General features: G+C 36.5%; 1 protein-coding gene across 4 annotated transcripts; it reads left to right on the plus strand.

Moving 5' to 3' along the window:
• The first annotated feature begins 16,325 nt into the window (after positions 1-16,325).
• Positions 16,326-98,306, plus strand: RTKN2 (rhotekin 2). Of its 4 annotated transcripts, XR_011074462.1 has the most exons (14): positions 16,326-16,585; positions 23,674-23,870; positions 40,187-40,245; positions 50,187-50,240; positions 51,496-51,613; positions 53,972-54,166; positions 65,328-65,422; positions 75,502-75,608; positions 76,558-76,689; positions 89,203-89,368; positions 93,488-93,595; positions 94,823-95,245; positions 96,812-96,967; positions 98,285-98,306. XR_011074462.1 is itself a non-coding variant. In XM_068547474.1 (13 exons), the coding sequence occupies exons 1-13, from the start codon at positions 16,526-16,528 to the stop codon at positions 96,883-96,885; spliced, it is 1,788 nt and encodes a 595-aa protein (XP_068403575.1). In that variant the 5' UTR covers positions 16,326-16,525; the 3' UTR covers positions 96,886-97,837. The 4 variants fall into 4 exon arrangements, 3 of the variants coding, with proteins under 3 accessions (XP_068403575.1, XP_068403573.1, XP_068403576.1); XM_068547474.1 differs by lacking the exon at positions 98,285-98,306 and having other exon boundaries at positions 96,812-97,837; XM_068547472.1 differs by lacking the exon at positions 98,285-98,306 and having other exon boundaries at positions 94,823-97,837.
• Positions 98,307-144,179: the final 45,873 nt, after the last annotated feature.

The following is a 144,179-nucleotide window of genomic DNA, read 5'->3' on the forward strand; positions in this document are numbered from 1 at the left end:
CATTAAAATTGATGTAATTAATGTCAACAATTACTGCCTAAAATGTGAAGATGATAAAAATATTTAGACAAACTGGAAAAAGTTGGGGAAAAAAATCAAGCTTGAACTTGACTGGGCCTCTAGAGTTTCTCAACCTTGGCACTGTTGGCACTTGGAGCTAGATAATTCTTGTTGGGTCAGGGGGCCTTTCCCATGTATCGTAGGATAGTTAGTAGTATCCCAGGTCTCTTCCCACTAGGTGCCAATAGCACTCACTTCCAGTGTGACAACCAAAAATGTCTCCAGGCACTGACAAATGTCCCCTGGGGGCAAAATTGCCCCCCCTACCCCCCACTGAGAACCACTACTCTGGATCCAACTACCAATTTACAAGAAATTCAGAGGACAGAGGAACGGGAGATGCAATCAACAAAATATACTCTGTGGGAAACTCTACAGATCAAATGACCTTGTTTTTTCTACAAATAAATTGCAAGAAAGAAAGAAAAAGAGATTAAAAGAGACTTAAGAGGCATCAGCCAATTGCAATGTATGGAACGTATTTTCACCCTGATTCCTACAAAGTATAAAAATATTGTGCAACAATAAGAGAACTATGAACACACTGAATGGATATTTGATAATAGTATGGAATTATTGGAATTGTGTGATTGTGGCTATGTCCCTAAAAAAAGATTTTATCTTTTAGAGAGCCTACTGAAATACTTTCAGAAGACATGATATGGAATTCGGGATTTGCTTCAAGGTTGATCCAGGAGGGCTGGGGCTGGGAGGAGGGGGCAACTTAAATAAAACAAGACTGATTATGAGTTGATAGTGTTGAAGTCAGGTGATGGGTTCATGAGAATTCACTTAATTAGTTTCTTTTACTTCGGATTATGTTTAATATTTACCATAATAAATAAGTTAAAAATATTTAGACATGTCTTTTCGAATAGTTTTAGCCTCATACACTATCCCTATAGTAACAGCTTAATTTTTGTACTGAGTTATCAATTAATAAGTTAATTGCCCAGAGAAGAACACAATGCATTTGCTTTAATCTATATTGGTTGGCTCTATTGATCAACTTAAAATTATTGCTAAATCACTGTCTTATATTAGGTAGACAGAACAAAATCTGACACAATGCTCAGTATAGTTTTCAGGTAGTGTCCCCCTCAACCCTGGGGTCCCACAGAAGTACTTTCAGAAATATTTGATTCAAATTTCACTTTTTAAACACTTTTCCCAATTATTTTTTTAAAACTGTCATTTAAAAAAATCCAACTTGGAGATTTACCTACCTGTTAGCATATAAGTAAAGTTAACTTGATTTTCCTGACACTGAAGAGTGAAGTTACTTCTGCCATCACTGTTTAATTGAGTAAAGAACATACTGCAATTGCAAGGTGAGTGGTTGAAAAGTAGTACAATTTCCATTACTAGTTTGTGTGAATTCAAAATTTCTCAGCGTTTTGTAACCCTCCTCAAATGCAAATATTTAAAGTACCTTATGACTGCAACTTGCAATACTAATATCCAAATATTAATTTTTTGTTATCCTTGATCATTGTATAATACTATAGAAATGTTTTCAATTATACTAAAATAATTGTGTGCCAATCAAATGCCGTATCATTTACTTTACACATTTGAAAAAGTAGTGCTAGAGCAAGAAGTTTGAATATCAATGTCCATGTAGAAAGAAAATCAGGAGACCTAGTGAGGCCTGGACATCAGGTTTGAGGAAACATACCAGATGCATCTGAGGCAGAACCACATTTCAAGAAATGAGGCCTTACATGTTAGAAATTTCATTCCAGTTAGAAGCTCCATAAGGTCAGGAATCACATCTGGGTTATTCACAACTGTATGCCCAAACCATTACCAACGAATGGCTTGTGAGAGCTTTATTTCCCACCTGAATCTCCATTAGTTCCCACCAAGACACTCTAAATTCCAAATTAATTATTATTTGCAAAGTCTCTAATTCATAGTTTATATAAGTTTCTCGAAATGATAGTTATTATCTAAGCAGATTCCAATTCCATTTTTAAATGTGGTAAATATTTAGAAAATGTAGAAAACACTTAGAAAAATGGCATGCTTTCCTAAGCATACCATTTATTCAGCATACTAGGGTCCATAGATACAATTTAAGAGTAGAAAAATAAGCCATGAAATCAAAGCCATTAGGAAAATATGTGCTACTTTTAAGTAATGTAGGTGAGAAAGGAATTGGCCCCAATTAAGTTAAATGATAAACTTAACATTAAGAATAACTGGTTGGGGGACTTTCCTGGTGGCACAGTGGTTAAGAATCTGCCTGCCAATGCAGGGAACACGGTTCGAGCCCTGGTCCGGGAAGATCCCACATACCTCGGAGCAACTAAGCCCGAGCGCCACAACTACTGAGCCCGTGCGCCTGGAGCCCTGCTCCGCAACAAGAGAAGCCACCGCAGTGAGAAGCCCGTGCACCACAACCAAGAGTAGCCCCCGCTTGCCGCAGCTAGAGAAAGCCCATGCCAGCAATGAAGACCCAATTTAGCCAAAAATAAATTAATTAATTAAAAAAAAAAAGAATAATTGGTTGGTAGAATTTTCAAAAAAGAATTGTGCTTTCAGGATAATGATTCTGCTTATCTTTATCCTGCAATTATTTTCACAATTTTTTCCATTTTATTATTCACCGGTAACTTAGCAATTGCTAAATGAAGTGGTAAATTCTATAAATACATAAAGGGAATGACCTTTCTCAAATACAGAAACTATGGAAGAGTTTAAGCCTCTGTCAAAAACCCAGCATCTCTTCAACATGCCTAAGATTCAAAGGTTTAATTCTTGTTCAACATTTCAGATCTGTATTATTTACTATAGCTTGTTAGATAATATGACTCTTGCTAGTATTATCTCCTCTGCTAAAAGAAAATTCAAAGAGTCTGATCCTTAATCTCTTGGACTCTAGCCTAAATTAATGACAGATTTGTGTACCAAACATGAAGTCATAAAGATCCAAACCAGAGTACAAAATAATTTAAAAATTAAGGATGTTAATGTCCCCTTTTATACTTTTAGCTAAACATCTTGAAAATAAGTTTCCCCTAATCAATAGTGTAATAATGAGAATGATGTTTGTACCATGAAGTCAAATATGATTAACTTTAGAGTAAATCAATTTTACAAAATTTATTAGAAGTAGAACTAATAAAATTACTGTGGTATTATCATATTAGTATATGATAATTAAAGAGAAAATGAGCATATCAAATTTAAAGGATCAAAACATGATTTATAATATCCATAAGGATTAATAACTTACAAGAGCATCACTCATTTCTTTAAACAGCTTTGGTTTATTAAAAACTAAAAGTGTGAAATGACTAGCACTCATTTCATATTGACCTATTTTAGAAAAAAAGCAAGTTGATTATTAGGAAAGCAAATGAGAGCCAAGAGAAACAATCTATCCTAATTGATTATTAGTTAATTTTGACTGGTTATTCTTGCTAGACATTTGTATGAAATTATTAACATTGAAAGTACTTCAATAATTTAGCCAAGTATTTGACACAAGTTATTTTAATGATACATGAAAGACATCTTGTTAACATTCTGGAGTGAATAATGTTATTCATACAATCATAAATATGATGATCATAATAATAGATTCAGATTTGTAGTCTCATTTTTTAAATTGATTACGATGGCATCAGACCAACATTTTATCTAGTTTTGTATAACCTTTTGATATTAACCTTGTTAATTTGGGGTTTGTAGCCACAGAAATGAATAATAATGATCCCGAGGAATTATTTAATTCAACATACAGAATTTTATAAAGTATATGGGAGAATTGAGGCTGAGGGTGAAGGTGGCAAGGCTTTTTCTTATACTTTTCATCTGAAAAATCAAATACATAAAATTAAGCAGGTAAAATCCTATGTTGGTTATACTTCTAACGGAAACCTTTCTCTAATAAAACCTGAAAATGAATTCAACAACACTGAGGCTGACTCTTGACTTTAGGGAGAGAGAGATGTGACTACTGATCAAGAGCTCTATCTTAAAAGCTAGATTATGCTTTATTTTTGAAAAGAAAAATTGCTGCTACTGCTAGGAAGAAAAAAATTACTTTCTCAGTGGACAAATGAATATATTTGTTTTTTGGTTAGTGCAGCTGTACCATAGTGCAGTCAAGGAAGCATTTTATTTAAAAGACATTACAGCTGTCACGACCCCTGAGCTCCTGGTGATTAATGAATCTTATATAAACTATGACAATTGGATATGGAAGACTGGAAAACAAGTGGCACAGCAGGATCTTCAATACTAGGCATCTTCTCCTTCTCACTCTTTTCTTTCCATTTAACTGTCTACATGTCCAATAGGACATAACTTTTAGGCTCACAGCCTGAAAGAGAAACCATAGCAGGAGCCTTTCATATATTTCTGTTGATGTTGATGAACATGAGGAGATGGCCATTGGGGAAATCATAAATTGCTACTGGGGTGAAACCTTTACCAATACTGTAAGCCGTCATTTTAAAGTGATGGAAAAATATTATGGTAGCCAACCATTAACAACCAATTCATGTCCTTCAGTAAATGTTATCATCAAAAAGGCCACATCAGAAAACCACTTTATGAAATGTTCTTTTGTCGGATATAGGAATTGCACCTTAAGATGCCTTATAGTATATATCAATGTTTATACAAATACATAATAAATGAAAGCTAGCAATTTATCATATTACTAAAGATCTTTAGGAAGAGATTGCCAGTATGCCTCAGTAGCATATTAAAGGTATTTAATAAGAAGTAAATTCTTTGTTATTTTTATAACATTTTATAATCATTACATTGTTTCTATCCTCTTCCATAAAATTGTGGAATAGAACTAGATAGATAATCTCTAAGGCTTGTTCTAATTTCTAAAATTCTGTGATTGAATCTTTTTTGCTCTGAAAGTCCTATAGTACATTTTAGTAATAGTCACAAAAATTCTGACCTGATAAGCCATAAAGAATTGACATCAACCCAGATCTTTTTTTGCTAACATTGTTACACAATACATTTTATTCTATACCTTAGAAAAACATAGTATAGCATCTATCTTGTTCATCTGGGGATAATTACTAAACCATTCTCATATTCAAAATATGTATTGTAAGATCTTCTATTTATTTAATAAATCTAATCTGTTATTCTATTAAGATGAATTTTCTGGGAAAACCTACATTTTTTCAGGGGGAAATATTTTGTTTGAATAATAAAAGGTGATTGACATTATCAGTTTGAATAAAAAAGGTGATTAACATGCTTAGTCAACAATTAGTTTGTTTCCCCTATTAATGAATTAAGGCATAGAAAAAAAATAAGATACACTAAGGGCTTTTAAGAATTTTGAAAATTCTACAGACATCTTCAACTTATAAAACTTATATTTGTTAAAACTGCAGTATGTTAAAAATTAACTTATAGTAATCCTGATTTTGTTAACCATTATTTTAATTTTTTTAATTTTATGAATTTGAAACACAGTTAATAGAGGCAAATTTAGTTTCAGTAAATAAATATAATGTGCAAAAGGGGAAACTAATTTCACATTAGGTAATAAAATACATATCATTTTGTATGTAATTTCTATAATTAGCTTGAACATAAGAAACTGTTAAGCAAAGATGTGAAGTAGAACTCAATTAAATAAAAACTATGCAGAAAAATAAGATATTAGGCATTGGGAAGAAAATTCTTTCAACAGGGAAACTACCTCATCTTTTCTATTTAGTATAAATATCCTTTCTCAGTACAGCAACATTTAAAAGAATATTTTGGTTAGATATTTTTCAAGTATAAACCAAGTGTATGATTAGTACATAGAATTCTTCAAAGTATTTAGAGCTACACATTAAGGAAGCTACACATTAAACCTGCATGTAAAATCTCGGGTTTTATTTGTACTATGCTAGGGAGAAAGAGTGACATTGTTATATTAACATCTACAAAGCAACAAAATGAAACTCCAAAAGATGAAGATATTGTTAGGACCTAAAAAATACAGATGTACATCTAACGACTATATGCTTTGGCATGCACAAATGTCCTTTCAAGAACTTAGAGCCACATTATTTGAGTTACAAGTGGCAAGTTTCTTGTTAATGCTATATTATATACTATTCTATACTTTACTTATTTCAACTAAAGAGTTTAGTGCATGTTTTACAAAATGAATATTTTTCTGTAAGTAGCAGAGAAATGATTTGAAGAAGTAACTCAGCGTTTCATGTATAATTATTCATCACACATCATCATCATTACTGTGATAGCACCAGTCAACCTAGCACTTTATAGAATTAGCATGGAGCCCCACCCTACCTTCCTGGCCATTCATAACACAGCAAATGGCAAGCCAAAAATAACATTCCCATAAGACCCAGAATTCTCTCTCACGGGCAGCTCTAGTGACCAGTTTACGGCCGTTGTTAACCAGTGAAGAACATCTCAACTGGCTCACACACTTTGCAAAGTGGTCAAAGGATTCTCCTGCCTTTAGGTTTTCAGAAAATAATAGAAACGGCATTTTTACAGGACTCTATGATTCATTCTTTCTAATGTGAGGATCTCAATGGAAGACAAGGGTCAAGCCCTTCGAACTCAGAATGCGGGGGTGAAGGAAAGGCAGATGGAGTTTGAAAACAAAGCAGTTTAATAAGCTTGACTCTGAAATTTGTGGTAAACAAGCCAACTCAGTGCTCACCTTGACATCACACAAAACAAAAATGTAATATATTCTAAGGCCAAAATAAACTTTTTTCTTCTAAAATTACCTTTGGTTTTACTTTTGTTAGTCACAACTTTTTAACTTACAATAAAATTTCAAAAGCGTTAAAGACTCTTTAAAGAAGTTTATGGTTGTAAAAGAAGGTGTGCATAGTTATTTAGCTACTTTAGATGGAAATATTACTACTTCATGCTGAAATTATCAAGTCATTCATTCCACCGTTATCTGATTTAAATCTAGAGTTTTCATAAATTCCCTAATGTTTTCTTCTTGGGATTAGGATTATACAGGGGAGAATAAACCAATTCAGTGTTGTTAATGATACTACTGGCATATATTTGCACATGCTTTACATTTTTCAAACACTTTCACAAATACTGGATACCAAAAAAAAAAAAAAAAAAAAATCCAGTGACAAGGGAAGAATGATTAATCCTATATCACAAGTGATGAGACTTACATTTACAGATGTCAAGTGGTTTGGTGCATAGATATTCGGTGGCAGGGCTAAGACTATAGTTTAAATACCATCTCTTAGTTTGGTACTTGTATCAATCAGGATGGGCTAGGTAATGCTGTAGTGACAAACAATCCCCAGATCCAGAGGCTCAAAACAACAAGATGTATTTCTTGCTCCTAATATATGTCCATCAATAGATGTCTGTGGGTTCTCCAGTTCTCTCACTCCGAAACCCAGGATTTTGTACCATCCACTATCTGTTAGGTTGCCTGTCACTGGGACAGAGGGAAAGAAAATTATAGCAAATCACATACTTTCTCTTAAAGCTGCTGCACAGACACTTCTGCTCATGGTTCATCAGCCGAAGCATGGCTCATAGGCACAGTTAACCGCAAACAGGCAAACCTAGGAGCAAGGGAACCAAACCAAAAATATTTTGTGAATGTCACTGATTACAACAGTCAGTCCTATTAGGCACTAAACATTCAATTCACTCTTCTTCCTATAGGCAATATGTACTCACCTGTCCCTGAAGGAGAAAACCCAGAAGTGCCTTTCAATGAGAACATCAAGTTCAAAGAGCAGAATCTATGGGTGATACAGTGTAGTCCCTACATCAGGAAGAAACATGCTTCATGTCTGAGTGTCGCTGTGCTTGATCCAAAAAACTTATGAACTAAAAAGGCAAGTCATCAGTTCCCTAAACATCCAGTATACACTGGTAAACTTGTGTTCAGGGAAACCTCAATAACTATTCCCTGGAGAAAAATAGGAGACACAGCAGTTGCTGGTGTGTAGCAGGTGTGAAATCCCAGTAGGCAGATATTGTAAGGATCCTTTATCCCAAGACGAGAGAAATGTTCCTTGATTAGACCCGGAAGGGGCTTCCCAGTCCATTTATTCTCCATGGCTCTCTGTTCTAACCTTTGAAAAATGCTGTCTTTTCCATTTTCCTTTTTGGACACATTCAAAGTGAGCATCAGAATATGACCTTGTTAGGACACTGAGCAGCTTCTTCAGGTGGCTACATGTGCAGAAGGAGAAAAGCAAAGATAATATGGTGAGTTTTCCTTAAAATCAAATATGTGCAATTTGACTGCTTTTTATTCTGTAATTATTTACTTCTTATATTTGTGGTGTTCAAATACACTTTCTTGTGGACTTCTATATCAGCAGCATGGTGGACTTCATGAATAATGGTTCCTCTCACTATTAAGTTTGCATGAAACATAAATTTTGCATAAAATATAACTTTTGTAGCATTGCTGAGATCTCCAGAAAGAAGAAAAATCTCTAAGGGACTAAAATTAGAAAAACAACAAAAATAACCAACCAAACAAAAAAACCTTGAGTTGAAACCAGAGCTGTAAGCTATACGTGCACACATGCATATGCACACACACACACAAAGGGTTTTGCTTTGTCACTGGCAAGTAGAAGGACCTGTACCTGAGAACCTTATATTAAACTTAAGAATCTGGCCTGACTGGTCTTAGGTACCTAGAGCCTTTTGGCTCCAAGCAGAAGCATAGGCAAATCCTCTCTGGAAAAAAGTCGAGATTAGCTGAATTTGAACACAATGAATACGACAATGGAATAAGGTTTAACCTCTGTCTAATTGTGGTCCCTGAATGACAGAATAGAGAGAACAGAGGAAAGGCAATTTTTGAAGAGTTAATGCGTAAGAATGGAGAAAATAAATCCAAAGTTACAAGCTGAACAATGTATACTTAGTGAGATAAAGAGTTAAACATTTGAAACATTTCCTTTAAAATCGTGAAGAAAACAAATATGCCCACTATCACATCATTTAACACTATAATGGCTGCCTGTCTCAGCCACTGCACTAAGTCAGATAAAAAGAATAAGGAAAATTAGAAAACAAAGAAACAAAATTGTTATTATTCACACTGAGTCATTTACATAGAATACCCCCCCAAAACCTACAGACAATTTATTGGAAATAATAAGAGAATTTAGCAAGGCATCTGGATATAAAACCAGAAGATGAAAATCGGTTTTATTTCTATATACTAACCACAAATCGAAGACATATTTTTAAAGCATTATTTCCAATAGCAAGAAGAGATACATGGAATCCAGAAATGGAACAAAAGATATGCGAGGCCTATGTGGAAAAAACTGTAAAACTTTAGTGAAAGACATTAAAGAATCTAAATTTGCAACATATGTGATGTTCACGGATAGGAATGCCCAATAACCTAAATATATCATTTCCTTCTAAATTCAGTGCAATTCTAATAAAAATTCCAGTAGGCTTCTTTTTTATTTCTTTGGAACTTGAAAAGCTGATTCAAAATGTTTTGTGGGAGAGCACAGGCCTAGTATGTTGGCTGGATACTCTTGAGACGGAGAAAACAATGGTGCATATCCATAAAGAGAACCTTAAAAGAACCAAAGCAGGAAGAGAAGGGTTTGTCTTTAACCTAACTGATGGCATTAATGCGCCTAAAGAAAATAGTTACCTAGAGAAGGAGCTGGGTTTGTCTTGGAAACTAGGGGTGCATATGAGAGACTGTGAGGGGAGGTCGGGAGTGGAAGAAGCAGAATTAGAAAAATTTGAGGAGGTGAGTCTGCAGGTATGCCCTCTGTTAAACATAGATGGGTCTGAGGATTGTAGCATGATGCTATTAGATATGTAAGTCAGCAGTTTTCAAACATTTTCGTGCAAAACACGTAAAAGAATTTTTTAAAACTTTTTACCCCTTACATATTTTTTAAGGCGGCATCTGTTATGTTTTAGCACACATCTAAATAGTTACAAAAGATGTAATTGCTGATGTATTGAAAAAAATATAATTTAAAATTTAAAACATATTTACTTAGTGTATCCAATGGAATCCAAAATGTCAAAGACCCAGCCACCACTTAAATATATGAACAACTTAATCTGTAAGTTGGAAGTTTTAGTGTTCCTTTTCCTACTTGAACTTGTATTTTTATTCCACTTCCTCCACAGAATTTTATGCTCGTATAAAATATTTTTATGCTTGAGGGGTCTTTATTGCTCATCCTATCATGTTTCTCTGCAGCAAACATATGCATGTTAATTGGAATTTTATACATTTTTACATTTCATGTAAAAATAAGATTTAACTGTCAAGAGTTTTCTTTTGGGTTGCATTATTAAAATTATTAGTAGTACACAATTGATAAAAACAAAATAAGTATATTACAAATTATAATGGATCAATATTAAACATCAAAAGTGAAATTTTTCTGGCAATGAACCTCATAATGAGATGGATGAGCCTCTTCTTCCCTCCAATTAGTTTATGTATCCATGGGTGAATATTAAGTAATGCTAGAGTGAGCCAGCTTTCAACATCAAGTCCACATCTGGTTTTCATTTTTATAAATGTAAGCCCTAAGCCTGTGGTTCATTGCTTATAGCAACATCAATACCAATAAATTTAATTGTCCCTTTGGCTCCCAGATGGCTTTTATACCCTGGGGCATGCAGTAGGAATGGGTAAAAGTGATGCCTTTCTTTTGTCAAGTGGGAACAGGTGGCTGTGAAAAGGGGCCTTATGTGAAGCCTAGAGACCAGGCAGGTCGTTAGGATGGGGAACATAAGTTGAAGATCATGATGATGATTCCTTTAAAACTGCCCAAGCCTATATAAACCCTGAAAAGGTCTTTGTGTGCTATAGTTTGTGGTTCACTGATTCAAGTCCTAAAACCAATTCCTCTGGCTGATTTGCTTGCTCAGTATGGAGCCCTCTGATTTTAACGCCATTCGAATGTCCTTAGGCCTGTGTGTAATATGCATGTCACGTTAACAGTAATAACTCAAATTGCACCTAATTTCGTCCCCACCTGCTGACAGAACCTCTCATCCTTTGCACATTCCACCCACCCAACCCCCCACCCAAGCTCCTGAACAGCGGCTCTTAAGTGTTCACAGATAAATCCACATGGCCAGTTCTTGTCTCTCACTGGGCATGGGCACCAATGCGTTACGGTTGTACTTGTAACTTTCACATAGTATAAAATGTACTGGAAATGAATTAAATGTAAATTAAATTTTGTAAGCCAAAAAATGTATTATTATTTTGTCAAGTAAGTATCTTTTAAAATACCATACATTATCACCATTGTTTAACTTGTACAAGAATATTTTAAATGTTTTAGAAGTATTTCTTATTATGAAATGTTTAAGACACACAAAAGAATATATGTAACATTTAGGTAAGTTACCAGGTAAACCTTAAAATGAATACATGTGAACCCATCACCCAACATAAGAATTAAAGCACTACCATTACTAAAGCATGCTCTGTTTCCATCCCATCCCACTGCCTTTCTCCCAGAGATAGTCACTATCCTGAGTTTTGTTTTTAGCACTCTCTTCCTTTTTAAATATAAACTTTAAATACATACATAACTATATGTATGTATTCCTAAACAATGTATTGTTTAGATTCTCTTATTCATCTTTATAAAAATTATGTATTTTATGTACTCTTCTTCAACTTGCTTTCTTCATTCAGTATTTCTAAGATTCAGCCATGATGTTACATGTATCTATGGTTCATTCATTTTTGTTGATATATAATATTCCATTGGGTAAATCACCACAATTTTTTTACCCATTCTCCTGAAATGAGCATTCGGATTGTCTTAATATTTTTGTTATTACAAGCAGTGTTGCTGGTGCACATTTGCAAGAGTTTATCTAAGGATATATAGACCTAAGAGTGGAATTGCTGGGTATTCACATTTTCAACTCTGTAAGATAGTTCTGAATTTTTTTCCAAAGTGATTGAACAAAGTTACATCCCCTCTACCAGTGATAATATCTTCTTGATTTTCATTTTCACCAATCCTTAGTATTATCAAACTTATTATTTACCAATCTAGTGACTATAAAATATTATCTCAATTTTACAGATTAAAACTAATGATAAAGTTGAGCAACTTTTCACATTTTATTCGCCATTTGGATTTACTGTCCTGTAATATATGCCTACCATAACTTTTGATCATTTTCCACTTGGACTGTTTTTGATTTGTAGGAATTCTCCCTATATAATCTAGGTATTATTTTTCAGTGGTGGGTAATATATCTTGAATATATCCAACCCTATTCACATAAGCTTTTCTCATTCAGTTCTCAGTGTTCCTCAGGTCCTGTACATTTGCTCATAGGTACTGATGTTTTCTTCCTGCAGTAGCAATGCCTCATGTTTATGTGGGATAACCAGTTTACAAAGCACTCTCACAAATCTTATCTCATTTGAGTCTCTCAACAACTTCTAAAAGAGAAGTTGGGTATTATTATACTTGTTTTATAGATAAGGACACTGAGTGGCTTGCCCAAGGTCATAGGGCTAATAAGTCCTCAGACTCTGTACTCCATATCCTCCTTATGATTATATGATGCTTCAGCTGTTTATAGATTATGGCTTATTCATTTAAGCAAATACTGCACTTCTGCTTAGCATCTTTACTTCAGTTCCTTCTTTTTTATGTTTATAATTCAAGATACAGCTCTAGTCTATGAAGTTCATTCTAAATTCATTACCTACAAGATAATGTCGGTATCCAGATGAGTAAAGGAAGCACCAAGATGATTTTTCAATAGGGTTTTTAAAAAAAGAATGTCCAGGAGGATACTAGAAACCACGACAGTTACCTGTTCTGGGGCAAATCACATTTTTGAAAGTAATGGGTCTATTATGTAAGAAAGCTGATTTCAAATTCAGTATTTTTCTTTCTTTTGGCCTTTTAGAGAGTTAAAAAGAGGAATACAGTGAATAAAGAGAAGAAAAATATACTTTAATATTTATTAGTATTATCTAAATTGGCTGTCCTATTTATGTCAAGTACTGATTTTCTATTTATTTATTAATTACTAAATATTATTTATTTGTTGTATTAGCTATAACTAATACTTATAATTAGTATTAAATGTTGAACTTCTAATGGGAAGTGATATTGATAGGACAGTAATTCCATCACTCAAGCTCTGGCTGAAGCTCCTACACCTGGGCAGTTTAGTGAGAATCCACCTACTGTGGGAGCCCAAGAGGGTGGGATGTTAGCTCTCAAATGAGAGATGCCCAAGTGTTACCTGTCAAACATTTGGGATGGTGAAATGTAGTACTTCTTACTTTCTGGGAGTTGTTAAATTTGTTCATTCATTCACCCTCAAGCTGATCAAACTACTGCATGTGAAACCTTTAATCATTTGGTAGTTTTCATAGATTTTTCAATTTTTATGTACATCACATACACCAGAGAAAATTATGTTTGATGAAATTAGCAGTAATAAGAAAGGACCTGAGTATAAATAAAGAAATAGCATTCCTACTCTGAGGTATTTTAATCACCATATAATAGTTGTATCTTAAGCACTTCCTGGGTACATCCCTTGATGAACAATAAAGAGATAGAACCTCATTGTATCTTCTTCTCCAAAGAGAAAAGTTTTAATAGCAACTGTCTGTTCTACAGATAATGACTAAATATGACCTTTCCTAGGTCTCTTTTTTCTAGTGTAAATGCATCTCCAATTATATACCTAGTATTTACTCATCAAATATTCCTACATCAGTGTCCAATTTAAAATTTGTTGGCTTGCTATTTTATTTTTCATTAGTGGCATTTTTGCTACTTTAATTAGGGTACTGAGCATCGCTGTCAGTACTAAGGTTCTTGTTTTTGTTTTTCTTGGGTCTTGCTTTTTTGGCACATGTGAATTTTGTTTCGTATAAAACAAAATGACTTTCTCGTGGTCTCTGATGATGGTGTCCTTTAAAATTAAAGGAGCATCTGGTTTTGGTGTGGGGATGATCCACGATTACGTTGTGACTGATCTATATTAGTTACTTGTACATTCTTTTTTTTTTTTTTTTGGAATTTCACAAGGGGAAAACTACAAGTAAGGAGTTTTATATAATTAAATTTGTTACAGATTTTCATGTTCAGGATAAACGATTTTTCAACCTTGGGTGAAAATACTTGCATCAGTTTAAGGTGACTGTGTTTTACCTTAGGACAACTGTTGCATGCCAATTTGCGCGTGCGCGCGCCTGTGTGTGTGTGTGTGTGTGTGTGTGTGTGTGTGTGTGTGTGTGTGTGCGTAAACAGTTAAAACTGAGTTAAAAGATGTAAATTTAAAATTGGTTGTGTATCTAATCTGCCCCAGGTTCAGTAAATAAACAATTCTTTAAAAACAAACAAACAAAAAAATGGTTGGCTTGGTCCTGTTTCCATGAAGTGATGGTTTCTCTGAGTATTTTGTTCTGAGTCTGAGAGCTGTGTATATGAGAAATAATATATGGCTGATTACGAGTACCCTGTGTGTATTTGAGTCAGGTACTATACTAGGCTCATAAGGCTCACTTTGAATAGGGGATAATTATACCACAAAGTGGTAAGCATAAGAGAAAGGTGTGCATAAGGGGAGAAGGGTACCTAATGACTCTAGAATTCAGATCTGTGTTTGGAGAGAATGAGTTGAACTCTGTATTGGTAGTTTTGAACTCTACATATTTTATAGTTGTGTGTAAGGATATGGGTCATCCCTAATGACCCATACATTCCCAATGTAAGGGGAGAGCCATTCTTAGATGGGCAGCTTCTAGTGTCACCTGGTCCAGGGCCTTGAAGAGGCAAATTACCCTTTTGAGAGAAAGGGCATTCTTTACATTTTCACAAGTTCATCTCCAAACTAACTGGTTTAAAAAAGCCTTGTGGATAATGTGACCACATAACTTAATATCCACTTTGCCTAGGACAAGACAAGATTTGTGGGACATTGGGACGACAGACCCAAACAAGGACTGTCTCAGGCAAATAAACAATCACTTTATATATGGAATGAAAAGTGACCTAGGCCTTTATGAGGTGAGCTGGGAGGGTTGATTTGATAGATTCTACCCTCAGGAGAAAAAAATGTCAGAAGCCAAAGAGACTTCTGTTGCCTTTTCAAGGGAAGGACTGTGGATTTTTTTTGTTGTTGTTTTTAATAAATTTGTTTATTTATTTATTTTTGGCTGTGTTGGGTCTTTGTTGCTGTGCACGGGCTTTTTCTAGTTGCGGCGAGCCGGTGCTACTCTTTGTTGTGGTGCGTGGTCTTCTCATTGCAGTGGCTTGTCTTGTGGAGCAGAGGCTCCAGGCTTGTGGGCTTCAGTAGTTGTGGCACACGGGCTCAGTAGTTGTGGCTCATGGGCTCTAGAGCACAGGCTCAGCAGTTGTGGCGCACAGGTGTAGTTCCTCTGCAGCATGTGGGATCTTCCCTGACCAGGGCTTGAACCCGTGTCCCCTGCATTGGCAGGCAGATTCTTAACCACTGCGCCACCAGGGAAGTGCAGGACTGTGGATTTTTAAAGAGCTTACAAAGGCCTGAAATCTTTGGCACTTCAATTTTGATTTTTAAAGATTCCATGCTTTGCCATTATATTTAATTCCCAATAATTAGTTTCCCAATATGATTAAAAGAGTCTTTATATTGGTCTTTAGGGACAGCAAGAAATGGGACTCTGGGGAAATGATACCTCATTCAGCTGTCACTTTGGACGTTGGTGGGGAAAGAGTAATGAAAGAGGTTTTTTGCAAGAAATAACAGACAACTCGGCTGGGGGGAGGGGCATCTGGAATTACAAAGAAACACTGTGGACAAAAGAAAAGGGCTTGTGAAATGCCTGACACGGTGTCTCACCAGCCTGATTAATTAATAAGGCCATGATCTCTAAGTGACCCCCGGGTGACAATCTGCGCTGTGTGTTAGAGTGATCGCTGAGGGCAGTGTCATTTGGTTCTCTGGGAGTGAGACCACGCGTTGTCTGTGGGAGTCCAGGGACTGCAGCCTTGGGTCAGCCCACCCCGAGCGCTTTGGAGGGCCTACGGTGGGATGCAGGCCGAAAGCTCCCCGCGCAAAAGGCTGGCCTTGAAAACCAGCAGCCGAAATCGTGCACCAGGTCAGGTGCGCTCAGTGACCAGTTCTTTCCCCACGACCCCGCCCACTCCTGTCCCAGGCCCGCCCACACCCCAAGCATTGCCTTAAGTCGGCCCGCCGCTCCCTATTGTCCAGCGGGCACTGAGAACTCGGGTCTCTGCAACCTTCAGGCGTGGGCGGCGCGGAGCGCGCCCACTGCGCGTGCGCGCGCCGGCTCGCAGGCCCCCCCCCCCCCCCCTCGCCCCCTCCCCTGCGCCGGGACTTGGTACGGCCGGGACGTCCCGGCGGTTGGCGTCCTCCGCTGTTCCAGCCAGGGGCGGGCTTTTCAAATCTTACCTTTGGAAGAGTGGCGGCGGCCCTGGCTGTGGCGCTGGTGATGGAGGGGCAGATCCTGAGGGGACCCGAGCTCCGCCCGGCGGGGCTTCCCGCCCAGCAGGTGAGTGAGGAAGGGAGCCGGCTTCAGGTCCTCAAGCGTTCGTTTTGCCTGGACGACGGGAAAACCCCCCCTTCGCTTCTCGTATTCCGCCGTGGCCAGGAACAAAGGACTAGGCGACTGCACTTTTGAGGCCCTAATGGAGCTTGGAAATCTCCCCGTTCCCGTCTCCCCACCCCCGCCCCCAATTTTCTTAGGGAGGAAACAGGCCTGGAATGGGGAAGCGACGCCGGAGTCTCGCAGCGCGTTTTGGGGCGCGCCTGTCCGCCGCCCCTCCTCCCAGGATTGGGACGCTTGTCTTTTTGCACGGGTGGGTGACGCAGGGGGAATGGGAGCCCCGGGATTTCCCGGAAGCCCACCCGAGGCCCGTGGAGGACACTTTGCTTATTACTAGATTTGATGCAAAGCACAATCACAGTAGGAGCTTTGTCTACACACAGTATAAACTTGGTGGAGCGGGGTGGAGACGTAAACTGCAACCCCTGAACTTGAGAAAAAGTTGGTCTTATAGTGGATTCTTTTTGAATTGGATAGGAGAGAAGTTTGGTGTGTGGTATTTATCCGTGTAAAATGTGTGTTAGGAACCTTTCTACTTAATATAGTCCAACATTATTTCTTGGCAGTTATTAAAAGTTTATACTTTCCATTCTTAACCTTTAAAGAAAACTTAAAAGATGGGACTTCGAACTCTGATGTCTTTGAGCTGGATCTCCACTTCCAGTTTACTCTCCACCTTGTTTTACCTATTTTTAAAGTAGATTAAACCATATGAAATTCCGAGTTTTGTAGGTCAAAATTGGTAGAATATTAGCAATTTTGTATGGTCCCACCTATTATCTTTGCTTAGCAACCCATTTTCTTTTCTGTAAACCTTAGAACCCTCAGCAGATGCAAGACTGTTAGGAAGTCTCCATAATGCTGTGAAAAGGAAAGCAAGACCTTGAGTCGTTATGCAAAGAGGGCAGTAACTTTATCAGTAATTTATGCTGTGTTATGCCAGTATTTTCAAAAATTTCAAACATTTCGATGCAGAGTGTTTCTTTTCTGTTCTATCCTGTTATGTACTTTTGTTACCGAAATTGGGGCCCGGCTGCTGGCTGCTCAAAAGCCAAGAAAGAGGCAAGATTGGTGGAAAGGAAAGTTTGCTTTGTTTTGGATGCCGGCAAAGGCCGGGGTGGGGTGGTGGGGTGCGGTGTTGGACGCCTGTCCAAAGGCTGACTCTCCCGCACTGACAACCGCTGGACATGAGCTTCTGTAGACAGAGGGAGGGGCCACATGTGGAAACGGCACAGCCAGCTCTGACAGCCGTCTTGAAATTGGTCTTGCAGTGGTCTGACCAGCGTCGTCGTGATTATTTTAAGCACAGTTAATCTTCAGTTCCAGGGTTGGTTGGTTCCCATTTCTTTGAGGCCAGTTCTCGGATTCTGGCAGCTTATGTCACGGCCGCAGTCTGGTCGCCATGTAGTTAACGGCCACCTGCTGAGGCTTTCAGTACCTATCAGACAGCTCCCAGGATGTGGCTCAGAATATTACCTATAGCCCTTGAGCAGGAACTGAAGGCCCGTGACTTGGCTTACTGACTAAATTATTATTGTTTTGTCCCGTTTGACTGCTTTTCTTTGCTTCTGCATAGTCTCACTTCTCTGATTAAACTTATCGTTTGACTCAAGTTTTTCCACAGGCAAAAAGGCAGGCTGAGGACATGGGGGGGCAAGGACCACAGGGTCCTGCTCCGTTTCCCTTTGATTGTACTAATTATTTTTTTAAATTTGGTTTCTAGTGAATTGGTGATCTTGAGGTTCTTGCACTTACCATGTAGGTGTTGGTGAGGCCGATGAAGTCTATTTCTTGAGCTGTGTGCACCAGTAAATGTTTTTGTATGGTACAAAAGAGATAAGAGGATAAGGTCATAAAAGAAGTTTAGCTACATGGAATGAAAAGAAATATTTAAATATACATAACTGCTGGATTATTTACATGTAGGAAAGTACATTACTTAAAGATTCTTAGGCAGCAACAAATTAAAATAATTGAGTTGTGGAATTCTTTCTGTTTGGATCTTGGAGAAAAATTGCAAACTAGTAATAGGTTTTAACCTAACAGGAATATTGAGGGTCAGTAAGAGAATTTTATACTTGACTAACACTGACTTTTTATTTGTGTTTCCTTTGATCCTAATGAACCTGCCATCAGATAGGGATAGCACCAAAGATTTTGAGATGGTCACTCACTAGTGTAACACCTCTACTCAAACCTTAGAGTCATCTGTGACTACTCACAGCATAGAATATTGGCTTTGGAGTCAGATTAAGGTAAAATCCAACTCTGTTTGTTGTGCAACCTTGAATAAGTTACCTGTCTTTTCTAAGTTGCAGTTTCTGCAGTTGTAGAATGGTAAACTGCTTATCACAGAAATTTGTTGGAATTTGAGAACCTCTTTAAAGTACTTACCACAGTACGTAGCACTCATACATGCTTGAGAGATGACTGTTTTTGTTATTATCTTTTGTCCCATTCATCTGAATAGTTGGGGCAGCCACCTACCTTTTCTTACAAATGTTTAAGCTTTTGAAATCTTTATAAAAATAAAATTCGAGAAATAATATTTTCTCATTGCAGAAAAGTAAACATAGAAACATGAATTTAAGAATTCTTTCTCCAGTTCCATTCCCCAGAATGAGCACAGTTAACAACGTCTAGACTTTTCTCTGTATGTAAACAATTCTTAAAATACACAAAATTTCTTTTGGAAAGAATGTATACTGTATATACTCTTCTGCAATCTTTTTCATCTTGGTCTCTTAGCTAACATGTTTTAACTATACCCATTAGGTGGGTGATAGTTTCTATCTGGATTACTACAGTTTTCTTACCAGCAGCCCAACTTCTTTTTTTTTTCTTCTTTTTTTTAGTCAGTGCTTAATTCCAACACTAAAGCCATTTTCTTTGTACTTCCTTTGTGCCATTCTAGCTCTTAAAATCTAGTATATTTCCGTTTTCTACATTATCTAAGTTTGCACGTTTAAGTCATCTGTTTCATTCTTAGCCTTGCCCTATCCATTTATTTTTACCAGCCTGACTTTAAATACCTACGAGATAAGGCTTCTGTTTGACCTGATAGCAAGCCCTTATTTAGAAAATAGAAGAAGAAATAACAAAAGGAAGGCTCTCTCCCCATTCTCCACTCTTCTTGGAGGCTTGAATTCACACACTTCTAAGAGGGATGCATACAGGGAAGCATGCTTTTGTCACGGGCCCTAGTCAGTCTTGACTCTGCCATTATATGGTTGAGGCAGTGATGATTTTCGCTCCCTGCTCTTCCTCTTTGAGGTCAGTAAGCATCACCATTGAGTGCCACCCTCATTACATGATCGCTGTTCTCACTGTGGTTCGCGCTAGACATCATCACTCCTAGCCTAGGAGCACTTTGTACCCCTTTTTAACTTAAAACAAGTCCTTTGACTCCATTATGTTTTTCTTGGTTAGAGTAGTTTGCTTGACCAGAGATGTTTTCTCTGCATGTAAAGTATAGATGTGTACTATATATTATAGTATATACTATACTAAAAGAACTTGTATGGGGGCTTCCCTGGTGGCACAGTGGTTGAGAATCTGCCTGCCAATGCAGGGCACACGGGTTCGAGCCCTGGTCTGGGAAGATCCCACATGCCGCGGAGCAACTAGGCCCGTGAGCCACAATTACTGAGCCTGCGCATCTGGAGCCTGTGCTCCGCAACAAGAGAGGCCGCGATAATGAGAGGCCCGCGTGCCGCGATGAAAAGTGGCCCCCACTTGCCGCAACTAGAGAAAGCCCTCGCACAGAAAGGAAGACCCAACACAGCCATAAATAAATAAATAAATAAATTTAAAAAAAAAAAAAAAAAGAACTTGTATGGAGAACACAAAACTGGCTAATACGATGGTCTTTTTTTTCACCCTGAATGCGTTAAAAAAAGAAACTAGCACAACATTTTAAATCAACTATACTCCAATAAAAAAAAATGCATACACTTAATTTATCCCTCTTCTGTCAGCCCTCCCAGATCCACATCCACTCAGTGTAGAGCAGGGGAGGTAAGGTCATAGTTTACTAAGTATGTTCATTTGGCTGGGTTAGGGATCAGCAAACCACTTCTGTAAAAGGACAAATAGTAAATATTTTCAGCTTTGTGGGCCACAGTCTCTTTTGAAATTATTCAGCTCTGCCTTTGTAGCTTGAAAGTAGCCATAGACAATACAAATGGGCGTGACTGTGCTCCAGTACAACTTTATTTACAAAAACAGGCACTGGCCAGGCTATAGTTTGCTGCCCCCTGCTCTAAAGGACAGAATTCTAATATAATATCTGCTAGCTATATCTCATTTCCTTACTGAATATTTAATCTTAAAAATACTGTAATTTTTTTTAAACCCTGACTTTACATTTCCTTTCTCCAGTATATCCCAAGCCTCTCTACTTTTATGAAGTCTTTATCAATAAGTGATGAAGAAAGACGATCTTCATTTACCAGATGGAAACCTTAGAAGTCCAAACTGATTCGTTAGTGTTGTCTCTGGCCACCTACTGGTTTCTAAAGGTTGTTGCAACTTTCCAGATGGCTGGCGAATTTCAAGTAGTGCAGCCCTGGTTCTCTGCGGTGGCTGTGCACTGAATCACCAGAGGAACTTTAAAAAAAAGAGCAGGTTCCACCTCCAGAGATCCTAATTGTTTTGGGGTAGGTCATAAGCTTAGGTACTTTTGTAAGGCCCTTCCTCTCTGCCTGAGGTGATTCTAATGTGCAGCCAGCTTTAAGAAGGACTGTGCTAGTCCTTCAACTGGCTGCCTGACTGTAGTATTTGAACTGGCTGCCTGACTGTAGTATTTAAAAAGCAAACTTGAATTTAATGGCACCAGATGGTATTCGTTTATATTTGAGTTGTGGGGTAAAGTTATTCATCCCACTTTCAAGTTTCTCCCTAAGTAGACTCTCCAGTACTAACCCGCCTGCCAGAGTTTATTTCTGTAGACATATGGGTCACATAGATAATTCGTATAATTGATTACTAATTACATTAAAGAAGAATTTACTTTGGGACTGACAAGTCATAAAAAGATGAGATGGAGTTGTTGAAATTCAGTCGTGTAAAGAAGGAAAAGCAGCAAATGACTACATTTATATAGTACATCAGTTCTGAGTTATACTACAAAAGAAGGTTTTTATGTGGCGATTACATGATGTAATTACAGAAGGTAATTAAACAGATCTGTTTTCTGCGTGTGAATAGTACATTTGATTGATTTGGATAATCAAGTTAAATCATCTGCAGTTTTTCTTTTTGGGTAATCATAGACTATTGCTCTAACTTTCAGCTTTTCTTTTTGAAAAGATTGTCCTTTCAATATATGGAAATTTTGTTATTAGATTCATTCAGATTTTTGATATAAACTTTATTCCAGTTAAAAGGTAAACTATAGCGTTCATTTTTTTTTTTTTTTAACTGCATAAGCTAGGATGAACTCTTCATTTTTAGAAATAGACATACTGAAGCATTATTACATGTTTGTAGTATATTGAAGAGTATCTAGTGATTTATAATTTTTAAAAAGTCACTGAATTTAGGGCTTCCCTGGTGGCGCAGTGGTTGAGAATCTGCCTGCCAATGCAGGGGACACGGGTTCGAGCCCTGGTCTGGGAGGATCCCACATGCCGTGGAACGACTAGGCCCGTGAGCCACGGCTACTGAGCCTGCGCGTCTGGAGCCGGTGCTCCGCAACAGGAGAGGCCGCGACAGTGAGAGGCCCGCGCACCGCGATGAAGAGCGGCCCCCTTCTTGCCGCAACTGGAGGAAGCCCTCGTGCAGAAGCGAAGACCCAACACAGCCAAAAATAAATAAATAAATAAATAAATTTATTAAAAAAAAAAAAAAAGTCAACTGAATTTAAATCAGAACAGTACATTTCAGTTTATAGAATTTTGATGTTACATATGAAACTTGTTTATAGAGCCAGGCCATTTTAAGATCATTGTACAGAATGAAAGACTTTCAGAACTAAAATGATTTAGTAGTTTCATGGTGACTCTTAAAACTAAAATAAATATATCCAAAACTGTGTTCTAAACCTCTGTTCCAGGTAGCTAAAGCTTCTGACATTTTCTTAGCATAGTTCTTTCACTCTCTTGCTTCTGAGATTTTATTTACATTGCTTACCCTAACAGATAGCCTGTTACCTCTCTGCTGTTAAACCTTAGTTCCTTTATTCAGCATCTGTTCTTTTAGAAAGTTTTTCCTTGGTTAATTTAGTGTCATCAGTTAACATCTTGCCATCTCACAGTGCAACGTACATAATACATGCATGTACTGTATTGTTCACATTGGTTATTATATTCTTGTATTAGTTTCCTGAGGCTGCCATAACAAATTACCAAAACTGAGTGGCTTAAAACAACAGAAATTTGTTCTCTCAGAGTTTTGGAGTCCAGAAGTCTGAAATCAGGGTACCTGCAGGGCCATGTTCCTGCTGAAGGGACTAGAGAAGAATCTGACCTTGCCTTTTCCAGCTTCTGGTGGTTGCTAGCAATACTTGGTGTTCCGTGACTTGTAGGCTCATTACTCCAGTCTCTGCCTCCATCTTCACATGGAGTTCTCTGTGTGTCCCTCTGTGTCTTCACTTGGCTTTCCTATGAGGCCAGCAGTCATTGGATTTAGGGCCCACACTAATCCAGTATGACCTCATCTTAACTAATTACATCTGCAGAACTATGTCCAAATAAGGTTACATTCTACGGTTCTGGGAGGACAGGAATATGTGGGGGACACTATTCAACCTTGTACAGTTACAGTAAGAATATATAGTATTTCTCACCTTTGTTTCTGTTCTGTTTATCCAGTAGATTGTAAAGACTTCCTAATAAAGCAAGAAATTAAGATTTTGCACAGAGCCTTTAAAAGATTTTATACTATCATACACTAAAACTTTGTTACTTTCCCAATATGTTATAAAATTATAATACTAGATAGTACATTTTCCATCTATTAGGGGTAAAAAGAAATGTTATAATTTTGGGTTTTGCTACCTTTTAAAAATGCTTTTTCTCTCTCTTTTTTTTAAGGACTGCAGCATTCAAGAAAAAATAGATTTAGAAATTCGAATACGAGAAGGGGTATGGAAACTCCTTTCTCTGAGCACTCAGAAAGACCAGATTTTGCATGCAGTTAAGAATCTCATGGTGTGCAATGCTCGAATAATGGCTTACACATTGGAGCTGCAGAAAGTAGAAGAGCAGATTGCAAATCAAACTGGAAGATGGTTAGTGACATTGTTTACCTATGGCTTTTAATGTGCTTAAATATTTGCATTAAAAACACCATATAATTTAATCTTAAATTTAACCTGAAATGTCAAATCACCAAAGCTTTTAAAAAATACACTGAAGTAGCCTCTGATATCATAAACATTTTGACAGTAGGGCTCAGAGTAAACTTACTATTAAGGCAGTTTACTATTAAACTTACTATTAAGGCCAGTTTTGTTGTGTTCAGTACTTCCAGATTATAAAATGAAGTGGTTAAGAAGCAAGGAGTGAGGAAATATTTTAAGAAGAAGGACCAAGACTGATATCTGAGTGTATAGAAATGTAAATTAAAAAAAAAAAACTAATTGCTTACAAATAAATGATAAAAAGGTACTAGCTGAGAGTAATGGAAACTTAGAAATTGAAATGAGTGGGCAGCAAAATTAAAGATATAAATGGAATTAAAGCTATGAATGGGATTAAAGCTATGAATAGAATTAAAGATATGAATGGAAGGGAACTTAAAAATCTGCTAACACATTCCTTTCATATGTTGAGTGTAAGTTCCAGAGAAGCAAGTGACTTACTCAAGGACACTTGAGTGACACTAGTGACGCTAGAACACTAGTGAGTGTTCTAACTAGTGACAGAAGCTAATGAGAGGTTACTTACCATTTGCTAAGTAACTTCTGGTCCTTGTTCTCTCTGTCACTACATGCTGCCTTTTTGGATCAGGTCTAGATTTTGTGTATGAAATTTACATCCTATCCTATTTACAATGCCAAGTCTTATTTGAACCTTAGGATTGACTCAATTTAGTGGCTAGATATTGGTTTCCTTTTTAATATAAATGGTTTCACATTATCCATTGTTGATCAGTCTTAAAGCTGTAACACTAATTAAAAGTTTCTTTTTAGACATTAGTAGCCATTGATTGGGCTGTTCATGGTACCCCTCCATGAAATTCTTGAAAAGTAAGGTAAAAACACAGGTCAGAGAAAGAGATTTTTGTAAAAATAGAATATTGATGAAATCGTATAATAAACACTTATGTACGAAGTGGCTAATATTTATTAGCTTTATTCCCTTGGGATAGCTATTTAATCTCTGTGCCTTATTTCCTTCATTACAGTTGACATAATAATATTTACATTTTGAAAATTAAGATGATATATATTAAAAACCTAATAATACCTTTTATGTAATTAGTACTCAACGTATGTCAAACCATTTTCACTATTGTTTATCCCTGGCATTATAAAATGAAATTATTCCAGTATCATAATCCAGGAAAATATTTTTCAGATACACATACACTGGATTAAGTCAGTGCTTCACCAACTGTGTCAAATATATTACTTAGAGTAGATGATTTTGTATCACAAGATATGCAAAGCCAAAGAATAAATATGGCATATCTTTTTATAGCATGAATTTTTAAGATAAAGCATGAGAAATTTAGAATTGTGGCATGGTTTTGGATTATGCTACTTATCGGGATACATGTTCCTTCTCCCCAGCCTTTATAACAATATTTTGTCAAGGGGTGGGACTGTTTAAGTGGAGGAGTTTGAGAAGCACTGGTTTAAGTACAGTGTAGGACTAAACACTCAATATTATATCATTTCTCACAGTTATATGGAATGTTCCTCTGGGAATCATGTCTACCCTTCATATTAATGTTCTTTAAGTATTTATAATGAATTGTGAACTGGCCATTTTCTTTAACAACTTTCCTGCAACTTTCCTGAAGTTGCTGATTTAGAAAAATGTTAAATTAGCTTACTTCCTGTTGGATTTATATAACAAAGATAAGAAAAAATATCTGGGACTCTCAACTGAAGATGTGTACAATTTTCAGTTTCTTTACTGATTATCTTTGATAGATGAACATAGCTTTGACACTATATTTGTTTTATATTTGAACATTTATATTTGTTCATCACTCATTGCCTCCGTTAATTATTGAATTATTTCTTTAAAAAATCTGAATATTCTATATGAATTATTTTGTTTACAACTTCATTTTGTTATGTGCAGATATAACCTGAGGTTACTGATCAAACGTAACTGGAAATTACAGTACTTTCCTCTTACTACATAAAAATGATCTAAAGATAAAAGAGAATCCCATGATAGTTTTTTTAGTTCCTTGAAGAAAGTTAGGTAAATTATGCCATTTGATTAGTCAATCCAATATTTATTGAATATCTACTACTTGTAGAACACTTATTTAGTATTGTGCCACTGTATCCAAATTCAAAGAACAGAATTTGTCAAAATGTGAGTATATTTGTATATTCAGCAGTCAAATACCTTACCTTTAGAGACTCAGTAGTCTGTTCCTTAGCTTGGTTTTGATGGTCTTTAAGATAGAAAAGTGCTCCATTTTTACTTTGCTACCAGAATTAAAATAGCATTTTAACGAGTCTACTGCCTACCACTAGTCTACCTTCTCTAAAATTTTATGATAAAATGTAAAAAAAATTAATACAGACAATACATCTAGACTCTTTCAAAGAAGAATCAAATCAGTATGAAAAGGTAGAATCGAGGAAGGTCTAATGGAAGAATTGGGTCTGAATCTTCCAGATCATAAAGGATGGGTAGAGTTTGGTTTGTTGAGTAGAAAGAAAGCAGATTAAAAGTCAGAAAAATAGCAAAATAAAAGCTTAGGGTGAAAAATGAGCATGAATTCAAGAACATTGAAGAGATGTGTTTGGTTGAGGCTGAAGATCAAGCCAAAGTTGAAACGGGAGTGGGTACCAAAATTCAAGAAAGTTTACAATGACATCAGGTTAACTGGTATTAACTGACAGCCTTTCCAGGTGCCAGATACTGTGCTAGGGTTTCACAAATACCACATCACAAACTGAGAGAGGTACAAACCTCTTTATTGAAGATTTGGGAACAGGAACTTAGAAAATATTAGATAACTGTTTCAAAGGGCACCCAGTGACTCTGTGGCTAGGATGTGAACCCAAATGACTTAAAAGCCTGAGCCTCACTTAACCCTCCCCAAAGAAGCCCATGTACTTTGTACTACCCCAGGCTGCCCTGGTAAGTTGTTATAGGGCTTTACATTTATTTCATTGTTTATCTTTTACCATTTTATTTTCAGTAAGAAAGAGGCATGATAAAATGGGTGTTTAGGAAGGTTATCTGGCAGTAGAGTATTGAAAAGGATGGTGAGACAAAATAATTGAAATAATAAATTTTTAAGGAAAATATTTAAGAACAGGCAGATAGAGAAGTGATCAAATAAGTAACTTTTGATGAGATAAATGAGATAAAAACTAGTGCATGAGTTTTGGGTTTTTCTAATAGATATTTACTCAAGGTCCTCTTGATACAGTAACAACCATTCTGCAAACAGTTTCACTTATTTCTCAATTTATTAGGAGTTTATTAAAGTAAGCAAATAGTCTTACTTCATTTTACAGCCTGTTTAAACTGGGGTTCCAGGAAAGAGTTAAGCCCTAATGCCCCAAGACATGCATTGTATACAATGACTTAACTTCCGTGTATTTAGAATAGTGCTAGTTTGGTATCATTCTTGGGAGAATTGAGAAAATAGTCATTCTCTGGTTTAGTTGAGGAACCCCATTTGAGAAATCAGTGATATAGTCATATCATTTATTCTTTTTTTACCCACCTATCTGAGAATATTGGTAATTGGTTAAATGTTCCATTACCATAATGTTCTAATAATGTAACAGAAGCTTTGTTCTCCTTAAATGTATGTAATTATGAAACACCTTCTGGTATACTATCTATTTTTTACATCTAAATATGTGAAAGATACCCAGGTTTGTGTAAAATTCATAATAGAGTTGTGTAAAATTCATAATTATGAAACACCTTCTGGTATACTATTTTTTACATCTAAATATGCGAAAGATACCCAGGTTTGTGTAAAATTCATAATAGAGTCAGGGTGACTCAAAAAAAAAGTGGAATATGGAAAGTTTTCTGGGTTGAGTAGACAGTAGCTAGTGAGGGTACGGAGTGGAGCACGGACAGCTTACTGCCTTATTAGTTCAAAGGGTAGGATTGCTTGGTTACAGCAGTCTGTCAATATGCTAGTCTTCTAACTGGTAAACGAGACTATCTCCCTACCTTTTTCCTGCATGTTATAGCCATATATACCTACTTAAAAGACTTGCTTATATTGGTCCACTTCTTAAAAAACAGCTAATGGTTTCCGTTTACTAAAATTCCGTAGGTAGGCATCGCATTCCAGGATCTTCGTGGTCTGATCTCAAACTACTTTCATAGTAGTTTACAAATTAGTTCTTAACTTTCTACTTTACAGATTTATTTCAGCCAAATGCTTGATCTGTATCCCCAGAACAGTTCTTGAATTTTTCTGTCTCCAGTGCTTTTGCTTATACTGAAGTGCCCTATCTTCCATCCCCATTTCATAAGACCTCTTTTGCTCTGCAATACCCTACTTGCATCATCAAAGTTTCCTTTGAAATTGTATTCAGAAAAAGATCATTTCTTCCTTTATGCTCATAGTAAAGACTCAGAAAATGATTATTTGCCTCCTTTTAGTTCTAGTAGCATCTGAACCATGAATATCTCACTGTGGTATGCTATATTCTAATATTCTATATTCCATTTATGAACATGTATTATCAATTAAATTATAAACTTTTAGGGGCAGGGACAATGTTGGTTCTTACTTATTAGATGAAGAAATAGAGATGATATCACCACTCATTTCATAGGGTTATTTTTGAGGATTTAGTGCCTGGAGCTTGGAGGCAACTCAACTAATGCTGATTCTTTTCTCTTTCTTCTTTGTCTCCCCAGAACACCTAACAGTGCTGTATAACTATTTAAGAACAATTTAACTTGTGCTTCATAACATTTTGCCTCATCCTCCCTTCCATGTGTATGATGAGCAAATAGGGCTTATAATTTAATAACAGTTAATTATGTGGCAGTTACTCATTTTTCTTCTTGTTACTTTCTTCCATGTTCTTAGGTTCTTCCTGTTTTTGTTGGCCTCTGTGCTTGACATGTTCCAGATTATCATTTATTATTCTCTACTTCGTTCACTTTTTTAAAACCAACTTTTTATTATGAAATTTCATATGTAAAAAGTTTAAGAATAGTATAGACATCATGTATATTCTCCACCTGGAAGGACCAGTTAATAGTTTGCCATATATGTTCATCCACTCTCCTTCTCTATCTTGGTACTCATACACACAGACACATGCTCACACACATATGCATGCATGCATGTACACACATACACATTTTTCCTTCTCTGTGTTGAACCATTTGAAAATAAGTTGCAGACAACATGGCATGTATATCTCAGTAGTTCAGCGTATATCTTCTAAAAACAAGAACATTCTCCTACATAACCAAAATATGATTATCATATATAAAATATTGACAGTAGCTCCATAATAGTCCACTAATATTCAGTCCATATTCAATTTTACCTAGTTGTCAAAAGAAAATTCTTTATAGTTGCTTTTCCAAAACCAGAATTCAGTCAAGATTCATTTGTTATGTTTGTTTAGTTTCTTTAATCATTTTACCTTTTTCTAAAAACTCCTTGCCATTGATGCTTTGAAGAGTCTAGACTTTAAAAAATATCCTTTAAAAATATTCTGCACTGTATATTTGTCTATTTAGGGGAGGGAAGAATTTCTGCTCTACCCCTCTTGGTTCTTTTGACTGGTCTAATAATTAAATAGATACAAGACAGATTAATAGGAGAAAAACAAACAAATTTAATTTCGTACATATGGTGGTCCCATAGGTATAAGACTCAAGAGGTGACCAAAGCATGTTGTTTATATACCTTTTTAGACAAAGAGTATATTATTTGTGAAGATTTGACAAAACAGAAGGGTTTGGGCTTGGAGTAGTAAATTAATGAAGAAGTAATGAAGTTTGTTTATACAGCTTCCTCTGCCCCAAACTCTGTATCTCTGGTAATAAGGATGCCCTCCATCCTCCAGCATAGGGAGGATATCTTCCCATGGGAGCTTTGTTTCCTGCTTTCAGGGGAACAAAGGAGGGTTAGGGTGTTCTTCTTGCATGGGCTGCTTCTCAAGTGACTTTATTTCATTTTATTTTTAATACATTTATTTATTTATTTTTGGCTGCATTGGGTCTTTGTTGCTGCACGTGGGCTTTCTCTAGTTGCGGCGAGCAGGGGCTATTCTTCATTGTGGTGCACAGGCTTCTCATTGCGGTGGCTTCTCTTGTTGTGGAGCACAGGCTGCAGGCACATGGGCTTCAGTAGTTGTGGCACACGGGCTCAGTAGTTGTGGCTCACGGGCTTAGTTGCACCGTGGCATGTGGGATCTTTCCAGACCAGGGCTCGAACCCGTGTCCCCTGCATTGGCAGGCGGATTCTTAACCACTGCACCACCAGGGAAGTCTTCTCAAGTGACTTTAATTCAAAATAGTCAACATTCCACTTTGGCATATTTTGGGGTGGCCTCCCACAAGCCCCATCATCTAATTGTTTCTTTTGGTATCACTGAACCTTTTCTCATATTCCCTGTTTTTGCTGTAACTGGAAGTTGGATCAGACTTAATCAGACTCAGGTTAAACATTTTTTTGCAAGAATTTTTCTTGGTTAGGTTGGGTACTGTATACGCTGCCAATGTGGTACGATGTGATATTTGTTTTTACCGCTCTAAATGATGCTGAGTTTGATCCCTTGGTTTAGATGGCAATTGCCACATTTCTCCTCTGTGATATAATGGTTTTCCCTTTGCAATTCATAGGTAACCTTTGCTATTATACTGGGGCTGGGAGGATATTCTGTTATCCAACAAGCTTTCATTTAATGATTGTATCCATTTATGATCCTTGCCTAAATTATTAGGGCTTTACAAGACAGTGATTATCTAATTCTATTATTTTTTCTATACTTTTTAGCTAATATTCTTCTGTAAGGAAGGCCATTCCTCTTCTTTCTCTCTCCATAGATTTGTGGATTTTTATTTATTCAATGTGTTATCATTTATAGTCTTTAATCTTTTTGATAGATTAAATTTTCCCAATTGTGTTCAATGGAAGTTCCATCAAACTGGCTTCTTTTTTCTTTTGACCTGCTTCTATATAAGTCTTTAAGAACTTTCTTACTTTCTGGCACAAAAAGATGACCCAGGCTTGCCTTGTATTTTCTGTGCCTTAGACCTAGAGTCAGCCATTTCTCTAATGACTCCTGATTCCCTTTAATGGTGAATAGTACTTTGAAACCAAGATGTGGGCACTAGGTGTGCTCATTGCTTTTGGGGATCACTTCTTTTAGGCCTTGAAAAGGACATAGCTATGGGAAAGACTTTTTTAAAAATCATGAGTTTATATTGATATTTATAGGCTTTGTTTTCTTGAATTACTTTATATTTGTATCTCTTTTTCTTATGCTGAAAATCTTAATTGCTAACCAACAGTAATATATTTCCTTGTTTTATATGTTTCTTATTTGTTTTATACTATGATTATATAAAATAGTTTCATAATTATAGTACCAATATGATTGCTGACATAAACCTACCTGGGCAAGTTCAAGATGTCCTTGTAGTTCTTTTCCAACGTACAGAAGTTATGAAAACTTTCCAATATACAGAAAAGTTGAAAGAATTGTACAGTGAAGACTGATATATCCATCACCTAGAGTCTGCAATTAATATTTTACTACATTGGGGCTTCCCTGGTGGTGCAGTGGTTAAGAGTCCGCCTGCCAATGCAGGGGACACGGGTTCGAGCCCTGGTCTGGGAGGATCCCACATGCCGCGGAGCGGCTGGGCCCGTGAGCCACAATTGCTGAGCCTGCGCGTCTGGAGCCTGCGCGTCTGGAGCCTGTGCCCCGCAACGGGAGGGGCCGCGATAGTGAGAGGCCCGCGCACCGCGATGAAGAGTGGCCCCCGCTTGCCGCAACTAGAGAGAGCCCTCGCACGAAACGAAGACCCAACACAGCTAAAAAAAATAAAAAAAATAAAAATAAATAAATTAAAAAAAAAAATTTTACTATATTTACTTTATCCTATATCTATCCTTTTATTTATCTGTCAATTCATCCTATTTTTTATGATGCAGTTCAAAGAAAGTTCCTTTTTGTGAGTGTGTATGTGTGTATACATACAAATATACATACATTCTTGTGGATAAAGGGTTAGGAGACTATGTTTAAAAGTTACTTAAAATGATCTTTTTCTCTCTGTATGGTTATGTTATCAGTTTCATAAACAGTCATTTGTAACTTGTGTCAGTTTGGGGTTGCCTTTTTTTCCCTCTTTGAATAAATCATGCTTTCTGGATATATTGTATTTCTTTTTCCCCAAAGCTGGATTAGTAGGACCTGCCTCTGTCCCCACTTCAAGAGGCAACCACTGTTCTGCTTTTTCTCCCCCCACCATATGTTTTGCCTGTTCTAGAACTTAATACAAATGGAATTGTCCAGTGTGTACCCTATCCTTTTCATCAGCATAATACTTTTGAGATTCTTCAGGTAGCTAGCAAGTATCAGTGATTTGTTCCTCTTTATTGATAAGTAGTATTTCACTGTATGAATATACCATGGTGCCACTTCTTTCCTTTGGGGTTGACTTTTCTCTAATTTCTTCTTGGTTTTGGTTGCTTGCCAGTCCCTTCAGGTAGTTGTTTTTTAATAGTTTTTCCATATTTTGTATTGTTTCCTATGGGAGAATTTCTCTGATATGAGCTATTCCAACATTACCAGAAGATAAATTCATTTTGTTGCATCTTGAGCAAATAAATTTTTAGTTTTTTCTACTTTATGAAATATTTTGAAATTTTCTTTCTGACTTAATATGGTCAATTTTCATGACTGTCATGGGCTTTTGAAGTTATATTTCTTTTTTCAGAGTATGAAGTTCGATATGTATATATATATTTATATATATGCAAAAGACCTATGTTATTGATTATGTTTTTATTTTTTGACCACTTGAACTATCTTGGACTGAAAGAGATAGGTTATGATTTTTGTTATTCAGGTTTTGCTGTCTTACCCTTGTATATCCTGTACTTAATGTTTTATGAAACATTTGGTACTTTAGTTCTTGTTATATATTTATTGCCAATTGTAGCCTTCAGCATTATAAAAGTGTCCTTTTGTTGTTGTTGTCCTATAATGCTTTTGGATCTGAGTTCTACAGTTTCCTGATAACAAGATCATATACCCTGATTTCTTATTGTTTGCATTTGTTTGGCATATCTTTGCCCATCTGTTTAGTTTATTAACCTTTATGAATTGTTTGGTTGAAGGTGTGTTTCTTGTATTCATCCCAGAGTTGGGTTTTACATTATGAGCCTATCTGAAAATCCTTTTACTAGAGGAGTTAAGCATACTTACTTATATATTACTGATATATTTGGCTTCAGCTTTGTCATATGTTCTTTTATGTTATGTTAACTTAACGTGTATTATAATTATAGCTTGTCTTTTACCATGTGGTCTGTTTTCTTTTTTTTTCCTTTTTTTAAAATATTAATTAATTAATTTATTTTTGGCTGCGTTGGGTCTTCGTTGCTGTGTGCGGGCTTTCTGTAGTTGCGGCGAGCAGGGGTACTCTTTGTTGCAGTGCGTGGGCTTCTCATTGCGGTGGCTTCTCTTGTTGTGGAGCATGGGCTCTATCTAAGCACATGGGCTTCAGTAGGTGTGGCTCGCAGGCTCTAGAGCACAGGCTCAGTAGCTGTGACGCATGGGCTTAGTTGCTCCGCGGCGTGTGGGATCTTCCCGAACCAGGGCTCAATCCTGTGTCCCCTGCATTGGCAGGCGGATTCTTAATCACTGCGCCACCAGGGAAGCCCGGTCTGTTTTCTTTATTTAATTTAAGAAGAGTTTTATTGGTCATAGAAGTTACTAGAACTTTATATTTAAAAACTATATACTGATAACTTTATAATGACCTTAGTTCTTTTTTTCTTAGGCTTCTCCTATTTTGTTTTTCTGCTTTAAATGATATCATTTTGTTTCCACTTACTATTTTCTGTGTAAAAATCAATGAACTTATTCTATTTTCCCATTTCTTCCTTCTCTACCTTTCTGTCTTTTTTTTTTTAGGGTGTATTTCTCCTTTGGTAGGTGGATAGTGTTTACATGCTAATCTTGTACTTGTAACTTCACCTTTGTTTTAGTCTTTGATGTGCAATTAAATATATATAATGTTCACTACCTGTCCTTTTGTTGTACTTTCCAAAATTATCTCTTGTTTAGAGGAAACTCATGAGCTAGTAGATTCCACAACCTGAGTACAGTTTTCTTCACATTCTTGCATGTTTAAAGTGCTTTTCTTTAGTGTTGGTACCTAAAGTGCAGCTTGGCTGGATACAAAATCCTTGGCCAACACTTTCTTTCCTTGAGCTTCTTGAATACCTTGCTCCATTGTTGTCGTGTTATCAACAAATCTAATGTCTAATTTTTTTTTCCTTTGTGGACTGATTTTTTTCCTTTGTAAATGACTTGGTCTTTTTATCTGGAAGCTGAAAGATGTTTTCTTTATCTTAAAGGCTGGTAATTTTACTGGAATGTGACTACAGCTGAGCATTTTAGCTCATTTAGTGCCTTTTAAATATGTAGATTCTGTTCTTTTATTTTCAGGTTTTCCTGGAGTTAAAGCCTCCAGAAAAAAAGCATTAATTCTATCCTATCTCATTATTTTATTTTTCTTATTTAGGGACTCCCAGTTGCACACAAGTTGGATCTTCTTTGCCTGTCTTCTATGTCTTTCAGTTTTTCTTTGATGTTTTTAAACTCTTTATTTTATTTTTGTTCTTTTGGTTCTTTTGGTTCTCATCCACTGTGTCCCTCAGTGTACTTTCAGTTTTATATTTTTGTCCTTGGGCACCTTGTATTTACTCTTCATTTTAGAGATGATTTTATTTTTTCCAGCTTCTTTCCTTGTTCTCTTATTTTTTTTCTTCTTTTTGCATTATTTACCTGCTGTTTATCCTTTACTAATGTGAGGTGTTAGATTTCAGATTCATAGTTTCTCTCATATTTGCAATAGCTTATTTAGCTACACTTAATTCATTTTGGAGTATCATGTTACCTTTTTTGTTATTCTATATTTTTTGGAAAGTTTTTGGTGGGGTATTTTTATCAGCTGAAGCATTCTGATTCTTTCTACTTTCACTTTATAATAGCTTTCTATGAGTGTTTGGATCCTTTTTTTTTTTTTTGTTCCTAATGAAACAAAATGAAATATGTAGGATGTAGCATTCTCCTGGGCCAAGTGATGGTGGTGGGGAGGGGGTTGGGTAAAAAGGCTTACTTGGTCTTAGTTCAAAAGTGTTTTCTATTATTGGAACTATGAAAAGTAGTTTCTTTAATAAGTAGTTCCTTTTGGGATGTTGGTTGGTTGGTTTTCTGATACTTTGTTACTGTTTTGTTTCTTAGGGTTTTTAACTTCAGCTGCTTTCTCCTTCTTCTCCTCTTCCTCCTCCCCCTCCCTGGCCCTCCCCCCTTTTCCTCCTCCTCCCTTTTTTTTTTTCATGGTCAAGCCTTCAAAGGATACCTCCCCTATTGCATGTCTGTCTTCTCCACAAGACTAACAACTTCTGAACCAGAATTATTTTGGAGCCCCTACCAGTGCCGTGGTAGCACTGGTTTTATATCCATTCTCTTTTCTTATGATCTTCTAGAGGACATCATAAGTTGATCTTATTTGCGTTTTGCAATACCTGACTCTTTACTTGGGTAAGGCCTCCAGGAACTGGTTTTGATGTTTTCAGTTGTTAATTTCCTCTCTTACATGTAAATTGAAGTTTGTGATAGTCTCTTTTCTAGTTATGCTGTTGCTGTGGGCTGTAGATGATTTTGCTTTCCTTGTTGACGTGAAACCTTTTGTAGGATTTCCTGCAGAGATTCCAATTTAGGCGGCTACCATTATTTTACACAAACTGGAAAGTCATACTCTGATCACTTTAACAAATGATTTAGTGCCTCTTCCACATAAGCTCCAAGTTAATACTGAAGCCAAAAATACAAACACTCACAAAGTAATCCTAGTATTTGTGTAGCATTTCTAAGAATGATGCAGAATACATTAAAAATATTATTTCATTCAGTAGCTGTGAGGTAAGTAGATACTTCCCGCATTTTACAGATGAGGTTGCTGAGGCTAAGAGGTTAACAGCAACTCATTAACTAGTTATTGATGGGTAAGAGTCATACCTAAGACTTTAGTCTAAATCTACTGCTTGCTCCACCAAAAAGACCATATCCTATTTTACTTCATTTAGTATTCACTAAGTCTCTACTGACTGCCTTAGAATGTACTGAGCTGTATACCAGGCACTGGTGATTGAGCAGTGAACAGAATAGACCAAAAAATCCCTATTCTTGCAGAGCTTACATTTTAGCAATAATATTCTCCTCTGCCCCAACCCACTAGTCTTCCTCTTGCCTTAACTTCTTCTTTTTTTTAATTTTTAAATTTATTATTTATTTATTATTTTTATTTTTGGCTGTGTTGGGTCTTCGTTTCTGTGTGAGGGCTTTCTCCAGTTGCGGTGAGTGGGGGCCACTCTTCATCGTGGTGTGCGGGCCTCTCACCACCGCGGCCTCTCTTGTTGCGGAGCACAGGCTCCAGACGCCCAGGCTCAGCAGTTGTGGCTCACGGGCCCAGCCGCTCCACGGCATGTGGGATCTTCCCAGACCAGGGCTCGAACCCGTGTCCCCTGCATTGGCAGGCAGATTCTCAACCACTGCGCCACCAGGGAAGCCCCCTTGCCTTAACTTCTTAAAACTGTATTTGGCTTTGTGAAAATAATACTAGTCAAAGACATTTATAGTACCTAATTTTAGGTATCATTCAACATAATTCTGATTTTAATAACGCCACAAAAACTAGTTTCTCATACTCCAATTGCCTAGTTTAATTGCTTATATACTATAACATAAACAAAAATAAAAATGTAGATTGCCAGTGAAAATTATGTACTCCTGGTATTTCTACAATAAAACATGGTATAGTTAAGACGTTACTGATTTTATTTTTTTAAACTTTATATTGTTTGGTGTCTGTTGAAAAGAGGTTGTTGTCTCAAGGTTTGAAATAGAAAACTCATCTTCCCAGCTTAACATACTTACATGAAGGTATTAATTTTATACCACATAGTTTTAGGATGGTTTAAAAGTCCACATTAAGCATTTCTGTGTGTTTTAGTTTTCACTTATTTGCACAAGAGGTGAAGAATTTTATAACCTGCTTTCAAATAATAGAATAGTATTTAGAATTCTTCTAAGTGCTTTGTTAAGATAATATAAAATACTTTCATCATTGTGTTATTTCTCATTGTATCTTGTTAATTCTGGAAAAGAAATGCTATTTTAACTTCCCATATGGAACAACATAAAATAGGATAATGTGTATTTACTTGGCCAATTTTAATACAGAGTTTTGAGCAACAAAGTGGCTGATTGGCACCCTCTGTTGGTCATTTTATTTACCTACAGGCAGAAATATAAGTTAATAAAACAAAGTTAAAAGTTTGTCTTTTATATTTTTATCTCTATCTTTTAAATTAGCTTTTACAAGTCTTACCAAAGTAATGCTCTAAACCGGGTTCATAAGAATAAGGTACAAAAAAAAAAAAAAAAAGAATAAGGTACACTATTATTTAGCTGTGCTTTTGTTTGAATGATTTTGTGGTTATTTGCTTTTTCCTCAGACTGGCTCTCTAACTGTAGCATTTAGAATTGGCATTAACATTGCAGATTTTAAAACAACTCTTTATTTAACTGTAGCAAACTATTAGCTACAGTAGCACATTATTAAACAGATAATGTTTAACAATTTATTGTCAGTTTGGATTAATTAGAAAAACATCACATTTTAGCACCCTAAATAGCAGTTGAAGAGTTACTTGAATTGAAAATAATTTAGGCTTCTGAAACATGAGTCTGTATTACTTTAGTTCATCTCTCAGTTTTTTAAAGACAGAATCATTCTGTAAGATTATATGGTTAATTGGATTTATATTATAATTTGATAATATTTGTATATAATAAGTTTGTTGACAGGTCCTGAAAATGCCTATGCAAGTAATTTTATACTTATAGGGAAGAAAGCTGTACTCTGCCAGGTGGTTGAATAGTTTGGAGGGGAAAATTTTTTTTGGTAAATATTTAGCAAGTTTGCTTTTGGTGATTCTAGGATTTTAGAATTTCACTTGTCTGCCAAAGCCTCAAGTTTAATCCAATTTAATAATACCTAATGGATTTCAGTTTTAACATAATTTATGACCTATTCCATAATACTCAAGTTACTCACTGTATTAGAGCTTCCTTGTATTTTTTCACTGAAATAAATATTTTAAGAATTTATATTATGCATTGCTCATATAGAAAGTGTTTTTAGAAGTGTTACTTACAAATGCCAACCAACTGTATTTATATTGTATTTCTTGTACCAATTTGAGGAAATTGAGATTTGTGTTTGGTTTCTAGTGAGCCTTTCAGTATTTTATTTTCACCACAACATAGTAGACTATTCAATTGAATTTTTCACTCTGATGAACTAATAAGCCAGCTAAAATTCTCCAACGTGACAAACTGAACTTGAGTATAAAATACTGAACTTGACTCTTTTTAAAATTTATGATTCAACCAAACATTATTTTGAAATAATGAGTACTTTTATTTTTCACTGAGTGAATTTCCTATTTTAACTTAAATACCAGTGTGACCATAAGGTAATTAGATAGGATCCTGAAAATTTATGGCTTTAAGTCTACTACATTACTTTAGTTACACCTAGTGCTTGATTCTGTAAATACCATATAAATGTCCCATATAAGCTTATCGACTTCAATACATCAGTAAATTCTTTTTGCTCCTTTGGAATATATTTCACCTGTAATACTTATGTGCTTAATCCACTAAGAGAGTAAAAAAAAGTGGGATGATATATTTTGTTTTCAAATTTGGATGCATGATAATGAATATATATGCAATCTTTTTAACAAGGCTACTGAAATGTGTTAAGGTGTGTCATACTCCCCTGAAACTTAGTTAGATACACTTCAAACTCCCACCCAGTCTTTCTCCAAAAGCCCTTATAGAATCAAAACAGTATTCAAATGAAAAGTTTCTATCTTACCACGTATTTGAAGTACCTAGTTAAATTAACTGGCAGTTAATTGGCTAACCAAATTAAACAGAGGCCAAAAAAGAGTGCAAAGAAGAATACTCCTGGATACATTGCTCTAGAAACGGAATGCTAATCTCTAAATGCAGGTTATTAGGAAGTAGGATATTGGATAACTATTCAGAGATGGGATTGATTTGGTCTAATAGAAGATAACTATTTTGAAAAAAAAAGTTTTTTAATATTTAAGTACTTATTTATTTATTTGGTTGTGTCGGGTCTTAGTTGCAGCTCGTGGGCTCCTTAGTTGCAGCTCGTGGGCTCCTTAGTTGCGGCTCACCAGCTTCTTAGTTGTGGTACGTGGGCTCCTTAGTTGTGGCATGCAAACTCTTAGTTGTGGCATGCACGTGGGATCCAGTTCCCATACCAGGGATCGAACCCAGGCCCCCTGCATTGAGAGTGTGGAGTGTTAACCACTGCACCACCAGGGAAGTCCCTGAAAAAAATTTTTATGATAATAGTACAGTCTACAGTCAGACCTGGAAGTGCCTTATATCCCAAGAATTTCCTTTGAGACCTTTTCTATTGTCATGATAATGTTTTCCTCTCCACATTTTATTCTCTCTAGAGGGCTACTCCCTTCCTTTGCCAACTTAGTTCATTTATTGTTTCAGTGTATGCTTAGCTTTTTAGAACTTTAAGGAAATGAAATATGATATTACCACACATGAATATGTAGCAGAGAGTAATTTTTTAAATATTTGTTAGATTTTATAAGGATAAGATACTCTTGGGCAGCATGTTCATGGTTGGGAAGTTCATTAACTTTTTCAGGCAACTATAATCTGGTAAGCTAGAAATGTAATTTATGAAATGGTGACGCAAGGTATTATACTTCCTAGGACCTCCACAAATATTCCACATCTTGTTTTTAAATGTAAGAGGTCACAAAAGCCTTTCATTGTAGAGTAAGCCATTATATAATCATCAGGGAATGTAAAGCTTGTATGAAAAAATCAAAGAGAATGGCTCTATATATTTCTTTTAAAGCCAGCTAACTGTTGACTAAACATCATAAAGTTTGAGTCAAATAGTTTATGTTAACTGGAAGTCATTATTATTCAAGGATGTGTTTATTTTTAATATTTAGGCATTTGTGAAAGTTCGTTAAAACAATTGCTTATTAGAGAAGATCTTTTTTTCATTAGGGTGTTTTTTCTTTTGACAGTGATGTGAATTTTGAAAGTAAAGCACGAACAGCATGTAAGGGAAAGATTGCCATATCAGGTATGCTGTAATGGATCATTTTTCTATTGCTGAATAAATTCTATAAAGTAACTTCCTAGAGTTAGTGGGGCTTTTTAATTCCCTATGTCCATTTTCTTTTTTCATTTTCTTTTGCATACCTCTATCAGAATATTTGTTCTAAAACACTGTTTTCATCATTATGCTCTACATTTGTGTAGAATTTTACAATTTGAGAAAACTGTTTCATGTATATTACATATATTATGACGTTTTCTCCTCATTGCAACACTGTGTAATAGGTAGGGTAGTTCCCGTTTTCTATAGACAGAGGTTAAATGACTTTGGTTGAGCTGGGCTGCAAACTCAAGTCTTTTGACTCCCCATTCCTTTTTTGCTCAGAAGTTTCAGTACTGTGTTTAATGTTTGTCTACTCTAGAATTTCCATGAGGGTTGGAACCCTGTTTGCTTTGTTCATCACTATATACCCAGGAGCTAACACAGTGCTTGTACGTAGTTATTACTCAGTGAATATTGATTGGCTGGATGGCTACACTCCATTACCCATAGGATAGAGACTAGACTTCCCCTTAGAGTTTTCTCTTCTGACCCAAATATTTTTCTAGTCATATCTTCCACTACTCCTACACATAAGCTGTCTGCTTTAGCCAGACATTTCTCTCCCTGTTCTGTCAACACACCCCATGTTCCTAATACCCAGTTAGCTCTTGAAATAACTATATTATCTTCAGGATCTATTTGCTCATCTATAAAGCCTTCCCTGTTCCCTGCTAGAAATATTTTTCCCTTCTCTGAATTCTTAATGCAGTTAGGAGACACTTTACCACTAGATGGCACTTATGCTGTGTTGTCTCAGTTTCTCCAAAGTGTTAAGGAAGCTAAAGACAATGGCTTGGAGATGCCACAGATTGAAGTGAATAAATACATGGCTGACTCATGTGTATGCTAGTTAGATAATGTACCTTTTATAAATATTATCTCATTGGTACGCTTTGGAAACAACAGACCTCCAGCGGTCCTTAAGTAATAACTAGTTTGTTTCATTGGCTAAAAGCCTTGTTCTCTTAGCTCCAGGGAGCCTGCTGCTGTATTTCAGGCCCTCTTACCCAAGGAACTGTTTGGTTGTTGTTGTTTTTTTCCCAAGGAACTGTTTTTAAAAATGTCTTCATGTTAAAAATTCTCCTACAGGAAGGATATACCTGAATTTTACATATGACATAATTGTCCTAAACCAGAGGAATTACCCTCAGCAAAAATTCTTCAGAAAAATAACTGAGCTATATATAAAAATCCATTGCTTGTTTTATGTTATTTATATTTGTTTTCATCTTTCCAATTATGAATGGAATAAAACATGTTTTATATCTTATTTATCCTTTTGATGCCAAACATAGCACTTTTACATATTAGTTGTTCACTATGTTCAATACATTTTAATGTGAAAAAACAAAATATTATAGATCTTTAAAGGGGATTTTCTAAAAATACTTAAACATAATCCTCCATTCCTTGCTTCTGATGTAGTGCCACTCAGTACACAAATGAGATGTGTTAAATTGCTGTTGAAGACTGAATGCCATGATAAAGTTAGCCTCTACTATCATTTCATAATAGTTTATTGACTGCAGCAATCATGAAATTAGCATTAACTCTCCATTTAGAAGAGTGTTTAAATAAAAGCATTTAAAGTAGAGAAAAAACTATTTTCTTGACCATGAATACTCGAGTATAGAAATTAAACTTATTTCTGCATGTGTTTCTTCTTTTTAAAAGATAATTTTAAATTAAATTAAGGAGCCAAAAGTCTCAGAAAATGGGATACATATGTAATTTCTTTACATCTTTGCTTAGACTTAATTATATCTTGTCTGTATGTTTGTGAAAGATAAAAACAAAGAACATTAAAAACTAATTCACCTTTATAAATCCATTTTCTTTTGACATGGGAATGAAAATGTGACTTTTGTTTTGATCAAAATGAATATTTGCAACAAAGTTTTATAATGTTTCTGAGATTACGTTGATTTCCAGGAGATACCTGGGATTTCTATTTCTAGCTTCACCACTCACTGGCCAGATCTTTATAAAAGTAAAAAGAATAATTGAGGTTTATCCCGATTGTTTCTGCTCAACACCAAATAATTGCATATGGTAATTGTCTCAGCCTATCCGCTAACTACTAATTCGATGACTAAAGCCAAATCAGTTCACAAAGTACCTCGGTTTTCGCTTTTGAAAATGATAGACTTCTAGGACCTGATAGCATCAAGTTAGCTATCCTATTATGGCTCTTTCACTTTACCATTAAAGTGTCAATTAAGACATTTAAAAAAAGACAGAGGTAAGAGTACTGTAAATTAAAACTGAGTCAACCATTTGCAAGAAGCTGGAAGGAATTTCTACTCTTTGAGACTGAATTTTAAAATGTGGCTAATGAGTTACACATCTTTTGCCATCTGAACAGTACATGACCACCTGGGAAATAGATAAGAAATGTCCATCTTCTCCTCTTGAGGATCTGACATAGCTAGGCATGGGAGAGGGCAAGACTGACCAACAGGCCATGGTTGTACAGCAAAGGAAGTAAGGGTCCATGTTCCTTCCAAGATAGTGTAAATAGTTAATACCACCCTACTAGAAAAAGAATAGTTGTGAAAAAGAACAGTTGTGAAATGCAGTGAGTCAGCAATTCTGGTCAAGCAAGAAGCAGGCCCTTTGACAGGACATCAGCCAAGTCATAATTATAAAACAATAAAGGTGATCCCATTAAAATCAAGAACAAAATAGCAATGTCTATTATATTAATATTACAACAGAGTTTTAGAAATTTTAGCTAAAATAGTAAGAATGAAAGATGAAACTACTGAAAAGAAATAGATAAATTGAGTACTATTTGAAGATAATAGATTGCAGACCTAGAAAATATAAGGAAATTTACTGAAACATTGTTTGAATTAATAAAGAATTCAGTAAAAGTGGCTAGATTCAAGATATATACATAAAAAGTTGTAGCTGCTCTCAACACCAGCAAGAACTAGTTACAATAAAAGCAGCAAAAAACAAAAACATTAAATACCCCATGAATAACCTTAATAAAAATATAAGGGTAACTGTATTACGCTACTCTATGTAAATAGTGTATTGTAAAGTTAACAGTTCCCAAGTTACTGTGGATATTAGAATTCTAATAAAACGTTGGAGGGGGAATTTTGACACATTATTTCTAAGATTTACTTAAAGAAATTAGCAAGAGAGAATAAGATGTTTTTGGAAGGATATATTTCTAATAGATGGTAAAGTATATTATAAAGTTTCAATGGTTATGATGGTATGGTATTGGTATCAGGATAGATAACGATTCAATTAGATCTATAAAGCATATAGCCAAGGAAAGGACACTTACTCAGAACGGCATATATGATAAAGATGGCATCATTCAATCAGTGAAGAAGAGAAGGCCTATTAAATATATAAATGGAGCTGGAACTGTTTTTATAAGAAGAATATTTATATGTTTACCTCACATACTCAAAAATCTTACAAAGATTAAATAATTAATTTTTTAAGATTCATTCATTCATTCATTTATTCATTTATTTGGGCTGCATTGGGTCTTCATTGCCGCGTGGGTTTTCTTTAGTTGCGGCGAGCGGGGGTTATTTGTTGTTGCCGTGCATGGGCTTCTCATTGCAGTGGCTTCTCTTGTTGCAGAGCACGGGCTCTAGGCTCACGGGCTTCAGTAGTTGTGGCACACAGGCTCAGTAGTTGTGGTTCACAGGCTCTAGAGCACGGGCTCAGTAGTTGTGGCTCGCAGGCTCTAGAGTGCAGGCTCAGTAGTTGTGGCGCCTGGGCTTAGTTGCTCTACGGCATGTGGGATCTTCCTAGACCAGGGCTCCAACCCATGTCCCCTGCCTCTGCAGGCAGATTCTTGATCACTGCGCCACCAGAGAAGTCCCTAAATAATTAATTTTTAAAAGTACAAACCATAAATATGTTTTTAAAAAGAAAAAGAAAAATGGGCCATGGATACAAACATATTTACTGAACTGGCCAGTAAGTTTATTAACATTTTTCTTAGTCAAGAAAATGCAAATATCCAGTGGCTAAGACTCCATGTTCCCAATACAGGGGGCCTGCCTTTGATCCCTGGTCAGGGAACTAGATCCCACATGCCACAACTAAAGATCCCACATGCAGCAATGAAGATCCCGCATGCTGCAACTAAGATCCGGTGCAGCCAAATAAATAAATAAATATTTTAAAAAAAGGAAAGAAAATGCAAATGTAAACAATTAAATCCTGTCACTTGACTATTAAATTAGTAAATATATGTATATTTAATTGAAGTACAGTCAGTTTACAATGTTGTGTTACTTTCTGGCATACAGCAAAGTGATTCAGTTATACATATATGTGTGTGTATGTGTATATATTCTATTTCATATTCTTCTCTATTATAGGTTATTACAAGATATGAATATAGTTCCCTGTGCTAAACAGTAGGACCTGTTGTTTATTTTATATATAGTAGCTTGTATCTGCTAATCCCAAACTCCTAATTTATCCCTTGCCCACCCCCTTTCCCCTTTGGTAACCGTAAGTTTGTTCTCTATGTCTGTGAGTCTATTTCTGTTTTGTAAATAAGTTCGTGTCAATTTTAGATCCCACATATAAATGATACCATATGGTGTTTGTCTTTCTCTTTCTGACTTGCCTCACAGTGTGATAATATCTAGGTCCATTCATATTGCTGCAAGTGGCATTATTTCATTTTTTATGGCAGAGTAGTATTCCATTGTATTTATGTACCACATCTTTTTTATTCATTCATCTCTCAATGGACATTTAGGTTGCTTCCATGTCTTGGCTGTTGTAAATAGTGCTGCTATGAACATAGGTGTGCATGTATTTTTTCAAATTATAGTTTCATCCGGATATATGCCTGGGGTGGGATTGCTGGATCACATGGCAACTCTATTTTTAGCTTTTTGAGGAACTTCCATACTGTTCTCCACAGTGGCTGCACCAATTTACATTCCCACCAGCAGTGTAGGAGGGTTCCCTTTTTTCCATACCCGCTCCAGCATTTGTTATTTGTAGACTTTTTAATGATGGCCATCCTGACCAGCATGAGATGGTACCTCACTGGTCAGGTAATTTTTGTAGTTTTGATATGCATTTCTCTAAAAAATAGTGATGTTGAGCATCTTTATGTGCCTGTTGGCCATCTGTATGTCTTCTTTGGAGAAATGTCTATTTAGGATTTCTGCCCATTTTTTGATTGACTTGTTTGTTTTTTTTGTTACTGAGTTGTATGAGCTGTTTATATGTTTTGGAAATTAAGGCCTCGTGGATCGCATCGTTTACAAATATCAATACTTTCTCCCAGTCCGTAGATTGTCTTTTCGCTTCGTTTATGATTTCCTTTGCTGTGCAAAAGCTTTTAAGTTTGATTAGGTCCCATTTGTTTGTTTTTGCTTTTATTTCTATTGCCTTGGGAGGCTGACCTAAGAAAACATTGGTATGATTTATGTCAGAGAATGTTTTGCTTGTGGTCTCTTCTAGGAGTTTTATGGTATCCTGTTTTATATTTAAGTCTTTAAGCCATTTTGAGTTTTTGTGTATGGTGTTGAGGGAGTGTTCTAACTTCATTGATTTACATGTAGCTGTCCAGCTTTCCCAACATCACTTGCCAAAGAGATTGTCTTTTTTCCATTGTATATTCTTGCCTCCTTTGTTGACAATTAATTGACCATTGGTGTGTGGGTTTATTTCTGGGCTCTTTTTTCTGTTCTGTTGATCCATATGTCTGTTTTTGTGCCAGTCCACGCTATTTTGATTACTGTAGCTTTGAGGTATTGTCTGAAGTCTGGGAGAATTATGCCTCTAGCTTTGTTCTTTTTCCTCAGGATTGCTTTGGCAATTCTGGGTCTTTTATGGTTCTGTATAAATTTTAGCATTATTCAAGTTTGGTATAAAGTGACAGGGGTTAATGTGACAGGGATCGCGTTAATTCTGTAGATTGCTTTGGGTAGTATGGCCATTTTAACAATATTAATTCTTCCAATCCAAGAGCATGGTATATCTTTCCATTTCTTTAAATCATCTTTAATTTCCTTTATTAGTGTTTTTATAGTTCTCAGCATATGTCACCTCCTTGGTCAGGTTTATTCCTAAATATTTTATTTTTTTGATGTGATTTTAAAAGTGATTTTTTTTTTTAACTTTCCCTTTCTGGTATTTCATTGTTATCATAAATAAATGCAACAGATTTCTGTATGTTAATCTTGTATCCTGCTACCTTGCTGAATTTGTTTATCAGTTCTAATAGTTTTTGTGTGGAGTCTTTAGGGTTCTTTCTATGTACTATCATGTCATCTGCATATAATGACAATGTTACCTATTGCCTTCCAATTTGGATACATTTTATTTCTTTTTTTCTTGTTTGATTGCTGTGGCTAGACTTCCAATGCTACGTTGAATAGAAGTGGTGAAGGAATTCCCTGGTGGTCCAGTGGTTAAGACTTTGTGCTTTCACTGCCGTGGGCCCAGGTTCAGTCCCTGGATGGGGAACTAAGATCCCACAAACTATGAGGTGCGACCAAAAAAAAAAAAAAAAAAGTGGTTAGATTGGGCATCCTTGTCTTGTTCCAGAATTTAGTGAGAAGGCTTTCAACTTCTCACCATTGAGTATTATGTCAGCTGTAGGTTTGCCATAAATAGCTTTTATTATGTTGAGATATGTTCCCTCTATACTCACTTTGGTAAGAGTTTTTATCATGAATGGATGTTGAATTTTATCAAGTGTTGTTTTTGCATCATCGAGATAATCATGTGGTTTTTGTCCTTTCTTTTGTTGATGTGGTGTATCACATTGATTGATTTGCATATGTTGAACCATCCTTGTGACCCTGGGATAAATCCAACTTGATCATGGCATGTGATCTTTTTTATGTGTTGTTGGATTTGGTTTGCTAATATTTTGTTGAGAATTTTTGCATCTGTATTCATCAAAGATATTGGCCTGTAATTTTCTTTTTTGGTAGTGCTTTTGTCTGATTTTGGTATCAGGGTGATGGTGGCTTCATAGAATAACTTTGGGAGTGTTCCCTCCTCTTCATTGTTTTGGTATAGTTTGAGAAGGATTGGTCTGAGTTCTTTGTATGTTTGGTAGAATTCCACAGTGAAGCCATCCAGTCCTGGACTTTGTTTTGCAGGGAGTTTTTGTTTTCTTGTTTGTTTGTTTAATTAATTATTTTTTTGTTAAATTTTTGGCTGTGTTGGGTCTTCGTTGCTGGGTGCAGGCTTTCTCTAGTTGAGGCGAGCGGGGGCTACTCTTCGTTGTGGTGCGCGGGCTTCTCATTGCGGTGGCTTCTCTTGTCACGGAACACGAGCTCTAGGCATGTGGGCTTCAGTAGTTGTGGCACACGGGCTCAGTAGTTGTGGCTTGTGGGCTCTAGAGCACAGGTTCAGTAGTTGTGGCGCACGGGCTTAGTTGCTCCGCAGCATGTTGGATCTTCCCGGACCAGGGCTTGAACCCGTGTCCCCTGCGTTGGCAGGCGGATTCTCAACCACTGTACCACCAGGGAAGCCCCTGGAGTTTTTGTTTTTGGTTTTAGTTTTTTTTGGAGATTCTATTTCACTTCTAGTGATTGGTCTGTTCAAATTATCCATTTCTTCTTGATTCTTGATTCAATTTTGGTGGGCTGTATGTTTTTAGAAACTTGTCCATTTCTTTTAGGTTGTTCAGTTTGTTGGCATATAATTGTTCATAGTGTTCTCTTATGGTTTTTTGTATTTCTGCAGTATCCATTCTTACTTCTCCTCTTTCATTTCTCATTTTGTTTATTTGGGTCCTCTCTCTTCTTGGTGAGCCTGACTAGAGGTTTGTCCATTTTGTTTACCCTTGCAAAAAACCAGCTCTTGTTTTTATTGGTTTTTTAAAATAGTTTTTAAATCTCTATTTTATTTATTTCCTCTTTGATCTTTATTGTTTTCTTCCTTCTGCTGACTTTAGGTTTAGTTTGTTCTTTTTTTTCCTAATTCTTTCAGGTGGTAGGTTAGGTTGTTTATTTGAGATTTTTCTTGTTTTTTGAGGAAGGCCTGTATTGCTATGAACTTCCCTCTCAGGACTGCCTTTGCTGCATGCCACAGATTTTGAATGGTTGTGTTTTGACAGTCATTTAAACTTAATTGATATTTTCAGGACATTATATCCAAAAAATCCAGAATATACATTCTTTTCAAGTGCACATGGAACACTCTCTAGGATAGACCCACATACTAGGATACAAAACAAGCCTCAGCAAATTTAAGAGGATAGAAAGTTTTTCAAGCATCTTTTCTGTGTACAACGGCATGAAACTGAAAATAAACCACACAAAGAGAAACAAGAAAAAACAATTACATGGAGACTAAACAACATGGTACCAAAAACACCAATGGGTCGGTGGTGAAATCGAAGAGGGAATTAAAAAATACTTTGAGACAAATGACAATGAAAACACAACCATAAATTAGTAAATATATTTTAAAAATTATTGTTGGATGAAATGTATGTAAAGTGTTTAGCTTGGCACATGGGGAGAGCTCAATAAGTCATATTTTTATCAAAAGTGCTGAGGCAGCAGTGGGAAGAGCACTCATACATTTCTACCTGGTTGGGCAGGGTAGGGATGGAGTAATACAAAGATGTTCTAGAAAGGAAATTGGAAATAGGCACTAAGAACCTTAGAATTCTAAACAAATAAAAATGTAGACAAAAGATCATGGGATCTAAAAGTGAAGCACGTCATAAAGGTAGCCAAATAGCTTATGTTCAGAAAGATTTATAATTATTTGAAAGTGGCATAATTAATAGGTATGAAAAATATGCAAATAAACTTCCTAAGTGTAATAAGGAAATGTCTTAAACAGAAATTTTCCAGAAAGGTTTGATATCGTTTTTGTACTGAGTACAAAATTAAAAATTAAAACTAACTTCACTTTATCATTGAGATTTCTACTGTGCTGTGTTATGCTGTAATCACACATCTTAATCTATTTGGTAATACCTTAATCCTCTAACTTTGAAACTATGCAGATAGCATAAGAATGTCAGAGGAAAATTGTTACTACATAATGTTAACCTAGTATTAAAAGTAAAGGGAAGAATGGAGAAAACTAGGAAGGCAAAATTTTGACTGTGTCAAAGCTCTAGATTAATTTCCGGAATAAAGATTGTTAACACAGTCACTTTGGAGTTTGAAGAATGTGTGAATGAGAGAAATATGTTTAGCTCACTTTTAGAACGTAGGCCCTTTTCTTGGCCTGAAAGAAGTAATACATTCCTCTTTTTAGTTTTCTTAAGGAAAATGCTACAGTTTGTAACATGAATATACAAAGATCTGCAAATTCTTTTGTAGACAAGTTAAATCTTCTTAATGGAGAGATCTTGGATTTGTTTGTCAAGAGCTGGGTCTCTCCCAGAAACCAATGATCTTAGACAAGTCAATCTTAGACAACTTAATTTTCTTCATCTTTAAAGTTTGCATAGTGGACAGAAGTTCTAAAGTCATTTCTACCTCTACTATTCTATGATTTTGAAATGTATTTAACTACATGTGCTGCTACTGCTTACCCAAAATAGAAATTGAGCACTAGGTTACCCAAATTTCACCTATTTCAAAAACATAAATCATGAAAAGAAAATTTTATGGCATAAGCTTATTACAGACCTGTCTTAATTAATTTCTTGAGTAGTAGTTGGTGGGGTTTTTTAGTAAAATAAATATAACAGATTTTATATTCCTAGTCTAAGCTGTTTTTAAGAGAAAACATTATTGTGTTTGAATATTTAAATAATAAATAAATATTGGCTTTAATGGTCAGAATCCATTATGGAATTCAGAGGTTTATTTCACTCTAAGAAATGAAATTTACCAAAATTATTACCTGTCATTTCTTTTCCCCCTCCTCTATAGATATTCGTATACCACTAATGTGGAAAGACTCTGATCACTTCAGCAATAAAGAACGTATGTATGATTTTAATTGTATTTGAAATATTTTCTGTAATATGTAGTAAATTTGAGATTATTAGGAGAAAAAACTGCTTCCCCACTGAAATAAATGGATGTCATTTGACAGAATAAGCAGAATCTTGTTGATAGGAACCTGTGCAAGGATGGTGAGTAACAGGTAATAGAGAAGGGAATTGTGCAATAAAAGGAAATATTTAAGGAGTCATGGTAAAGGCAACATTATTTGACCAGAGATCTTGGAGATCTTTCTGCCTTGTTTTCTTACTTCAGATTATTTAACAGGATGTAAGAGGAAAAGATTTTTAGCTTGATCTGATTGTTTTCCCCTTCAGCATTTTATGGCTTCATATAGTCTTAACAAATCCATGCATTGTGGGTCATGGAAATTAACCTCAAATGATTTCTAGCTGTTAGAGGCAAAGCAGAAAAGATATGATAATCCTTTATCTTTCTTGTCTATTGTGATAGCTTTGTTCCTCATACTTTAAAAACTGAACCACACTGAGCACAATTAGTTTTATATGAAAAATTCAAAATCAGGTTAGTATATTTGTTATTCAATTAGGAAATATAAATTACTTTACAAAGGAATACATGCAGGTATTAAGTACATCTTTCTGATTACAGTAGAGAGTTAAGTTTTTCTGAAGAGGTACATTTTCTCAGTAATGAGGTTTCAGTCCTTTAATCACCTAATACTTTTAAAAAACATCATCAAATTAGAAGGCCCAGCAGCTATGGTTTTTGTGTTCACATGTCTACTTTTTATTGTTTTTGTGGTTTCCTCCCTTTCAGTTTGGTGGAAAATGTTTTGCTGTTAACGTGCTTGCTCCTAACCTCTCATAATAGAAAACTTATTTTTCTTAAAATATACTTGGAAACCAAATGACAGGGGTAATAGTATATACATAAAATAATAAATTTGCTATTAATTAAAGCTTAAAGAGTTTTCTAGGAATAACATTTTTGAGTTTGGTGGTTACTTTAGGCTGCTGAGAGGCCTATATTTTTAACTTTATTTTTTGATACTCCCTACTTTAATTGTTGTGCTTTAGTTGGGCAAGCTATTAATATATATTGGCAAAACAGTCTGTATAAAAAGTTAAAAGATTACAGTGTACAATGTATGAAAATAAGAATCTATTAGCAAATATTTAGGCTAATTATTTTCATTTTCAAGCAGATTTTAACATAATATAGGCATGATTCATCACATGAATCATAGTGTTATGTTGTTTTTCTTCTCTAGGATCACAGCACTATGCCATTTTTTGTTTATTCAAAATGGGAGCTGAAGTTTTTGATACTGACATGGTGATTGTGGATAAAACAATCACAGATATATGTTTTGAAAATGTGACCATATTGTAAGTATTTTTTAATCTTCATTGAATGAAAATAATCTAAAATTCTACCTTTTTCAAAGGAAGGCAAATTTATTGGATTATTTTTGAAGCATTAAAATCTTTAAATGTTTAAATTGATCTTGAACATTGCATTATTCAAAATAAGCCCATTTCTGCATTTGAGATTTTTCCATTATAAAATACAGTGGAAATCATGTAATATTAGTAGTAACACTATGAATACAATGGAATCTCATTATAACATTATTTTATGTAGAGTGAATTTGGGCATAAAAGAGGTTCTTACATCTCATATAGGAGATTTGGTTACAGAAATACCAAAATAGTATAACAACTTTATAAGACAGTTCTGAAATATGTACCATAGGCAAAGTACTTTAGTAAAATTTTGAGATGTTCTTTGTCTTATGGTGCACTTCTTTCATGTTTTCACTCCAAAACAATAAAACATTGGGTGATCCTCAGGGCTGTTTTTATTGCCCCTGCTCTTTTACAGGCTCATTTTATTGTGGTCATAATATAGAACCAGAAAGAACTCCTCAGGTAGCCATAGAAATCATTTTTAACTAACATAAGTTTTTCCTGGCCTTTTTTTCTATTGGCCTAAATCAGTATGTGATTTGTATTTCTTACAGGGTTTCAAAGACAGTATCTTTGTATCCAAATATTAATAACTACTTAGCTATTAAAATCAATATACATGTTTTTTCCATCTTTAACTATGGAGCTATATACAGTTGAGATTGAAAGTACTAGTTTTGCCACTCATGTAGCATTAAAAAAACTATTGCAAACCATGTTTTGTGGCTTTGGTTCAGTGTCCCATAAGTAATTGTACAGCACAGAAAAATATAATACATTTTTCTGAGTTATCAGCAGTAGTGCAGGCCATCTTATAAGCTCTATTGAACCAAAGGAATTTATTTAGGATGCCCCAAATATTGCCAAATGTTTACATAATTGAGACTTAAAAATAAATATTTATTATGTATCTAAATATACTTATTTCCATTATCAACTATTACTTGTGCATCTTTTCCTGCCAAAATCATCCTGTTAATGGACTCTTTTCTTCACATCACTTTGCTATTGTTTGTTTTTACCACAAAGACAAAAATCATAATTTTTTTCACAGAAAGAACAATGCAAGTTACTTGGGAAGACAACTCATGATTTATAATTTTTTTTAATTCTGTAAATATTTTAAATTGTTCTAAAAATAACTGCTCACAGATGTTCTAAATGTTATTTTAAAATGTGCTTTTTGTTATGATTGTTTTAATAAGTATTCAATATTTATGAATCTCTGGTTTTTCTCTAAATATTGACATTTGTTAGTCATTACCAGGAATACTGTATGTTTCAGAGTTGCCAAGTAATAAACTATAAAAATATTTGGAAGTTATTCCTTGGATTTATTCAAACTATAGTTTGGCTATTTAAATCTTAAAAAGTCTATGCTGCATTTTTAAAATCTCTGAGGCTGATGGATTGTCCTCTACAGACAACAGCTACTGCTGATGGACCTCCTTTGCAATTTGAAGTATATTTTACTGTTGGTAACATCACCACAATCGTTTATAGTAAAGATAGTTCACTGTGTCTGAGAAAGAGCAAAGCCAATCTTGGCATTGCAGATTTTCTACATACTGGTTTAATAAATACATACTGAATATCTTTTATGCTAGATTAAGAATACAAAGATTACCAAGACATCACTCCCCCTCAAGGAGTTCACGCCTTGAAATATCTCTCTTTATATTCATTTTTTTTGTTTGTTTTCTCCTGTACAACAAAATAGTGGAATGTTATTTTAGAGCTATTAGGTACAAAGGTGGAGCGGGGAGGAGGGGCACGGTGCTGAGTGGACTGTGACTCTCTGTGAAAAAGGCATGAAAACTAAAGGTTTCAGCAGAAGAAACCTTCTGTTTCTTTTAATTTTCTTTGCGTTTTTCGTTTTCAAATCTTTTTCCTTTGGAGGAATCGTGATTTCAGGAAATCATACATATAATGTAAATACCTTAAAAACAGCTATATTATAGGAATGAAAAGGAGAAATAGCATTGGCAACAAAATGACCAGGGCATTTTATTCTTTTCCTTTAAATAATTTGCCCGTAAATATTGGTTAAATTGAGTTAAGATTGCCCTACTTTAGAAGCTGGAAGCTCTAGAAGTTGCAGTGACTCTCTCAGGTCATTTAGATACTAAATAAACACAGGGATATTCTATCTCATTAACATATATTAACATAATCCTGTTCCAAATGCTGCTTTTAAATGTTATGAAAACATCACAGGATGTTATTTTATTTTCTACTGAGTTAAATTTCTAACATTATGATTGTCTTTGTTTTTAGTAATGAAGCAGGGCCAGACTTTCAGATAAAGGTGGAAGTATATAGTTGCTGTACAGAAGACTCTTCTATAACCAACACACCAAAAAATTTAGCTAAGAAACTGAAGACCTCTATAAGCAAAGCTACAGGGAAGAAAATAAGTTCAGTGCTTCAAGAAGATCATGAAATGTGCTTGTCCTTCAGTTCTGCTATTTAGTAAGTTTTCTAATACAATATTTACAGCGATACAGTATAATTATGTATTTGTGACATTTTAAAGTATTGTATATGGAGAATATCTTTACATTTTAAATGGGAAAAAACATCCTGAGGCAGGAATATAACTTGGTTGTCTGACATTTACCCAGCTGTGTTATCCTTAATACCTTCCTTTGAACATAGAAAGTTGGGGCTTCCCTGGTGGCGCAGTGGTTAAGAATCTGCCTGCCAATGCAGAGGACACAGGTTCGAGCTCTGGTCCCGGGAAGATCCCACATGCCGCGGAGCAACTAAGCCCATGTGCCACAACTACTGAGGCTGCGCTTTAGAGCCCACAAGCCAAAACTACTGAAGCCTGCGCACCTAGAACCTGTGCTCTGAAGCAAGAGAAGCCACCGCAATGAGAAGCCCCCACACCGCAACAAGGAGTAGCCCCTGCTCGCCGCAACTAGAGAAAGCCCGCGTGCAGCAACGAAGACCCAATGCAGCCAAAAATAAATAAATAAATAAATAAATTTAAAAAAAGAAAGTAGAAAGTTGGGTGACAGTGTGCTTTTAGTGATTTGGAATTCCAGTATCTAGCAGAAAGATGAATTATATTTCTTGAAAAGGGACTATCTACATGTTAAGTTGTTTGCTACATATCAGTCTACTAATTGGATTTCTGCATATGTCATGCATTAGTCTTAAAGATTTTTAAAAATGTTTTATTTCTTTATAACAAAACCACATTACCATTATCACATCTAACAAAATAAAAAATAAGTTCTGAATATCATCTGATGTCCAGTCTGTGTTCAAATTGCCCCAATTCTGAGGAAGTTCTCTTCTGATCTGTGCAAGTCAAGATGCAAACAAGGTCTACAACATTGCATTTAGGTGAGTCTTTTAAGTTTCTTTTAATCTTTAACAATTTCCCATCTACTTTTTTCCTTGCCATTATTTATTGAAGAAGCCAGATCTTACAGATTTCCCATATTTTGAATTTATCTGATTACATCTTTGTGGTCTTTTTAAACATCTTTTTCTATCCCCTGTGTTTCCTACAACTTGTAGTCAGATCTAGAGGACTGATTAGTTTCAGGTTCTCTTTTAGGACAATGTACTTTCTACTGTATCCCATTTGGAGGTCTTGTCTCACTTTTACTCATGTTAAAACTGATCAGTGGGTTCAGGTGTTGTCAGCCTGATCCATCCATTATAAAGTTCCCTATCAATCTTTTATCTAACGGTGTTAGCAGCTATTGCAGGTCATTGCAGGTCATTCATTATTTCATTAGGGGTTATAATTTGGTGACTTTCTAAATTTGTCCTTTATTTATTTATTTATTTATATTTTATCTTGATTCTTTTCTCTCTTTTTTTTAAAAAATTATTTATTTATTTATTTTTGGCTGCGCTGGGTCTTTGTTGTTGCGCACAGGCTTTCTTTAGTTGCAGAGAGCAGGGGCTACTCTTCGTTGCGGTGCATGGGCTTCTCATTGCGGTGACTTCTCTTGTTGCAGAGCACGGGCTCTAGGTGCACGCGCTTCAGTAGTTGTGGCTCGTGGGCTCTAGAGCACAGGCTCAGTAGTTGTGGCGCGTGGGCTTAGTTGCTCCACGGCATGTGGGATCTTCCCGGACCAGGGCTCTAACCCATGTCTCCTGCATTGGCAGGCGGATTCTTAACCACTGCGCCACCAGGGAAGTTCTGGATTTATTTTTAAACCTAGAATTCTCTCAAAGAAGAACTTTCTTTCGTTAACTCTCTGGATATAAATGCAAAAAAGTTGGTGGAGGATAAGGAGGAAAAAAATACTTGGTTCTTTTATTTCCCCAATTTTAGAATAATAAGTTGATGTTCTAGCATGGAAGTGATAAAAGTTTTATTTGAACTCTTGTATTTTTATATATTTGTGTTTCAGTCTATTACAGTTATTCTCTTTGAAGCCAATTTGTCCCATCTTTGATCAGTGGGAAGCCTTTAAGCTGACTCTGCGTCCTTTTGACACAACCTAATCTCTGATTAGCTTCTTTGCTTTCTGGCCAGGGAACATGTTCCATGTTCATCTTTTGTTTTTCTGCCCACACTTGGAATCGCCATCTCTTCAAGGAGCCCTGGTTTCTTTCAGATACTTTCTTTAAACACTGTGTTTGTTTCTTTACAAGTATTTTTATCTTTATGTTTCTTGGGAAAACTGTTGTACAGGCTGCATTCCTAGAATTTCTTTTCATGTCTTGGTAGGGTTGGCTCTTCAGCATGTAAGTAATTTTACTGTAATTACAAAAAGCAAAATATTTTAGGTGTAGATCCTGGAAATATCAATCATCAAAATGTAACTAGGGCTTCCCTGGTGGCACAGTGGTTGAGAATCTGCCTGCCAATGCAGGGGACACGGGTTCGAGCCCTGGTCTGGGAAGATTCCACATGCCGCGGAGCAACTGGGCCCCTGAGCCACAAATACTGAGCCTGCGCGTCTGGAGCCTGTGCTCCGCAACAAGAGAGGCCCGCGCACCGCGATGAAGAGTGGCCCCCGCTTGCCACAACTAGAGAAAGCCCTCGCACAGAAATGAAGACCCAACACAGCCATAAATAAGTAAAATTAAAAAAAAAAAGGAACCGTGTGCCAAAAAAAAAAAAATGTAACTAAATAACTCTTCATATCAGATATATTACATGTGAAAGTGACTTGGGACTCTAGCATTGTGGCTTTCAGTTTATTTTGATTGAGACCCACAGTAAGAAATACATTTAAATTATTACTGAATGCACAGTAACATAAGCAGACAGATTTCGTGAAGCAATACTTAGCCCTTGCTATTTATAGTATAGTCACTTGACTTTTTTTATTCTAGTTATTTTCAGTTTCTTTTAATTCCATTTATGAATCATTAAATTGATTTCATGATTGTTGAATGGGTCCCATCCACTGAAAGAAAGAAGGCATAGAAGATGTAAATCTTTGCTAATATAAATGTCGTTAAAAAGGAGGAAGGGAGACCCTTTAATTTTCTTCCGTTAGAATTAAGACCATCTTAAAACTTTTCTAGATTAAGATGATATCAAGTATTTGCTGGAAAATGCTTTAATTCAACTATAAGGTAATGGAACTCTGTCTTTTTGATGATTGAATGGACAATTGTATTTCTAGTTTGAAGCATAGATTTTAGAACTGAAAGAGATAATCACCAAGTTTAGTAGCTTTAAAACGTTTTTAAGCAGCAAAATTCTTTACTTAAAAAAAAAAACAGGACCAACATAGGCAGAACACTCTATGACATAAATCACAGCAAGATCCTTTTTGACCCACCTCCTAGAGAAATGGAAACAAAAACAAAAATAAACAAATGGGACCTAATGAAACTTAAAAGCTTTTGCACAGCAAAGGAAAACATAAACAAGACAAAAAGATAACCCTCAGAATGGGAGAAAATATTTGCAAATGAAGCAACTGACAAAGGATTAATCTCCAGAATTTACAAGCAGCTCATGCAGCTCAATATCAAAAGAAACAAACAACCCAATCCAAAAATGGGCAGAAGACCTAAATAGACATTTCTCCAAAGAAGATACACAGATTGCCAACAAACACATGAAAGGATGCTCAACATCACTAATCATTAGAGAAATACAAGTCAAAACTACAATGAGGTATCACTTCACACTGATCATCAAAATATCTACAAACAGTAAATGCTGGAGAGGGTGTGGAGAAAAGGGAACCCTCTTGCACTGTTGGTGGGAATGTAAATTGATACAGCCACTATGGAGAACAGTATGGAGGTTCCTTAAAAAACTAAAGATAGAACTACCATACGACCCAGCAATCCCACTACTGGGCATATACCCTGAGAAAACCATAATTCAAAAAGAGTCATATACCACAATGTTCATTGCAGCTCTGTTTACAATAGCCAGGACATGGAAGCAACCTAAGTGTCCATCGACAGGTGAATGGATAAACAAGATGTGACACATAGATACAATGGAATATCACTCAGCCATAAAAAGGAACGAAATTGAGTTATTTGTAGTGAGGTGGATGCACCTAGAGTCTGTCATACAGAGTGAAGTAAGTCAGAAAGAGAAAAACAAATACCGTATGCTAACACATATATATGGAGTCTAAAAAAAAAGGTTCTGAAGAACCTAGGGGCAGGACAGGAATAAAGACGCAGACGTAGAGAATGGACTTGAGGACATGGGGAGGGGGAAGGGTAAGCTGGGATGAAGTGAGAGAGTGGCATGGACATATAAACACTACCAATGTAAAATAGCTAGCTAGTGGGAAGCAGCTGCATAGCACAGGGAGATCAGCTCGGTGCTTTGTGACCACCTAGAGGGGTGGGATAGGGAAGGTGGGAGGGAGAGGCAAGAGGGAGGAGATATGGGGATATATGTATATGTATAGCTGATTCACTTTGTTATAAAGCAGAAACTAACACACCATTGTAAAGCAATTATACTCCAATAAAGATGTTAAAAAAAAAAACAAACAGGACCAGTAGTGTCCTGAACAAGTTACGTTATTTCCTGGGCCTCAGTTTTCTCATGAAAGGTAAGGATGCTTAGACATAATCATCTATTTTTAGAAGGCTCCTTAGAGACATTTTAGGGTTTTATATACCTTTCAAGCATATAAAAACAATGAGTGGGCTTCTCAAACAGTTTAAAATTTCATTGTTTGGCAGGGAATACTTGATTTTTTTATCCTGTCATTTATTATTTGTGTGACCCAAGACAGATTAATTTACTCTGGGTTTTTATTTTTCCCTCTGTAAAATGGGAATAATAATAATGTAATAATATCTAACTCCATTGGATTATTATGAGATTCAAAAAGGTAATTCATGAACTTGGTATGTAGTAAGCATTTAATAAATGTAGTTGTTACTATTATTGTTACTATTTTTACTGTTCTGAGACCAGTGCTTTTTCGGAAATTCTTTTTCAAATTCATGCTGAAGCACTTCAGTTTAGAAACCTTCATAGGATTATAAAATGTAGACAGATATTTTAAAACTGAAAAACCAATGTTTATCATTTCATAGAAGATACTCTAAGTGATGTTGGAACTTGTGTTTAACCTATACTCCTCTTCAAAGCCTAGAGGTGTTTTTGAGAATAACATTATTGCTATTAAGCTCTTTGTAATAGGGACTGACATATTTGTCTTGAAGTGTTCATTCTCCTATTCAGATTTTTCATTCTATTTGGTTTATTCCTGAATCCAAACACCAATTTTCCTTATCAACATTTCCCATGAAACTTGCATGCCATTTGCTTATTTATACCATTAAAGCTGATCAAAAGATAGGGTAAAACCTTTTATAACATTTCACTAAATTATATTCTTCTAATACCAGCATTCTTTTGAGCTTCTGGTGTGAATGCCAAGTATACTAGGTTAAACTCATAGCCCAGGACTACTCTTACCTGATAACTTCCTTAAGTGACCACTTCAGCACCCTGATAGGAGTTTGAGAATAGCATTGGTAATCAGAATGCATAAGAGGATCAATTTTTATTTCTTTAATAGTGATCTAGTTCAATGAGAAGATTCCTAATATAGCTTTTAATTTTTAACCAAAATGGGCAAACTATATCTTCTCTAATAATATAGCATGTGCCCAAATATAGCTGTTCTTCCTGACAAAAGAGTGCATTTTTTTCAGACTACCGTTTAAGGTAGTCATTTATTTTTTCATAACATTTTTGGAACCCCCGCTCCATCAAATGTTACAACAATTGGCCTATTTGTTTTAAAAAAAATGTAGCTGATTAAACTTTTGGGAACTCAATATTAGGGTTGGCTAAGAAGAATGAGAGTAATGTTTTAGTAAGAAAACGTTATCCTGACAAGAATGTTTTAAAACTGAGATCATTGTTGATTTTGGAAGCATTGGCATTGTAATTAGTCATGGTTTAAAAATGAAGTAACTTGAAATATCATCATAAAGTATTGTTTGATCTGAAAGAAGACAGTGAACATTTTTGGTAATTTTTAGCATGCTCCCTGGTGTGATTCATTTACTCATTTTATTTGTGGAATTTAGCTTACTGAAATTCCTGTAGCTAGATTTTCCCAGTGTTTCTAATAGCTGAATTAACTATTTTATGCTCCTTGAGAACGATTTAGTACATTATTCTTCATTGTATAAATTGTAATTTTAAACAATTGTGAAAACTAGTAAAATTGAGAGTGATTATTTACTGGACAAAAATGTGTATTAAAAAAAATAAGCCACTATACTACATTTTAAATTAGATTGAAGTTACAAAACAAATATCTTTGTGCAGAATAAGTGGATTATTTATGTTTTGAGGAACAGTGGTGTTAATGGTTTGGTAGTGTGAAAGGTAATGCAGTGTTCAAAAATAACTAAGGAATTACTCACCTATTGGGTATAATTTTGTTTATTCATTCATTTAATCATCTTAGAAATGATAATTCAGCAGTTATGTCACGTGGTACTTTGGATTTAAACGTTAGTGAGTCATGTTTCCTGCACTCAAAATTCTTAAGGAAGTATGAAGGTAGTAAGTGAAGTATAGTGGGATTCTGTTTCCAGTGTACCACTTGCTAGTTACAGGCAAGTCAATTACATTCTCTGAACTTCAGTTTCATCATTTGAAAATATGGACCGAAATATCTGCCCTGCCTACCTTAAGTAGTTATTGTGAACTGTTAAAGATATTGCTTGTTAAAGTGCCTTAAACTGCACATAGGTAGATGTAGTATTACAAAGCTTTGCATGTCTCTGATTTTTGGGGGAGGTTTTCATCCTACTACCACTTCACAAATCCTACGGCATTTATTATTTCATTACGAAAGTAATATAAACTTGAGTAATAGAATCTAGGAGAGAAAAAAATGTATTCATAGTTCACCCTAAATCAAATACTTTTTATAATTTTGAACTGATATTTTTCCTCCAGGTTTTAAAATTCCTAGCTTTGGGGGATAGATATTCATAATTGCACTACACATTCATATACATGCATATATATACACACACACATTTTCTTCTTGAGTTATTACAGAGTCTTCACATGATCATTTTTTTTTTTTTTTTTTTTAATTTACTTATTCTTGGCTGTGTTGGGTCTTCGTTTCTGTGCGAGGGCCTTCTCTAGCTGCGGCAAGCGGGGGCCACTCTTCATCGCGGTGCGCTGGCCTCTCACTATCGCGGCCTCTCTTGTTGCGAAGCACAGGCTCCAGACGCGCAGGCTCAGTAGTTGTGGCTCACGGGCTTAGTTGCTCCGCGGCATGTGGGATCTTCCCAGACCAGGGCTCAAACCCGTGTCCCCTGCATCGGCAGGCAGACTCTCAACCACTACGCTACCAGGGAAGCCCCCACACACGATCATTTTAATGACCACTATCTATCAACTGTCTCTCTCGTAGCTTATTCTTAGGGGAGGTTATCAATAATTTTTTTTTGTATTGTTATTTTAAGATGTGTAATTCATTGGAAATAGAGGCAAATGTATTACATGTTTACCGTAAAGTAGTTGAGGAAAAGATGTCTTAGTTACAATTACTTTTTAAGGCCTGAGAAAAAAATTAAACATATACTTGGGTCATCACATAATTTTAGCTTCTTCTGCCACACAGGTTGTCACCTCTCCAGCGCACTCAGTGCAAATGCACAGCCTATAACATAGCTACTTCCTGTGTGCACTAAAAGCAGTATTTCATACTGCACTGTGTATGGAAATGATGCTATTCCTGAAGTGACGCATACTCTAATGTTTTTAGTGGTCAGCGAGAATAAATTACATCACTGCTAAATATAAAACACAAAGTATCTTCATTCTCTTTCTCTCCCAGTCTCTGCCTCTCACTATTTCAGGTATTTTTCTTGTTGGATTTAAAATACATATAGACTGTCCATCTAATACCTTGACCTCTAAGTTTGATGACCTCCTTGCCTCCATTGATCTTGTTCTCGTACCTGTTTTAGCCATCCACCCCACAATTGTACCCTAGATCTTGTCTGGTCTCTGTAGTAGTGTCCCACACTATCTACCACCTCCCACCTTTCCAGCTTTCTCCTTTCAGTACTCTGACTCCAACTTAGCTGAAGTTCCATGATTTACCGTTTTGTTCTTTCCTAGCATTTCTCTCCTTTTGTCATACTTACCTTGGAAAAACTTCAACCTTGGTAAAATCCTGCCTTTAGCTCTTCTACACCTGCACTCACGAGGAGTAGATGAGGAACCTGGAGAAAACAGTCATACTGACTGGTCTCACTTTAGAGGGATCACTAACCTTAAGTGAGTTCCAGTATGCGCAATCCTACTAAGTGTCTGTAGCCCTCCACTTTACCTCTCGTCAGAGTATTTCACATTGTGTCACTCTCTCTTATGAAATCTCCAACACCCACTCCTCTCCACTCATTATTCAAAGCTGATGACTTCATTTCCTGTATCACTGATTCTGCTGAAGTAATCAGAAGAGAACTTGCATATCCTCCATCAACCAAATCTATCAGCCTACCTGCATCTGTATCTTTATTTGCTGCTTTCCTTCCTTGTAACTGCCTTTGCTCCATCTGAGGCCACCTACCTGTACACTAGATCCCATCTTCTCAAGTACGCAGAAGTAAGCTCCTGCACGTCCCCCCCTCCTACTACATCTTCAGTTTTTCTTCTCCTGCATCATTTCCAGAAACATACAAACATGCTGAAATACCTCACATTTCTTCTGCCCCATTTCACAGCTATCCTTTACAGAAAAGTTTTTTATATTCTCTATCTCCACTTTTTGTCCTCCCATTCTCTCTTGAACCATTTCAGTCAAGTTTCATCCATCGTTCAGAAACTGCTCTTGCCAAGGTCAGCAGTGATCTACATGTTGTCAAATACCATGGTCATTTATCATTATTCCTCCTCCTGGACCTTTCAGCATTATTCAACACAACTGATCACTCTCCTGAAACACTTTTTGAACTTGGCTTCCAGGATACCACTTTCGGGGTTTCTCTTCTGCCTCAGTGACTGTCCCTTGCCTGTCTCCTTTGTTCATTGCTCTTCAACTTAATCTGAAATGATGGAGTACTTGTGTCCCAATATTCAGTTCACACATTTTATTTAACTAACTTTCATTAAATTTCATCTATATACTGGTAACTCCCAAATTTAATTTCTTGAATAGTTTTTCCTCTCCTAACTGCAGATTCATATATCCACCTGCCTACCCTACAGCCCATTCTCAAACTTAATCTGTTCAAAACTAAATTCTTACTTCCCATATCCGTTCTCTCAGTCAGCCTCCTTGCAGTTAATGACAATTCACTTTTTCTAGTTGCTCAGGCCAAAAGCCTTGGAGTTGTCCTTGACTCTGTCCTTTCTTTTACCTCCCATGACCACATTGGGTCCACTTTAAGACTATATCAGGAATCTTACCACTTCTCACCACCCCATCAACTACCACCCTGTTCCGGGCCTGCATCAGCTCTGGACTGGTGAGGTGCAGTAGCTTTCTAGTTGGCATTACCATTTTCACTCTTGGCCTCTGTGGTCTGTTCTCAACATGGCAGCCAGAGGGATCATTTAAAAATACAAGTCATATCATAGCATATGCCTCTGCTCCAGATCTACCACTTGCTTCCCATCTCACTCAGAATAAAATCCAGGGTCCTTATCGTGCTCTACAGGGCATGCCCTACTGCAGTGTAGAGTGTCTGCCCCTTCTTACCTTTTAGACATCTTGTCTTACTCTCCCTCACTGTACTCCAGCCACACAGCCATCTTGTTGTTTGTCAGATACACCTAGCATCACTTATCCACTTACTGTCAATAATCTGTTCCTGAAAATAACATATTTTGCACTAAAATGCTGATAGGGAGTCTATTTACCATTATTTTAAGTAGGAAAAATTGTAATGTAGTTGCATAAAACCTATGTATCAGTGACAAATTATCATGTTGAGATCATGTTTAACACATTGTGCCCTGATCACCAAACAACTCATATGATTGTTAATAGGCAGTTTTGTGTGTAGTAATATTTACTCTTCCATTCTAATTGCTGTTCTCAATTGCTCCTATTCTTTCTCCACAGTTTTTTAAAATACTTCCTCCACTTTGGGGGGGCACTTTTTATGTAACAGTAGGGAAAAATAAGAGCTAATTATGGAAGGCACTATAGAAATTTGTTCAGGATAAGTGAAAATAGCAGAGAATGGCCCACACTGAGAATGAGGCTAGTGCCTCTTAGCTCTAGCAACAGTGGAGATTTGTTGATACTTAGTGGACTTCCCCAGTAATCTACATAGGAGTCTGAATTATACCAATCATATTCAGAATGTAACTTAAAATTCTACTCATGCATTGTTTTGTTAAAATTTTTTTGTTGAGTTTTGGAGAAAGAAACATAAATTTTCCTGTGTAAACACTGACAAAAAACATTGGCTGGTGAGAGATATCTCTGGTCTATGTTGGTTGTATATTAAAAACTAAGATAAATCAAACCAATAAATCACATGCTTTAAGCCTTAAACTTATACAGTAATGTATGGCAATTATTTCTCAATAAAACTGAAAAAAATACCCAAAACCAAGAGGCATTCTCCCAGGGAACAACATTCCCTCCGGTATGCCATTGTTTATTAAAGAAATGCGTGCATGCATTGCATTCTTGCTACATGTATATATATTTTTTGTGATAGAGATTTTATTACATATTTAGTAAGAGACAAAGAAGGTTAATGAAACATATCAGCTGGCCCAATTAATAAAAATTCTCATCAGACTTTACATGGTAATTCTATTTTTAATTTTTTGAAGAATGACCACACTGTTTTCCATAGTGGTTGTACCATTTTACGTTTCCATCAGCAGTGCACAATGGTTCCAGTTTGTCCACATCCTGGCCAACACTCGTTGCTTTGTTTCTTTTTATTTATTTATTTTAATAATGGCCATCCTAATGGGTGTGAAGTGGTTTCTCGTTGTGGTTTTGATTAGTGTTTTCCTAAGTATTAATGATCTTGAGTACCTCTTCATGTTTTTATTGGCCATTTGTATATTTTCTTTGGAGAAATGTCTGTTTAAGACCTTTGCCCGTTTTTTAATCGGGTTGTTTATTTTGTTGTTGTTGAACATCTAAATATTTTATGTAGTGGAAAATATACTAAAATACTTAAAACATGTCTTTTTTCTCACTATTAGTGGTGCAAAGTACAGTTTGCTAGCTCATACTACACTGAGCTTGGAAAGTGCTGAGAATAGCTTCAAGACCCATAATCTGTCTATTAATGGGGATGGTAAGTACAGTCTATATTTTACTTACTATACATGTTATGTCAATATGTGTGTGGTGACAGTAATAATTTCTAATTTTAATATGTTCCCCTGAAGTGGTTATTGGCTTAAATAATGTAGGCACGAGTGACTCTGTGGATTCTTGAAAATATGTCTGTCCCTTTTCCCCAAAAGCAGAAAGTTTATTTTTCTCTTTCTACTGTTTGCTAGAGATTTGTTTGTGAGGCTTGCTTGGAGAGAACAGAAAGGTTTTGCATATTCTGAATCCTTGTCTTTGACTTGAAATTGGTGACTTTACCACTCTTCTAGTTGTCAAAGATGTATCTTATTTTTAAATTTGAAATTGAGGAAGTCAATAAAAGCATGAAGAGGTACTCAAGATCATTAATCCTTAGGAAAACACAAATCAAAACCACAATGAGAAACCACTTCACACCCATTAGGATGGCCATTATTAAAAATAAATAAATACAAAGAAACAGAAAGTAACGAGTGTTGGCCAGGATGTGGACAAACTGGAACCATTGTGCACTGCTGATGGAAATGTAAAATGGTACAACCACTATGGAAAACAGTGTGGTCATTCTTCAAAAAATTAAAAATAGAATTACCATGTAAAGTCTGATGAGACTTTTTATTAATTGGGCCAGGTGATATGTTTCATTAACCTTCTTTGTCTCTTACTAAATATGTAATAAAATCTCTATCACAAAAAATATGTATACATGTAGCAAGAATGCAATGCATGCACGCACTTCTTTAATAAACAATGGCATACCGGAGGGAATGTTGTTCCCTGGGAGAATGCCTCTTGGTTTTGGGTATTTTTTTCAGTTTTATTGAGAAATAATTGCCATACATTACTGTATAAGTTTAAAGCTTAAAGCATTTGATTTATTGGGGTTTGATTTATCTTAGTTTTTAACATACAACCAACATAGACCAGAGATATCTCTCACTAGCCAATATTTTTGTCAGTGTTTACACAGGAAAATTTATGTTTTTCTCCAAAACTTGACAAAAAAATTTTAACATACGTAAAAAAATTTTGATGATGAGCAAAAAGTCACTAAGGAGACATAATATGATTCCATCTACATCAAGTTCAAACCAGTAAGAGCTAAATTATATTTTTTAGGGAAGCACACATTAAGTGGTAAAACCATAAAGAACACAAGGAAGTGAATACCATACAACTTGGGTCATATTTACACCTAGGTAACTGAGGAGAGGTAGTGTTGCCAATGTTTTATTTCTTGACACAGAGATGGTTTTGCACATATTCATCTCATAATTATTTGTTAAACCATACATTTATATTTTATGAACTTTCCTCTATTTTGAATGTAATTTTTTAGTGTGAAACTTAAAAAATGTACAGAGCCATCTATCTTTACAACAAAAGGTATAAGGAAGGTAGTATATAATTTTATATATTATACTTCAAAAAATGAAAAAGAATAAGTAACCCAAATCATATTTCCAAACCACTTTACCAACACTACTCTATATTTTTCATCATAGGTAAAAATAATCTTGGAGCGTGGAGAGTGCTCCTGCTGTTTTACAAATCTTCTAATCACTTACCTCCCTTCTTCACCTTGCTATATATTTCTTTTTAATAAACTATAACTACAAATTATCATCTAGAGAAAAAGGTTTAAGATTAATTTAGCCCTACCTTCCCATATATCCTCTGCTTGCTACCAACAGAAGGTAGGCATGAGTGATTCTGTGGATCACTTGTTACGTCAGTATATGTTATGTCAGTATATGTGTAAACACTGACAAAAACATTGACTAGTGAGAGGTATCTCTGGTCTATGATGGTTGTATATTAAAAACCAATATAAATCAAACCAGTATTTTACATTCAATATCAAATAGTTTATAACCCATATTATATGATATTAAGTGTTTGAGTTTAAATCTACCATCATATTCTGTTTTCTGTTTGTCTTACTTATTCCATGGTGGTTTTCTCTTTCTTGTGTCTTTAAGGATTGATAGTTTTATCATTTCAGTTTTTCCTTGTTCTAATTAAAGTTATAATTCTTTTTCTCATCTTTCAGACATTACCTCTAGAAATTTTATTAATCATACTTAAGTCTAAAATTAAAAGATAATTTTACCTTTTTCTCAGATCCTGCAAGGACTTTAGAATAAACTCCATTTCTTTGACCTATGTGCTGTTGTTATATATTATAATTCTGTTTGGTTTTTAAATTTCACAAGATGTTTTATACACTTAATATTTATTTAGATTTGCCTGCATGTTTCCATGTACTGCTTGTGTCTTATACCTTACATCTGGGATTATTTTCCTGCTGCTTGAAGTGTAATCCTTAGAATTTATTTTAGTATGTTCTGCTAATATCATACTTCTTAGTTCTTTGTGTATGTCTGAAGATGACTTTGTTTAGCTTCATTCTTGAAAGATATTTTTTACATGCTGTAGAAGTTCGGCACTTTAATATTTTACTTTGTGAATATTAAAGATATAATTCCAGTACCTTCTGGCATCTTGTACTGGCTGTCGAAAATCATTTGTCAGTGTGTTGCTTCTGTGAAGGTAACTTTTCATTTTCTCTCTGTCTTTGGTTTTCTGAAGTTTCACCATGCTATAGGTGTAGAATTTAATTTTATTTATGCTGCTTTTGGAAATCCTTGAACTTCTTTAAATTGATGGGTGTCTTTCGTTATTTCTGGACAAAATCTTACTTATCTATTCAGGCAGCCTCTGATCCATTCTCTTGCCTTTCTCCCTGTAACATTCCTAGTAAACCTATGTTAGTCTTTCTGACTGTATCCTCTATGTTTAGTACCCTTTATGATGTATTCCTCATCTTTTTGTCTGTCTTTGCTGCTTTTCTGGATTTTTAATGCACTATCTTCTATTTCCTTTATTCTCTTTGCAGCTCTGTCTGATCTGCTGATAAATCTGTATACCAAGTTCTTCATTTCACTTATTGTACTTCTTATTTCTAGAAGTTCTGTTTGACTTTTTCAAATCTGCTATGCTACTTTTCACTTTTTATTCTATGCATATATTGTTAATATTATCTTTTAGGTTTTTATTAAAAGAGTAGGCATAGCTGTTTTATAGTCTATGGCTAATGATTCAGATATATAAAGTCTTTCTTGATCAGTTTCTTTTTTTTTTTTTTTTTAACTGGTTCTCACTCATGATGTCTCAATTCCTTGCATGTCTAGTTATCTTCATGTGCTTGTCATTGTAATTGAAAATCTACATAGAGGAATAAATTAATGCTCGGTGTCTCTGTTTGCTTCTCGCAGGCACCTGGGGAGACTATCATTCTGGGCTTACTTTATCCAAAGACCATGTCTGAGTTTCTCTGCATCCCTTCATCCCTACCTCCAGGCAATGGGAATCCTGGGCAGTTAGGTTGGTTTGCTTATGGTTCACCACTACCCTGTTGGTGATTCCTTTGGGATATCAGTTTAATATGAGGAGAATCCTCCCATTAATCTGCCTACATTGTTCAGGTCCTAGACTGTGATTTCTGTTCTGCTTCCCTCGTCTTGCAGGATCATTAAGTCATAAATTGAGATTTGCTGGGATTGGCAAATGCTCTCAGGACAAACACAGCTTCTGTGCTCATTTAACTCACTGGTTCTCATTTATCAGATTTGTACTGGTAGTTTATTATAGTTTTGTTACCTCTTTGTTGCTCTGGGGAAAAGTTTTTAAATATATTTGGTTCAGCATTTTTAGTAGTTTTCGGTGGGAAGATTGGCCTGAACAATCTAATCAAGCCTTCTATCACCCAAAACTTGAAGTTTGCAATAGTATTAGCATTGTCAGTTTTATTGGAAAACTTGGCAAATTAAGTTTAATTCCATTTGTGTTAGTTCTCTAGAATTACCAATATTATCACCATATGTTGAGTGCCTATTATGTGCCAGACATTGTTCATTGAAATATTATTCAGCCTTGAAAAATGAAATTCTGCAATATGTGACAACATGAATGATCCTTGAGGACATTATGCTAACTGAAACAGCCAGTCACAGAAGGACAAATACTACCTGATTCCACTTATATGAGGTATCTAAAGTAGACAAACTATTAGAAGCAGAGAGTCGAATGGCAGTTCCTAGGGGCTAGGAGAAGGAGAAAGGAGGAGCTGCTAATAAACAGATCTAAAGCTTCAGTTATACAAGATGAATAAGTGCTAGAGATCTGCTGTACAACATTATAACATTTGTTAACTATACTGTATTGTACACTAAAAATCTGTTAAGAGAGTAGATCTCCTATTACATGTTCTTACCACAATAAAATATAAATAAATAAATGAACACTGTTAAAGCAGTTTTTATTCTTAGTCTCTGTGAGACGTAGTTATAAGGGAGCATCACAGTGAAGTGATTAATAGTGGAGACTGTGGAGCCATCAGCCTTTAGATTCGTATTCTAGTTCTAGCACTGGCTAGCTCTGTGCTTTCACAAGTTCCTCATTTTGTTATCATTTATATTTTACAAATGAGTAAAATACAGCTTAGAGAATGTAACATGCCAGATTATGTAGCTAGCCAGTGGTCGAGCCAGACTTTAAGTAATCCAGGAAAGGCTGTGCTCTTTCTGCTATGCATTCCGGTTAGGCATGATTACTGATAAAGCACCTAAAGACTCAAAATACTATCGATGTGTGAATAATGGAATTGATGATGAAAGGTCCCATTCTTTCAACCAAGTCACCTGAGAGGTTGTGGAAAGGAATAAAATTCACAAAGAAATCATCGATTTTAGCAGTGTCACTTGTCTTCAGTGTTCTATAAGATATTACTAGATTCTCCTTTAATAAAATGCTCCTGAGCAAATAAGCATGGGAACTATGTGGTATACTTCTTTCTTTGAGAAACACAATAAAGACTAGCATGTTAAAGACTGTGAAAAGACCTGTGCTTACAGCAATAACACCCAAAAACTGTTGACACTGGAACTTGTAGATTCCACAGAAAAAAATTTTAAGAACACTAACCTATATGCCTAACCCTTTTGATGTGATAGGTGTATCTCTAGAAATGTATGTAAATTAAAATCTTGTAAATCAATTATATTTGGAAAAAAAAAAGAAAGCTTGTAATTAAAAAGAAACAAAATTTTATACAGAAAAAAGCCACCCTCTGATTTATTCATTAATAAATCTATGTTTAATAGGGTTTCCTAAATAAATTTATGTCAGTGTCTACCAAATGCTATAAAATAAAGAGGAAATACAAGATTTTTGAAATTTATAACTCAACTTTATTACTTGTACTAGTTGAAGGAAAAAGCCAAAATGATATCTTAAGGCTTATATTTGTCATCAAGAAATTTTTATACTTTTTATAAAACAATGAAACCACATTGTAAAGATTGACTCACACAGAACTGAGATGTTATCGATTCTTTCTCTTGCCTGTGTTTTGTTTTTGTTGTTGCTGTCGTTTTTAAACTCCATTTTGCTCCCCATCTGAAACTACAGATGAATTAGATAAAATCTTTAAGTAATGAAAAGTCAAACTGCTCTTTCACTTCCTGTTTCATTTCATCTTGTCCTAATACCACCTTTGGTTAGAAAAGAAGAATTAAGTATTTTGATTAAATGTGTTGCACAAGGGCAGAAAGACAGCGTTGAGAAATGGAAAGGATATGGTTTGGGGAGTGAGAGTGCCCTGGATATGAAATTATGAGAAGCATCTGTTACATGCCAGACACAGTGATAAATGTCATGCACACATTATCTTATGTGATTTCACAGCAACCGTAGTACTTAATAGGTAGTATTTTAAGAATGAGAAATTGATACTCGGGCAAGTTAAGTGAATAGCCTAGATGCTGTATTTCTTGTCAGAAGTAGGGAGAAGAAGCTGTGACTCTGCTTTATTCCACAGTGGTCATGAGCTGTAGAGAAACCTATGTAGGAAGTAAGAGGTGATTGCAGTGTATGTGGCACGTGATCTGTAGAGCAAAGAATTTTACATCCAGTATCCCTTTTCAAGGTCTGCAATGAGGAAGGAATTATTTTTCTTGGTGTGCCATGAAATCTGATCTTATTTTACTAGAGAAGCACACTGTTACATGTGGTATTTAGGTTCCAGATACATTATTGATTGTGACTGGTCTGAAAAACTAATCATTTATGATTCTGTTTCTTTAGGGAGGTGGATCCTAACTTAAAAACAAGCCATTCATAAATCTGGGTTCGCTATGTAAAGAAATTCGCTTTCAAACTTTAAACTCATAAATCACAAGGGTGATTTCAATTGTATTACGTAGATGCATGCTTTTATAGAATTTTTATTTCGTTTCCTGCCTATTTTAGAAAAGGAGATTCTCATTTATTTATTTATGTCTGCATTTTTAAATCATTGACTGTATTGTATTTATACACTTATTTCTCTCAGATCAAACCCTTTGTTTCTAAAAGACAGCAGCTTTAACAAAGAGTTGAATAGTCCCAGACAATTTGTGGTATGCTATTCTTTAGTAGAATGTTGAGCAGGTAAATTGTTAAAAAACTGTTTTTGTTTTAACTTTGCGCTCTTCATTTACGCTGGTCTTTTTCATTTAACTGATGTGTCAAGCCTTGGCTACACTGCCTCTATATATTAAATAATTGTATTTTTACAAAAAATGTTTTATTTTCTGGACGTACTAAGACCTTTTGGTCAATGATAGTAACAGCCAATGGTTAGTCATTTAATAGGCACTTACCAACATGGGTGCAGTGAAAACTTTACAGATATTTTTTGTGTGGTCCAGTGTGAACATAGGACCGTACGTTGCATTTTTATTTACACCCCGATACACAGAATAAATTATGCAGTGCTTTCCTTCCATACAGTTATAAAGGTTGTATACCTACCTGCACACTACATTAAAGGACTATCTTAATGTTTTTTGAAAGAACTTTTTTAAACAATTGCAGACTTACAGAACAGTTAAAAGTTGAATATCAAGATTTTTTTCCCCAAAAAATATATGAGAACAAGTTGCTTACCTGATGCTTCGTTACTCCCAAATATGTTAATACCTGTTCCTACTAAAAGACATCTGGCTACATCACTACAGCTATTCAAGTCAGCATTAATACATTACTATTGTTTCTACTAATACAGACACCATTCAAATGTTACTCCAATAATGTCCCTTATGACAAAAGGATCCAGTGCAGATTCACGCATTGCATTTAATCATCATGCTTCTTTAGTTTCTTTCCATTTAGATCAGTTCTCCAGTCATTCCTTGGCTTTCATAACCTTGACATTTGTAAACATCATAGTTATTTTGTAGAAGTTCCCTCAGTTTGGGTTCGTCTGATGTTTTCTTGGGCTGAGACTCAGGATATGCATCTTTGGCAGAAATACCACAGAGGTGATGCTGCGTTCTCATTACGTTCCATCAGGTGGCATCTTTTGATTCACCCCATTACTGATGATGTTCACTTGATTAGGGCGGTGGCTGTCAAGCTTCTCTACTGTTAAGTTTCTCTTTTTGTTTTCCTCTTTGTAATTAATACATGTTTTGTGTGTGGCAGGGGGATACTTTGAAACTATCTAAGTATATTTATTAGACTTTCAACTTATTCATTGATTTATTTATATCAACATGGACTCATGTTTTACAGTTTTATTCAGTGCATTATAATCTGCTAATATCTTGTTTAAGATTCAGATTGTCTCCATTTTGGCCAATGGGAGCACATTCAAGATGGCTTCTGTGTCTTTTTACATGTCCTCCTCATTCACTGAGTACTTCCTTGCTTAAGGCATAACAAGATATTTCAGGCTTATCATGTACTTTCCCTGCCCCAGTCCTGGAGTCATCCATTTCTCCAAGGAAGACTGGTTCTTTTTAATAGAAATAATATTTAGAAGACATGATCTGAGCTATAGGTATATTCATTGCTATTAGACTGTCACTATTAGGTGTCACTTTTCCTAAGCCCTCTCAGTGGACATACATGTATATATATTTTGTCATGCATTTCTTTTTTAAAATTAATTAATTAATTTATTTATTTTTGGCTGTATTGGGTCTTCGTTGCAGTGCACGGGCTTCTCATTGTGGTGGCTTCTCTTGTTGCAGAGCATGGGCTCTAGGTGCGTGGGCTTCAGTAGCTGTGGCATGCAGGCTCAGTAGTTGTGGCTCATAGGCTCCAGAGCTCAGGCTCAGTAGTTGTGGCACACGGGCTTAGTTGCTCCTCGGCATGTGGGATCTTCCTGGACCAGGGCTCGAACCCACGTCCCCTGCATCGGCAGGCGGATTCTTAACCACTGCGCCACCAGGGAAGTCCTGTCATGCATTTGTTCTTTTTTTTTTTTTTAACATCTTTATTGGAGTATAATTGCTTTACAATGGTGTGTTAGTTTCTGCTGTATAACAAAGTGAATCAGCTATACATATACATATATCCCCATATCCCCTCCTTCTTGCGTCTCCCTCCCACCCTCCCTATCCCACCCCTCTAGGTGGTCACAAAGCACCAAGCTGATCTCCCTGTGCTATGTGTCTGCTTCCCAGTAGCTATCTAGTTTACATTTGGTAGTGTATATATGTCGATGCCACACACTCACTTCATCCCAGCTTACCCTTCCCCCTCCCTGCGTCCTCAAGTCCATTCGCTATGTCTGCATCTTTATTCCTGTCCTGCCCCTACGTTCTTTAGAACCATCTTTTTTTTTTTTTTTTAGATTCCATATATGTATGTTAGCATACGGTATTTGTTTTTCTCTTTCTGACTCACTTCACTCTGTATGTCATGCATTTCTTAATGTCCGTATGTTGAAAACCATGAGTTCACACCAGTATGTCTAGTTCTAATCCAATACCAAAGAGTTCATTCTGCACATTTGTAATTCCTTTCTCTGACAGTGAGAAACCTGTCTTCTATTATCTTTAATGCTTTTTATTCTTTGGTCAGTCTCCTTAAAAGCAACCATTTTTCCATCTTTCTCACATAACTGCTTTTCTCTCCTTGCTGGGGCTCTGACTCTCCTTCTGGGCTGCGCCTTGCCCCACGTGGATACTCCTTACCTTGCTCAGGCTCATACAGCCCACGCAGGGCTGCCCTCCTCAGCCCATGTGAACACCGTCCTCAGCCTGCCTGTGCTCTGACACCCCATACCCGGCTGTCCCTCTGCTTGCATTTCCATCTCCCCGTGCTCTGACACACTGTTCTGGGTCACCAACTGTGTGAATGGTCCCCTCGCTAATCTCAAACTGACTCCCGTGGCTGGACCACCCCCCACACTCTTCTTAATTTCCCTGGACTCTGACACCTCACTTGGGCAGCACTGCACACAGATACCCTCCTTACTGTACCTGGGCCCCTCCTCCCCACGCCAGGCTGGCCACTGAGCAGAGACCCCTTTTGGGTTCTATATTCCCCATGTGATCCGTCCTCCTCAGCCCCTTCAGGCTCTGATTCCTCATGCCAGGCAGCTCTCCCACTCACCCTCCTTATCCTGACTGCCCCCAGCACCCAGCTCTGGCACACTACTGCTTCCCGCCCGCCCCCTGCCCAACTCCTGGCACAGATACCCATTGTGGTGGACTCCACATAATGGCTTACACCTGAGTTGTTCAGTAAGGGAAGGGACAAGGGGAAAGGTCGAAAGAGTTATTATTAAATTCTTATCATAAAGTTGTGCCCTGAAGTGTTTTATTCAGAGCATCACTTTGCTAATTATTATAATGAAAATCAGAGCAAAAAGTAGAATTTGACAAACAAAAATCACTTTATTAGGATGTTTTTTAAATTACATGAGTTTACTTATGTGCCCTGAACTACCTCCATTGATTAATTACTTTAAGATCAAACAAGAGATCAAGAGACTAAAAGTTCCATGTCTACTCCAGGTGATAGCATGCTGTAAACTGTCAGTTTAATATCCTACTGTCCTGACTGCTTTCTTTTATTTGATTTTGTCATTGAATACAGTAATTTGAGCAGGATGAACCTTTACATATGTTCTTATATAAAGCAAAAAAAATTGTAAAAATAATCAAAATGTATAATGACCTTAAATAAACATATATTTATAACTTGATTTTTTTCTCATTTAAATAGAAGAGTCTTCGTTTTGGCTTCCCTTATATGGTAACATGTGCTGCCGATTAGTCGCCCAACCAGCTTGTATGGCTGAGGATGCGTTTGCAGGATTTCTTAATCAGCAGGTTAGAGAACTTTAAATATCCTGCAACAATTATAGCTCTAATTTTGATCTTAATATCCTGGCAGTTGTTTGGCATTCTGATATTGTGAAGTATTTTTTTTTTAATAAAGTCTTCTCTTAAATGACAGTTTTCTCCTTGTTAGACATCAAATGTGGGGGGAGGGTGCAGCTGGGAGTGAGACGGTAAGGAAGGGGAGGGGTCTGATGCAGTTTTGATGGCTAAGGGGCTACCTCTTCCAGGTTCCTCTGCTTCATTAATAGCAGTAACAGGATAATCAGTACCAGAGGACTCCTTGTGGAAACTGATGAGGGCTGCTCAACACCTTTCACATGAAGGCCTTTCTGGCAGACAGCTTTTGGCACAGTTTAGGCCTCTGGGCTTCCAAAGCTGCCTCTGTGCCACCTACTCCTAATTTATTTATAACCATAGTTATTTATATTCAGTAAATAATTAATTATGGGCTTCAATGAATCAATAGCTTTTTAAAAAAGATTCCATTAAGAGGAAAGAAAATTTGCATTCTTACAGGGAAGTCAACATTTTCCAGTGTTCTGAGAACAGTAAGGGAATATTTTGAATATTCAGTTATTTTTATACTTTTCCTGAGTCATTACGTGAATTGCTGTGGAATTCCAATCACTAATTTTTAATAGACTAGCTTCTCTAAAACTGCATTGATTTATGATTTTATGTATATAAAAGTTATGTGATAATTATTACCTCTATTTTGCTTAATGCTTTTGAGAATTCCAAACCTTTCTTCTCTGATACGAACTTACTTTTTTACTTTGGGCTATTGACTTATTGTATAGTAAATTAATGGGTAACTCGTATCACATTAAAACATTTCAAAAAACTAACTTTGCTAATTCAAGTATTTTGTTGAATTTAGAGTTAAGATGATAAATAATGATTTAAAGTTGAGAGTTTCTTGATTTTTCTTTTTCAGCAAATGGTAGAAGGTCTGATTAGTTGGAGAAGGTTGTATTGTGTTTTAAGAGGGTGTAAACTCTATTGTTTTTACACTCCAGAAGAAATCGAAGGTAAAGTGGAACCAGCTTTGGTAGTGTCCATTAACAAGGTAAATAAAATGCTATTTTGAAAGTAAAGGTATAACATTTTATGAAGTTTGTTCTTTTCTATTACAATTCACACTGTTGTCATGTTATTTACAAAAAGGGAAGGACTGCTAAAACTAGGTTAGTTCGTAAAGATATTCTTATTTTTCTTTCTGTTTATAGAGCTTATCTGGTAAAGGAAATACTATATATTTCCTACGAAAACATAGTAATTGGAAATCTATACTAGCAAATAGATTTTAAAGCAGAGAATGTAACTCCACATTAACAGGGTATTTAAATTTTTTAGGAATTTATTTAATTAAGAGACTATAAAAACATAAATTGTTAGCTCATGTTACAATGATGCTCTTTCTAGTTAATACTTAAATGAACCCATAAAAAGAAATTCCTGAGTATACTTTCTGATTTCTTATGTGGTTAATGGGCAGTTGTTCAACCTTCTGCCAGAACAAGAAAGCCTCACATTCTGTTTAGAATACCACATACACATAAATATACTGGTTTGATACAAAGGAGATTATAAAATTTTAGTTAGAAAGTTTTCACCCAAAAATCTGTAGGAGAAGTTTTCAGTCTAAGGCAGGCTTATTTTCTTTATCTCACAATCTTAAATTTGTTTTCATCTATCATCCAAGTCTAGTGTTTATTAGAGGGTTTTTCCCCCTCTTTTTATAGCATTCCTACTCTAGAGTTAAAATGGCATTTCTAGAGTAGAATGTCATGTTTTCTGCCTATGGACTGCAATTAATCGTTTTAGTTTTTTTACTTTGCTTGCCTTCAGAGTGGTTGAAGTGAAGTATATGATAAAATATGAGCCATCACATCTGTTAACTGTAAGATACATGTTATCTACTTGCCTTTAAGTTATCTTTTGAGGAAAAATGTAAAGTTATATGTCCTGAAAAAACATGTAGATACTGGTCTGCTAATGTATAAGGATTTAGTTAATTTCTATGATCTTTGCAATAGTAACATTTGATCTGTTTCTATCCTGCTTTTAGAAATGGTACTACTTGTTACTCAAAGGAAATTCTTCAGTGAGACCTTTTACTATGTAATTAAGTCCACTTAATTTATCTGTTTTGTGTATAAGAAAGATTAATGTTGCTCTTAAATAATATACCTCAATATTATAACATAGTGAATTTATTTTCATTTAGAAAATTAGGTTAATGAAAGTATAATTTTATTATTGGAAAATTGATACAATTTTTTCATTGTTTTGTTTTGTTTATGCAGTGTTCACTCCCCCCCATAGTCTTTTGAAAATTTCAAATGTACAGAAAAATTGAAAGAATAGAAAAGTAAAACCTGATACCCATCACCTGATTCTTCAGCTATTAACATTTTGCCACATTTACTTTCTCTCTAGTTAGTTAAAAAAAATTTTTTTCCAAACCACTTGAAAGTAAGCAGCACACAGCATAACATTTCTTTCCTAGAATATGTCAGCGTGTTTCTCCTGAAAACAAGGACATTTCTTTCATAACCATAATATTATTATCACACTCAATAAATTTATTGTTGATAAAATAATATTATCTAAGATACAGAGCAAATTGCCCCAGTTATTCCCAAAATATTCTTTCTGATTTTTATTTTTTGTTTTATCCAAGACCCCATCAAGGGTCACAGATTGCATCTGATCACTATGTCTTTTGTTTCCCTTTTACCTAAATTGTGCCCTTCTCTTGCCTTTTTTTTTTTTTGGTTTTTATTACACTGACATTTTTGAAAAGTCCAGGCAAGTCCCCAAATCTGTTTTTGACTAATTGTTTCGCTAGATTCATGTTAAATATTTTTGGCTGGAGTTCTACATAGATGATTTTGTCTAACCTTATTTTCACTAGGTAGTAAAAATGGAATCCTACCAATTTTTTTCTTGCATGATGTACAATGGAATACGGATAGCTATAAACCAAATTAAAACGTAATCTAAGCAAATGATATTTTAAAAGTTTGATTTGAAAACAGCCTTCAAAGTATTCATTTTACCTATCTCAGCCCTTTAAGGGAGGCAGAGCGTGTAGGTCAGCCCTGATTTACAGGTATCTTATTTCTGTTTTACAAGTGACAAAACATACTCAGAGATCAGATAGAACTTGTTTAGCTAGTAAGTAAAATTATATGGCTTACTCTTTCCTAATGGGTAGAAAAAAATAGATAAAAATTCATGGATTGTTTTTCTGTTTCTTCATAGACATACTGCAAGACTAGATTTGGAAGGCAAAATTAGACTTTTCCCTATCTCCATATCCACTTTGAATCAGTTTTGAAAGTAAAAAGTAGCTCTGAAATGAAGTTCTGAGTCCAAAGGCAAGTTACCTGTAGGCAAGGACTTAGGCATGTACTGAATCTTTACCATTTAAATTTAAGAGGACAGTTATAATAGAACTCCTCTGTTATTGTAGTCAGTGCATCTGTATTTTCTTATTTGATGACAAGAGTCTAATTCCAGAAAAGTAGTTAACAGGATCTACATGGCCTGACTAAATTGACCTTTTTCAATTGACTCATTTTTCCTTGTGGTAATAAAAGCCGATGGCCTGGCAACCGATGGGATTCTGTAGTCAATCAACTCCATTATTAAGATGACTGAAATCAGCGTACCTAGAAATCCCAATGGTGGCTCCACTATTGAGCTTTACAAGTTCACAGGAAAATGGTTTGTCTAGTAATGTGTATAGACTCGACCTTAGACTTGGGGGGACAGCGTGGGCTGTATTTGACCCTGAGGACTGATGACATAAATATCTCTTCCATCGAATATGACTTTTGTCTAAACTACCAAAAAGAATTTTAATATTAAACCATGAGGTAAGGTTAAGGTTGGGAAGAATAATATAATTTAGTTGCATATCTCAAAGATTAAACTTATGACAAAGTGTTACATTCTGTAGCTTTGCAATATTTCTGTCTTAATTTTCTCCAGTGCCGATTCCAGCACTGATTCCTGCCCTTTCTCTTTAGAAACTTGTCCCTTTGCATTTCCTACTTCTTTTTTTGTTTTTAATTTTTATTGGAGTATAGTTGATTCACAACGTTGTGTTTCTGCTGTACAGCAAAGTGAGTCAGTTATACATATACATATATCCACTCTTTTTAGATTCTTTTCCCATATAGGTCATTACAGAGTATTGAGTAGAGTCACCTGTGCTAGCCCATTTTTTGGTTGGGTTGTTTGTTTTTTTGTTATTGAGCTGCATGAGCTATTTGTATATTTTGGAGATTAATACTTTGTCAGTCACGTTGTTTGCAAATATTTTCTCCCATTCTGTAGGTTGTCTTTTTGTTTATGGTTTCCTTTGCTGTGCAAAAGCTTTTAAGTTTCATTAGGTCCCATTTGTTTATTTTTATTTTTATTTTCATTACTCTAGGAGGTTGTTCAAAAAAGATCTTGCTTTGATTTATGTCAGAGTGTTCTGTCTATGTTTTCCTCTAAGAGTTTTCTAGTATCTAGCCTTACATTTAGGTCTTTAATCCGTTTTGAGTTTATTTTTGTATATGGTTTAGGGAGTGTTCTAATTTTATTCTTTTACATGTAGCTGTCCAGTTTTCCCAGCACCACTTATTGAAGGGAATGTCCTTTCACCATTGTATATCCTTGCCTGCTTTGTCATAGATTAGTTGACCATAAGTGTGTGGGTTTATCTCTGGACTTTCTATCCTGTTCCATTGCTGTATATTTCTGGTTTGGGGGCAGTACCGTGCTGTTTTGATGACTGTAGCTTTGTAGTATAGTCTGAAGTCAGGGAACCTGATTCCTCCAGCTCCATTTTTATTTCTCAAGATTTCTGTGGCTAGTCAGGGCCTTTTGTGTTTCCATACAAATTGTACAATTTTTTTGTTCTAATTCTGTGAAAAATGCCATTGGTAATTTGATAGGGATTACACTGAATCTGTAGGTTGCTTTGGGTAGTATAGTCATTTTGATAATGTTGATTCTTCCAATCCAAGAACATGGTATATCGTCCATCTGTTTGTGTCATCTTTGATTTCTTTCATCAGTATCTTATAGTTTTCTGAGTACAGGTCTTTTGCCTCCTTAGGTAGGTTTATTCCTAGGTATTTTATTCTTTTTGATGCAATGGTCATTGGGATTGTTTCCTTATTTCTCTTTCTGATCTTTCGTTGTTAGTGTATAAGAATGCAAGAGATTTCTGTGTATTAATTTTATACCCTGCAACTTTACCACATTCATTGATGAGCTCTAGTAGTTTTCTGGTAGCATCTTTAGGATTTTCTATGTAGAGTATCATGTCATCTGCAAACTGTGAGAGTTTTAACTCTTCTTTTCCAATTTGGATTCCGTCTATTTCTTTTTCTTCTCTTATTGCCGTGGCTAGAACTTCCAAAACTGTGTTGGATAAAAGTGGCGAGCGTGGACATCCTTATCTTGTTTGTGATCTTAGAGGAAATGCTTTCAGTTTTTCACTGTTGAGGGTGATGTTTGCTGTGGGTTTGTCGTATATGGCCCTCATTATGCTGAGGTAGGTTCCCTCTATGCCCACTTTCTGGAGAGTTTTTTTTAATCATAAATGGGTGTTGAATTTTGTCAAAAGCTTTTTCCACATCTATTGAGATGATCATATGGTATTGTTCAATTTGTTAATGTGGTGTATCACATTGATTGATTTGTGTATATTGAAGAATCCTTGCATCCCTCAGATAAATCCCACTTGATCATAGTGTATGATCCTTTTAATGTGTTGTTGGAGCATTTCCTACTTTTATCTCAGGTTTCCTTTGAGCCCTTCCATTCACCTGAAAACTTCACTCTTAATAGTAAATGCCACTGGTCTCGTTATTTAACTATGTCAAACACCATCTCAGTCAAGAAATCTATTTGTTACTTCTAAAAACATGACTGTTATCTAATTATATCTTCTATTAAAGTAATTTTTACTTATTTTTCTCAGCTTATAAGATTATTCAAATTTATAGAAAAGTTGAAAAAAATACTACAGTGAACACTTGTATACCACCCAGATTCAACTGTTAACATTTTGTCATATTTGCGTTATCTATTTTTCTTTTTTTGGGAGGGGTTTAAGCACTTTATATTTTATTTAATTTTTTAATCAGCTGTTACAGTGGTATGGTTTACATAAAATAAAATTCACCAGTTTTAAGGGTACAGTTTGATAACTTTGACAAATAATATACAGTTGTGTCATCATTACTATAATCATTATTGGATTATAGTTTTTTTAATCTTTTTTATGAGAACATTAAGTCTACTCTCTTAGCAAATGTCACTTATTCAATAGTGTTATCAACTGTAGTCACCGTGTTTTTACGTTAGATCTTTGGACCTTATTTATCTTATAGCTGAAAGTTTTGTTTTGTTTAGCTGAAAGTTTATAAAGTCTCTTATCTATATTTTTTGCTGAGCCATTTGAACGTAAGTCTCCAACATTGATAATTCATCCCTGAATACTTCAACATCTACCTTTTAAAAATAGGAGCCTCTCAGATTATATAAATTTATATGTATATATAAAATGATGTATATGTGTGTCTATATATATATAATTGCAATACCATTATCACAGCTAAGCAAATTAACAGTAATTCTCTTATATCATCTAATATCCAGTCCATAGTCAAGTCTCCCCATTGTCTCCAAAATGTCCTTTTAGCTCTTGTTTTCAATCTAGGACTATTCAAAGCTTGTGCATCCTTTGTACTTCTTCTAAACATGTAAGTTAGGTCTAGGGGCTTGATTAAATTCATTTTAAACATTATTATGAGAATATTTCATGGATAATAACAAATACTTTATGAAGAATTCTGTTCAGAGGCATATGATGTCAAGTGTCTTACTATTGGCAATGCCAGGTTTAATGACTTGGTTAACGTGGTTACCACTAGCTCTCTCCGCTATAAAGGTAAATTTTTGTCTTTACAATTAGCAAGTAGTCAATGAGATGATGCTTAGACACAGTGTGACTATCTTTATTGTCCAACAATCTTTCACATAATGGTTTTAGTGAACTGATTGCCCTTACCTGAATCGGTCATTACATTGGAGATTGCACATGTTTTTCTACTACTGTCCTTCCTTCTGTATGTGTTAGCCGGCATTCTTTTGTAAAGGACTTTTTCTTATCAACTAGGAATGAATTACAGTCTTTCCTGAAAAGGCTGGGTAAATGTTTAATGTTAATGACCAATTTTCAGAGTAAGGAGTTGTGTTATTACATGTTGACATTGTATTGTTATTGGCAATATGTATTGGAGTGGAGTTACCCCCTGCAGAAGTAGCACATGAGTGTCGTTTCTCTTGTCCCACACCACCTCCGATATTATGATAAACTCATAGATTTTAATCTATTCAGTCTATTCAGTGTTTTAAATTACTTGGTTTTTAAATATAAGGTAGATGTTTTAATTATTTTGCTTACTTTGTAAATTTCTAAGGGACATGTACTATTAGAGTATTCTTAAATAAAGGGGATCATTGATAAATGCCAACTTGGTTGGATAGTGTTTTTGTTTCAGTTTTTAGTGTATTTCCAGTGCTGGGTCTCTAAGATCTTTTTATGCTTAATAATGTTAAATATTAGATACAAAGTTTCTTTCTTTTGGTTGTCTTTCTCCTCTCATGATTTAGAAAATAATAATTTTGCTTAATGCTGCTTTAAAAATTATGTGAAAACATGAATTTTACAGTTGCTAAGGTATATAAATAGTAGTTCTGCTATTTTGATCACAGGATCTGTTCTCTGACTATAATTCTTGTCCTTCTAAATGGCATTTCCTGTAAGGCTAAGTCAGTTCATTAATTTTCAGAGGGAGCCATCTGTGGAAATAGTCACATTAAGGAAAGAAAAGCCTAAAAGCTATCCCCCTCCTCTTTTCAATCCAAATTTGAAAGGATGATTTACTTCAAAGTGATTGCTTCAACTTCAAAAAACTTCCCTATGAATGTTGTTGAGCTAGACATTCTCAATAAGGGGTACTTAACTGGAGCCACTGAATCTCCTATACATTGTAGAAAGCATTTTATTAGCCAAAGTTTTATCCATTGCCAGTGGGGTGGGGAGTGGAATGGAAAAGAAATGTGGGTCTTTGAGATCAATAGTCTTTTCTTGATCTAAATAATATGCATCACTTCATTTTAATGAATAATAAAATCTGTACCAAACAAGTCAATAACACTAGTTGGTGTGATAGTCAGTCCTTTGTTAAATTGTCTTGAAATTGTTTTTAACCATTACATTTATCATGGACCCTAGCAAGTAAAATTACCATGAAGCACATGGGATTTTCTTCATATTATGTTAGTCCTCTGAATGCATGTATCACCTATTCAGATTGTCCCTTATTAAATACAGCAAAAAGAATATTTTAAGCAGTCTTTTCCTTTAAGAGTTTACATCTGATTTCATTGACATAAATTGAAAATAATTATATCGCTAATACTAATCAGACCTAATGCTTGGTTTAATTTATGGTTATGCTTTATATATTTCAAACATTCCTTGATATATATTGTAGAAGGTATGCTTTCTTTGTCATTAGAATACATATAAGGTCTAAAGCTTGTTTTTAGCCATCAGTAATTTTGTCTTCATCCCTGATTAACAAGACTTTAGACCAGACACCTTTCAAAGAACTCATTTATCTTTACAAAATGTTTGTGAGGAAGGTGTGAGTGAAATATTATCCCTGCATTATAGATAAGAAAGCAGGCTCTTAGTTTTTTGTACTTGTATTTTATATTTTAATTGTTTTTTTGAAAAATTTCAAGATAATCTGTAGAAAGAATAGTATAAATGAACCCATCTGTACCATCACACATTTCCTCCACCGTCGGATTATTTTGAAGCAGATCCTAGCAATCATATCATTTTACTTGTAAATGTTACAACTGCCATACTTAAGAAAATTTATAGCCGTACATAAAGTCAATATATCATCAAAAATCCAGACAGTGTTCAAATGTCTCAGTCTTGTAATTTTTTAAACAACTTTTTGAATCAGGATCCAAATAAGGACCATACGTTGCAGTTGATTGATTAGTTCTCTTAAATCTCTTAATCTGTTGGCTTTTATTCTACCCGCCTCTTTCTCTCGCTCTCTCTCTCCCCTACACATACACACACACAATTACACACAATTTGTTTGTTGAAGGAATTTGGTCATTTATCCTACAGAGTTTTTCAGAGTCTAGAATTTGCTGATTGCATCTTCAAGTTGTCTTTTTTCTTCTATTTTTGAATCAGATTTAAGTTTGTTTGTTGGTTGGTTAGTAAGAATATGTCTTTGTACTTTTATCAGGAGGCGTATAATAACGTCTGGGTCTTCCACTCATGTTAACATCCACTGATGAACATTGCTTAGATTCTTTATTTCATTAGGGACTGCAAACTGGTGCTATTTTAACATTCTTTCTTCATTTATTAGCTGGGACACCTCTACTTCATCAGCTATTAGGTTGAAGGACAGTGTTTACAAGAAAGCCAGGATAAAGGCTTGATTTTTTGCATTTATATTCTAGTTACCAAAACTATGAGGTGGTTCCCTAGCATCCTTCAGAGGTGACCAATGAGTTAGTTTTTAAATATCATTATGAATTTGTGGATTTAAAGACTTTTCATGCATCAGTCCATTACCATTGTAATTCTTATTGATGTTCAGATTGTCCCATCCTTGGCTACTGGAAGCCTCTTCAAGTTTACTTTTGAGTCCTTTTGGTACAACCCTAGTAATCTTTGATTTCTGGTAGGACAAGATGTTCCAGGCTCATCCTATATATTTCCTGGCCCAGGCTGGGGATAAGCCATTTCTCTAAAGAGCTCTGATTCCTTTTAGTAGGAAAGAGTATTTAGAAACTATAATCTGGGTATGTAGTAGACATTTTTAAAGTCATAGAGTCAAAAGTAAAGTAGGAAACAATTTATAAATCTAGTTCTGATCTGGTAATTTTCCATTACCACAGAAATGGAGAGGTTGAAGTACAGTTTTAATTCAAAAATAATGAAAAACCTAGAAGAAACTTTCCTTTGACTTCAGAGTTAATTATATTTTGTTACAAAATTGACTTCTCAGATTGTATTTTTCTTGACTTCACTTGGCCTTCTCGGGGTAACCATCGTCTCATGCAGTGGAAAGTTGTAGTTCAATATGTGCCGATTGACAAAAGTAGAGCCAGCCAAGGATGAAAATTTCATAGTGAATAATCTCAAATCTATCTACATATCAATAGGAGTTGATTTTAAAGCCTCCCAAATCAACTAAAAAGGTTTGGAATTAACAAAAGCAAAACCAGAAACTGACCTTGGAGAGAACGCTTATCTCAGAACATGTTTCCTCATCTATAATTTAAAGAGTGGACTGTGGATTATCTCTAGGATCTGAGTCTATCAGTGTAAAACTTTTTATCATTATCTGAGTTATTCTTTTGTTATTCATTTATTCATCAAATATTTTGCAATCACTTAGTGGGTACCAGGCAGTATTTTAGTTGGTGTAAATAATGGGGGCAAGAATACCAAGTTGCTTGCTTTCATACCCTGCTGAGAGGAGATACTTATCTCATCTATACATTGTGTGAGCCCATAATGATAACAGTCCTAAAATTCATCTTGTGTTTTCTAATCCATTCCTTGTTTGGGAAGTGAAGTCCTGGGCACTATTATTGATACTTTGCCCACAGTGAAAAAAAAATTGCACGAACTTTCTGACATTATCAGAAACTTTGTTTACTCACTTTTTCTTTGACATGCAGTTTTTTTGGTTGAAAAAATTTCCCATTAGTTAAATTATTTTGGATGATAAAATATAGAAGTTAATTCAGATGATCTGTGTTTCATTTGCACCTTTTAAAAACCTCTCGTGTTGTAAAAATTTAGCAGTATTTATGGTTACCAGAGTTAACGGAGTGTACAGTATTTATATACTATTGTATTATTTTCTATTAGAAGGATATAAATGACCCAGTTTGTCAGATTTTCTACATAGCTATTTTTGTTTGAAATGGTATCCTGGTATTATTAATAATTGTACCTATTCATCTGTAAAAATTTCAACTTATTTAAAAGTTGAATCCATTTTAATTCTCTATACAAAAGGTAGTCAGAAATTTGTATTAAAATGGATTTGGGTGGAGGGAATCACAATTTCAGCAACAAGAATACTTCATATTTTATCATTTAGGTGTTTTTTTTTTTTAATACTAACAGCAATAGAGGGTTGTCCCCCCAGCCCTCCATCTCTGAGTCAGCTTTCATTTAGTCTGAAAGAAGCATATCAAAGATGCTTCTGAGAGCTTAAGTCATTCTCTGCTAGTGATAATAAACTTTATATTTAAAGAGGTTGATTACATGTTATCAGGCTCCAAAGATGCCATTTAGGCAGCATTTTTAAATACTGTATAAGTAATTACTTTAAAAAGTTAATTCACAAAGTTTATTACCAAGGAGTATAAAGTATAAAGGAGTATAAAAAGACCCTATTATGATAAAATTACAGTGTTGGCCATAAGTGTTAACAATCCTCTGAAGACACTCACATTCCTGCTTTTTAAAAAATGACAGGATAGACTGTCTCTAAGTTATCAATCCTTATATTTTGGGATACTTGAAAATTTCAAAGTTATGTTGCTACTTTATATAGCATACATTTTTTCTCAAGTGATTTTTGAATAAGAGTTCCTTCCTTCAGATAAGAACTTCTTATGTAATGTCTGTATGGTGTTCACCTGCCCATATTTACCTGGTTTTCAGGGAATGAACAGCTTTTCTTCCAAACTCTTTCCTACTTCTATAATGTCCACATAGACATCATTAAATGTGTATTTTGGTGTGTGTATCTGCACACAGACTTTCTTCACGCTAGACTCAATGAAGTGAAGAATTTCTTCCCACTCTGAATCAGCTTTTGTAACTGCTAGCCAAGTATTCTTCTACACGCATTACAGTAAGCTTAACCATACTGCTCTAGAGCTGCTCTACCCAGTACAGTAGCCACTAGCCACCAGTGGCTGTTAGGCACTTAGGATGTGCCTAAGTTGGCACCAAGTTGAGATATGTTGTAAGTATAAAATACAGACTGGATTTTGGCGGCGTAGTGTGAAAAAAGAATGTAAAATATCTCAAATTTTTCTTATCAATTACATGTTAAAATAATACTTTGAATATATATGGGTTACAAAAAATACATTATTGGGCTTCCTGGTGGCGCAGTGGTCGAGAATCTGTCTGCCCATGCAGGGGACACGGGTTCAAGCCCTGGCCTGGGAAGATCCCACATGCCGCGGAGCAACTAGGCCCGTGAGCCACAACTACTGAGCATGCATGTCCGGAGCCTGTGCTCCGCAACAAGAGAGGCCGCGATAGTGAGAGGCCCGCGCACCGCGATGAAGAGTGGCCCCCGCTCGCCGCAACTAGAGAAAGCCCTCGCACAGAAACGAAGACCCAACACAGCCAAAAATAAATTTAAAAAAAAAACAAACATTATTTTAAAATAATATATTAATTAATTATTACATAATTATTTTCACCAGTTTCATTTTACCTTTTTTAATGTGGTGACTAGAAAATCTTAAGTTACTTACATGGCTCACGTTATATTTCTAACGAACAGCATTGCTGTAGAAAATGTCATGTCAATCATTATCCAGGCAGCCAAATCACTATCTTTGCTTAATAGATAGGTCTATTCCAGACTTTCTTTTCCACGATTCCTTGGAAACTACATGTAGTTGCTCACTTATCATGTGACTTAGCAGTGCCTGTGTGTGACTTGGGAATAGTCTCTTTTGCACATAGACACAAGAAGGATCACACAATGTCATAACGAGTGCCACTCAGAAAAAAGGTTTAGACTATCAACGTGTATGAAACCATTGCCTTTGTTGTAAAATGTTGTTGCATTCATCATTTAAAAACATAATTTTTACCATTATAAAGGTTATATTACTTTGTGGATCTTTACCTATGAGCTTTGTAAATGAATGTTACATATGAAATAAGTGTTAATGATGAAAGCCTAACTGTTTGCTGTAGTAAACATTAAGTTATGGTTTTACTGCTTTAACTGATAACACTGTATACTATGCATGAGTATTAGAATAAGAAACATACTTTACTGATTCTTCTATTTTATTACTGTTGAAATAGTTAACATAACTCAAGAGTTATAACATGCTGTACTTGTTTTATTGCAAATTTTAAGACGTATATAAAAGACAGCAAACTCCTACTTAAACTAAGAGATCAACACAGAGATTATGTTTTAATCTCATGTAATTTAACTTAAGTGCTATATGTAGTATACTTTGAAATATTACTCAGTATTTTTAATATCAAGCATTTTTAAAATAACCTTCTAGATATGAGCTTGAATATTGAAAATTCTCAAAATAACATATTTTAAATTTCAGACGATCGGCAATAAGATGGTAATTGCATCTGGTATAAATATGGTAGCTAAGCAATAAAACATTTATTCGATCATTACAGAAATAGTCTCTTGTAAAACAACAGTTTTGTCTTAATATTTAGGAAACCAGAATTCGGGCAATGGATAAGGATAAAAAGAAAAGAATCCATAATTTCTCTGTCATCAACCCTGTTGCTGGACAAGCTACAACTCATATTTTTGCGGCTGACAACAGAGAAGATCTTCAGAAGTGGATGGAAGCCTTCTGGCAGCATCTCTTTGATCTTAGTAAGCTGACGTTTGGATTTTCTAGTAGTATATTCATGTAGCATGAAAGGACGTACATAGCAATCCAAATATTAAGATTATATTATAATTGTATAGTTTGTATCAAGAATTTGTTATGCTCTTGAATAAAATGGTGGTATATCATCAACGCATTGATGCTTTTTTCTCTCCATCTTTCCCCAGTGCATGACTGATTATAGTAGAGTATACCTTTGAATTCCTAGTATACTTACCTGTTACTTTTAAGTTCTTCTGGTCCCTAAAACAACTAGACCACATTTTTTCAAAATATTCGGTCAAACTACTTAAGGCAGTGTGTTTGATCAAAGGGATAGTAAGCTACATGAGGAGTAAAAAACTTCTCTAGGGTAGTGATGATCATAAAATATTGAAATGTTCAAAAGGAGATTCATTTTTATGTAGGCTTCTGTTAACTCTCAATTCATTATTATATCATTTTGGACATTATCCAAAGAGATTTTTTTTTTTAACTGCACATATGGTTTTTCAGTTTCAATAATACAGTTCAATGGCATGGATTATAAAAACAATGTGATAGTAACGTAATAGAGTCCTAGTATGTAAAATATGTGAAGTTCTAATATTCTTAATTTAAGGAGGAATTTTATCAACAGGAAAATATTGAAATTGTATATTGAAGATGTAGACTATTGATAATGGCTGTTTCTAAGCAAACTAAGCCTGCTGTAGATTCAATCAGAATTTTATGTCTTTAGAATACTTTTCTACAGAACTGAAAAGTAGAGCCATTTCCAAACAATAGAAAGTTATTTCTGCAACTCCTAGAAATAATCCTGGAGATATTTTAGGACATCTTAGGAGCTGTTACCGAGAACTCTAAAAACAGTTAATATCTGCAGTCCTCAGATTAATTTTTATAAGTCTTCTCTGATCAATGGCCTGGTCAGTTATTACACTGATGGTTGAGGAGGGGGAAGAAAAGGGATCTAAATTTATTGATTACCTTCCACATACCATATGGCTTCATTTATTTTTCATAACAACCCAGTGAGGTAGAAGTTTTTTCCCACTGCTCTAAAGATGAGAAAATTGAGGCCTGAAAAGGTTACAGGTTTATTGCAGGGAACCAGAGGACTCCCTCCATGGCTTTCTTGGATTCTTTAGAACTTGTTTTACTTAAGTACTATCCTTTGGCACTCAGTAGATATTTAAATATTTGTTCCAGGCTTATTAGCATGAGCTACATTTCTTTATTTTAAAATTTCAGCTGATCTTAGGTGTGTAACTTAAAAGACAACAACTTCCTTTCATTTGCTGATCACAGCTAAAATTTTAACTGCTTTCCTAAATGCTCTGATTTAGAGAGTCTGTCTTATAAAAGACTGTGTTACTTTTAGAAATGATTCTGGCATTTTATAATTTTTATGTAGACAAAAACAGGAAGGAGGAGTAAAGGAAGGTAAAAATGCCAGAATATTATAGTCTGGATATCAACTACTATTAGATGATCTCATGTTTTCATTCCCCAAATTATGTAAAATTATCATGCTAAAAGAGGGACTTAGAGGGATAAGAAGCTCATGACATTTTTATACTGTCAAAGTAATAAGAAAGTGATGACGACTAGTTTCTCAGGTCTGGCTACTTTTTTAGTATTTAATGCTTTGGGGATAAAATCTGCCAATCTATCTCATTTTTAAAGTATAAGTTCTATTACATTTGCTGTTTAGAATTCATTGTGTAAGATATGAAGGTATGAAGCAAAGATGGAAGGGTTTATACTATCCTGAAGATTGACTTGTACTTTAAAATTTTTACCCTCCTAGTGATAAGTGTAGCCTCTTGTGATCTGAGGTGAAATATGATCTGTAGAACAAAGAGGATAGATATCCAGGGCAGACTAAAGTAACAGTAATTTAATACTTAGAACAAATTTCAATTACTTGACTTAGCTTAAGAGTATAAAATCATGAGGGTGAGATAATTGGAAATCATGAGAAAACACTAATGGAACTCGGTGTGTTTAGCCTGTGGAAGAACAGCCTAAGGAGTGAGGGTTGGGAGGCAAGGGGGAGGGAATAGCTAATTTTTAATATTTGAGAGCTAACAAACATGTAAAAGAGGAATGACACTTGCTTTGGACCATCAAATAGGGTAGAGCTAGGAATGGTGAGTCAAAGATAAATTTTTTTCAAATATTTAATAATATAAATACTGAGTTAAATAAGCAGCTTAACTTGACTGGGAACATTGTAACAATAAATATGGTGGGAAACATCTTCAATATACAGATTTTATGTGAACAAAATGTATCCATTTAATATTTCATATTGGGCCTTTATTTTTATGTTAGCATATTAGTATTACATTTACCTGTGCATGGTAAAATTTATTTACTGGTAAAATAAATGCTTAATTGTAACATCTTGACCAGTGAACATACCACATTTATACCTATGACTCTGTAATACATGGGATAATGTGGCTTTATATTCCAGTTTTCAACATGATTAGTATTCTGCTATCAGTTTAACAATGAAAAGCTTTCATCTATCAATATAGAAAAAAATACTGCACTATATAACTTGTCTAAGGTTTGACAGAGAATTGTTTGCTGGTTTAGTGTTTCATTACTTTCCCAGTAGATAAGGCCTTTTTTTCCTGCCCCCAAGAAGGAAAGGCTGGCTTTTACATATTCATCTAAAAAAGTAGAAAGGAGGAATAAGTTATCAGATCTCAGATCCTACTAGATTTAAATTCTACAGAACAACCTTTGAAGCCTCAAACTCAAGATTTTATTCCCTTTATAAATTGCTGTGTGAGTTATTTTGAAATTTTCACCATATTCTATACTTAGCATTGTAATAAAACATACTGAAAGTTTTTTTTCATGTTTCTTAACTATTTTTTATGTTTCTAAGCATAGTGAAAGGTTTTTTTTATGTTTCTTAACTATTAGGTGGTGGATTTTAAATTTATGCATGTATTACCTTATTAACATGACAGTAAATTAGACTTAAAACAACAAAAATAGATAATTTGACTAAACATGAAGTGTCTTTAATTTTTAAGCCATGGAAAATAAGTTGGATATTGAATATGGAGGTTGAGAATTAATAAGAGAGAAATATAGATCATAAATCAGTATTAAAAGGCACGTGTATATTACATTTACTTTTCTGCTAATGTAAGATAGAATATAAGAATGGTAAACCTCCATAACTTACTTTTATAATGAATATATAGACACATAGTTTATAGCACAGCTGTTACCCAGCATGCAGGTCCACAATAAAGACAGAAAGGTTAAATTTTTTTTACACCCACTCAGGAGAAATAAATCTGAGAATTTTATTTTGAGATGAACATAGTAAAACATAATTACAAGAAAAATTAATGTTGTCCACACTTTTAAATTTTAACTTAATAATTGAAACAACTTATTCAAGAGTATTTTTATTATTATTCTGAATGCCTAATGGCTTTATTTAAAGTGTCCTTCCTAAAACAGATTAGATCCAGTTAGAATTTTGAGTGATCTGTCTTTATAGTAACAGGTTTTTATATACCCTAACTAAAATGAAAATACAGCATTTTTCTAGTTTCCTGATTTTTGAAAGGGCATGATAATCATCTTAAGAGATCATTTTTATATAAGCAATTCTTATTTCTTAATTAAAATTTTCAAAGTTAAAATCATTTTTGAGAACCACTACTCCTTATGTTTTTTTCTACTTCCTTCTAGGTAACTATATTTCAGTTAATTTTTACCTTTCAACTGTCTTAAATACTGGATGTTTTTATTTAATGTTTAAAATGAGAGAATTTATACAAACCTTGCGGTAAACAGAGATTTTAGTTATTGACCATCTAGTGAAGTAGTATAGTATTTAATAGCCTACAGATCTTAGCTTAATATCTGTTCATAGAGATTTATATTTAAAATAGAGTACTTTTATGCCTAGACTTAGACTTTGAAATTATGGGAAGTACTAGGATTTTATAGCTTCTTTAAGATAATGCTTTATAAATTCACTTACTTTTCAAAGCAAAAAATGTGTTAATATCTGTTGAAAATTAAATATACATCTTCACATTTATGTTTTAAACTAGCCTGCCTTTTTCTGTCTTTCGTAGGCCAATGGAAGCATTGTTGTGAAGAACTTATGAAAATTGAGAGTATGTCACCACGGAAACCACCTTTGTTCTTGACAAAAGAGGCAACCTCAGTCTACCATGATATGAGTAAGTGGGGTTTGTCTTTTCTAAGCTGCAGGGTAACAAAAACAACATTGTCCTTACTCAAGCAGCTTATTCTGTTGACATTAAAATGCTAAAATTTTCAGGGCACAGTCAAAATGAATGAAAAAAGACTATGATTATAGTCTAAGGAACTCATGTTTAATAGATGAATTAATACAAAATTAATGAATACACATTTTTCATAGTTTGAATGCTTAAGATCAAACAAAAATGTTAAGGCTTCAAAATGAATAAGGGTGCACTGAAAATAAATATTAGCTGAGTAGCTGATGAAAATTCTGAAATGTAAGCTTGAGATTCTAAAATATAATTATGTTCAGTAATTTTTTCCATATTTTATTAAATTTGTTTTAAAGTAGCATTGATAAATGAATATTAATAAATGGACCCTTTCATCTCAGGCCAAAAAACTGGTTAAGTTTAATACTTTGGAAAATTTAAAATTTCTAGACTCATTAATATTCCATTTTCCCACACTTTGAAGGGTATTTGTCTTTGTGGGATTGCCTCAGTGAATAGTGTTGTGAACAAGCACAAGTCAGAGCTAAATTCTAGTGTATTTTTCCACCAGTGTCCCGGCACTTACATATACCTTAAAATGTTGGATTTAAAATGAAACATTTGAGTTTACACATTTGAATATATCATGTAATAGATGTTTATCTGTGTTCTGTTTTTCCCAAGGATGATAACCAAAGTGGTATTAGGGCTTCACTCTGTTTCCATGGGTTTTTTGTTTTGGATTTTTCCCCTATTACAGAGACTGCTGGTCTACTTGAAAGAATACTAATCCAGTTACATTTTCCCAGTTTACATATCAGGGTTTTATAAAAGGGAATCCACTCTTACCTAGAAGTCAGAATAGATTTTAAATCCAACAAAAGATATTTTAGAAATACTTAACCTGTAGAATTCAAAAAAATTCTGATGTAGCTCCACTCCTTTGAAAGCTGGATTTTACACATTTGTTTAGGAATATCTTTAAGTGTGTGTGTGCGTGTGCAGTGCACAGTACATGATCTCCTTATTTTTTGGTTCCATTAGTTTGGTTAGTTTTACAAGTAAACACATTAAAAAAAAAAAACACTTGCTTATCCTAGTCTGTTTTTGATAACTATTTTAGATAACATATTGTAATAACTTTCTTGGGCAAAGCATATACTGCTTTTGAATTTTTTTCCATGTATTTTTTTCTTAAAATTATTACAGGCATTGATTCACCTATAAAACTTGAAAGTTTAACTGATATAATACAAAAAAAAATTGAACAGACAAATGGAGAGTTCCTTATTGGTCAGCATGAAGAATCCTCACCACCTCCTTGGGCCACACTCTTTGATGGTAATCACCAAGTTGTCATCAAGAAAAAGGTATTATCTCCTGCAAGCAAGCAGTTACATGATGGGAAAGGGAAAAAGAGACGAGCTCCCCTTCCTCCTTCTGGTAAAGCTGCAATCAGCTTAAAAACACAGAGCAACACAGATCAATTGGTTAAGGACAACTGGGAAAAAACAAGTGTATCTCAGACCTCGCCTTTGGATACCAAATTATCAACCCTAATGCATCACTTACAGAAACCAATGGCTGCTCCTCGAAAACTTCTTCCTGCCAGGAAAAGTAGTTTAACTGATGGTGAGCACACAGACACTAAAACCAATTTTGAAGCCAAGCCAGTGCCAGCTCCACGGCAGAAATCTATCAAAGACATTTTGGACCCTAGATCATGGTTGCAGGCACACGTGTAAAAAACCCTTAATGTCTAAGACATTTAACAAAATCTGTAACTGTGAGGCTTAATTCAGAAGCACTATAGATGTAGTAATATGTAATTATGTAGGTAAATATGACAGTGATTTACATCAATAATTAATAAGCTATTAGGTGTAAAAAATGTTTTATAATGAAGAAATGGATTTCTCTAGCAGAGTGCAGGAGGCAGTTTCTAGACAATATCCCAATTGTTGGAAGGGTTAATTTATTCCTAAATTAGTACCAGGCAGTGAACAAGCACTAGGCAGAAGAAAGCATTAAAATTTCTTTGGGGAGGGATTGTCTAGTAATTTAAAATGTGTTAAATAAGAGCCATATTCTCATTGTGAGGATTTTAATACTAATGGAATGTTTCAAAAGTTTTATTCAAACCACAAATTATAGAATCCACCCAAGAAAATTTCTTCTTAGCATTCTGGAATTCTCATCTAATGGTCCACTGGCTCTCATCTATTGTTTAACTCACTAGTTAACTCAGTGACCTTTCAGATTCCTGAGATAAATTTTGGAATATTAAATTCTTCATTTTTAAAGGGAATATGTAATGTGCTGTTCAAAGTTGTTTCCTTGATGAGCCCTGAAATCCTGTTGACATTAACTCTCATAAGTAAAGCAAAACATTTTTTAGTTTAAGGAACAGGTAGGTGAAATGTACTTTACTTCCGCTTTTCTATGCATGGTACTAATTTCTATTGTGACATTGGCATTTGGGGAAGTGAGTAGCTGATTAACACCTTAAGATTCATTCAGTACTTATATAAAAAGCAGATGGCTGATTCAAAATATCAGAAAAGTTGGCCATGATAATAATTTTCAGAATTAATCCATCTAAAAGATTTTAATTAGATTTCCTTTTTCTTGTAAGGGTTCATGTCTGCTACTGATATTTGTCATTAAAAGTCATACTCTTACAATAATGACATTGGAATCATTTCCATAGGAGGTAATTTCCATAGCAACTAATCATAGTGACACAAACAAGATTATGAAATCAAGTGATGAACAAATAGCAACAGAATGAATACCTCAAAGGAACAAAAAAATCCATTTTCTTAATAATTATGCTTCTTATAAACAACAGCTAGACAATTTAAAAAATCTAATCAGAATTTCCAAGTAAAATAAAGCAGTTTCCATAAGGTGTCAGCAACAGCACTAAAAATCTCAAATCACACTGAACCCTAAATGTCATTGTGACAAATGAAAATATAAGAATTAAATTACTGCCCTGTGTATAATCTCTAGAGATCTTTTTAAAGCTTGTAAGAACTCTATTTGGATCAGAACTACATTATTTCAAAGTAAAATGAACACTTGACAAAAAATAACATTAATTTAAATGGAGCCTTTCATTATTTTTAGATAGCAGAGTCTTTTTTCATTTATGTAAAATGATGTAACTGCCAGGTTACTTTTGTGTTTACCCAGGACTCCTAGTAAGAACTGGGACTCAAGGGAGTAATGATACAAAAGGTCTCTTGTGGCTGGCGACACCAGGATAGACATAGCATTTGATGAGAAGGAAATCCTATATGCTTGCCTGATAGAATTTAGAGACAATCAAGCGTATGAAAACCTAAAAAGGTAGGATTAATTTGTTTTTTCTAACTAGAAGGCTCTCGTAAATCTCAGTTGTGATTGCCAATTCAGTAAATGACATTAAAAATCTAATGGATATTATTTTTGTTTATTTTGTAAACCTTACTGCTGTTTTTGACAGCATTTTGACTGTCATTGCCACTAAATTATTGAGCTAGAAGATGCTGCAGGAAAAATTGTTTCTGAAACTGGCATCTAAGCATTCTTGGTTTGTTTTTTTGGTTTTTTTTAGTTAAAGCATTCCTTAGAACAAACCAGTGTTAAAACTTCCAAATTATATTCTTGTCATTTCTCCTTATGCGTATTATATCAAGAAGGATTTAAGTTGTACAGGAAACAGAATTTGTTCTTAGAGAAATTACCTAGCAGTTGTGCCCTTAGTGGGCACTTTGAAACAAGCCTGAAGCCCATCTTCCTAGAAACATTTAGGCGAAGGCTTACCAAGGACCACCTCCCCCCAAAATTATTTAGGCTGTTTCTGGGGTCCCATCTTACTGTATGTTACAAAGCCTTTAAAATCTGACTGTAGTCTTCAGCTGTACTTCTTTTGACACGGTACTCATTAGATGTTAGTTCTCCCCACTCTCCACTCCCCGCGAAAGGTATAATAAAAAGTTAAGGATCCTTCCCTCCTTCCCTCCCTCCCTCTCTCCCTTCCTTTCTTCCTTCCACAGTTAAACAAAAATCTAAAAATACTGAGTTAAACACTTTGTCAAGGAGTTTGTCAAAAGAACGATTTGTTTTCTCATTTCCTAAACCGGAAGTTTATGACAGAGAAAAATATACCATGTAATAAAAACATTTCAGCTTTTTATGAGCTGGCTTTTTACATTCCTTGTTTGTCCTTTTCATTTGTTTCTTGATATATGAAGACTATAAACTTGAAACCAGGAGTTAGCTGTCAGATCTTGATAATAATGTTATAATTGGAGATACGTAATAGAAAGAATAGGTATTTTATTATAATTCAGATGATCTGATAATAATATCTTAGAAAATTACATTTCAAGCTCTGGGATATAAATTACTTAAAACATCATTAAGATAGTATTTTAATTGCTACAAAGTAGTGAGCTTTTTATTTAAACATCTTGCAAGGACAGAGAAAGCATTTTGTTATTATAAATGCACACCTCCTAAGGTAAACAGTCTTTAAAAATATCAGGCATGCCAACTCTTGGTTAGTTTTGTTAAATCCTCCCTAACTGTCTGCAGTGGCCCCCTGACTTCTTTTAAATGGATGTGCATGTACGTGGGAAAACTAAATCCATTTATTATAAATGCCTTATCTTTACCCTTTAGGTTCCTACTAAATGTATTTTACCGGCTACTGTTTATTAAAATGGAAGCTGCCTTGATTTAGAGACAATTCATGTAAGGTAGGTTAAGCAGTCAAGTATTTCTTTAGGCTTATGTTCAGCTCCTCAGCCACCTACTGAGAAGTTAATTAATTCAGTACAAAATGAAATTATAGGGCAGTTTGGTGTAGTTTATGTTAAATGCCATTTGAATGTAATCACCTGTGTTACCTTGAACGAGGAACAACCGTACTAGATAGAGATAGAATGCTGCACCATGAGCAAGAGAAGTGCTTTGGCAGGAAAAATATCTGTACCTATGGTTAGAATTTATCAAAACTCGTTGTCTTTTTAAAGAGTGAATTATTGAACAGTAATTAAACTTTAACTGATGACCATTTATATTCTCATAGTTGTCTTTGGTGTTCTATTAGTCTTAAACTACAATGTAGATAGAGTTGACTTTTTGCATTTACATTTCAAAGACATTACTATTTGTAAATGTTTACATGTTTATGTGTAACTGCTTCATTGCTAATAATAGTTATAATGAAAATGGTTTATTCTGTATCATGCATATTCTAAGTTAATACTAGAAAAGTGTTACCTTTGAATTTTTAAGAGACGAGATTTCAGTTGAAAATATGGTCAGGTATGTTATTTTCTATGACATACTTGTATCATTGGCATTGTTTATAATTTTTATTTTTTAATTAAATGCGGGTCAAGCTTCTGGATGAAAAAGTATTATATCATGGATACATATATATATTTTTTTAAGTATTAGAGATTGATAAGGAAGCCAAGGTCATGTGATTAAAACTTCTATATTTTAGAAGAAGTGATTCATGAAAACATTTTCTAGATTTTTCCTTTAGGTACCCCCTCTGGGCTATAGACTGATAGACGTAAACAGTGTTGTGAAATCAGGTTAAACAGAGAAAGACATACTACCCAGCAGCTGGTGCTAATTATTGTAAGACTAATATTCAATAGCCTTGGTATAACTTACATTTATTACAATGTTGTATATAATCCTCTTACACTGTACTCTTCTGAAAATCCATTGATGTAACCTTAGTTTTTAGGTTAGTGGTGCATAATTTCCCCAGAGCTTAAGTTACTCTGATAATAAATTAGGGACCTAGGATACTCAGCTGCTGTTAGCCACAAGGAGACTCATTTTAATGCACCTCCCTCAGTACTTAATTTATTCCCATGGAGCACCTCAGGGAAGAGGGAGAGAAATGAGCAATCCTGGCTCAAATATATTATTTCAGCATTTTACTTCTAAATCTGTAGTGTGACCAGAAATATTTAACATTCCTTTTTAGAAGAAACGTCCCTGTTTCTAAGGAGAGACGACTGCTAATCAGTGTGCTCAGATAAGCAAAATACCTTAAGGTTCAAATAACATAAATTTAACTATTAAAGAAATATTAACATTTTTATTTATCTCAAGATAGGAAAAAATACCAATCCTGGCATGTTTGATAGGCAAAGTCATTCCAAATCTTGCTAAAATTGTGTTTTAAATTGCAGCAATTTGCTTTGAGAGATGTGGTAATCTCTTAATGTAACTACTAAAGGAGAGATAGATTGAAAAGATCTTATATATATATACATAATTATGCTGTATCATAAACATGTTGCAAGATATCAAAATAGATCATTTTGCTGAAAATGAATACTTTTCTGAGTGTTGTATCAAGATACATTTTTGTTTACTCAAAAGAAGACAAATTTTTTTTGTGTGAATGGATATATTTTTGTTGAATTTAGCCAACTGAAAACATATTTTCAACTTAATTAGTTGCAGCAATTTTAATTTTACCTTAAAGGGGAGAAAAAGTATCAAGAGTTATCCATCTATTCACCTTAAGTATTAAAACATATGTTTTATATTTACTACATATAAAAGTAGAAGTATATACGTACATATACATACATGTACCCTGTCAAATCTTCAATCCAGATATTTTCAATTAATTTTAAAAGATTCTTTTAAAATGTGCTGCCAGTGCTAGCAGAGTCAAAGTCCAAACCGCTTTCCACAGTTTACAGGAAACATCACAACCCAGCTTCGACTGCCATTCCCTTCTAGGCACTTTCCTCATGTGCTCTCATCTTTTGGACATTGCCTCAACAATCTGTGCTGTTTCTACTTGCTCTTCATTTCTTATGCTGTCCTCTCTTTGCCTAGAATATCTTTTCTGCTCCTCTTCTTCATGCATTCTCCTCTCAACCCACAGTCAGCAAATTTTATTCATTCTTCAAAATGGTAGCACCACTAAATTCACAAAGACTTTGTACCCTCCTCAACCTCCCCATCTAGGTGGAGTTATACTCCTTCCTCGTGCTTTGTACGTACCTCTATTTATAGCCTAAGTCCTTGTTTGTATTTCTGTATTCCCCTATGTATTAATTTTATGAATTTGTTGCTCCTACATAACAAATTACCATCAACTTAGAACAACACCCTTTCATTATCTCACATTTCTTTGGAATAGAAGTCTGGATGGGCTTCAATGGGTTCTCTGCTTAGGATCCCACAAGGCTTATATCACGGTGTCAGCCAGGCTAGGCTCTAATCTGGAGGCTCTGGGAAAATCCGCTTCCAGTCTTTTTTAGGTTGTCAGCAAAATTCAGTTTCTCATGCTTGTTGATTGGCCAAGGGTCACTCTCCTAGAGACCACCCTCCAGTCCTTGTACGTGGCCCCCTCAATCTTCAAAGCCAGCAACAGCTCATTAAACCTGACACATCCAAATTCTCCTTAAGGAGGATTTGAATCTGTCTGACTTTCCTATCCACAATCAACTGGAGAAAACTGCCTTTTAAGGGCTCATGTGATTAGATGTAGCCCACCAGGATAATCTCCCTTTTGATTAATTCAAGGTCCACTGATTAGTAACCTTAATTACATCTGGAAAAATCTCTTTTGACTATAATGTAACATAGTCGTAGGCATGATATCATATTCATAGGGCAGGAAATCTTGGGGGCCATTTAAAAATTCTGCCACCTACCGCAAGTTAGATTTTTCAAGGGTAGGGAGCATGTCTTATTTGACTTTTAACCCTGTCATAATAGTAATGAGGGAGGATTATTGTGTTTTTATTATGTGTAAGGTATTGTGCTAAGCACATGAATTAACTCATTTAATCCTTAAAATAGTCCTCCTAGTAACCCCACTAAACAAATGTAATGTAGGAGACTTGCCCTGGGTCACACTGCATGGTAGTTAAGAGTGTGATTTCTGGAATTAGACCTTGATTAAATTCTAGCTCTGCCATGACCTAGCTGTGTGATGGGGCTGGGTTTTTTTTGACCTCATCTAAGTTTGGGGGGTTTTTTTGTTTTTTTTTTTAATCTTTAAGCTAGAAATAGTACTTACCTCATAGGATAGTTGTGATTACTCAATAAGATAATGCATGTAACACATAGCCCAGGGCCTTCAGTTGTTTTTACGACCTTACATGTAGAGTGAAACAAATGTAGAAAGAAAGGAATGAAAAGATACAGCTGATATATATGTGTGTGATATGTGTATATACATACATATATATTATTATTATTATTTTTTTTTAATATTTTAGGTTACAAATACAAATTGACTCTTTTTTTAAATTTTATTTATTTATTTATTTTTGGCTGCATTGGGTCTTCATTTCTGTGCGAGGGCTCTCTCCAGCTGCGGCAAGTGGGGGCCACTCTTCATCGCGGTGCGCGGGCCTCTCACTATCGCGGCCTCTCTTGTTGCGGAGCACAGGCTCCAGACGCGCAGGCTCAGCAATTGTGGCTCACGGGCCCAGTTGCTCCGCGGCATGTGGGATCCTCCCAGACCAGGGCTCGAACCCATGTCCCCTGTATTGGCAGGCAGACTCTCAACCACTGTGCCACCAAGGAAGCCCCAATACATATATATTCTTAAAAGAAATTATAACCCTTGTCCCATTTTTATTTTTTGCTTGATGAGAACATACTGGAATTACAGTACATAAGAATTTAAGAGATACCTAAAATATGTCCATATACTCACTGTCCTAATATAAGAACCCTATGTTATGCACTCTTGGAGTTTATAAGATTAAGAAGAATACTTATTCCAGAGAAGTTCACATTGTTGTTGGTGGGATCAACTGTATTAGAGAATATCGATATAGATTACTGCTTAAACTTGCCTCCTGTGTATATAACATAAATATATCTGTATACAGACATTTAAAACAATCCATACCTACCATCAGTGAACTTAAAAAATTAGTTGAAAAGATTAAATAATACATAAAATAACAGTGGGCAATATAAAAGAACAGTCAGTGTAACACAATTAAGCATCTGATTTTAAGTGCTATGAGAGATCCGTGAGGGGTATGAGAACTTTTACACAGCAATTTTTCGACAAGTGCAAAAGGCCTTGTATCTTTTTACTACTAAAATGATGAATTAAGCAGTGCAAAATTATATACTATGAATATCTTTGCTGTGAGAACAAGTCATAATAGGCAGATTTTTCAAATCTAGGGGAAATAAGTGGAATAGAAGTCAATTTATCCAACAGGCTCCTGGAGGAGTTTAATTTTATACCATTCAAATTTAAGGGAGATTAGTTGTCATGGAAGTTTGTGGAAAGGAATGGATTGGATAGGCAGTTAGCCTGTTGTTAAGAATCAACCAGCAGATTAGCATGGCTGAAGTAAAAGTGGCAGTAGGGGAAAGGTAGGGTATGTTGGACCACAGGCAGGACCTTAATGCCAGTTCAAAAAAATAAGTTAAACTAAGTAGGAGTAGTTGACAACAGGACTAGAGTTGGCAGAGTTAGTGGAAAGAGCACACAGCTTATGAATTGGGAGAATTGGATTCTAGTCACTGGTTTACAATTAACTAGCTATCTTGCCTTGGGTAAGCTATTATTTACCAGTTCAAGTTCATTATCAGTAGAACCACTGAAATGGCTGTTGGTGTTTGTCTCAAGCTAATCTAGAGAGCCCTAGGTTCCTGAGGTGATGCCCTTAGAGGCTGCAACCAGTGGGGGTGACGCCAAGTGAGTGAGTCTCTGGTGCTCCCTCTCCGAAATCTCCTAAATCAGCTAGAGCAGCTCCAAGTTGATCTGTTTAATTTTAAACCCCATGAGGTAGTATTATCATAGCCACCGCTTTACAGGTGAGCAATTTGAGGCACAGAACAGTTAAGTAACTTGCCCAAGGTCTCATGGTGAATGAGACAGAATTTGAAAGTAATCAGTCATCATTCCAAAGTGAGTGATCAACCTCCTCATTGTACTACAACCTCTAATAAACGTGAAATAACAAAAAAACATTGAGAGCAAGTTTTGCCAGACTAGCCTGAAAACTCTTTTTCCCTAGTGATGTGATCACTTGGAGTATCTCTTTGTATTAAAGCCCCCAATGAAAATCGATTTCATTCACAGTTACATCCAGCCTGTACTATCCTGGGCATCATATCTGGCCCTGGGAGGCATTTGGGAGGGGAGGTTTGGGTATATGTAAACCTGACTCTACTAGCAGGCCGTGGAGAGCATTATAATAGAAATATGAAAGGGAGGAAAAGATAAATTCCATCCAGGAACATCTGGCAGGATGGGTATTTGAGCCAGGCTTGAAGTATGAGTTGGTTTTCATTAATTACATTTCCTTTTGGTAAAAAAGCAACAGGTGATAACTTAAGCAAAAGCAACAACAGCAAGACTGGTGGGGGACTTTATTGAAAGGCTATTAGAATCATCCAGAGGAATGAAGGGGGCCTAAGGAAGGTTGGACAGGACAAGTCAGGGTCCTCAGCAACATAAAGATTGAAAGAATAAAGTTTTATTCTCCTAGAGTAGTGACTACATCAACATATTAAAACTTTTTAATATTGGGGTGAAAAAATGAATCACAGAACTTAACATCTAGAACTGTGGTTCTAAATCAGGAGTAATTTGTGTTCACCATGGAATATTTGGCAGTGTCTGGAGACATTTTTGATTGCCCCGACGGAGGTTCAGAGTGCTGCTTGAATCTGGTAGGAAGGGACCAGGGATGCTGCTAAGTGTTGTAGGATTGGGCTCTGCAGATACGGGAAGGGGCCTTCCGCACAGGGAACAGAAGGAACAGTGGGGCAGGAGGATCATGGTGGCTTAAAATGTGTCCACAGATTCGTTCACACTTCTTCAAAGGTAGAACGTAATTCTCCTCCCTTTGAATTTGGGCTTAGGGATTCACTTCCAGTGACTAGAGGACGGTGGAAGTGATGCTGTGTGACCTGTGAGGCTAGGATATGAAGGAGGGCTTATACCTAAGCACTCTGTCGTGCATCACTGACTTTGAGGGAAGCCGGCAACTACGCTCCCTCAGTCCTGGAAGAGATCCATGTAGAGAGAAACTGAGACCTCTGCCCCACAACCAGCACGAGCTTTCGAATGAGCACTCAGAAGCGGATCCACAAACCTAGGCCTGATGGCAGCCTCCGGAGAAATTCCAAGCCAGAACCACCCAGCTAAGCACCTCCTAAATTCTTGACCTACAGAAATTTGATAATAAGATAATAAATATTTATTATTATTATTTTTTAACATCTTTATTGGAGTATAATTGCTTTACAATGGTGTGTTAGTTTCTGCTTTATAACAAAGTGAATCAGCTATACGTATACATATATCCCCATATCTCCTCCCTCTTGCATCTCCTTCCCACCCTCCCTATCCCACCCCTCTAGGTGGTCACAAAGCACAGAGCTGATCTCCCTGTGCTATGTGGCTGCTTCCCACTAGCTATCTGTTTTACATTTGGTAGTGTATATATGTCCATGCCACTCTCTCACTTCATCCCAGCTTACCCTTCCCCCTCCCCATGTCCTCAAGTCCACTCTCTACATCTGCGTCTTTATTCCTGTCCTGCCCTTAGGTTCTCCAGAACCATATTTTTTTTTAGATTCCATATATATATGTGTTAGCATACGTTATTTGTTTTTCTCTTTCTGACTTACTTCACTCTGTATAACAGTCTCTAGGTCCACCCACCTCATTACAAATAACTCAATTTCGTTTCTTTTTATGGCTGAGTAATGGTCCATTGTATATATGTGCCACATCTTCTTTATCCATTCATCTGTTGATGGACACTTAGGTTGCTTCCATGTCTTGGCTATTGTAAATAGAGCTGCAATGAACATTGTGGTACATGACTCTTTTTGAATTACGGTTTTCTCAGGGTATAAGCCCAGTAGTGGGATTGCTAGATCGTATGGTAGTTCTATTTTTAGTTTTTTAAGGAACCTCCATACTGTTCTCCATAGTGGCTCTATCAATTTACATTCCTACCAACAGTGCAAGAGGGTTCGCTTTTCTCCACACCCTCTCCAGCATTTATTGTTTGTAGATTTTTGATGATGGCCATTCTGACTGGTGTGAGGTGATACCTCGTTGTAGTTTTGATTTGCCTTTCTCTAATGATTAGTGATGTTGAGCATCCTTTCATGTGTTTGTTGGCCATCTGTATATCTTTTTTGGAGAAATGTCTATTTAGGTCTTTTGCCCATTTTTGGATTGGGTTGTTTGTTTTTTTGATATTGAGCTGCATGCGCTGCTTGTAAATTTTGGAGATTAATCCTTTGTCCGTTGCTTCATTTGCAAATATTTTCTCCCATTCTGAGGGTGGTCTTTTCGTCTTGTTTATGCTTTCCTTTGCTGTGCAAGAGCTTTTAAGTTTCATTAGGTCCCATTTTTTTATTTTTGTTTTTATTTCCATTTCTCTAGGAGGTGGGTCAAAAAGGATCTTTCTGTGATTTATGTCATAGAGTGTTCTGCCTATGTTTTCCTCTAACAGTTTTATAGTGTCTGGCTTTACATTTAGGTCTTTAATCCATTTTGAGTTTATTTTTGTGTATGGTGTTAGGGAGTGTTCTAATTTCATTCTTTTACATGTAGCTGTCCAGTTTTCCCAGCACCACTTATGGAAGGGGCTGTCTTTTCTTCATTGTGTATTCTCGCCTTCTTTATCAAAAATAAGGTGACCATAGGTGCGTGGGTTTATCTCTGGGCTTTCTATCCTGTTCCATTGATCTCTGTTTCTGTTTTTTGTGCCAGTACCATACTGTCTTGATTACTGTAGCTTTGTAGTATAGTCTGAAGTCTGGGAGCCTGATTCCTCCATCTCCGTTTTTCTTTCTCAAGATTGCTTTGGCTATTCGGGGTCTTTTGTGTTTCCATACAAATTGTGAAATTTTTTGTTCTAGTTCTGTGAAAAATGCCATTGGTAGTTTGATAGGGATTGCATTGAATCTGTAGATTGCTTTGGGTAGTATAGCCATTTTCACAATATTGATTCTTCCAATCCAAGAACATGGTATATCTCTCCATCTGTTTGTATCATCTTTAATTTCTTTCATCAGTGTCTTACAGTTTTCTGCATACAGGTCTTTCGTCTCCTTAGGTAGGTTTATTCCTAGGTATTTGATTCTTTTTGTTGCAATGGTAAATGAGAGTGTTTCCTTAATTTCTCTTTTAGATTTTTCATCATTAGTGTATAGGAATGCAAGAGATTTCTGTGCATTAATTTTGTATCCTGCTACTTTACCAAATTCATTGATTAGCTCTAGTAGTTTTCTGGTAGCAACTTTAGGATTCTCTACAGTTAGTATCATGTCATCTGCAGACAGAGACAGCTTTACTTCTTCTTTTCTGATTTGGATTCCTTTTATTTCTTTTTCTTCTCTGATTGCTGTCACTAAAACTTCCAAAACTATGTTGGATAATAGTGGTGAGAGTGGACAACCTTGTCTTGTTCCTGATCTCAGAGGAAGTGGTTTCAGTTTTTCACCATTGAGAACGATGTTGCATGTGGGTTTGTCATATATGGCCTTTATTATGTTGAGGTAAGTTCCCTCTATGCCTACTTTCTGCAGGGCTTTTATCATAAATGGGTGTTGAATTTTGTCAAAAGCTTTCTCTGCATGTATTGAGATGATCATATGTTTTTTCTCCTTCAATTTGTTAATATGTTGTATCACATTGATTGATTTGCATATATTGAAGAATCCTTGCATTCCTGGGATAAACCCCACTTGATCCTGGTGTATGATCCTTTTAATGTGCTGTTGGATTCTGTTTGCTAGTATCGTGTTGAGGATTTTTGCATCTATGTTCATCAGTGATATTGGCCTGTAGTTTTCTTTCTTTGTGACATCTTTGTCTGGTTTTGGTATCAGGGTGATGGTGGCCTCGTAGAATGAGTTTGGGAGTGTTCCTCCCTCTGCTATATTTTGAAAGAGTTTGAGAAGGATGGGTGTTAGCTCTTCTCTAAATGTTTGATAGAATTTGCCTGTGAAGCCATCTGGTCCTGGGCTTTTGTTTGTTGTAAGATTTTGAATCACAGTTTTAATTTCAGTGCTTGTGATTGGTCTGTTTATATTTTCTATTTCTTCCTGGTTCAGTTGCAGAAGTTGTGCTTTTCTAAGAATTTGTCCATTTCTTCCAGGTTGTCCATTTTATTGGCATATAGTTGCTTGTAGTAATCTCTCATGATCTGGCTAATGGTTTATCAATTTTGTTTATCTTCTCAAAGAACCAGCTTTTAGTTTTATTGATCTTTGCTATTGTTTCCTTCATTTCTTCTTCATTTATTTCTGATCTGATCTTCATGATTTCTTTCCTTCTGTGAACTTCGGGGTTTTTTTGTTCTTCTTTCTCTAATTGCTTTAGGTGTAAGGTTAGGTTGTTTATTTGAGATATTTCTTGTTTCTTGAGGTAGGATTGTATTGCTATAAACTTCCCTCTGAGAACTGCTTTTGCTGAGTCCCATAGGTTTTAGGTCATCGTGTTTTCATTGTCATTTGTTTCTAGGTATTTTTTGATCTCCTCTTTGATTTCTTCAGTGATCTCTTGGTTATTTAGTAGCGTATTGTTTAGCCTCCATGTGTTTGTATTTTTTATAGATTTTTTCCTGTAATTGATATCTAGTCGTATAGCATTGTGGTCAGAAAAGATACTTGATATGATTTCAATTTTCTTAAGTTTACCAAGGCTTGATTTGTGACCCAAGATATGATCTATTCTGGAGAATGTTCCGTGAGCACTTGAGAAGAAAGTGTATTCTGTTATTTTTGGATGGAATGTCCTATAAATATCAATTAAGTCCATCTTGTTTAATGTATCATTTAAAGCTTGTGTTTCCTTATTTATTTTCATTTTTGGATGATCTGTCCATTGGTGAAAGTGGGGTGTTAAAGTCCCCTACTGTGATTGTGTTACTATTGATTTCCCCTTTTATGGCTGTTAGCACTTGCCTTATGTATTGAGGTGCTCCTATATTGGGTGCATAAATATTTACAATCGTTATATCTTCTTCTTGGATTGATCCCTTGATCATTATGTAGTGTCCTTCTTTGTCTCTTGTAGTCTTTATTTTAAAGTCTATTTTGTCTGCTATGAGAATTGCTACTCCAGCTTTCTTTTGATTTCCATTTGCATGGAATATCTTTTTCCATCCCCTCACTTTCAATCTGTATGTGTCCCTAGGTCTGAAGTGGGTCTCTTGTAGACAGCATATGTACGGGTCTTGTTTTTGTATTCATTCAGCCAGTCTGTGTCTTTTGGTTGGAGCATTTAATCCATTTACATTTAAGGCAGTTATTGATATGTATGTTCCTATTACCATTTTTTTAATTGCTTTGGGTTTGTTATTATAGGTCTTTTCCTCCTCTTGTGTTTCCTGCCTGGAGAAGTTCCTTTAGCATTTGTTGTAAAGGTGGTTTGGTGGTGCTGAATTCTCTTACCTTTTGCTTGTCTGTAAAGGTTTTGATTTCTCTGTCGAATCTGAATGAGATCCTTTCTGGGTAGAGTAATCTTGGTTGTAGGTTTTTCCCTTTCATCACTTTAAGTATGTCCTGCCACTCTCTTCTGGCTTGCAGAGTTTCTGCTGAAAGATCAGCTGTTAACCTTATGGGGATTCCCTTGTATGTTATTTGTTGCTTTTCCCTTGCTGCTTTTAATGCTTTTTTCTTTGTATTTAATTTTTGATAGTTTGATTGTTATGTGTCTTGGCATGTTTCTCCTTGGATTTATCCTGTATGGGACTCTCTGTGCTTCCTGGACTTGATTGACTGTTTCCTTTCCCATGTTAGGGAAGTTTTCTACTATAATCTTTTCAAATATTTTCTCAGACCCTTTCTTTTTCTCTTCTTCTGGGACCCCTATAATTCTAATGTTGGTGCATTTAATGTTGTCCCAGAGGTCTCTGAGACTGTCCTCAATTCTTCTCATTCTTTTCTCTTTATTCTGCTCTGCGGTAGTTATTTCCACTATTTTATCTTCCAGGTCACTTATCTGTTCTTCTGCCTCAGTTATTCTGCTGTTGCTTCCTTCTAGAGAATTTTTAATTTCAATTATTGTGTTGTTCATCATTGTTTGTTTGCTCTTTAGTTCTTCTGGGTCCTTGTTAAACGTTTCTTGTATTTTCTCCATTCTATTTCCAAGATTTTGGATCATCTTTACTATCATTACTCTGAATTCTTTTTCAGGTAGATTGCCTATTTACTCTTCATTTGTTTGGTCTGGTGGGTTTTTGCCTTGCTCCTTCATCTGCTGTGTGTTTCTCTGTCTTCTCATTTTGCTTAACTTACTGTGTTTGGGGTCTCCTTTTCACAGGCTCTAGGTTCATAGTTCCCGTTTGTTTTTGGTGTCTGCCCCCAGTGGGTAAGGTTGGTTCAGTGGGTTGTGTAGGCTTCCTGGTCGAGGGGACTGGTGCCTGTGTTCTGGTGGATGAGGCTGGATCTTGTCTTTCTGGTGGGCAGGACCATGTCCCTTGGTATGTTTTGGGTTGTCTGTGGCCTTATTATGATTTTAGGCAGCCTCTCTGCTAATGGGTGGGGTTGTGTTCCTGTCTTGCTCATTGTTTGGCGTAGGGTGTCCAGCACTATAGCTTGCTGGTTGTTGAGTGGAGCTGGGTTTAGCCTTGAGATGGAGATCTCTGGGAGAGCTTTCGCTGTTTGATATTACATGGAGCCGGGAGGTCTCTGGTGGACCAGTGTCCTAAACTCGGCTCTCCCACCTCAGAGGCACAGGCCTGACACCCAGCTGGAGCACCAAGACCCTGTCAGCCACACGGCTCTGAAGAAAAGGGAGAAAGAAGGAAGGAGGGAGGAAGGAAGGAAGGAAGGGAAAATTAATAAAATAAAAAAATTATTAAAAATTAAAAAAAATTGAAAAGTAATTTTAAAAAAAAGAAGGAAAGAAAGAAGAGATCAACCAAACCAAAAAAACAAATCCACCAATGATAACAAGCGCTAAAAAACTATACCAAAAAAACCAGACAGACAGAACCCTAGGACAAATGGTAAAAGCAAAGCTATACAGACAAAATCACAAGAAAGTCCATCGCCTCAACTTCTGGATGATTCCTTGTCTATTCAGGTATTACAGAGATGCAGGGTACATCAATCAAGTTGATTGTGGAGATTTAATCTGCTGCTCCTGAGGCTGCTGGGAGAGATTTCCCTTTCTCTTCTTTGTTCGCACAGTTCCTGGGGTTCAACTTTGGATTGGCCCCACCTCTGCGTGTAGGTCGCCTTAGGGCATCTGTTCCCGCTCAGACAGGACGGGGTTAAAGGAGCAGCTGATTAGGGGGCTCTGGCTCACTCAGGCCGTGGGGAGGGAGGGGTACGGATGCGGGGCAAGCCTGCAGCGGCAGAGGCCGGCGTGATGTTGCTGCAGCCTGAGACCGCCGTGTGTTCTCCCGGGGAAGTTGTCCCTGGATCATGGGACCCTGGCAGTGGCGGGCTGCACAGGCTCCCAGGAGGGGAGGTGTGGAGAGTGACCTGTGCTTGCACACAGGCTTCTTGGTGGCTGCAGCAGCAGCCTTAGTGTCTCATGCCCGTCTCTGGGGTCCGCGCTGATAGCCGCGGCTCGTGTCCGTCTCTGGAGCTCGTTTAGGTGGTGCTCTGAATCCCCTCTCCTCGCGCACAGCGAAACAATGGGCAGCTCCAGACTTTTTCCCGGACTCCCTCCCGGCTAGCCGTGGTGCACTAACCCCTTCAGGCTGTGTTCACGCCGCCAACCCCAGTCCTCTCCCTGCGATCCGACCTCCGAAGCCCGAGCCTCAGCTCCCAGCCCCCGCCCGCCCAGCGGGTGAGTAGACGAGCCGCGGGCTGGTGAGCGCTGGTCGGCACCGATCCTCTGTGCAGGAATCTCTCTGCTTTGCCCTCCGCACCCCTGTTGCTGTGCTCTCCTCCGTGGCTCCGAAGCTTCCCCCCCTCCCACCCCCACACCCCATCTCCGCCAGTGAAGGGGCTTCCTAGTGTGTGGAAACCTTTCCTCCTTCACAGCTCCTTCCCAGAGGTGCAGATCCCATCCCTATTCTTTTGTCTCTGTTTTTTCTTTTTTCTTTTGCCCTACCCAGGTATGTGGGGAGTTTCTTGCCTTTTGGGAAGTCTGAGGTCTTCTGCCAGCATTCAGTAGGTGTTCTGTAGGAGTTGTTCAACATGTAGATGTATTTCTGATGTATTTGTGGGGAGGAAGGTGATCTCCACGTCTTACTCCTCTGCCATCTTGAAGGTCTCTCAAATGTTTATTATCTTAACCAGTAGGTTTTGGGGTATTGGTTTCCATGGCAGTATATATTTTTAAAAAGCATAAAAATATAGGGTATGCCAAGGGCTTGAAATGGTTTAATTGTGTATGGTTGGGAATTAGTGCGAAATAAGGTTGACTAGGCAGGTGAACTCAGGTCATGGAAGGCCTTGAATGTCAGGCTGAAGCATTTACCTTTTATTTGGTAGCTGAAGAAATCTGCCATATGGGCTTAGTATATCCAGATCACATCTGGCTTATTCTCTGTTAGAGTAGCAAGGTCAGAAGTAACTACAATTAGTATTGGGGTTCATGCACATCATTAAATTGTCTCTAGAAGAAGAAAAACAACCTATAAATGTCACCACTACATGTTAAGTTCATGGAGGGCAGGGGCCATTTAATCTGTCATGCTTTGTCAATATAAAGGTGCTGAGAAGATCAAGCCTCCCCTGGCTTTATAAAAAAATTTTTGAAGAAGAGAGAAACCTCTCACAGGTGTCCAGGTCACTAATGTGACACCATTGAGTTGATTTTTCTTACCTGCCAGCCTTTTTGCAAGGGGAGGGTGACACGTTAAATTGCTCCCACCTGCAACATCTTAGCGTGACTGGGTTTATCAAGTTCTCTTTTCAGTAGGCAAGAAGGAAGGAGAGGCCTGAAGGTCTGTGAAGAGTGACACAGAGGGTGAACAGATTGAAGGGAGGAAACATGCAGGGGCCCAGAGCAAACCTCATTGACATGCATCCACACCAAGGGGTTTGAGTGGATTCCATGATTCCTGCTCCCTGCTGGGGGAAATTCAACTGTGTATTTTGTTTGGTTTGGGTGGGGTTTTGTTTGCTTGTTTTTATCATTTGTAATACCAAAAGTGTTTTTTAAATAGTCAATTATGAGAGCGGAGATCTTATCATCCCCAAATCAATCACTCAGAGTTTCTCAGGGAAGTTAGAATAGTATGCCCGGTGTACTTCAACACCTTTACTATGTCATGTAGCAAACATCCCAAGAAATTAAATTCAGTGAAAATTTGGAGATATGATTACCCTTGAGATTGATTTCAACCCAAATCAATTACTAAAATAAAAAACTTAGACTGGAGAACTCAGAAAGTATAGGACTAAATGTACCACAAGTCTTATCAACTGCAGTGTAAATAGTCTGTTTAATTTTCTGCCGTGAACTTCCTGGGAAGTTGTTCTGGTAACTTGTTCTGTTTATATATTATTTTGGGGAGAAAAACAACATGTATTCAGCCAACACTTTGCTAATCGCCATCATAGGTAGGACTCTGCTAGCTGCCTGGGCATATGAAGATGAGGATGAAGGCTAGTCTCTGTCCTCTCAGAGTGTATAGATTAGTTGGATTGATTCATGGGGTTTAGTTCCAGTGTCAGAAAAAAACAAGTATTTTTCTGATCAGTAACCAGCATTGAAATGACAATAGTACAATGGTTTACTTTTGTTTCAGCAGCAGAGCCCTGTTTCCAAATAAAATTTTATGTAGGCCTTTTAATACATAAAACAGGTCGAAGTGGAACTAGTCTGGAGTGGAAAGGGAGTGAGGAGCCCTTGGCTTCCTATCCTACTTCATCACCCATTTCACCTCCTAGCAGTCCCAGAATCTTCTCTGTAGGACCTTGGGGTTTCCCAGAACAGTTTGAAAACTGCTGACCTAGTGCATTGCTTGAGTCTTGGTGAAGTATTGCTAGACATTCAGTTTAGAAGCTGATGAACTATAGATTAACTCTTCTTTCTTTTTGCAATTAATTGGCCTTTTAGAACCTTACATTTTGACTGCTCAGTACTGGATTACTCAGTAGGCAAAAATAAGCAACGCTCAATCCAACAAAACACACACACACACACACACACACACACACTAGGAAGAAAGAGACCAGATTTTTTAATAAGAAAAAAAGAAACTATATTAATTCCATCACAAGTATAACATTTATATTTTATGGGTTGGTACAGTATTGTTTTTTAATTATATAGGGTGGAGGGAAGAGGGCACCAAAATTTTCAGTGCTTGAAGTCTTCCAAAGGCTTCCTTCCCCACTCAGTAGCCGTCAACTGATTCCCGGGGCCATGAATCAAGGAGAGAACATATCTCCTTAAACCACACGTGTCCTTCTCTGTCGGGGCTGGTAGCCACATTCCCTGTTGTACCAATGCCCATTCCAGTTAGCAGACAGAAGAATGCAAAGATGTTCACTGTGCCCTGTCTGCCTCCATGGTTGCAAAGTCTCCATATTTGTCCCCTTCAAGTCAAGAACAGTTTCCCTCATCAATTCTGTTTCTTGTAAATCACTCATTTAACTTGTCCTTTAAGCAAAACTTTACATGGGTTTGTAGAGAGGAACCTTTTGGGGAACTTTCAATATCTAGATGCATTAAGTAGAAACTTTAACTGAATTATAGAATATTTCCCCAATGTAAAATAAAACAAGCACAAAATAAAAGTTTATATGTTATGAACAGGTGAGAGTGAGATCCCCTAGGCAGGGCAGTGAGGCATGGAGGGGAGAAAAGCAAAGGTGTGATGGCCCAGCTCCCTCCTGTGGTTAGTCACATTTTACAGTCTCCTTCCATTGCGGTGCTAAAAGTGCACCAGCCTGGGTTCCAGTCCCAAAGGTGCTGCCTTCACTGACCGGCTTTAGGTCAGCACCTAACTCTGCTAAGCCTCAGACCCTGTAAAATGGTAATACTAGAACCTTCCTCAGAGTGTCGTTGCAAGGATTCAATGAGAAATTGTATATAAAGCTATCTGTAAAGTTCCAGGAAAATAGTAAGTGTCCAATAAATGTTAGCTACTAAGGCTATTATTAGTATGCCAGCCACTGAGGTGCTTCTGAGCACGAGAAATACCTGATACACTGTTTAGGAAACAACACAGCTTGGGGTGGCTGCAAGGTGAGGAGCCACTGGTCAGGTACCATGGCTTCTCATGTTAGGTTCACCTGGACTCCTCCTTGAAAACCAACCCAAGGGCTCGTCCTTTGAAGTCTCACTACAGTTTGAAAGTGAGGCAAGTCTTTACCAAAAGCATTTTTTTAAATTGAAGTATAGTTGATTTACAATGTTGTATTAATTTCTGCTGTACAGCAAAGTGATTCATTTATAAACGTATATAAATTCGTTGTTATATTCTTTTCCATTATGGTTTATCCCGGAATATTGAATATAGTTCCCTGTGCTCTACTGTAAGACCTTGTTGTTTATCTATTCTATATATAATAGTTGGTATCTGCTAATCCCAAACTCCCAATTCATCCCTCCTCCACCCTCTCTCCCCCATGGCAACCACAAGTCTGTTCTCTGTGTCTGTGAGTCTGTTCCTATTTCGTAGATAGGTTCATTTGTGTCATGTTTTAGATTCCACATATAAGTGATATCATATGGCATTTGTCTTTCTCTTTCTGACTTACTTCACTTAGTATGATCATCTCTGGGTCCATCCATGTTGCTGCAAATGGCAGTATTTCATTCTTTTTTATGGCTGAGTAATATTCCATTGTATATATGTACCACCTCTTCCTTATCCATTCATCCATTGATGGACATTTAGCTTGTTTCCATGTCTTGGCTGTTGTGAATAGTGCTGCTATGAACATAGGGGTGCATGTATCTTATTGAGTTATAGTTTTGTTTGGATATATGCCCAGGAGTGGGATTGCTGGATCACATGGCAACTCTATTTTTAGTTTTTTGAGGATCCGCCATACTGTTTTCCATAGTGGCTGCACCAATTTACATTCCCACCAACAGTGTAGGAGGGTTCCCTTTTCTCCACACCCTCTCCAGCATTTGTTATTTGTAGACTTTTTAATAATGGCCATTCTGACGAATGTGAGGTGATACCTCATTGTTGTTTTGATTTGCATTTCTCTAATAGCAATTTGAAGCATCTTTTCATGTGCCTGTTGGCCATCTGTATGTCTTGGAGAAATGTCTGTTTATGTCTTCTGCCCATTTTTTGATTGGGTTGTTTGTCTTTTGTTATTGTTGAGTTGTATAAGCTGTTTGTATATTTTGGAAATTAAGCCCTAGTTGGTCTCATCATTTGCAAATACTTTCTCCCAGTCTGTAGGTCGTCTTTTCGTTTTGTTTATGGTATGTTTCCTTTGCTGTACAAAAGCTTGTAAGCTTGATTAGGTCCCATTTGTTTATTTTTGCTCCAAAAGCAGTGTTTGAATCAAGAGGTGGAGGAACTGATGCAATCAAATGCTTATTAGCTTAGGACTCAGTGCCTAAGTGCCAGTCAACTTGGAGAGGCTGCCACTCAAACATGTGAGTTTTTATTTTTACTTTGGAGGTCATATTTATGATAACTTCTAGAAGCAAGAAATGGCAAGTTAAATTATCATAAGACAAAACAAGAGTCATCTGAAGTTGACACTTAAATCAGATATGTGGGTGGCAAAATTAATTAGAACATGGAGGCAAAAGCGATGGGAAAGATTTTAGCAAGATTTCTGGGGAGTTGGGGATGGTGATGGTGGGGGAGCCTGGACTGACCATTGACCAGTGGTTTACCTATTAAATCTGACAGGCGTTTGGCCAGTGAATGGTAAGATTCCTTATGAGGCAAGAGAATATCTGGTAAAACCTATACTTTTATTCTTTCTTCAGTAATTAACAAGGCCTATTTGTTTTCTTTACTCATCTCTGGTTTGAGATCATCGTTAAATAATTATAAAATATAAACAGAGTGCTAGCATCTTGGGTGTCTTTGGTTGTTGAGGAATCTTTCTCTAGAGAATATATAACTTCACAATTGCTGTACTTATTTTAAGTTCCTTAGGCTGGAAAGGAACCTCAAAGGCAATCTACTCCAACCTCCTTCCCAAGGCAGAAGCACTCCCCTAGCCCATAATATCCATGTGTGCCAGCTTCTAGTTGACATGATTTTTTTGTTTTTAACTTTTTAGATTGTTTGTGTTTAGAACATTCATACTGATTTCTTGTAAGTTCCACTTCTAAGAAAGGTCGTCTTACATATTTTGATGGCTCATTTTTCTTGAAACTTGCAGCTTTCCTCTGACTCCCCTTTGTGATTCTGACTGGCAGTGACTGTCTGGTTTTCTCCTCACCTTTGTGGGAGTAAAGGTGATTTTTTTCAAAATATTAGTAATCAACTACATAATCTCCAGAAACAGATACTGCCAGCAGTCTTCAAATTCCTCTTCACATAGCATCTCAAATACTATATTAAAACAGCTGCACAAAATTTAAAATACAATATGGCATTTCTCTGGCAGAATATAAGCTTCATGAGGGAAAAGACATGTGTTTTCTTCTTGTATTCTTAGCACCTAATACAGTACCTGACACATAATAATGGCTTTAGAACAATTCTCAAGAGGCATTGAACGAACGTTTTATAGAGCTGCCGCTGTTTATTATTTTCCATTCAGCATTTACAGGTAACTTCCTTTTCAAGACGTCTGCTGTTTACACAGTCACTTCATTGTTCATTAGTACATGACTCTGGTAAGCGTATCTCCTGTGAAGAGAAATATTATAACAAACTATTACGGCATTCAATACTGGTATTTCAGTTACTCAACTAATCCACCCACTGATAGAGTGAACTTTGAATTAAATGCTTTGAAGAATAAACTCAGGTAAATCTTGATAAAAATCAAAGGCTGAGGAAATCTTGTTTGACAGAAGTCATGAACAAAAATGCTAAAATGAATACTGTTTAGGAAGAAATCCTCATTCTACGGCAGACTAAATGAAGAGTAATAGTTCAAGAGTATCAAAATGCCTATGTGATCAAAAGGCAGAGACAGCTTCTTTCTACTATGTCTTTTAATATTCCAGGACTCATAGTATCCTGCCTGCATGAGCACCTGTCTTTGTGGTAACTCAAAGTATTTGAACACCTTATCTAATCCAACCTCAAATTTCCTGTGAGGTAGGTAAGCGCTGAGAGCTCTTGGTACTGTTTTCAAGATGAGGCAAGTGAATTAGAGAGACTGTTTACACAGGTTTACAGGTTACTCCAGGTTTCACAGAAACTTAAGGAGGAAGTGAGGGTAAGAATTAGCAGTTAATTCCCAGTCGTAGAAATCAATATCAGAGCTTGAAAGGACATTGTTGATAACCTGGTCCGACGTGGGCTTTCCTGATGATACTTACTTGTGGTGACTTGATTCATTTCACCAACCACACAAATTTTGTGTAATTTTTAAATCATAAAAATAATATAGAACATAGTTTTATGTGTGTGTGTGTGTGTGTGTGTGTATATATATATAAATACATGGTATAGAAGGGTATTAAATTTTAAAAACAAACAAAAGATATGTATTACTCCCTCCTCTCACATCTCAGTGCCACTTTTGAAGATTCTCATTACCCAGACATAGCCATGAACAGTTTTTAATATATATTTCGAAAAAATTTTCTAAGCATTTTAAAGTATGTGCGTGTATACATGTACACACACACACATTGCAACTATATGTTCCACTTTCTATTAAATAGCTATACTTGGAAATGTAATAGTCATTCCAAACTTAACATGACCTTCTACTGTTCTCTCCCAAACCTGATGTTCCCAGTTTTCTCCATCTGGTGAATACCAACTTCCTCTTTCCAGTTGCCCAAGTCAAAAATCTCGAAATCATCTTCAGCGTCTCTCTTTCCTCCCTACTCTATGTCCAGTGCATCAACAAATCTTATTGGGTATATGTTAAAAATATATCCAGAATCCAACCAGTTATCGCCGTCCCTGTTGCTTCCACCCTAGCTCAAACCACCATCATCTGTTGCCTGAGTTGTTGCAATAGTCTTCTAACTGTTCTCCCCACTTCTCTTTAGCTTCCTGTTGTCTATACTCAGTATAGCAGACAGGCATCCTGTGAAAACACAATTCAGTTATATCTCTTCCATATTCAAAAACCATCCAGGGACTTACCTGGTGCAGTGGTTAAGAATGGCAGTGGTTAAGAATCCGCCTGCCAATGCAGGGGACGTGGCGCAGTGGTTAAGAATCGGAGGCCTGCCGATGCAGGGGACATGGGTTCGAGCCCTGGTCCGGGAAGATCCCACATGGCGTGGAGCAGCTAAGCCCGTGCGCCACAACTACTGAGCCTGTGCTCTGGAGCCCGTGAGCCACAACTACTGAAGCCCACGTGCCTAGAACCCCTGCTCTGTAGCAAGAGAAGCCACCGCAATGAGAAGCCCATGCACCGCAACGAAGAGTAGCCCCTGCTTGTCGCAACTAGAGAAAGCCCTCCTGCAGCAACGAAGACCTAACGCAGCCAAAAATAAATATAAATAAATAAATGAGTTTATTAAAAAAAAAAAATCCAAAGGCTCCCCATTCAATTAAGAGTAAAAGCCAAATGACCTGTAAGACTCTACATGATATCCTGACCCCTTACCTCTCTTACTTTATCTCCTGTTCTTCTTGAGACGCCTCACTCTCTTTGCTTTAGACATACTGACCTTTTTGCTATCTTGAACATTCCAAGCATGTTCCTGCCTCAGAGCCTTTGCACTTGCTGTTTCTTCTGCCTGGAATGTTCTTGCCCGACTTATCCTCCCTTCCTTCAAGTCTTTTTTTTTTTTTTTTAAATTTTATTTATTCATTTATTTATTTATGGCTGTGTTGGGTCTTCGTTTCTGTGCGAGGGCTTTCTCCAGTTGCAGCAAGCGGGGGCCACTCTTCATCGCGGTGCGCGGGCCTCTCACCATCGCGGCCTCTCTTGTTGCGGAGCACAGGCTCCAGATGCGCAGGCTCAGTAATTGTGGCTCACGGGCTTAGTTGCTCCGCGGCATGTGGGATCTTCCCAGACCAGGGCTCGAACCCGTGTCCCCTGCGTTGGCAGGCAGATTCTCAACCACTGCGCCACCAGGGAAGCCCCTTCAAGTCTTAATTTAAATGTAACTTTCTTAATGAGTCCTTCCCTAGCCACCCTACTTATAATTGTTACTCTATTCCCAAACTCATTCTTTCTACACCCTTCCTTGCCTCAGTTTTCTCCTTAGAATTCATTTTTACTTATTTGTCTTACTAGTTATCAATCTCTCTGAGATAGATGGCTTCCAAATATAACCACATTAACTTCCATCCCACATACTCTTTTCTGATGTGACATTGCTGCTCCCCCCACCCTTCAAGAAATGGAGTCTGTTTCCCCTCCACTTGATTCTGGGCTTCCGTCTTCCATGTTTGGAATGCTTCCATTGGAGGCCAGTGGCCACGTAAGAAAACCAACTACCCTGAGACCACCAAACTTTAAGGAAGGCCAAGCTAGTGGAGAGAAACCACATATGGATGAGTACCCCAAGGCTCCAGACATGGGTAAAGTCTTACTCCAGACTGAGCAAAGGCTTCTTGAACTTTCTAGCCCTTCATAGCCATCAGCTGAATGGAGTCGAGTGAATGACCCATCATCCAACACGATCTGAACAGAGCTGTCAAGGCAGGCCCTAAATTCCTAAGTCATAGAATTGTGAGGAAATAAAAAGTTTGCTTGAAGACGCTATATTTTGGGGTAGTTTATTAAGCAGCAATAGATATGTGAAACATTCCCATACTAGAATGTAAACTCCATGAGGACAAGGATATTTACTGGTTTTGTTGACTGCTGTATCCCCAGTGTATCCAGTAGTACTTGGAACAAGTTAGGTGCTCAGTAAACATCTGTTGAGTGAACGAATAAGTAAATCAAAGAGAGAGAGAACATAATGAAGGGAACACTACTAGCAGATCAGTATTTCTTTCTAATGCCATGAAACAGTAGGATATGGGTCCTAACTGTGGCCATGATGCTGCCCGCAGGGCCAACTTCCCAGGCTGGCCAGGACACAGAGGGCGCTCAGCACTGCATCTCAGGAAAACCAGGTTCACAGACATTGTCTTCAAACTTTTTATTTGAGATATTAAATCAAACTTTTAATTAACCAAATAACCTTTTAAGATGAAGTTTGTCTTTCTAAATATAAATATAAAAGGAACACAGATACATGGCAAAATTTTTAAACATCACAGGAAGTTTGTGCCATGAAAAGTGAGTCTCATTTTTATCCCCGTGTTAACAGTTCCTTTGGTAATAGTCTAGAAAATATCTAGGCACAAGTGAGGCCTAAAGATTATCCCATTCTGTTCCTTGCTTTTTTCACTCTACACAGTATATTAAAGAAGGTTCCCTAAATGTACCAAAAACAGCATTTAGCCCCCATTTACTGAATACCTACTATAGCCACCATACAATGGCCCATTTAATCCTCACAACAACCTAATAAGGTAGATAATATCATTTTATAGATGGAGGAATTGAGGCTTGAATAAGTGACATAACTTGTCCAAAGTTAAACACTTTGGAAATGATAGATTCAAGGTCTAACTCCAGAGCTATGCTTAACTTCCTTCCTCTACCGCCTGTGTTGCAGAGATGGAACTCATTATCGAGTTCTGCATTGTTATATTCCATTGAAACAATCTTTTGTGCATTTTAGGCTTGAGCAAATGACTAAATATATTGAAGGTAATGGGAGCCAGGTTTCCCACTATTGGAGAAGGGAGTTATAAGTATGGAAAGGGAAAGAGTGGAATATACCCTTTCATGTTGGATTGGAATTGGAAGTATCACTATGAACTCATTTTTATTACATATCTATATCTTAGCTCTGTCCACTGAGAAGGCCTAGATATAAAGACATACCAGTAGCAATGAATGTGCTCAGATCTTGCTTCTAAATACTCTTCTCCACTAAAAGGAACCAGAGTTCCTTGCAGAAATGACTGAGTCTGTTGCTGGCACAGGGACAGAACAAGAGGAGTCTGGAACATTTTAATGCACCAGAAAGTAAGAAAGTGCTCCCAGTAGTCAAAGCTGGAACCATTTGAGCAACAAAATAAAGTAGCCTTGGATTATAACACACAGTATAAAATAACTATTCATGAATTCATACTGATGTAAATAAAAGAATGAGTAAATAACAAGGGAGAAGAATTCCAATATACCTTTATATATGTTATATTTATACATTTATAACTTACGTAGATACCCCTTTCTCAAGGAAGCGGAGCATAACTTCCAACTCCATGACCTGGGGCTACACATAGTGACCTCCTTCCAAAGAGCGCAGTATGGAAAGAAGGAAGAAAAGTGTGGTGAGATGTGATAAACACTACCTCGTCTAGGTGAGCTCTTTCAGTTGGCCCTGTATTCCTTTGACACACCTCATACATTGCATTTTTGCTTGAGTACTTCCTCGTTTTCTGGTACTACAGAATTCTCCAGGCTCATCTGTGTATTTCTGGCGCCAATCCTAGAATCACCGATTTCTCCAAGGAGCCCTGGTTCCTTTTACTGGGGAATGGTTTTAGAAACCAAGATCTGATTGCTCACTGTGCTCATTGTTACTGACGAATCCTTGCTTCTAGCTCTCTCTGCTGACAGAATAAGAAAATGTATGTGTATATACTAACATACTAACTAACTATACATACTAAATGTATGTGTATATACTAACATAGGTATGTGTTTTTCAAAGAATTTATGCATTTCATCTAAGTGGTCACATTTATTGCCATAACACTGATAATTTCTTATTTTTTCTGATCAGTTTGGCTAGAGATTTATTAATTTTATTGATCTAAAAAAATCAGCCCCAGGCTTCCCTGGTGGCACAGTGGTTAGGAATCCGCCTGCCACTGCAGGGGACACAGGTTCAAGCCCTGGTCCAGGAAGGTCCCACATGCCGTGGAGCAACTAAGCCCATGTGCCACAACTACTGAGCCTGTGCTCTAGAGCCTGTGCGCCACAACTACTGAAGCCCGCACGCCTAGAGACCATGCTCTGCAACAAGAGAAGCCACCGCAGTGAGAAGCCCACACACCGCAACCAAGAGGAGCCCCCGCTCGCAGCAACCAGAGAAAGCCTGCGCACAGCAACAAAGACCCAATGCAGCCAAAAATAAATTTATAAAAAATTTAAAAATCAGCCTTTATTTTATTGATTTTTTTAATTGCTTCTTTGTTTTCAAGGTCATCAATTTCCACTTAATTCTGTATTATTTTTCTTCTTCTCCTTTGGATTTCATTTGCTCTTCATTTTCTACTTTCTTAAGGTGGAAGCTGAGGTCACTAATTTGAGACTGCTCTTTTTTTTTTTTACTACAAGCACTTAGTGCATGAATTCCCCTCTAAGTACAGCTTTACCAGCATCTTACAAATTTTGATAATGCTGTGTTTTCATTTCATCAGTTCAAAATACTTTTAATTTTCCTTTTTTATTTCTTTTTTGATTGTAGGTTATTTAGAACAGTATTATTTAGTTTCTAAACATTTTAAGATTTTCTGTAGATCTTTCTGGTATTGATTTCTAATTTAATACCACTGTGTCAGAGAACATGCTTTGTATAGTCTGAATTCTTTTAAACATGTTGAGTTCTGTTTTATGGCCCAGAATGTGGTGTCTCTGGATGAGTGTTCCATGTACATGCACTTAAAAAGAATGTATATTCTACCGTCATTGGGTGGAGTGTTCTATAAATGTCAATTAAGTCCAGCTGTGTTGTTTAACTCTTCTATGTACCTGTTACCCACCTTTTGTCTACCTGTTTAGTCAATTATTGAGAGAGGTATATTGAAATCCCTAACTATAATTGTGGATGTATTTATTTCTCCTTGCAGTTTTATCAGTTTTTACTCATGTATTTTAAAAATCTGTTATTGGTTTCATAAAAGTTTAGGATTTTCGTGTCCTCCTGATGAACTAACTGATCCCTTTATCTTTGAGAAATGACTTTTTTCTTCCTATTACTATCTTTGCTCTGTAATTACTTCATCTGATATTAACATAGCCACTCTTACTTTCTTTTGATTAATGTTAGCTTGGTACCTCTCATTTCAGCCTTGTACATCATTTTACATTTAACCCCATTTGTTCTTTATGTTTTAAGTGAGTTTCATATATGATTAGACAGTTAAGCACTTGCTTTTTAATCCAATCTGACAATCTCTGCTTTTTAATTAGGATGTTTATTTAGATCATTTACATTTAAGGTGATTATTTATATGATAATGTTTAAATTTTTCATTTTGCTATTGTTTTCTTTTTTTAAATATTTATTTATTTGGCTGCGTTGGGTCTTCATTGCGGCATGCGGGATCTTCGTTGCAGCATGCGGCATCTTTCGGTGTGGCATGCAGGAGTTGTGGTGCACGGGCTCGGTAGTTGCAGCATGCGGGCTCAGTATTTGCAGCACAGGCATAGTTGTCCTGCAGTACGTGGGATCTTAGTTCCCCAACCAGGGATCAAACCCATGTCCCCTGCACTGGGAGGTGGGTTCTTAACCACTGGACCATCAGGGAAGTCCCTGCTATTGCTTTCTGTTTAAGCCATCCATCAGTTCATTGTTCCCCTCTTCTCTTTTTTTTTTTTTTTTTTTGCCTTCTTTTAGGTTAACAGAGTATTATTATTATTATTATTACATTTTATCACCTTTGTTGGCTTATTTTTTTTATTATTATTATTACATTTTGTCACCTTTGTTGGCTTACTCTTAGTAACTCTTGTTTTATTGGTTCTTTTATACTGTAATAAAGACTGACTTGTTAGATTAGCAGTTGAATTTCTCTGTTATATCACTGCCTACCTTTTAAAACAGAAATAACATTTTTGAGTATCTGCTGTGTGCCAGGTACTGTTCAGCACTTGTAATATCTTGTAATTAGCTCATGTAATACAAGAAGGCTGTGAGGTATGGACTGTTGCTTTCCTTTTACAAAACAGGCCTGAGAGGTTCACTTGCTCAAGGTTACACAGCTAGTAAATTGTTGAGTCTGGATTAACCTACCCTTTCCTTAGCCCTGTATCTCTGAGTCCTAGTAAATTCACAGTGGTGATCTCAAATCAATACTGTCTGATTTGAGATCACCACTGCTTCCTTTGAAAATTTAGTTTTATATGATTCTTTTTATTTTTTATTATTTTAACTCACAAATCTATTTGTGGTAGCTTAAGAATTAAGGGTTTCCTTGCATTTTTTAATTTTATGTGATTTGGGAAATTGCCATACCACGTGGCTCCAGGCATGGCCTTCTCAGTTCCTGCAAAGTAATCCCTCAAACAGAAACCAGGGCATTTATTGTTGTAAATATTCTTCCACTGGAGGTTATATTGAACTCCATAATTTCTGAGGTTGTTTACCAACTTTACCAGTCTGCATTTTAAAATTCTCCCAAGAACTAATTACTTAAAAATTATAACTTGTTTATAATTTTTTAAATTTGGTGTTTTCCCATTTAATATGGATGTACATTTTCTTGTTGCCAAGATGTTATACCAAAAGAATAAGATTCCATTACTGAATGATTTCAGCCAATATGAATGTATGTTTAACAGGTTGGTATATAACTGATTTTCTAAGTATGTGCCAAGGTCCACAAATCCTTGGCAGTAGTGGTAATGGGGGTATCTCTGAGACCCCTTCAGCAATATGAGAAAACAAAACAATTTTCATAATAACACTAAAAAGATAATTTGCCTTGTTGACTTTGTTGACATTTATACTGATGGTAAAAAAAGCACTAATGGATAAAACTGCTGGCACCTTAGCAGGAATAACAGACTATACTTAGGAGTCACGATATTCTTCACCACCATGTGGGAGAAAAAAGACAGTTTTGTTAAGTGTCCTTGATGGATCAGTTAAAAATTATTAATTTTATTAAACACTGATGCTTGGTTACATGTGTTTTTAGTATTCTCTCTGATGAAATAGGAATTATGAACATTCCTATATTTCATAATTAGGAATATGAATAAAGCACTTCTCTGTACCAAAGTATGACAGTTGTCTCAAGGAAAAGCACTTATGTGGTTGCTTGGGTTGTGAGCTCAACTAGACTTTTTTCATGGAACATTTTTACTTAAAAGAACAAGTGACAGGCAAATTATGGTTATTTAGACTTGGTTATTTGGCAGACATTTTCTCAAAAATGGATGAAGTCAGTCCGTTTCTACAAGACATGCAATTGACAGTATTTGTTTCCAATGCTGAAATTTAAGCTTTCAAGTGAAAATTAGAATTTTGGAAAATTAGTATCTGTTACCATGAATGTGACAGTTTCCCAATACTTAAAAACTTTTCTGAAGAGATTGGTAGAGATATTAGAAGCTGTGATTTTTGTATATTGTATAATGAAATTCATCAACATTTGGAATATCTACATAACTCTGTCAGCCAATATTTTCCAAATGACCCATGCATGATATTACAAAATCCTGCACAGGTAAAATTGCAAGATAAACCAATGGATACTATTGTAACAGAGTACAAAATTTTCATTGATATGATTTCAAGATTCTAGATTGCATCTGTCTCTTGTCAGATTTTAGCATAGTGTCAAAAAAGATCTATGATTATATTAAAAGGCTAAAATACTCCTTTTTTTTTTTTTTTACCACATACATATCTATGTGAGGCCAGTTTTCCACGTACACTTTAGCCAAAATAACATAGATTGAATGCAAAAGCAGGTATGAGAATCAGGCTGTTTCTTATCAAGCCAGACATTAAAGAGATTTGTAAAAATGTAAAATAATGCTACTTTCCTCACTAATTTTTTATTTTTTAAAATATAGTTATTTTTCATAAAAATTCTAATGATGTTAACGTATAATGGGTTTTTAAAAATGAATTAGAAATTAAATATTTTTATATTTCTCAGTTTTAATTTCTAATAGTAAATATTGATAGCTACAGTGCACATAAACACTGTTGGGGTCTTGGAATAATTTTTAAGACTCTAAAGGGATTCTGAGACCAAAGCATTTCAGAACTGACAGTATAGATCTTCCAGCTCACACTGAGCCTGCCTCTCTGAAAACTGACCCTCCCTCTGTCCACAGCAGTTGTTTATTTACCTAAGCTACAATTCTTCCCCTCCTTCCCCTCCTCTCTAGTGTACTGGGGGCCAGGAGGAAATGGGGAGACTGAATGGATACCTGACTCCAGCAAGGCCTGTCTTGTTCTCTTGCAGTTCAAGTGGGGCTAAAAGAGTGTTGGTGTCTCTCCAGTGCCTGATCCCATAATACATGATGTCAGTTACCACACAGGGCCCAGCTTTCCACCTAGTGGAGGGAATAAGAGCAGAAATTGGTTTGCAGACCGAGAAGTGAATGAAGCAGATAGACAAAGAGAAGTAGAGATGAGAGGCAGAGCGAAAACATAAATTCCTAGGGTTTCCCAGAGACCTCCAGCTTGGTTCCAGTTTAAGGCTGAGTACTGGCTTGGGTTCTATGAAAGAGCCCAGTATCATAGTAATAAATAATATATTTTCCTTTAGCCGGCTTGAGTGGGTTTCTCTTACTTGAAACCACATGAATCATTTATAGCTAATAAAGTAGGACTCGTGATCCGTTATCAAACTTGATAAAGTTTATGATCTGCTATACATTTCAGAGTATATTAGGCTAAAAACACAAAGCCAGTTTCCTGGAAATGCAAATATACTATTTTTATATTGAAATTAAAAAGAATAATTAGCATAGGCTACATATGGATTAATTCCTACCTTCAAAGAATTAGAACTCTATCAAACATTCTTACCACAAAATAACGCTGAACAAAATTTAATCTTTCTGTGATTCAAAAGAATTTAGAATCTTTTAATGCTCCAGGGACACTACCATTTTATAAATTGCACAAAAAATTCTCATTATTTCAGCTTTCTGGTAGTTTAGATTCAGAATAAATGGGAATTTACTGTAATACTTTGAATTATTAAGTTCTGAGGAGCTCAAAGTACTTCAAATTCACATGAATTATATCATTTATCTTTCTCAACAGTAGAATGAAATTTACAAATGGAAACAGCAATGGGTGGATTCAGGATACAAAGTCATGTTTCTCAGTGTTCAAATGAATATTTCTTCTATTGGGCTATTCTGAATGGATACTGGCTTCTTTTTCCACTTCAAAATATGATTTTTTTCAGCTAATGATGAAATAGGACTAAGGCCAGCAGCAAAGAATTTGGGCTATAATTTTATTTTATTGTTAAGTGCATAGTGATTTGATTATGGGTATCAGCTCATAAATTTTCTGATGAACCTGGATCCTGCAGTTTATTTTCATGAAAAAGGAAAACTCAGACGTAATGGTGAAAAATCAAATGCATCTACATATACTCCTGGCTTTCACCAGAGATAAAACTATGCTTTAAGATGTACAGGAAATAAAGTGTTTTAATTTAAAAAAATTTTGCTGCAGTGTGCAGCCTTGGCCATAGTATACTAGAGCTTGATTTTCTATTTGTGGATTATCTATGACCAAATACAATATTTAATATATAAATGACCCTCTTGCCATCCAAGTTCCCTCTGAACACCTCTCTCCCTTAAAATGTAGTTTCTTTCTGCTGCTAAAAAATTTAACGCTCTCTGAAGCCAGAGCTTATTTCTATATCACCTGCTGTTTTGGAGTATCTGTACCTTTCCTCCTGCCAGGTAGCATGGATAATCTAAAAGCGAACTGTAAGGAGAAATCTTCCATTTAGAACACATCAATTTGTACTAAGTCTAATCTAAAAGATTAATATGGAGCATGTGGTACATTCAACAGGAAAATGGCATTTAAATATTAATACTAGATAAATACGTTCTTGCTGCTATCTTTGATAATTTATGAGTCATACACTTCTAGAAGGAAGTAAATCACTTTTTTCTTTTATGCTGTTGCTCACTAACATTATACAGCAACATGTAAAACAAGGCACCATTTTCCTAGTCAGATCTGACAAGGGAAAGTGAAAAATTTGGGTCCAATCTCAACCTCATTCCCTTACAGCCTAGATTTGTGTCACATGCTTGATCCTAACTGGTGCTTTCCAAATTAAATGTATATTTCTCAAACCAATATCTTAAGTGGTAATGTTCCAACAGTCCAAATGTCGATTACCAAAACAAACATTTGTTTCTCTAGCGAGTGTTTTCACACAAAAGCATTTGATTCACGTACTGCAGCAAACAAACATTTGCTTTAGGCAGTTGAGGCAGCCAAAAGTTCTTACAGAAACATTTCACAGGCTGGCTGGCATCCCTCCCTGGAGCAGGGCTTGCTGATGTCCGAGAATGCTTGTGAAGCCAGTTGCTGACCAAGAGAATCCTTTGCAAGACATTTAGGCCATGAAGAGGCACAAGCATTTTCAAAACAAATCTTATGAGAAAATGTGCTTCTAATTATGATGTTTCTATTAGAAAATGTCTTCATGTCTTCACAAAGCTACATTTGCTGATATAAATTCAGCCTTTGATGTAATCACAAAACCAAATTCTTAATGAAAGTTCACAAAGGCAGATTTCACATAAAAACTCATACAGTTCAGGAATCATTATTTATGCAAGAGCCCATGAGAGTTTCATTACATAAATAGTCCTATTACTACATTAAAGGCTATTTTCTCTCTGAACAAGATGTAGATTATATGTGTAAATATGTTTTTCTTAAGTGCGTGTCTACTTCACTGTAAAGATGCAGCTTCCACATAAAAAACTCTAATTTTCCGTATTATTTGAATGCTATTGGAATGAATCAGTGTTTCTGAGGAAGTCATTTACTTAACTATATGTTCTTTAAGGCATGGGGAAATTGATTCTTAACTTCTGCACCGAAGACAGAGTTTCCTAGCAACCGGGTGAAGACTGATTCTTTGACTAGTTCTGAACTGAGAACAGTTACTAGCTGGCTTAAAAGCAAACTAAGAGAGGTTATTCTTAGATGAATGAATGAATGAATGATTGAAAACACACACAAAGTGTCACTTGGAGTATATTTGATAGAACACATGACAAGTTGGATTGCTAAACTAATCAACTTGCAAGAAGAGTTTACTGATTACTTTCTATGGATTTGATTCTATTTTGACATTGCTGCGATGGGGCAGATATGATGCAGAGAGCAGGTATGCAACCATAATCATTATAGTAACAATTGATTTAGCATGTATTATGGGCCAGTGCATACAGGTGAAATAACTTAAAAGATAGGTAGAGAATGGCTGATCAAGGTCCAACCCAGGTCTGTCTGATATTAAAACCTTGTAAACTGTACTGCCTTTACATGGGAAGCCCAAAGTATTTCTTGTCTTCCAGAAACTTTCAAGCTCATTGTAAAGAAAACACACCCAAAAGATTTAGGGACTCGCCTAAGAGAGTAGATGTTTAAGGATTAATAATATTAAAGTAACAAAAGCTTGCATTTATTGAGCCTTACGTGGTGTCAGGGACTGTGCTAAGGACCTGACATCATTAAGGAGATGGAGCTTGGGCTTGGCCTCAAAACGGGTGGGGAAAGATAGAAGCAAGGTCCTTTGAGAGGATGAAACAGCATGGGGGAGGGGGTGCTATTTGGCACCTGTCAGGCTTGGGGAGACAGGCTGGTGTGAGGGGTGGCACTGAATGGGTAGGTGGCCCCGATTATGGAGGGCCTTGCAAACCAGACTCTGATGCAGACATTTGACCCAGGAGAGACATGTGGACTCATTCCATGTTCTTAAACATTGGAGACATGATCATTCCCCCTTGTAATTACTAGGATAAAGGGAATACAGTTATCCCCCGCTTTTCAAAAGTTCACTTTACACCACTTTGCTTTAGCAAAGCACCTACACTAACACCTGTTTCTGATAGCCAAAAGAAATCCAAAGAATATTTTCACTTTTACAAAAAAAGGGGGAAAGTGCAGATAGCATTCAGTATGTGTTTTGCAGTGAGCCATTATAGAGGCAGCTCACAGCACACCCCAAGCGGTGAGAATAGCAGTGAGAACAGCCCCACCAAGCTCCTTCCCGGGGACTACACCCAGCATCTCAGCATCAAGCTGGCATGACTTGAACTGAGTCCATGAGCATCTGTGCTTTATCTTGATTTATTTTGTGCATTCTTAGCAGGATGTGTCCTAAGGTAATTGTTTCTCCACTCTACGCCATTTCTGCTTATGAAAGGTTTCACAGGAACACTCTACTTTCAGATAGTGGGGGGAACCTGTATGGATTTTCTGTTGAAGTAGCTACTGCCAATGTTCTCTCTGAAAGGCTTGCCAATTACTCTACCACCAATATGCCAACAGGATTTTAGAGTTTTCCATCTGCCATATTTTCAAACACTTTAATATTTGCTAATTTCTTCTTTAAAAGTGATATCCCATATTTTTTGTTTTGCACATCTTTGGCTTTTGATGTGATTGTGCGCCTATTTATATATAAAGTTAATTTACAGTAACTGGCCATTTACATTTATTTTTCTGTGAATTCATGTTTGTATTTCTTTTCTTATCCTAGCGGGTAGGTTTTTTTTTTCTTGTTGATTTGTGGAAACTTTTTATATATTATGTTTTCTGTCTCTTTGTTTATCATATATGTTCAGTATTGTCTCAGGGTATTGTTTTTCTTCCAACTTGGACTATAGTGTATTTTTTCCATATACATTACTATTTATGTAGCTAAAGGTAAAAATCTTTTAAATACAGATACTAGGCTTCATATGCCTAGAAGGAAATGCCAGTGTTATAAAAAATATTCCAGTATTTTCTCCTAGAACTTAAATTTTTTGATACATTTACATTTCTACACATTTGATACATTTGATCCATCTGGAATATAATTTGGCTTAGGTGTGAAGTAGAAATTTATTTTCATTTTTGCTACTGATTTGAAATGTCTAATTATCATATGTTAATTTTCTATACATGGGTCTGTTTCAGATTTCTGTTCTATTTCCTTACTCTATGATGAAATGGCACCATATTGGTTTAATTACTATCATTTTATAAAAATGTCCTGATACAGTATAGCACAGTGGTTAAGAGCATAGTAGATAAGAGCACAGACTCTGGCACTGAGACAAGTTGCTCAGTCTCTCTGTTCCTTCGTTCCCTATCTTTAAAACAAGGATAATAGGGTAGTCATGAGGATTTTATGAGTTTCTATATATAAAGTACTTAAAACAGTGCCTGGCACATAGCAAGTATTTGTAAAGGTGTTGGCTGTTATTATTTGTCATAATTTTTCACCAAAATTTTCTTGCTTGTGTTATGCATCTTCTGGATGATTTTTAGAATCAGTCCCTAAGAGGGCTTATCAAGAGATTCTCAGAAGACAATTCCCTTCTTACGAGGAATTCTGATGCCAGCTGTTAAGGTAATTCATTTTCCCCTTGGCACATAATAAGTACGTAATAAGTGGCAATCATTGTTAAAGTTATTATTTTGGAAGGAACAGCAATAGTGCAAAAGTGAATACATTTTCCTCAGATGTCTCATTCTCCTCCACCTGCTTGTAACGGAATCTATGTAGAGAAGGGAGAGAAAGCTAGGGAGTGGGGGATGGAGGGAGGGTGCCAAAGGAGCGGCTTCTCTTAAATTCCTTTGTGGGAATTTGTAAGTAGGTCTCTTTCTTGCCCCCCTCAGAGCATTCTTCTGTGGCCCTTGCCTTTAAAGACCTTTTGTGGAAATCAGAAGGGGCTGTATTTCAGCCCCTTCCTCCCCAGCACGTATGTTGGATCCTCAGAGATCTGGGGGAGTTTTATAAAAGCTCCCAGAAACTGCACTTGGGGATTAGCATAGGCTTTAGCAGAGAGATACTCAGTTGTTTAGCTAAAGCAGAAATCATACTGAAGTGCCTACAGATGCCAGCAGGCAATGCAGATCAAAGGTAGTCAAACTATTCTCTCATGAACCCCCTGAAAAATTTTTGGAAAACCATGTACCCTTATCAGATTTTAGTTTAACATCTAAACTTTTTAATAGTGAGCTTAATAGTTTTTAAAGGTAATTAGTGGTGTACTGTAAACGGTCACATTTTAAAATAAAAGCCTTATATCACTCTGATAGAATTTAAACCCCATTGCAATTTGATAACCACCATCAACCATAAAAAGATATACCAACAAATTTTATTTGACAAACAAATTTTACTTCCTTTTTCTCCTTGAACTTACTTTTTAATTTCTCTTCTCCCACAAAATTTTATTTGAATATAATGTTTGATATAAAGTGTTTTATTCATCACACTTTCAGACTTCTCTGCCACATAAATTAAAATACAAATTGAAAGTTTATTTCCTGTGACCATAAAAGCATATGTGTTAAGATCTTTTCTTCTGGAAAAATTGATTAAAACACCCTGAATATACTTGTAAAGTTGTGATGAATAACTGTTAAACATAAAATTTTATTTTAAATGCATACCTGTATGAGATACGTGTGTTTTATCTTTTCCAATTAGTTCATATATGTGTAGGTGAACATTACTTAATGCTAGAATGAGATCGGGTTCAGCACCAAATCTGTTCCTGTGTTTGGTGTTTATAGATATAAAGGCTGAGAAACCTGGTTTATAAAAACAAGTAAATGGGAACAGGAACCATTTTGTTACAGCAACATCAAGATCAATATTTTGAATTGTCTTATTGTCACCCAGAGAGTTGTAACACCCCGAGGCAATGCACCACAGTAGGATTTGAGATGGGTAGAATGTATGCGTTTCTTCTGCCTGGCGGGTTGGGTTCTCCGGAGGCAGATGCTGAGACAGAATGTGAGGGCAAGCTCTTTACTAGGGATCAGCGCCTGTGAGGAGGAGGAGACGGAAGCCAGCCTGGGCTGGAAAGGACTTTGTGAGCGCGTGGCCAACGCAGGCGGCAGCTGTGAAGCGATTGTCGCCCATTGAAGTTGTGTTGGTGACAGGCTGAGGTGGCGGGCCTTGCTGCCGCCGCGTGCTCAGTCACCCAGGCAGGGTGGGCCTTTAGTGGATGAGGCCAGCCCTGGAGGAGCTCGCCCAGAGGGCCGGTGCAGTCCTTTCCTGGGGTTGCCATAACCAGTCGCCACAAACTGGGTGGCTTAAAAGTGACAAATTTATCCTCTCGGTTCTGGAGGCCGGAAGTCCAAAGGCAAGGTGTTGACAGGGGCCGCTCCTTCTGGAGGCTCTGAAAGGAGACTGTTCCGTGCTTCTCTCCCAGCTTCTGCTGGCTCCTGACACTCCTGGGCATTCCTTGGCTCAGATCTCTGCCTCTGTCTTCACATGGCCTTCCCCTCTGTGTTTCTGTGGTTCCCTACTTTTCAGTCCCTTCTACAAAAACACTCCTCATTGGATTTAGGGCCCCCCCCCCCCACATAAAGTAGGATGATCTCAAGACCCTTACCTTAATGATATCTACAAAGACCTTTATTCCATGTAAGGTAACATTCTGAGGCTCCAGATGGCTGTATCTTTTGGAGGTCACCATTTGACCCACTACAGGCAGCTAGTCCTTTGTTGAAGGGGGAGTTGAGCAGTGTATCTTGGTATCTACCACATTTTGCAACGTGAGAAAAAGGTGATTGTAAAGGGGAGCTGAGAAAAAGAGGGCAACTCTGAGGCTCAGAAGGCAAGCCGTTTGCCAAGCAGATCGGCTTTAGAAATGAGAGCATATGGAAGCTGAGTGTCTAGAAATTGATACTCCTTGGAAAGCCTTCGTGTACCCCAGGGTGACAGGTAACCCAATTTGAGGATTTAGTTCAAGCTGACTGTTTCCTTGCAGGAATACAGGCCTCAGGTTGCTAGATCTCCAGTTATTTAAGAGAATGAGAAATTCACACTTTAAGTGGTATCTCCTTATTTTTAAATGTTGTCAAATAATTCAAAACAAACAAACAAATAAAACCTGTAGAGACCCAAGGAAAAAAATGTTGTGTGCTGAATATATAGCCACTGAGATAACCTGTGCTCTATGTTTCTATCCCTACTCCTACCATAGTAAGTAAAAGAAATATCAGTGCATCTTCTTTGATGGCCACCAATTTACCATCTCACCTGGAGAGCTGTATCAGTCAGGGTTCTCCAGAGAAAGAGAACCAATAAAATATGTGTGTATGTATGTGTGCATGTGTATATATATATATATAGAGAGAGAGAGAGAGAGAGATTTATTTTAAGAAATTGGCTCATACGATTGCGGGGGCTGGCAAGTCTGGAATCCACAGGGCAGTTTGGCAAGCTGGAAACTCAGGCAGGAATTAGTGCTGCGGTCTTGAGGCAGAATTGTTTTCTTCTCCAGGAAAGCTCAGTTTTTGCTGTTAAGAACTTCCAGTGGATTGGATGAGGCCCACTCACATTACTGAGGGTAATCTCATTCACTTAAAGTCCACTGGTTTTATTTTATTTTATTTATTTTTTTAATTTTTATTTTATATTGGAGTATAGTTGATTAACAATGTTGTGTTAGTTTCAGGTGTACAGCAAAGTGATTCAGTTATACATATACATGAATCTATTCTTTTTCAAATTCTTTTCCCATTTAACTTATTACAGAGTATTGAGCAGAGTTCCCTGTGCTATACAGTAGGTCCTTGTTGGTTGTCTATTTTAAATATAGCAGTGTGTACGAGTCAATCCCAAACTCCTAATCTATCCCTCCCCCCAACCCTTCCCTCCTGGTAACCATAAATTCATTCTCTTAAGTCTATGAGTCTGTTTCTGTTTTGTAAATAAGTTCATTTGTATCCTTTTTTTTTTTAAGATGCCACATATAAGTGATATCATATGGTATTTTTCTTCCTCTCTCTGACTTACTTCACTTAGTAGTATGATAATCTCCAGGTCCATCCATGTTGCTGCAAATGGCATTATTTCATTCTTTTTTATGGCTGAGTAATATTCCACTATATATATGTACCACATCGTCTTTATCCATTCATCTGTCAATGGACATATAGGCTGCTTTCATGTCTTGGCTATTGTAAACAGTGCTGCAATGAACATTGGGTTGCATATATCCTTTTGAACCATGTTTTTCTCCGGATATATGCCCAGGAGGGGGATTGCTGGATCATATGGTAGCTTTATTTTCAGTTTCTTAAGGAACCTCCATGCTGTTCTCCATAGTGGCTATACCAGTGTACATTCCCACCAACAGTGTAGGAGGGTTCCCTTTTCTCCACACCCTCTCTAGCATTTATTGTTTGTAGATGCAAAAATCCTCAACAAAATACTAGCAAACTGAATCCAACAGTACATTAAAAGGATCATGCACCATGAACAAGTGGGATTTATCCTAGGGATGCAAAGATTTTTCAGTATCCACAAATTTATCAGTGTGATATACCACATGAACCAACTGAACAATAAAAATCATATGATCATCTCAATAGATGCAGAAAAAGCTTTTGACAAAATTCAACACCCATCTATGATAAAAAAAAACACACAACTCTCCAGAAAGTGGGCATAGAGGGAACATACCTCAATATAATAAAGGCCATATATGACAAACCTACAGCTAATATCATACTCAACAGTGAAAAGCTGAAAGCATTTCCTCTAAGATCAGGAACAAGACAGGATGTCCACTCTCGCCATTCTTATTCAACATAGTTTTGGAAGTCCTAGCCACGGCAGTCAAGAGAAGATAAAGTCGACTGATTTTAGATGTTAGCCATATCTGGAAAATCACCATCACAGCAACACCTGGGTTAGTGTTTAATTAAATAAGTGGGTACTATAGCTTTGCCAAGTCTACTCATAGAATTAAATTATAAGAGCCATTACTTACTGTGTTGAATTGAACCCGAGATGTAGAGGGGATCATACAGGTCACCTGGTTCAGTAGCACCTCATGGTACAGAGGAGGAAAATGAGGCTCAGGATGATGAAGCGACTTGTCCAAGATCACACAGCTGGCTGGGGGAATGCAAACTCAAAGCAATGCTCTGGCCTCTGAGCACAATGCTCTTCCCACTCTTTTACCTTCATGCACCTCAATGTCTCAAGGCCAAAATCATGGCGTTTCAGAGGGACAGAAAGTCCCTCAGAGGTTATAGGGTACACACCTCTCATTTTATAATGAGGTCTATAGACATTACGCTTATGGCCTCAGTATAAAATGAGAATTTTGATTCCTAGTGAAAGGCATTTTATACCACACTGCATAGCCTTTCACACTAGGCAGAGATGATTGTGCTTAAACTCGTCTCTGTTAATTTTTTCTTTCAAAACATCCTCTGTAATAGAAGCTAGTTTTCTTGTCATTGACTTCCCGAGAGTGTGTAATGGTGAACAAAACAAAACAAAAGCGATACCAGTCTGATTAATTTAAAAGTTGTATTGGTTGGATGCCGATCAATATTTTTCCTGAAATTTTTGTAGATATTGACTATATTTCTAGAGCAGCAAGACCAAGAATTCAGCAGTTCTCTTATGGATAATCCTTTATGGATAATAACCCCCACCTTTTCTGCTTGTACCAGTTATTCTCCCAAAACACCATAGGACTGGCTCCATTTTATTAGCTCATAACAAAATAAATTTAACTCTAATCAGTTTTATATCACATTACAGTCATTTCTCTGGCTTAGATCATAAGTTATATTTCTGAATCACCTTTGAGGGGGATAAGAATTACCGCCCCCCACCAAAATATGCCAGTTTGGTATAAGGGTTATTTTGAGCTGAAGGCATTGAGGAAAATGGCAGACACATTAGGAGCTCTCTGCCCTCCCCCAGTCTGCCTAAGAGTGGGGCATAAATTTTCCTTTGTGAAGGTGTACCCCTCCCATATCCCATACCAGGAAGGAGAGAACAGGCCTTGTCACTGGAAACAGAGATGACACTGTCGTGAGTCTGCATAAGTAAACCTTACTAAATAACCCTTATCTACCATTAGTTTCCCTCATATATTTACCTGCCCACAAATTTACTGCCCTTAGAAGCCCAAACCTCTCTTTCCTTTGTTTAGTCACTTCTCCACAATCTATTGCCCTTTGTTAAAATGGTACATAAGCTCCCAAGTCTAATCACTTCTTCGGGAATTCACTTCTTTTCTGTGAAGATTCCACGCATGTAAAATGTTCTCCTGTTAATCTGATTTTTTATTAGTTTAATTCACAGGCCCCTGTGACTGAACATAAGAGGATGAAGGAAAAGTGTTTTTCCTCCCCTACATCTTCTCCATTATATGAGCCAAATTCAGCTGATCCCAGCCATACTGTGAGGAAGAATGGCCTCTATGATGATGTTTTCCCATTTTCCAAGTACGGTTATCATTCACCCTAACGTGCACATTTGTAATCCCAACATGGTTAGAGCTGGTCAAGGGCACCTTAGGTGATAAAGGGAGGCCAGTGTGAGGCTTTCTAAGAGGCAAAAGCCAGAGTCATTTCTGATTTCTGAGGTCTAGCTGAGAGAGGGAAGTGATATCTAAATGTGTGCTGGTGAGCAAGCCCTTCCTTTTCTTACCTCCTCCATGATAAAGCTCTGACTTTCATTTCTAACAGGGTCTTGATATTTCTAATATATTTCGTTTATTATTTTAAGAAGGTTTGAAATCAGAGATTTTGCTTGTATGTTTGAGAGATGGGCAAAAAAAAAAAAAAAATCTATTTACAAGGCTTAGCTGAAGAAAATGAAAATTCCTAAAACTACATAATGTCTTCTATCTCGATGTCTCTTCCCCACCCTTAATTTAAAAAAAGAAAGAAAGGAAGATGGAAGAATGAATATAATTTTACAGTAGCGTGGATTTCACTGTTTCTCTAGGCAGCGAGGGGAAGAATCACGTCTCTGGATACCACATGTCCTCTGAAATAACAGTGAAAGAAAAATAATTCAGCAAATTTTATTTATTTTCACAGCCAAAGTCACAATTCTCTTCCCAGAGAGCCGAGGTCTAGAATCCTGTTATCAAATTTAACAGTACCAAATTCTTTGTTTTCCAGGATAAACAGGTTTGAGAAATGGCAAGTGGAATTTTCCAGTTCAGTTAGCCACAGTGGGGAGTTTATATTATTATACAACTGCAGTGAAGTTTAGTAATGGGCATCACAATGGAAAATTAATAAAAGCTCAGTGTAGCCCAGCCCATTCAAGTAATTGTCAATTAAGGCTACAATCAATACCGAGGTAATAGCTCATGAACAGGGATAGTTGGGTACTTACTTCATTAACATTGCAAATCGATGTCGACCATTTGGGAGTTAGTGCAGAGAAATGAGCTCATATATTGGAGGTAATCATAGCTGGGGAATTTGCTGGCTGGATGGAGATTTACAGATCAGAAGCTACAACAGGCAAATGCCAGGGAATGGCCCCATCTGGTTAACAGAGTGTTCTGGTTACTAAAGGGCGAAACCTTCTTTGTTCCAACCCTTGATGCTGAAATCCTTTGAAAGGACCTTCATCTCTTTTCCTATACTTTGGGCACTGATCGATTTGCATTTGTGTCCTTCTTATTCTTCTTGAGTCTCCTACAGATATTTGTGTTGTTCTCCCACTGAAAAATGGCTATAAATATATTTTTTCGATAGTCCTGTGTAGCACCAGGCAGCCCCCCCTGAGTAAGGTATGTTCATTCAGCAGGTGGACCTTCAGTTGATATTTGCTTAGAGAATAACCTCTTTAGGGTCAGCATCGGTTGACACTGTCTTTGCCCTCCCCCCACCCTCTATCCCCTCTTCCCCTCCCCTAGCAATAGCACCTAAAACAAATCTTCTCATAATATGAAGTCAGAATGTATTCCTAAACCTGAAATAATTATTGAATTATATGCCTGATGGGAGGAGCCTGATCTCATAGCGAGTACCCTAAACAGTGTGTGGTTGTTGACTTTCCATTCTAAGCTGCAAACAGTACAAATCCAGCACTGTAATCATGCCAATGAATTCCACCACCCCTTATTGTCATGCAAAGAATTTATTTTCCTGACCTTATTGTCTGAGAATTTATGAATGTCTTTCCTGCCTCATATTCCTCACCAGAATGTGCAGCCCGTGGCACTGAAATCTCCCTGGTCCCTTGGTTCAGATGTGAGCACTCAGAAAACCTCTTGGTTTTGGTCATGCTGTGTGGAAAAGAGAGACACGATGACAGGACTGGGGTCCCAGACAAGCCTGGGTCAGAAGGCTAGGAGGGGATTCTAATGCCAACCTTGTGATCTGAGGCTCGGCAAACTTCCACAGCCCTTGTTGGTTTCTGAGGTCTTTATGTTTAGAGCATTTCCACCTGGGACTCATGGAAAAGCAGATATCTGTGCAAAGTGGGAATAGCAGATAAGACCATGGAAACAGCTGCACTCATAGCCCTCAATCTAAGAGTATCCCTTTAGTAGAAAAGTGGAGAAAAAGGTAAGAGGTGGGGAAATGAAGACTTGCTGGCTGGGCTCCTGTTGCCCCATCGACATCCTCTCATGTAAAGAGCTCTCAACTGAGTTCAGAAGCTGGGAATTTAGGAGCCACCTGTGTGGCCTTGGAGATGGCACTTAACCTTTGTGGAGGCTCCACTCTCCCATCTACAAGCGGTGACAAAGAACTTTGCAAAAGGTAAAGCTCTCCTTTCAAGTGCCTGACATCATCAGAGCATAACACAGGTTATGTCTGCACACACAGATCTGGTGGAAAATCCAGTGAGTTTAAACCGTGCTTACAATCATTCAAAAATTACAATATTTTTAAAGGAGACATTTTTCTGTTTTGAATTCACCATGATTTTCTTTTCCAAACCAAATGTTCTCTTCCATGAAGAAGCCATTGAGAGTCTACGCTTATGCAGTAGCAATATCTGCCCTTACTGATTCCAGGGGAGCTGTAAAGTGCGGCACACACACGCAGCCAAAGGAAACCATTTCCTTGCCTGTCACCTCATATGTCAGCCATCAGTCAGGAGCACGTTTTTATGGCCCAGGAAGTGGGGGACCCTGATGGAGCTGCACGCAGGCCTTGGACAACCCGACCACTAACTGCGCACGTTTTGTGAGCTTGTCTGCCAGGAGATGCTTTCTTCACAGAGCTGAAATATGAGGTGTTTGCTATAGCACTTCATGAAGATTCCCCCCTCCGCAAATCTCTCCTCTGCGTAGGCCTCCCTCTCCTTCACTTTGTTCCAGGAGGGCAGAAAGCTGCTCCACACAGGGTGTAAAGGGGGAGGTATCTCCTGTATTCTGAGTTACTCCGTTCCAGAGGTGTGCAAGATGTATGCATGTGCCTGGCTCCATCAAGCTCAAGCGTGCTTGGGTCCCCGCCATCTCGATCCTCCACTGCTTCCCAGCCCGCGTCTGTCCCTCTGGTACCCAAGCTTGGTCACCAGGAGAGTGCCTGCTCTGCCTCTTCCCAGTCACCTTGATCGAATTAGGCCCAGATATGCCTGGATAATGCTCCCGGGATTTTCCAGAAACGGCCATTTGAAACTCACAACTGTATTGTTTTAGGGATGTTGTTATATACTACCTCACAGAAAATCACTTTATGAAGACCCATAAAAATTTTTCTTTGACTCAATTCAAGAAAAGAACTGGGGCTTCCCTGGTGGCGCAGTGGTTGGGAATCTGCCTGCCGATGCAGGGGACACGGGTTCGAGCCCTGGTCTGGGAAGATCCCGCGTGCCGCGGAGCAACTAAGCCCGTGAGCCACAGCTGCTGAACCTGTGCGTCTGGAGCTTGTGCTCTGCAACAAGAGAGGCCGCGACAGTGAGAGGCCCGCGCACCGCGATGAGGAGTGGCCCCCGCTCGCCGCAACTAGAGAAGGCCCTCGCACAGAAACGAAGACCCAACACAGCCGTAAATAAATAAATAAATAAATAAATAAATAAATAAATAAATAAATAAATAAATAAATAAATAAATAAAATGTGGGCATAAGTTTGAAAAAAAAGGAAAAGAACTGGACTTTTCCTGAGCCACTGGCTTCTTGTTCTTGTTCTTAATTTTGTTTCTGTGAATCTAGCAACTGACCTTTGGTCTCTTTTCTCTGGCTGCTAACAAGACTTTATAATTCACCTCTGTTCAAAACTACTTGCTAAGGATTTTCAACCGTAACTTTATTTCCCTACCTTTACATTTCCTTCCTCTAATTTTCTCATTTATTTTGTGTTTTAATAATATATGTAGCTCTGTGTACAATTTCATAACTTTTTGGAACTGGATGGAGTATAAATACCCAAAAAGCAGACCGTCTATTCCAACATTTGTTGAGCACCTTTATTGAGCTCCTACTCTCTCCCAGGTACTGAGCTTGGTCCTGAGGCATGTAGGTAAAAATAACGAGCTGGCTGCTCCTGGGGAGTCCACAGCCCGAGTTTGCTGTAACCTCCTGTGGACCTTAGAGCCTGGAGGTTACCGTCAAGCAAACTGCACTTACATCGAACCCTGGGGGGGTGGGAGGCAGAGCCATGACAAGGAAGGGCCACTCGCTTTCTGGTCACCGTCTCCTTCTCACATCTCCTGCAATGTACGGGTGTTGGTCTTCTGCACGCTGGCTATTTGTGTCTGTCTTTTCTCTAGAAAGCTAAATCTCCAGCTCAGTTCATGCCCACAAATACCAGGCAAGAGAAGCATCTCAAGTAACGTTCATTGACCGGAAGGATGGTTGAAAGAACATAGTTTTTCTGCTTAAATCTTCCAGGTTGGTTTTTTTTTTTTCTTTGAGTCACACTTAGCATAAAATTAAAACTCCTTACATTGGCCTGCAATGAGCTACATCATCTGGCATCCATCTATTGATACCTTCCACCTCTCTGAACTCCTTTGCCCTACTGTCAACCTTCCTTTTATTATTCCTGGTGCCTGGAAGGTTTTGCCCCAGGATATGGCAAGGCCAGATCCTTCTCCTCATTCAGGTCTCAGCTCAAATGTTACCACTTTTGAGAGGCTTTCATCTCAACCACCACTGCCAGCCCCATCTCCAGCACTATGGATTGAGTGACCCTGCTTCTTTTACTTCATACCACTCATGTTGACTGCTGATTCCTATACAGACTACTGAAATGGCCTGCTGATTGGACAAAGCCAAATGTATTGCTTAGTGCAGTAAGGGATATCATTACTTTGATGGAATCATAGAAGCTTCGTAGAAGGGGGAGGTCAGGGTGGAATATTAAGATTTTGAGGTTCTAGTTTAAGGTGGGTCTTTCTATGTGGAGTCCTGGTTGGAATTGTGCAGTTTGTGATATAATAGTTTAGGACGGATGAACACAGCAAGGTGAGGGCTTTGCAGGGGACCTTGAAGAGTATACAGACAAGTTGGGTTGAGAAAGGGGCAACCACCCTGATCCCCATTAGTTGAAGAGTTTGTTGTTCAGATAAATGGGTTTTCAGGAAGTTCCTAAAACAAACAGTACCACTGTTTGCAACTCCATCTTTTTGGACTGGAATTTTCTAGAATGTTGCTGTCATGTTAATGCTGAGTGTCAAATAGTTGAATCATGTTAGCATGGACAGTAAGCTTTGTGGCTGCAGTGGTTTCGGGTCTCATTTATCACTAATGTATGAAATTATATTTATTTACTCTCTTATTATCTGTCTCCGCACCACACACACACACACACACACACACACACACACATATAATTTCACAGGAATGTGATTGCTCTAGCCTGTTCGTTTCTGTGTCCATAGTACTTACTACGGGGCCTGGCACTGATACTATTTGTGAAATTTAAAGCAAAATCAGGACTTTGCGTATGTTCAACACCAGGGGCCAGAAGGCTGTGTTCTAAGTTACCAGCTCCCCGCTGAAGTGCAAGCAGCTCTTCTTCCATTCAGCAGGACCTGTACAATGGAAATGTGGGTATTGTGTTCGGGCTAGTGTGCTCCCAGGGTCTACAGGGGTTCATTCATTTACTTACTCGTTTAATCAAAAGCATTTCTGGAATCCCTCCTGGGGGTCCGGCGTGGTGCAGGGTGTTTGCCACATCAAGCATCTGATGGCTAATTGCTGTCTGCCAAAATGGAGGGCTCTGAGATCTGTTCCTCTCATTCCCCTCCATGCCCGAGCTGGGAATCAGAGTCAGCATTTGTCAGCCATTAAAAGACCTGGTGATGAAAGATATTTGAAGACATAGGAAAATATATAGCAGTAAATATATACAATGATATATGAAATAAAGCACGTTATACATACATATAATGTTATAGGGAAAAACATAATATAAAACTGAATATTTGGATGTTTGGTATAATCCAAATTTTATAAAAATATAACTGACAATAAATCACACACACAGAGGGGTGTGTGTGTGTGTGTGTGTGTGTGTGTGTGTGTGTAGACAAGGAATAGACCAAAATAATAACAACTCTGGGTGGTAAAATTATTTCTGGTTTTAATTTAATGTTTCATATTTTTCTGCACTTTTGACAGTGAATGTATGTTTTTTTTTTTTTAGAATGGTATTTGAAAATGTCACTTTCCTGTTTGAGGGTGGAGAGGGTGGGAGAGTTGCCAGATAAAATACATAATGCCCAGTTGGATTTGAGTCTCAGATAAACAACAATTTTTTTTAGTATAAGTATGTCTTTAATATCACATAGGACATACTTATACTAGAAAGTATTCACTGTTTAT

The sequence above is a fragment of the Eschrichtius robustus genome, chromosome 7 (assembly GCF_028021215.1).
Source record: "Eschrichtius robustus isolate mEscRob2 chromosome 7, mEscRob2.pri, whole genome shotgun sequence".
NCBI classification, from domain to species: domain Eukaryota; kingdom Metazoa; phylum Chordata; class Mammalia; order Artiodactyla; family Eschrichtiidae; genus Eschrichtius; species Eschrichtius robustus.

Bases quoted from the DNA above. Each gene is read 5' to 3' on its own strand.
- RTKN2 (XM_068547472.1), top strand. From the start codon at position 16,526: ATGGAGGGGCAGATCCTGAGGGGACCCGAGCTCCGCCCGGCGGGGCTT. The intron at 54,167-65,327 runs GTAAGTTTTCTA...TCTCACTATTAG, and splicing joins TCCTTCAGTTCTGCTATTTA to TGGTGCAAAGTACAGTTTGC. The intron at 65,423-75,501 runs GTAAGTACAGTC...TCATTTAAATAG, and splicing joins TCTGTCTATTAATGGGGATG to AAGAGTCTTCGTTTTGGCTT.